The 142,649-nt window shown below is 32.7% G+C and overlaps 16 protein-coding genes across 22 annotated transcripts in view; 7 read left to right on the top strand and 9 right to left on the bottom strand.

Annotated features, from left to right (window-relative positions):
• Window positions 1–3,827, top strand: part of LOC124828537 (auxin response factor 19-like) — a 7,109-nt gene extending 3,282 nt beyond the window's left edge. For all 3 annotated transcript variants that reach the window (XM_088105357.1, XM_047301858.2, XM_088105358.1), the window contains 5 exons: window positions 77–272; window positions 399–537; window positions 868–2,735; window positions 2,864–3,051; window positions 3,141–3,827. In XM_088105357.1, the coding sequence (XP_087961483.1) occupies window positions 77–272; window positions 399–537; window positions 868–2,735; window positions 2,864–3,051; window positions 3,141–3,324 (2,575 nt within the window). In that variant the 3' untranslated portion in view covers window positions 3,325–3,827. The remainder of the gene's footprint in view (window positions 1–76; window positions 273–398; window positions 538–867; window positions 2,736–2,863; window positions 3,052–3,140) is intronic.
• A 565-nt stretch (window positions 3,828–4,392) lies between these two features.
• LOC124828536 (20 kDa chaperonin, chloroplastic-like) lies at window positions 4,393–6,741 on the bottom strand. Its single transcript, XM_047301854.2, has 6 exons — window positions 6,644–6,741; window positions 6,277–6,449; window positions 5,952–6,131; window positions 5,655–5,810; window positions 5,120–5,197; window positions 4,393–4,800 (listed from the first exon to the last, which is right to left on the bottom strand). Exons 2-6 carry the CDS (start codon window positions 6,442–6,444, stop codon window positions 4,627–4,629), a joined length of 756 nt encoding a protein of 251 aa, XP_047157810.1. The 5' UTR covers window positions 6,445–6,449; window positions 6,644–6,741; the 3' UTR covers window positions 4,393–4,626.
• Window positions 6,742–15,330: 8,589 nt separating this feature from the next.
• Window positions 15,331–16,758, top strand: LOC124828535 (cyclin-dependent kinase, putative (DUF581)). Its single transcript, XM_047301853.2, has 2 exons — window positions 15,331–15,997; window positions 16,104–16,758. The coding sequence occupies exons 1-2, from the start codon at window positions 15,459–15,461 to the stop codon at window positions 16,261–16,263; spliced, it is 699 nt and encodes a 232-aa protein (XP_047157809.2). The 5' UTR covers window positions 15,331–15,458; the 3' UTR covers window positions 16,264–16,758.
• A 6,845-nt stretch (window positions 16,759–23,603) lies between these two features.
• On the bottom strand, window positions 23,604–28,205 carry LOC124828533 (oligouridylate-binding protein 1-like). The gene is made up of 12 exons (XM_047301849.2): window positions 27,916–28,205; window positions 27,488–27,549; window positions 27,092–27,194; window positions 26,785–26,861; window positions 26,646–26,707; window positions 26,463–26,550; window positions 26,235–26,310; window positions 26,096–26,126; window positions 25,345–25,464; window positions 24,860–24,945; window positions 24,485–24,658; window positions 23,604–24,153 (listed from the first exon to the last, which is right to left on the bottom strand). Exons 1-12 carry the CDS (start codon window positions 27,994–27,996, stop codon window positions 23,878–23,880), a joined length of 1,236 nt encoding a protein of 411 aa, XP_047157805.1. The 5' UTR covers window positions 27,997–28,205; the 3' UTR covers window positions 23,604–23,877.
• A 4,745-nt stretch (window positions 28,206–32,950) lies between these two features.
• On the bottom strand, window positions 32,951–35,079 carry LOC124828532 (protein TIFY 10A-like). Its single transcript, XM_047301848.2, has 5 exons — window positions 34,766–35,079; window positions 34,140–34,293; window positions 33,776–34,017; window positions 33,615–33,672; window positions 32,951–33,287 (listed from the first exon to the last, which is right to left on the bottom strand). Exons 1-5 carry the CDS (start codon window positions 34,932–34,934, stop codon window positions 33,176–33,178), a joined length of 735 nt encoding a protein of 244 aa, XP_047157804.1. The 5' UTR covers window positions 34,935–35,079; the 3' UTR covers window positions 32,951–33,175.
• A 3,444-nt stretch (window positions 35,080–38,523) lies between these two features.
• LOC124828531 (Pectin lyase-like superfamily protein) lies at window positions 38,524–52,254 on the bottom strand. The gene is made up of 5 exons (XM_047301847.2): window positions 51,568–52,254; window positions 49,745–49,865; window positions 40,708–40,956; window positions 39,922–40,075; window positions 38,524–39,252 (listed from the first exon to the last, which is right to left on the bottom strand). The coding sequence occupies exons 1-5, from the start codon at window positions 51,991–51,993 to the stop codon at window positions 38,727–38,729; spliced, it is 1,476 nt and encodes a 491-aa protein (XP_047157803.2). The 5' UTR covers window positions 51,994–52,254; the 3' UTR covers window positions 38,524–38,726.
• A 2,822-nt stretch (window positions 52,255–55,076) lies between these two features.
• On the top strand, window positions 55,077–57,591 carry LOC124828555 (pollen receptor-like kinase 3). The gene is made up of 2 exons (XM_047301887.2): window positions 55,077–56,572; window positions 56,704–57,591. The coding sequence occupies exons 1-2, from the start codon at window positions 55,132–55,134 to the stop codon at window positions 57,273–57,275; spliced, it is 2,013 nt and encodes a 670-aa protein (XP_047157843.1). The 5' UTR covers window positions 55,077–55,131; the 3' UTR covers window positions 57,276–57,591.
• Window positions 57,592–59,743: 2,152 nt separating this feature from the next.
• On the top strand, window positions 59,744–62,893 carry LOC124827428 (ubiquinone biosynthesis COQ9-like protein). Its single transcript, XM_088105356.1, has 6 exons — window positions 59,744–60,096; window positions 60,277–60,384; window positions 61,487–61,648; window positions 61,735–61,906; window positions 62,317–62,390; window positions 62,500–62,893. The coding sequence occupies exons 1-6, from the start codon at window positions 59,791–59,793 to the stop codon at window positions 62,578–62,580; spliced, it is 903 nt and encodes a 300-aa protein (XP_087961482.1). The 5' UTR covers window positions 59,744–59,790; the 3' UTR covers window positions 62,581–62,893.
• A 2,971-nt stretch (window positions 62,894–65,864) lies between these two features.
• On the bottom strand, window positions 65,865–67,416 carry LOC124827471 (RmlC-like jelly roll fold protein). Its single transcript, XM_047300539.2, has 3 exons — window positions 67,310–67,416; window positions 66,442–66,754; window positions 65,865–66,361 (listed from the first exon to the last, which is right to left on the bottom strand). Exons 2-3 carry the CDS (start codon window positions 66,688–66,690, stop codon window positions 66,035–66,037), a joined length of 576 nt encoding a protein of 191 aa, XP_047156495.1. The 5' UTR covers window positions 66,691–66,754; window positions 67,310–67,416; the 3' UTR covers window positions 65,865–66,034.
• A 159-nt stretch (window positions 67,417–67,575) lies between these two features.
• On the top strand, window positions 67,576–76,390 carry LOC124827439 (TMV resistance protein N-like). Its single transcript, XM_088105355.1, has 5 exons — window positions 67,576–68,768; window positions 71,793–72,891; window positions 73,028–73,303; window positions 73,420–74,226; window positions 74,331–76,390. The coding sequence occupies exons 1-5, from the start codon at window positions 68,296–68,298 to the stop codon at window positions 75,999–76,001; spliced, it is 4,326 nt and encodes a 1,441-aa protein (XP_087961481.1). The 5' UTR covers window positions 67,576–68,295; the 3' UTR covers window positions 76,002–76,390.
• An 853-nt stretch (window positions 76,391–77,243) lies between these two features.
• Window positions 77,244–84,075, bottom strand: LOC124827492 (inter-alpha-trypsin inhibitor heavy chain-like protein). The gene is made up of 13 exons (XM_047300580.2): window positions 83,592–84,075; window positions 83,326–83,478; window positions 83,003–83,215; window positions 82,825–82,914; window positions 82,626–82,739; window positions 82,228–82,497; window positions 81,813–81,969; window positions 81,553–81,630; window positions 79,273–79,373; window positions 78,614–78,784; window positions 78,120–78,194; window positions 77,909–78,016; window positions 77,244–77,714 (listed from the first exon to the last, which is right to left on the bottom strand). Exons 1-13 carry the CDS (start codon window positions 83,979–83,981, stop codon window positions 77,373–77,375), a joined length of 2,262 nt encoding a protein of 753 aa, XP_047156536.1. The 5' UTR covers window positions 83,982–84,075; the 3' UTR covers window positions 77,244–77,372.
• A 3,976-nt stretch (window positions 84,076–88,051) lies between these two features.
• TBL16 (TRICHOME BIREFRINGENCE-LIKE 16) lies at window positions 88,052–92,832 on the bottom strand. Of its 3 annotated transcripts, none has more exons than XM_047324165.2 (5): window positions 92,645–92,832; window positions 91,765–91,919; window positions 90,813–91,490; window positions 89,844–90,039; window positions 88,052–89,430 (listed from the first exon to the last, which is right to left on the bottom strand). In XM_047324165.2, exons 1-5 carry the CDS (start codon window positions 92,659–92,661, stop codon window positions 88,602–88,604), a joined length of 1,875 nt encoding a protein of 624 aa, XP_047180121.2. In that variant the 5' UTR covers window positions 92,662–92,832; the 3' UTR covers window positions 88,052–88,601. The 3 variants fall into 3 exon arrangements, with proteins under 3 accessions (XP_047180121.2, XP_087961479.1, XP_087961480.1); XM_088105353.1 differs by having other exon boundaries at window positions 91,765–92,525; window positions 92,645–92,816; XM_088105354.1 differs by lacking the exons at window positions 91,765–91,919; window positions 92,645–92,832 and having other exon boundaries at window positions 90,823–90,977.
• Window positions 92,833–101,231: 8,399 nt separating this feature from the next.
• LOC124846815 (DUF1677 family protein (DUF1677)) lies at window positions 101,232–103,368 on the top strand. Of its 3 annotated transcripts, none has more exons than XM_047324171.2 (2): window positions 101,232–101,870; window positions 103,071–103,368. In XM_047324171.2, the coding sequence occupies exon 1, from the start codon at window positions 101,430–101,432 to the stop codon at window positions 101,865–101,867; it is 438 nt and encodes a 145-aa protein (XP_047180127.1). In that variant the 5' UTR covers window positions 101,232–101,429; the 3' UTR covers window positions 101,868–101,870; window positions 103,071–103,368. The 3 variants fall into 3 exon arrangements, with proteins under 3 accessions (XP_047180127.1, XP_047180128.1, XP_047180126.1); XM_047324172.2 differs by lacking the exon at window positions 103,071–103,368 and adding an exon at window positions 102,419–103,051; XM_047324170.2 differs by lacking the exon at window positions 103,071–103,368 and adding an exon at window positions 101,977–102,143 and having other exon boundaries at window positions 101,233–101,870.
• A 4,415-nt stretch (window positions 103,369–107,783) lies between these two features.
• On the bottom strand, window positions 107,784–108,921 carry LOC124846814 (protein LURP-one-related 6). The gene is made up of 3 exons (XM_047324169.2): window positions 108,520–108,921; window positions 108,204–108,437; window positions 107,784–108,112 (listed from the first exon to the last, which is right to left on the bottom strand). The coding sequence occupies exons 1-3, from the start codon at window positions 108,754–108,756 to the stop codon at window positions 107,969–107,971; spliced, it is 615 nt and encodes a 204-aa protein (XP_047180125.1). The 5' UTR covers window positions 108,757–108,921; the 3' UTR covers window positions 107,784–107,968.
• Window positions 108,922–132,938: 24,017 nt separating this feature from the next.
• Window positions 132,939–136,220, top strand: AGG3 (guanine nucleotide-binding protein subunit gamma). Its single transcript, XM_047320462.2, has 5 exons — window positions 132,939–134,122; window positions 134,838–134,890; window positions 134,998–135,042; window positions 135,123–135,167; window positions 135,761–136,220. Exons 1-5 carry the CDS (start codon window positions 133,973–133,975, stop codon window positions 136,152–136,154), a joined length of 687 nt encoding a protein of 228 aa, XP_047176418.1. The 5' UTR covers window positions 132,939–133,972; the 3' UTR covers window positions 136,155–136,220.
• A 220-nt stretch (window positions 136,221–136,440) lies between these two features.
• Window positions 136,441–139,962, bottom strand: LOC124843660 (subtilisin-like protease SBT1.8). Its single transcript, XM_047320461.2, has one exon. It carries the CDS (start codon window positions 139,839–139,841, stop codon window positions 137,493–137,495), a length of 2,349 nt encoding a protein of 782 aa, XP_047176417.2. The 5' UTR covers window positions 139,842–139,962; the 3' UTR covers window positions 136,441–137,492.
• Between the last annotated feature and the right edge of the window lie 2,687 nt (window positions 139,963–142,649).

Here is a 142,649-nt window from a genome sequence, read left to right as displayed (position 1 = left end):
ATTTGGCATGTGTGTTGTCATGTCATAACATGGCATGGAATGCATCCATTGAATAATGGTCCTCTGAATTTGACAGGGCTAGCCCCTCTGAATTTGTTGTTCCACTGGCCAAGTACAACAAAGCCATGTACACTCAAGTTTCTCTTGGAATGAGATTTAGAATGATGTTTGAAACTGAGGAATCTGGAGTACGCAGATATATGGGGACAATAACTGGGATCAGCGACTTGGATCCTGTACGATGGAAGAACTCACAATGGCGAAACATTCAGGTATTGTTAAAATGTTTGTATAACATTGTTATTTATTTTGTGGAATTGGTTAAGTGCCTTATAACATCCATTATGCAAACCTCTTCATTGGCTTAATGAGATAGTGATGCTTTGAATTATTTATAGGTTGGATGGGATGAATCAACAGCTGGTGAGCGCCCCAGTAGAGTTTCAATTTGGGAAATTGAACCAGTAGTTACTCCTTTCTATATTTGTCCACCTCCATTTTTTAGGCCCAAGTTCCCCAGGCAACCAGGAATGCCAGGTAGCAACTAGTTTCAGCTTTCCTATAAAGAATTCCTTCCTTGTTTGTTTCTCTGGTTCATTCATTACATTCAGAGAAACTTTCCTTAATTTAATTATTTTCATCTTCACATTAACAGAAGTATCATTTTAGCAGTAATTTTCTGTAAAAAAAGCTGGCAATGACTGTGTTAATGAATTGTTGCTTGGTATCTTGGTAGTCTACTGTTCATAGAGTCAGGCTTATTTCTGTTCTGAATGTACAGTCTCGTTTGTAATATCCTTTTTCAATAGTATCACTCATAAAACCTGCATTTTGTTCTTATTCCCATCTTTGCAATTGATTTTACAGATGAAGAATCGGATATGGAAAATGCTTTCAAGAGAGGTATGCCCTGGCTTGGAGAGGAGTTTGGCATGAAGGATGCCTCTAGTTCAATCTTTCCTGGTTTTAGTTTAGTTCAGTGGATGAGCATGCAACCGAATAATCAGCTCTCAGCGGCTCAATCAGGATGTTTCCCATCCATGCTTCCATCTAATACTCTTCAGGGTAACCTTGGCACCGAAGACCCATCCAAGTTATTGAGCTTTCAACCTCCTGTTCTCTCTTCCCCAACTCTTCAATTAAACAAACCCAATCTGCCAAATCAAATCAACCAGTTGCAACAGTCCCCAGTGTCATGGCCTCAGCAGCAACAGTTGCAGCAGCAACAGCAGCAGCTACAGCAACAACAACAGCTGCAGCAGCAGCAACTACAGTCATTGTTGCAAATACCAATGAACCATCTCCAGCAACAGAGGCAACAGCAGCTGCCTGAGCCACAAAACCTGCCATTGCTGCAGCAAATGCCTCAACAGCTAGGACAGCAGCCCCAGAAACCGCAACAGCCAAGTCAGCATGCTACTCTTACGAATAATGGGGTAGTTTCTTCTAACCAGATTACAGGTCAGTTTGTACAACCACCAATGGCATATGGTCAGCTTCAGCAGCAACAATTACTCTCAGGAGGTATCCAAACCCAGCAAGGTATCCAATCAGCTAGTAAGAATACGTTCCCATTGACATCCTTACCACATGACTCGCAATTTCAGCAACAGTTAGACCAGCAAGCTAACCTACTGAGGCAACAACAGCAACAACAACAACAGACACAATTGCAACAATCTCCACTGCAGTTGTTGCAACAAAACCTGCCACAGATTGCATCACAACAACAACCGCCTGCTACTCAAATGTTACAGCAAAATCCCTCAGAGCAACAACTCCACCTACAGTTGCTACAGAAATTGCAGCACCAACAACAGCAACTTCTTTCTACGTCCACCCCACTATTGCAGTCTCAGCTTCTACCGCAACAAAATCCTCACCAACAAAACCAGCAATTACCACTGCCCCCACCACCTATATCACATCATCAGCCTCAACAGCTTGCCAATAATGTATGTTCAACAGAGAAGCTTCTCAACAGCAACAACTTCTCTTCTTCATCTCTTATGCAATCACAACAGAATCCTATGAGCCAATCCCAGAATACACAGAAATCACTTACCACCACCAGAGCTCCCTCTACACTAACAGATGGAGATGCCCCATCATGCTCAACTTCTCCATCTACTAATAACTGCCAGGTGTCTCCTCCAAACCTCCTGAAAAGAAATCAGCAACTACCGGCCCCATTAGGGGGGAGTTTGATGGTTGAGCCCACTAGTAATCTGTTACAGGATCTTCACAGTAAGCCTGACATGCAGAACAAACATGAGTTGCTCAATCTAAAAGGATCTGACCAGTTGAAGTATAAAGGGGCAATCACCGATCAGCTGGAAGCTTCTTCTTCTGGAACATCTTACTGCCTTGATCCTGGAAATGTCCAACAGAACTTGCCACTTTCGAACTTCTGCATGGAAGGGGATGCCCAATCACACCCAAGAAACAGTTTACCATTTGACACTAATCTGGATGATCTAACCCCTGATACCATGCTTTTAAGGGGATATGACTCTTCAAAAGATCTTCAAAATTTGTTGTCTAACTATGGTGGTGCTCCTAGAGACATTGAAACTGAGCTGTCAACTGCTGACATCAGCTCACAGTCGTTTGGACTGCCAAACATGCCTTTCAAGCCCGGTTGCTCAAGTGATGTTGTCATCAACGAAACTGGTGTTCTGAATAATAGTGGCTTGCGGGGCAACCAACCTCCACGAATGCGAACATATACTAAGGTCTGTCGTTTTGTAACAATAGCAATTTCGTATATCTATAGCTTGAATTGTGGGTGTGTGTGCCTTCGTTAAAATTTTTATTAAATTAGATGATGAATTGATATTCAGATGATGTGCAAATTTTGCAGGTTCAAAAGCGTGGCTCTGTTGGAAGATGCATTGATGTTACCCGTTACAGGGGATATGATGAACTTCGGCATGATTTGGCTAAAATGTTTGGGATTGAAGGGCAGCTAGATCCTCAAAGGACTGACTGGAAATTAGTATATGTGGATCATGAAAATGACATCCTTCTTGTTGGTGATGACCCTTGGGAGTAAGTAGCTAACTCCTTAATGATTTGTAAGCCTACTTACTACAATTCTGGTTTATTTTTCTTGACCACCAACCTGTAATTCCTTGCAGTGAATTCGTAAGCTGTGTGCAGAGCATAAAGATATTGTCTCATTCAGAAGTGCAGCAAATGAGCTTGGATGGGGATTTAGGTGGTAATGTTCCAATCCCTAATCAAGCTTGCAGTGGGACAGACAGTGGCAATGCATGGAGGGGACAATATGAAGATAACTCAGCTGCCTCTTTTAATAGGTAAGGATTGGTGGAGAACCAATAAAACATGAAACTTTGGTTGGTTTGGTGCTTTCTCAAATGGAAACTAGACATTCATTACAAGTTCAGATCCTTAAAGGGAGCACCACCACATTCCCTTACTATTGGAGTCGGCTTTTCTTGCGGATGTTGGATTAGAATTTTTTTTTTTCTTTTCGATTTTTGCCAGGTACAGCAGAATAGCCAGCTAGTTTATAATTAGTGTAAACATTAGTTTTTACTTATCTCTTGTAAATCTTGTTATGGTTAAAGTTTTATACGGAAGTTTGATGTCTAAGTGATGGCTCAGAATTGTGAATGCGTGCCAATTCTAGCTCTTGTGCTGGCTGATTCCACGGTGGCCATTATGGATGAAGAAAATTCAGTCTCATTTTTAACTATTCAAGAGTGTAATTTATTGTTAGTGATAACTACTTTACACTCTTGAGGCTACGGAGGAATGCATTTACAGGAAATATCCCCTAAAATATGTGCTGTCTTTGTTCATCCGTGTTCTTGATTTTTCCTGTCTTCTGTTCATTTAAACCTTTTAAAAATATTTTCTTTAATTTTTTTCTTAAATATTACGTATAGATTTCTATAGAATAACAATGAAATTTCGTTTTAGGATATGGGGTATAATGCTGCATCTACTTTAGCTTAATCTTCTATGTCTGCTTGGTCTACCATCACCATCTTAGTATATCTGAGTTCTTTCCCTGCCTCACTCCATTTATATCAATTGCCTCTTGGCTTTTTTTTTCCCTAAGGGTGTTTTCATTCTAAAAGATTGATTTGAGAAAGAGTTAGTGGATGTATTTGAAAAAATTTAAAAATGAATTGATTGATGTTTTTTTTTTATTATTATTATTATTAAAGATTTATAATTTTATTTCTCATTCCTCAAATTCTTTCATACGAGGAAAATTTGTTTTTAATTCTCATCCTTGAAATCATCACTCACAAATCCACACAAATAAGTTGAAATGAACATCCTGAATCTTTCTTTTCCTTCTCCTCACAAAGTGAATTCTCCACACTGAACACAACATTAGTATGTGGGTCATGGAAGTGCAGAATATGAAAATCCGTTGAAAATAAATAAACTGAACACAACATTAGTATGTGGGTCATGGAAGTGCAGAATATGAAAATCCGTTGAAAATAAATAACATATCAAGCCTTGCAATTTTAATTCAAATAGTCTAAAGGAACTGGGTTGCAACCACCTACATTTCATGTAGTCATGGCACAAATATCCATTTCCTTCAACATTAAGACAAATTTGTGGTTGCAAAATTTGTTACTATGACAAGATAGCCATGACTTCTGAAGCCCTCAAAGCAATGTAGTTAGAATCATCTTTGCCCTTGAAGTCATTCCCCGCATATTTGGAGTACAGAACAGTATTCCCAGGTATGATGGACAATGGTTTTCTGTTACCTTCCTCGTCCAGAGGTCCCGGACCAACTGCTATCACCTGTTGTAACATCAAAGACAGAGTACAAAAATAAAAAGAGTAAATATATACTGACAAAATAAGATTTGTTTTGTATTGTCGCCATATATGGAAAATTTGTTGAATTTCATAAGAACTCATACTAAAAACTACCCTGGCAGAGTATAGACTGACTCCATACCAGAGGCAACTATTTAGGACAAGGAAATACAACACTGGCAAGAATCAATTAAATTGTTCTCAACGTATTCATCTGACAACAACATTTTTTTCAAAATTAATATTTTCTGTAACTATACAAACTTTTCAACGCGAGGTCAAGAACAACATGAAAGCTCACCGTTCCAATAGATGGTTTATCCTTGGTTGCCTCCGTAAGCAACAAACCTCCAGCAGTTTTTTCCTCAGCATCAGCAACCTGCAGTATATATTTACACAAATCAGCACAGATAACTTCATTAATTAATTTTTAAAGGCACGAAAAATAAGCAGAAATCATATTTGCAGTCTTAAAGCAAAATATTGCACAAATAAGTTACTAAATGGGTAGAACAATACACCTAGAGTGTTAAAAGTTAAAAACATATAGTACATATTAGTTTAGGGAACTTATTTGAGCTTATGATTCTCTTAAGCCTTTTTAGCTTATTTCCCAAAAACTATTTAATGTAACTCATCAAAATAAAAATCTTTGTAAATTATTCAAACAATCTTTATGGTATAAATCCTAACGTCATAAAGACTTATTGAATAAATACTTCATCAATTTGTTTAGTGAAAACGCACCATAAATATGTGATTGACAAATCATCCGATGCCATTCTGGGCCTAACATCCAATATCAGAATAAACAAAAACTAAAAAGGGTAACACACCTTTATCAAGACTCTATCATTCAAGGGTTTAAGATCCTTGACCTCGTCAGTTTCAAGGATACCAATGATGTCATCGTCCTTCAGTATAAGATGCTTAGAACCATTGAACTCCACCTCAGTCCCTGCATACTTTGAATACATAACTTGTGCACCAGTCTGTATAAAGGAAATGAATCACATAAGTTCAAATTTCAAAATTAAGAAGAAAACACTCCTTTCTTCCAATCTCCTGCAGTAAAATTTAGAAGTGCAAAAATTAAATGTCAATGATTTCCTAACATAGAAAGTAAACATCACCTTTACACTAATATCCACTTTGTTCTTCCCAACCGACTTTCCTTCTCCAACAGCAACCACTTCACCCCCTTGAGGTTTGCTTTGAGCAGTTGCTGGCAGTAAAATCCCACCTGCAGTCTTCTCCTCAGCATCCTTAATTTTTACCAGTACTCTGTCACCCAGAGGGCTAACAGTGGTGTGCTGAATCGTGAAATAAAATCAGAAACACGTGGCATTGATCAGAAAAACCCAATGCAAAAACCGAAACACTGAAAACAATCCGAGGATCGGGCACAAAACTTATATCTATGTCAACAATCAATAACATGGCAACGAGAATAAAGACCTTGGGGGCGACAACGGTGGCAGCTTTGACAACGAGAGAGGGAAACGAGTTTTGCCTGAGAGTGCCAATTCTCACGTGCCCGACAGAAGGAAATCGAAGCGTTGAGGGTTGAATCCTTTCAAATGTAGACAAATTCCTCAATGATGCAGTGACTTGTGAGGTTGCCATCGGAGCTGCTCAGAAAATGAAACTCAAATTAAACTAAGGAACCTTCGACAAACATGTACCTCAAACAATGCTGTTAGAATCGTGCATTGCATTTTTGTGTTAGGATTTTCGTTCAGATCTTCCAATTCAGTTTTTTAAATCTTATACAGACACGGTAGTTTTCTAGAAAGAAGATTAAATAGGAGATTAGCGAGTGTACCTTATCAAAACTATGCCACGCAGCTTGGAGGTAAGAGAACAGTGAAAAGAAAGATAAATATAAACCCTAAGCAAATACTATTTTTTTTTTTTGGATAATAATAGAAAGTTATCAGAAGTTTCTGGAATTCTATGGTGCAGTGCACGGTGCACCTCTCCACAATTTTTTACTATTTTCTCAACATTTTACAAAAGGAAATTACATAAAAAGTATTTTATATTTTCAAATGTTAATATTTATGATAAGTAATGTCATTAAACTAATTACCAACTTATAAGTAAGTCTTATTAATATAAAATTTGGTAAATTATTTTAGAATTTTTTTGATTTATAAGTTAAAAGGATTTATAGATCATTTTTTCTACGCCTATTTCATTTCATATATGCACCAGTTGAAGACAAAACTGGGTGATTTAGCTATTGCAAATCAGCGTTGCACTCCAAATTGTAGAATTAAGATGTTGAATCATGTGGTTTTATATGTACAGAGAATATAAATTAAGTGGATCAAAATAAATATGTTTATAAGTAAAAATGATGGAGAAATTATATTAACTTTAAGTTTTGGTTTGACTAACTTGATTTCTTGAGTTATTATTTTGGTGTATTTCTTATTATCACTTATGAGTGATATTTAGTAGTGGTGAAATCATTTGTTTGTTTTCGTTTTGAAGTGCCATGAAAAAAGTTGGAGAAATTAGACAAATATCAAAACTAGTAATTACAAATTTAATACCGTTATGATGCAAAATGATAGAAGTTACTTAACGAAATTAACTATTAATTTTTTTGATTAACTTAGACATCAAATCCATATTACCTCAATGTAACTTACTTTAAGAGCTTTTACTTTATAAATCATCTTTTAAAATAATTGTATTAATTATAACCCACTTACTTTAAAATTTCATATAAATATTTATTTTAAAAAACTGTAATTAGAATTAGATATTGTTATATATGTATACATTTGTGTCTTGATAAAATTTGGTTCCTACATTTTTATATATTAAACATCTATCATCTACAATACATAATAAAATACTGATTAAATTAAAGTTGGTGACTTATTCACTTGAAATGGGTTGTGATTTGTCTGTTTAATATATTGGAGTGATCCTTAAAAGTTAATAAAATAATAAGGTAGGATCATATAAAAGAAAGGGATGTATATGTAAGTATGTCACTATTGTTATGGATCTGATTAGATTTGTTTTGGTTTTAAAAATCAGCATTTGCGCATACTTTAATGCCAAAAAGAAAAGCAAATGATAAATTATAATGTCAATGCTATGAATAAATGAAGCACTTGGTTCAAAAAGCCCATGAACTCAAAATGTTATTGCATATAATCTTATAAAAGCAAATATAGTTCCTATCAAGTTGGATTCCCAGATAATTTATTTTGCTGTCATACCCATTGCTGTGATTCCAAGATAATTATGTTAAATGAATGAAATCTAAAATAGATACAAAAGCTACTATGAGAAAATGTTATATTATATTAAATTCAACTATTAATATTCAGTAACTGTTTCAAAAATAAACTATCGTGTTTGGTATGCGGACGTATGTTTATTTTCTTTTTATGATAACAAAACTAATAAAAGTATTATTATTATTATAATTATAAATATTTATCAGTCAAAACGTTATGTAGACTGTGCACTTATTAGACAATATAATCACCAAACAAGCTATCATTCACTTAACGAAAACGAAAAATTTAAATTCCACAAAAAAATTGTTGGACAAGTCATAACTCACTAAGCTACCTAGTAAATTAATTCTAAAATTAATTATTCAATAAATAATAACTCACGCCTACCATCAAAATATAAATCCTTATAATATATTTTTTCATAGCAATAATATTTGTGTACAACATATAACTTGCTTCTGCATAAAAAGATATAGCTGCTACATAAACAATTTTTATTTTTGGTGAATAGCATAATAACTTATTTCATGAAATGAAAAAGGAATGGAATAAAGGGCTTACGAGAAAGTGATTTGACTTTAATATCATTGAACGCCTTCCGACTATTTCTTCATCATAATTATTCGTAACATTTAAACACCGTGTTTTTTGAGTTATGTTTATTATTATATTAAATATTTAAAGGAAATTTTAATAGTTTATTAATGTGGTATCTGCAATAAAAAAAGAGATCTGATTTGTGATTATCTTATAAACAATGGTCAGTGGTTTATTTACTCTACGTTGGGAAGTTAAGATATTTAATACCTCATGTCACAGAATAACGTGTAAATGTTTGTTAAAGAATCTTTGTCTATATATATATAGTTATATATTATATTATTTTCATGATTATATATATAATTTAAATAATAAAAAAAGATAAAATTTATACATATAAAAATATTTTTAATGATAAAATTTACTTGTTAAAATAATTACACACATAAATTATTTAGTATTATTATTAAGATTTAGAGAATATATTTAATATTATGTAAAGCATCCAGTAGAAGAAGCACGCGCATCTAGTGACACGTGTCGAGGGGCCCAGCTATTATTAGTTTTGTAATGTTTGTGACAAAATTGTTTCCTTTCTTTTGTTTGTTTTGTGAAGAAAAGGTCCTTTATTCATCTGCCTCTCTGTATGTGGGTCACCCTCTTTATTGCTTCCACCTCATTCATATTCCATAACACTTCAATTACCAAACTACCCTTTTCAGTAATTTTTATTTTCTATTTTCATCAAAGCTTTAGTTGCATGTCCTTTACAATTTATACTCATTCTTCATCCATATGTTTTAACCAATTTAGTAAATTTCATATAATTAGCTCACACTAATGGCAAACTAAAAAAACCTTCTTGTAAATTCTTTTTACGGTTACAAATAACGATACCAATCATTTCTAAAACATGTGTTGTAAAATGGCTATCATCTCTCACTGCATTATATAGACAATAAAAAAATATAATAAATAATTAAAAGCATGAAATTTTTTATTTGGTACTTAAAAATATAATTTAGTTTATTTAATTTATTTTGTTTATCCTTAAGAATAATGATGATAACATTATGAAAGTACATTCTAGGATTGTAAAAGTAAACTTTTTCTTACTTTTGTATACTTTAAGTAATGCACTTTCCTATTGTGTCTAAGCATAAAAGACATAAATTAGGTGAGATATGATCATTCATACCATTCAATTAACTACCACTCACTATTCTTTTACCATTTTTGCAGCTACCCATTAAATACTAAGGTTGCATATTATTAAATTATACTAAAAAAAAAAGACTCTTCTGTGTAATTTGACTAACTACTATAGCCATTTCTTTCAGACACGTTGTTTCTAATCACACAAAGTATAAGAAATAATTTATAAAAGATTGGTCACATTATCATTATTAAGGAATAAGTATATCTATATTTGTATTTGTATCTATATTTTTATTGTTAAAAATTTTAATTAAATATTATATCATTTAATATTAAACATCAAAGATATGCCTTTTTTTTATTAAATATCAGATCGCACAAAGATTAAATAATTAAAAAAATAAAAATATCACATGTATATCTTTCAAAAATATGTTATAAAACTAAAAACAATAGAAAAGTTTATATAAACTTTTTAATTGTATAATAAATTAAAAATGTTTTAATAATTTAATATAGGACAAGTATGGTAACATGCAGGATATTGAAATAGATATAAGTGTGTACATTACCTATAAACATTGGGATGGATTCTAAAATTTATTTGTCCTGTTTTTTACGAAGAGATGTCTTTTAAATATTTGTTATAAATTATTTTTTTTGAATAATATTTAATTACAAGTAATTATTGTATTTAAATTGAATAAATATTTAATTCATCAGGAAGTCATTTTATAATTTAATAGAAAAAAAAGAAGATAAAATTGATTAGGAACAAAAATATTACACCAGAATGAAACAATAACAATTTAAAGAAAAAAAAAACAATGACAGGAATGATTTTTATGGGGTTAAATGAATACTTCTTCAAATTTATAAGTTCCTTCTTCTCATGTCTAATATGTAGGTTTATATTACAATTTCCATTCAAGATTATGCACATGAATAATTAAGTCGCATAAAGAAGTATAACGAGAAAATAATATGGTGTTAAAATCACTCTTCATATTAAAAGATAACAAAGCACAAATTCATTAAAATTAAGAAAAGATACACCTAATTAAAAATAGGAATATCCAAATATGTCAAAATCCTAAATAAGAAAAAACATTATAAGATGACAAAATTAAAAAACTAAAGATAAATAAATATAATTCACTTATGTTAAATTATTTTGATATCTCAATCTATATTTCAAACTGAAGTTTGAGTTGTTTACGTTGACACATTTCAAATTCAAGATTAACTTAAAACGTCATTTTTGACAAATAATTTCTTTTAATATAATTAAGTTAATAAAATTATATTAATTCACTTTTAAAACATCAAAATATATCAAACGAATTTAAATTTCAAGTATAAATTAAGAATTATGAACACGTTTAATCGTTATCTAAAATCTATTATAATAAAATTTATTATTTATTAAATATATTATATTATTTTCTATTATACTATTCATTAATATATACACCATTCATTAATATTTAAAATTAACTAGTTTCAACATTATAATTTATAAAAAATATAAATTTTATCTTAATAAATTAATCTTATACTATAATTAGATTCAAAATTAACTCCATATAATATTTCTCCAATCCTCTTAGTCAAAATACTAATTTCAATTGTAGTTTCTTTCCAAAATAGTCCACAGTTTGTTTAAGTTTTTCTAAAACAAACCATTCCTTTAGTGAGAACATCAGAGTCAAAGTTATTATTGTTCCAATGCTTCTTCCTGTGCATTTCACAAGCGATATTTTATAATATAATACAATGAAACCTTTAACACGTGATGAAACGAGGAAATATAAAATTATATCACCATCTCATTATTTCTTTATCTTTTTATTAGTCAATAAATTGCTTAATATGTAGAAATTTCTAGAAAAAAAAAATCATCCAAATTTTTATTAAAGTGCTTTTATTTGGAACTTTTTTTTGTTGAGTTCTTTTTTTTTTTTACTTCGGTTTAATATTTTAGTATTTATGTCATTAAACGGACCAGTATCATTTAATTTACTTGTAAGTAATGTTTGTGCAAAAAAATGGTAAACGATGCCTAAAAATTGAAAATAAAAATCATGAAAAGTAGGTTACTTGTGGGTCCATTATGTGTATGCTTCCAAAGTTAATTTTTATCCACCATAGCTGTTCTATGTAGTATTTATCTCATGCAAAATCTTACTAATAGTGATTAAAAGTTAAAAAAATAAAAAAAAATATCTAATTGAATAATTGCGATCTAATAATACATGGAAGATATGAGCTACACTATTCTTTCAATGATCTAAGCTTAATGATAGAAGATTTTTGGCATGTTTGTTTTAGTGTAGCGTGTGGTAATACAATTAATATTGATCGATTTTGTTTTCTATTATTCATTCTTAGTTATAAAAACATGATTTAATTAACATGTAGACACGCAATTTTCTATAGATAAATGTAACCATTACAATTCGCAATTAATGGAAAATGGCACATGTTAGAACATGAGTAAATATAGTAATAAATATAAATAAATAAATAAATATGAGTAAAACAAAATAAATGTAATAACATTAAAAATTGTATCCACCCATAAAAAATATTTATCCATAAAAAATATGAAAGAAAAATTATTTGTTTATGATATATTATCTTTTAAAATAAAATATTTTACTTTAACATAAAGAATCAAATTTAAATTTTATATAAAGAACCGAGATTGAATTTTATACTTAGTGTTTAAACTTTTAGGTTTAAAACTAATCTATATAAACTTTCGTTTAGAAAGATGTAAAGTTACATTTCTTTAATTGAATTTTATTAAATAATAGATACAATATTAATATTGATTTCATGTTCTAATAAATGTTTATACGTTATACTTTTACGTATGTATTTTATTTTATTGATATCACTTATCGACTCACAAATGTTCAAGAATGATGGTCTTATCATTACACTCATTAGTTAAATTTTCAAATAATTTATATGTGACTCACATCTTTACAATTATTGAATTTATTATGTATTTTAAGAAATAAACATAACTTTGCAATACCTTTAATTCTATTATATTTGCATGTGTATCTCAGGGTAAGAATGAAACATAACATTTATTTAAATTAATTGATATACTTTAATTAATAACAATTTTATTTTACTTTTGTTACTCAATGAATTTCATTCCATAATATCACTATGTTTTTTCGTGAAGACAATACTTTTATTACAACTAATTTATGAAATTTAACATATTCATAATATCTTTTTACCAATATAATCAAAAGAAATAATATCACAATTAATTAGTTTTTTAAAAAATTTGCATCTAACTGTTAAATATTTTTTAATTAAATTTTTTGTTAAAAATTTTAGATATAACAACTTTACTATCAACAATGAAATATAAAATACAAGATATAAACTAATTTAATAATGATAAAACATATGATCAATGACAACTAAGATCTTTTATGCTTTGTTCACATGTGAGGATTTGTAGGAGATGATTTGGGAGAGAGTGTTTCAATGAATTTGAGGATAAATTTTTTGTTGTTTGTTTGAGTGGACTTTGAGGTAATTGAGAGTGGATTTGAAGGTAAAGTTTATGAGAATTAGTGTAGAATTTGACCGATGACAAATAAAAAAAATGATTTAATTGATAGAAATTGAAGATTATTAAAATATCCTTAGTAATAAAAATATTATATAAAATAATAATAATAATGATAATAATAATAATAACATTATTATTATTATTACTAGAAATAGAAGAAAAATACAAAAATTATAAACTAAAACAAGGATAAATATAAAAATTGGCTTAAATCCTTACAAATCCTTTATTCTTACGAAGATTAAAAATCAGATACATTCCGCAATCTTCTATTTTTTCATCCGTACTAATTCTTGAAAACAAACATAAGAACTTCTTATTTTTCATGTGCGCGAATTGACGTAAACAAGATTTTATTTTTAAACGAACATGCTGTTAATGTTAAAAGTACTATTGTTTTAAAAATAATATAAAAGAAAAGACAAAAACATTTTTATATAAATTTTATATGTAAATAAGTTGTATTTATATATAAAAGAGAAAATAAATAATATTAATCATTGTGGAAAATGAAATAGTTAGTATGAGAACTTTTCTTTTCACTTGTAGAAAATAACATCCACTAGAAACAAAAGCAGTTGGATTCATATTAGCAATAAGTGCTTTTTTTTTTTCTATTTGGGAACAGTGAGGGTCTATTTAAAAGGAGAGTGAGTATGTCTCATTTTTGGGCTTGAATTGTTTTGTACAGTGTCTTGGTGACGGTAATATTGATAAGAAAACGACATATTATTTTTGGGATATAAATGTAATTTGACTGCAATAAGTACACTTGTGATGAAGTGGGTCCACCTGGTCACTTTCACACGTCAAATCAGTGGGCCCGTTGATGTTGTTGCAGTGATAGCTGTCCCAAAACATCTTGCATATCGCTTCAATCCAACGGTCAAAATATCATCAAATCCTTTTCAACCAGAGAGGTAACGACACTCAAACTTTTCTTTGGTCGGAGCAAACTCTCGTACGAAATATTAATGAAAAGAATAATGTCAAATTTCATTACATAGGTAGAGTGAAGATAAAAATATAATTAAAATAATATGTTTTTGCTTTATTTATACTTTTATATTTTTGTAAGAAAGATTTAGTTTTCATTATTAAAAAGATCATGAATTGATATTTACTTATATAACTTTTCATATTTTTTTATATTTTTATTGTTTAGTTTTTAGGAGTAAAATAAAAAAAATTATATTAACGTTAATTAAATAAGATATTATATGAAATCATTTTTAAAAATATATATTGAATAAAAAATATTAATCATTGAGGAAAATAGAAAACCAAAAAATGTTAGTAAACCTAAAGATTATTTAATTCTATTATATATATTTTTTATTAAAACAAAATAATTATTTTTATTACATAAATAATGAAAACTTTCTTAATTGAGAAGGAATTGTTCTGGTATAGTTTTGAGCAATTTGTTTTTTAGTCTTACTTTAATAATATAAACATGACAGCAATTTTTTTTGTATTATTTATGTAGGAAGTCATTTTATTTTATTTATAGCAAAATAACTACATCTTCCCATTCTCTCTGTGCATATGATTCCATTCATTATATATATAATAAATTGTGTGAAATATTTTGTTTCTTCATTATTTTTGCCAACTGAATATGTGTATGAGAAGAATTATAATATTGAGATGAAAGCATTCACGTGATTATTGAATTAAGTAGTGTATTACGAGGAGTGGTTACTGATATAGGGAACCTAACATCACAGAGGGTGTTAAACAAATGTATATATTCCCTGTAGTGTATCTGAATAATTGAACATGACAAAATTTTCAGAGAGTGGGACCCACAGAGAAGTGAATAGAGACATTATTAAGGTTAAACAATAGATTATTGAATAAAATAATAGAGCATGAAATATAAAAAATGAATTGTTGGGTATTTCTCTAGCAACGATGAGAGGCATAATTCCAAAGAAAAGCAGGGGCTTAGGCCCAACCACTCCATGAATTAAAAATCATAACTTTCTCTACCTCCTCTTATAAACACACCAACCCCTCATACTTTCTCTCTATTCCAACCCTCCCACTTTCCCAGCCAAATTCTCATCATGTTGGGGAAGAGGCCCCGACCCATGATCGGAAAGTTGTCGGAGTTGTTGGTCTCAAGGGGTCGTGCGGTCACGCTTCCGGACGCCGCCACCACCACCGCCGGAAGTCCAAGAACTCCATCAGGCACCGTGATGCAGTCTCCAAGAGGCTTCAAGAACTACCACCTCGGTGGCGTTGGTCTTGGAATTGTGGTGGCTCTTGATAAACAATCCAACGAGGTTTTGCCCAAACACGCAGTTTGCACCTCCAATTTGAAAATCCAAGAGGAGTTTGATGTGGAGGAATACACCTATGTCACACGCCATGTACCTAACGAAACATTCACCAAGGTATACTACGATGGGGGTCAAGGCGAAATTCAGAGACATGACTATTCTAACAACAACAACAACATCAATAAGAACAACCTCGGTGTGTTCAGAAGAGCCGCACCACAACCTTTATTTGAGTCTGAATCATCATATCCCACATCGAATTTTCTCAGTTCGTGCAACCTGTGCGGAAAGAAACTCCACGGCAAGGACATATACATGTACAGGTATATATATATTTATATATGAGAGCTTCATCCCGACAAAACTTTGATTAATCAAAGGTTGGTGTTTTAGGTTATGATAATAATTGGGTGTGGTTTTGTGATGCAGAGGAGAGAAAGCGTTTTGTAGTCCAGAGTGTCGTTCGAGTCAAATAATGATGGATGAACGCAAAGAGAGGTGTGGATCGGAAGCATCGAGGTCTGTTGAGATGTCAAGTTCGCCTTATACCAGGGAACAGATATTTTCAACTGGGATTCTTGCACTTTAAGGTTTGGTGGTGACAAACAAGAAATCGATGATGCTACCACTCTACGATGACTCTATGAATAAGCAATACTACGTACATAAAAATAATATATATACGAGTATACTGTTATTGACCATGATCTGGAATTAATAAATATGATTACGAGAGTTAACCAAGACAGCTTGATCTGAAACAAAAACAAAAGTTTTGATCGGCTAAAGGGTAAAGGGTAGATAGAAACTGTGATGTATTTTTGTCCTATCAAGAACAAGGCAAGAGTTATGGAATTTTCAGATCTCAGTTCCTCATATTAAGTTTCTTTCTGTTTCTGAGTTCTGCCTCTAAGATGAAATAACTCATCCTGTTTCTGAGATTTCCTTCTTCTTCTTTTTCCTGTTGAAACATCGAATAAAGCTTCAATTTTGTAACATCGTAGAAGTATGTGGGTATTGTATCAGACCATCCAGAATTTGGACCACAAGCTTAGAAATTTTAATTCATAGTTCTTCTTTCCTATGAACTCAGTCTCCTATAATTTAGCATTTTTTTATTGTGAGATCATATTCTCCTAAAATAAATTTGATGATAATTTCTTTTAAGGATTATTCTGAATACCATATAAAATACAGTTTTGGTCTCTCATCTTTAATTCAACCTGTGAATATATATATATATATATATATATATATATATATATATATATATATATATATATATATATATATATATACACACATATACAGAGAGAGCGAGAGAAAATAAGGATTTGTATCTTTATAATCAGACTGCCTGTCTTAATATTTTATTTAAAAATCACGTTTGTTGAACTTTTTAAACCGAAAAAATCAGAATCTGAAAAAGAAAACAAGACTGAGATTTTAAATAATTTAAAATTAATTATTTACATAAGGTTAAAACTAAAATAAAATTTAAAAAATTGGAAAGAAAGGAAACACGTGTTTTTAAAGTTTAAACCATTATTGCAATAGAAAAGAAGAAGAGTTGAATAAGAAGACGTATATGAAGCAAATTCAAAGCGTGACACGTATAGAATAACTTTTTCGATGTGGGATGAGATGAGTATGAGAAGGAATCCACTAAGAAAATAATGAAAAGGAAAAAAAGAAAATAATGAAAAAAGTTAGGATCTTTTGAGGGAATCAAATAATGGTTCCCAGCTACTTTTTTTATGCCTTCGAATCCCTTTTATTATTCCTCACCATATGCCCCATTTTCTCTATTTCTCCTCGGAAACTTATTTAATCTTATAAATTTTAATCAAATTAAAACCTTCTCATCAACCTACTTTTTTAAATATTTCTTAAACATTTGAAAATGCTCAAGGCTGTCTTCAAACAGACTCCATCACCGCCAATTTACATACTCAGTCATTCTCACTGTTACTATGAAAAATAATATATAATTTAGTATAATTATAATCAAATCTTCAAAAATATTTTCGGGTGTTAAAATATTTGAGAGATAAAATATAATAAAATTAAAAAAAAAACTTATTTTTATATTAACTTTTATGCATGTAAAAATTACTCGGAAGGAGCCAAAGTCCTCTTCAAGGAGAATTAAATTCTGACACATATTATAACTAAACAAAAAAGTATTTTTATTTTTTCGAGTAGAATTGAAATTTGTTTATATTTAAAAGAATCATTCTCCCTACATCTCATTGTCTTGGTCCTGCACCTCTAATTTTATTTTTTTACTCTTTATTTAATAAAAAGTTATTTTCCTAACCGCACTTCGAATTGCGGAAAGTAATGGCCGCACTTCGAAGTGCGTTTTGTATTTTGTAGTCGCACTTTGAAGTGCGTTTATTATATGTTTCGGTGTAAATGTCTTTCGGTGTGTCTTTGTTGCTTCTGAATGTCTGGAGCGCTCTCTTCTCCTCCATTGTTGTCGTTCGCGCTCCTTCAGCTCGTATCGCTCGTCTACTTTCGCCAACAGAGGGGGAGGTACCTGCGAAGATACTCCGACGCTCAAGTCAGATGTGAGTTATGGAGCCTCAGCTCTCAAGAAAGTGATTATATTATCACTGTAGAATATTATCAACGTACCTAAACTTTTTCCATGTCATTGTATTTATAAGCCAAATAAAAATAACCTTACCTAAAAATATGGTTAGTTACTCATAAATATCTTAACCGCCTAAAATACCTAAGATATTTTATCTAATAAATATCTTACTACATAACATTATATATGTGCATCTTTTTCTTTTTTCATGCGTTTGCTGTCATATTTTTTTTCTTTTTTCATGCTTTTTTTCTTTCATGTTTTTTTCTTTCATGTTATTATTTAATTCAATAAACAATTTAATAATTATTTCAATTTCATAAAAAATTAAAAAACTTAAATAAAATTAAATACATAATAAATAATATATTACGAAAATAATAATATGTTCAAAAATAACAAATTCAACAAAATTTAACAAACAAATAAAATAATTCAAAATATATTAAAAGAAAACATTTTATTTAACAACTAACATAAAAATTAAATGGGTTAAATATGTTTTTAGTCCCTAAACTATTGGCCGTTTCTGGTTTTCGTCCCTCTTCCAAACTAAGGTACAATTTGATCCTCATTCTTTAGAAAAACGTTCGTTTTAGTCCTCAAAATTTTGTTTTTAGTCCTCGTTTTAGTCCTCAAAACGTTCGTTTTTTTTACTAAAACGAACGTTTTTTAAAGATTGAGGACTAAAGTGTACCTTACTTTGGAAGAGGGACGAAAACCAGAAATGACCAATAGTTTAGGGACTAAAAACATATTTAACCCAAATTAAATTTATTATACTAACCTAATAAAAATAAAATCTAATAAAATAAATATATACTAACCTAATAAAAAAATTAAAAAACCTAATAAAAAAATTCATAAACCGCACTTTGAAATCCGGCAAATAACTAACGCACTTCCATGTGCGGTTAGTCTGCCGCCGCAGATCGAAATGCGGTGGTACTCTATCCTTTCCGCAGATCGAACTGCGGTTTGCGCTTTCCGCAGATCGAAATGCGGTTCTATTTGCACCTTTCCGCACTTCCAACTCCGGACGTCTCTGACCGCAACTCCAACGGCGTTTAAGCTCTCCGACGAACGAACGAACCGAACCGGCGCACGAAGCGAACACCCAGGCACACAGGCACATGCATATGACAGCAAACAAAACAAAGTAGATGTAATGGTACTAACCTGGACGCCAGAGATCTGTGAGGCCACGACAGGACGAACGCAAAGCGTGGCAAGGACGAACGCAAAAGGGACGAACGCAGAGTCTTGGCACGAAGGACGAACGCTTGCACAAGAGGGAGGGCGGAGACAAAATACAGTGGTGGTAGAGGATACGGGGGAGAGAAGAATGGCGGAGGAAGACAGAGAGAAAATACGGAGGGGTGATTTGGAAAGGGGTGTAGGATTTGAGTTTGAAATGCGGCAGGGAAGAGTTAAAGTTTTAGTCAAACTTTTTAAAAATCAATTTTGACTGTGCAAAGGCTATATTTGGAATTAAATTATATTTTAGAGATGCAGGACGAAGTGCGTGAGGTGCAGGGAGAATCACTCTATTTAAAACTACAATGTATTTTGACAATTTTTGATTGAAGTAAAAGTCATAACACATTTTAAAACATTAATATAATTGGATTATAGAAACTATTTTTATTGAAAGTTAGGATTAAAAGAACTATTTCCACTTATTTTTTAAGTTTGAGAATTAAATGTATTAAGATTTTAGACACGAACAAATTTCAATTTTATATCTAAGTTTAAAGACTAAAAATATATTTAATTCTAAAAAAATTACACATGTCTAAATGATTGTTTTTCTTTTCTTCAAATTCTTGTACTCATTAATAATTGAATGAAAACTAAAATTTTAGGTATTTTTTTTAATGTAACTAATCATATTGTTTATAAGAAAATTATATTTAATTTTATTTTACAATCTCGTTTTGATCATTTTTATTATAGAAAATTATCTTTTTGAGGGACTGATTAGTATCTAGTTTGTACAAGATTAGTGAAAATGTCAAGACTTACTTAAGTTTGGTGAACTTCTCTTAACATCAATCATTCCAAACAAACCTATTCAGTAACTTTATCACAGGTCAAACTTTGTCTGTTAACTGAGGAAGGAAGGAATTAAGAAGTAGTTGTCAACCTTCTAATAAGTCGTTGCACCTATAATCCTTTGAATTTTTTTTTTAATTTTGAAAATTTCAATAAAAATCAATGACCATTATGGATGTAAAAGAAATAAAAATAAAATTGGTCAATCCCATAACCATGGTTGTTATTGAAAAGAAGAACCTAAAGTTAATCATTTTCAATAAAATAGTTGTTATTTAAGAGAACAACTGAATTGGACTATTTCCACCAGAAAGATCGAAATCTAAAAGAAAAACCTGAATCCAATATTTTTTTAAGATTTGTCATCTAAAAGATCAAATTACCATAATTAGAAGATCTCAAATTGAGCTTGAACTTGAATATATAAATTTAATAATAAATAATATTAATAAAATCTATTTAAAGACCTTATTAAAAATGATGACATACTGAGACGTTTTTAAAATGGTTCCATTATACTTATAAAGAAAAAGAAAAAAGAAGCACAAAAGACATGACATGAATACCTCAAACTTAAATAAAGTATTTTATTTTTTGTTTGATTAAGTAAATTGGCTTATTAGTTTACGTAAAAATAATCGGTCTATTTAAAATTGGGTCGTTGACCTAATCATAGGTGATAAAACACGTATTTAATTCTTCTAAAAAGTCAAACTTCATATTAAGTAAAAAAATATATTTTATTTTATATGAAGTAGAGATTAAAGATGTTTATTATAAATTTGAAGGTAGGAATTTTCTCTAACGAGTTTGAATAAATTAAGGTTTTGAATAGTTATTTTGTCGAAAAGTTTGTTAGTTTGTTTTGTTAGTGAAGAGTTTGTTCCCGATTCTCCTCACTTTCCTATATTCACAGACTTAATGTTTTCCCTCTGCTTTAGCACTTTTCCATTAAATTTACTTAATTTGTTTCAGAGTATCCATAGAGTTAAGTTTAATCTAATTTTTAATTTAACGTAACGACTAAATCAATCATTAATTTTTTTAAAAAAATTAATGTTTAATTTAGTGACTAAATTTTCAACCACAAAGTCACTTAATTATTTCATAATTTAATTAATATATATATATGATCCAACAAAGATTACCCACAAAAACTACTCAAAGAAAAAACCAAACGTGATGCATAACCTAATCATACAGAAAAAAATTGTTAGAATAAATATAACTATATTTTTAAACCTAATCATGCAGTAAAAACATATATTAGAATAATTTGTTCATGTTTCAAGTTTGTAAATGAATGTTTATTCTACTATTAGAAGCAAATTGAATGATGAAGTTATCTTTTTAGATATCAATGATTAGTTTACTTTTTAACTTTATAAATAACCTTCTAAGTAATCAAACGAAGCAAAAATCATTAAATATAATTGAATTGATGTTTTAGGGTATAATAATTTTTTTAGTTAAAATTTGCTGATAAAAAGATTAAAATTTTGTTTTATTTAGTTGAAAATAAATTAACATGTAATTTGTTTCAAGATATAAAACTTAATCTACTTCACTTCGTGTATCAAGTCGTTCATAAAATTAAATAAATAAAAAACATATGTTAAAAATATTGAAGAAAAAAATACCAACCAACCATATAATTGCTATTGATTATAGTTCAGCTAATTCGGTGAATGGAATGAAACTATAAGAGCTGAGGCACAGTTCCTTGATAAACACTTAAGTTTGAAATAATGTGTAATAATTCTGTAGTCTCTAACATTGGTACCTATCCCAAAATCACCCATAGTATATAGTTTACAACAATTTCAAAATGAGATACCGAAGTCTTTCTAATAGAAGCATGCATTTTTTACTTCCTTCAACAAAAATAAGGAAAAAGGAACTAAAATGTAAATTAAAATGAACTTTAATATTCTAAACTTGTAGATAAATTTATTGAACAATGTTAAGAAAAGTGAATTTAAAATTTTATAAAACTTGTAAATTGAAATTTGCACTAATTTATATATTATAAATTTAAACTATAATTATGATATGATGTTAAAAAATAAATTTTAAACATAATTCAATCTTATAAAATAATTTATAAATAAATAAAATATTTGTATTTATTTATATATATAAATTATAGATTTTATTTCTATCTATGTGAAGCTTGTTAGAAACCTCTTCATTCTCAAAAAACTATATAAAAGAAAAAAAAAATATCAGGAGAATGAACCATGTGTTAATGAGGAAGACAGTGTATTTACACTTTTCAAAAACAAGTTGAAAACTCGCCCAATAATTATAAAATTAAACTATGTATGCAAATAGTATTTTTTGTGCATTTAATATTCTGGGCATACAATTTAAACTTCTAAAAATGAAGAAACTAAACATGCATTGAGAATAACTTTTTGAAGTTCTCATGAATGTGATATGAAAAACTTTCTTGTAATGGGTTTTTATAGATATTATGTCTGAGCAAAACAAAATTCTCGAAATCAATATTTTTTTTTTATAATTCTTATACTAGTTCTAATACATATAATACAGATATACAATAATAAGCAAAATAATATCATAAGTCTGTTTTACAAAGGAAATCAAGGAAGTTTCATTAAAATATTAATATTTATTTATAATAACACATGTAAAATATTTATTTAAAATACTTATAGAACATTATTTATGTAATAAAAACATTGTTTTAAGAACAAACAGTATTCTTTTTAAAAATACTTAAATTTAATCAAATACATTGGACTTTAAAACTATTAAAATTCGATCAAAATATATTCCATACTAACAAATTTTACACACGATCTAATCTGGCACATGAATATAACAAGCTATTTTCTTTTGCTTGGTTGACGTACAAACTAGAAAAACATTACACTGTAAATTCTAATAACGTTATCTGGAAGTTTGATAAAAATCAATGTACAATTGTAACCTAAATGCCAAGTATACATATATATTTATTTTAAATTATTGTTCTTTCGTGCCCATATTGCTAATTTTTCATGCTTTAGAGAGATGACTAGCTTACTTTTGTGAACAAATGCAAAGGGCATCATTTTCTCTCCGAAATAGGAAAGATAGACAATCTGATCCTACCTTTCAAGAAAAAATTGCACAACTAAAATTGTAAAAAATAAAAATTATCTGCGTATTGATAAAGTTAAATAAACAATTAGCAAGTCTTAAATTCTCTGGTACTTCAGAAAGAGGAAAGGTATATTATGAAGAGTTTGATACTAAAAAGACAGAAATACATAACTAAGCAAAGTTTAATATCCCAAACCGCAAAGGTTAACGAACAATACAACCATCGAATGATCGTCATTAGAAAATACAAGACACACCATTCATGCACGCAGCGGTAGCATTACAATTGTACGGACCATAAATAAGAACATAAGAAAATTTTGGAGGCTAAAGATAGAAAAGCAGACAAGGAAGAGGAAGACATAAACGGGTATTGTAGAAATATTCTTACGGTTTTAACCCTCCCTTTTTTATCGCAGGAAGATTACACAACACATTTTACTGATAGTACATTAGGTGCTGGGTGGTAGCAACATTCTGAAACCTTGCATCATAACCAGCCCCTGGAGCACCCATTCCCATGGCTACCTGTTTTAGGGCATGCTGTCCTTGCTGATGCAGAAGGGCGTGTGCACCACCCATTTTACTCAAAGCCATTTGGCGTTCATATGCTGCAAGACTAGCAAGAGAGAAACCAGGCACATTTGCAGAAGTAGGAGGCGGAAGAGGAGTAGAGGCAGTTCCTGGAGGAGTAGGTTTGCTACCCCATGAACACTGTAAAATATCAATTGACATGAGTAGATACATTTCCAGAGCCTTCTGATAGGAGTTCGAAGATCAAATTATGTATGGTTGAGAATCTTAGGGAACAAGGGATTCTGTTCTGACTTCTGAGAAATATAAATAAATTGTAGGCTTTTTACATAATTTTAAAAAATAAATAAAAAATCACAGATGACATCAAATACGAGTTCAATTATGCCGACACTACTTTTTTCCATTGGAACCCCCAACAAAGAATATTTGCGGTACGAAAAGCCATTAATAATACACGGCTAACATACTAGAATTCAATATACAAATATCCTGCTAATTAGCAACATACCTTTATAGGTTTGCCAAAGAGAATTCGAGCATTACCCATCTGTATAGCAAGAGCTGCTTCAGCATGGGTACTGAATCTCACAAACCCAAAACCTTTGTCTCGTTGCACCCTAACATCTTCAATAGTTCCGGCACCAAGAGAATGAAAATGGTGATGGAGATCAACAGAAGTGACCTGCAATTTCACATCCTAAAATTGAGAGCTACCACAGCCATTTTACAACAAACAGAATTTACAGGACTAAGTTATACATACACACACACACGCATACACACACATATATATTAATGTAGTACGGAAACATTTTCCATCTATGCACAAAGCTATAAAATTGCCAATACAAAAAGGTAAAAAGTCTCAAAAATATATCCTTGCCTCCGGAGCAAGATTGCCAACATAAACCGTGGTATATTGAGGATTCTTCTCGGGGGCGTCATCATTGGTTATTTCCTGGCCTTCTTCTACAATATATAAATAAATAAAAACGCAACCATAAGCATAGATCATTCCCGAAACAATCTACAATCACATCATTATGATCAATAGATGGAAAAGTATCAATATAACTGCAAAAGATACATATATTTGAAAAAAGGTCAATCATGATGCACGTATACCACTGCTTGAAAAAATATAATATTTGAAATAAACTCATGAGTTTAAAATTTACTTTCAATTCAAATAACATCAACCAATGAATTGGTAACTTTTTCCAACAGAAAATATTATAGATTTCATATTTACATGATAAAAACATTGGAATTCGATTGACTCCAAAAGAACAGCAAACCACAAAAGGTAAAGGGTAAATGAGGAGTCACTCTAAAAGGAAGTGTATTTCGGTAAACTTATATACTCACCTGATGTTCCATTAGTCAACTCCACGATACTTTTGGAATCCGAACTCTGCTTTTCATCACTTGCACTGGCCCCTTTTGTTGCCCAATTACAACGAATCTGTCTGCTTCCAAGCCATTTTCCTGAAGAGTAGAGGGGGAATTAGAACTTAAGAAACTATTGAAGCACCAAATCTTATACAGTTAACAACAAAAAACTTAAATACAATTGACGCGTCTAATGCAATTAACAAGGTTATCAATGACAGAAGACCAAAATCTTGCAATATAAACACATCACTGCAGCCTATGGCACCACCATTGCAGAAATTTCAATACCAGTGGGGCCAAAAAGTGCTTTATGTAGGCATTATGGTGGGGAGCAAGAACAAAATTATTAAGCAACAATAATTGGTGAACACAAATTGATGAAACAGCAATATAATGGGTCAAATAGCCCAAGGAAATTTATGTTCAAGGATTTTATACGAAAAATGGTTATTTGATCGGTAGAAATCATAACACCCCATTACTACATCCCGTTATGAGATCCCCACATATCATGTTTTTATTACATCATATAAAAAAGAAATGAACTGCGAGATATGGTTATTGCAAGCTTTAAACAATTTTTAGATTAAACAAAACAGAAAAAACATAATATAGTAACAAAGATTAGATTGCCATACACAACACTTCGCAACATTCATCCATTCATCATGTGAAGAAAGGTAAAAAAGGAAAAACTAGCATTTACATAACGAAATGATCTTACCAGTCAAATCATTTATAGCACTTTGAGCATCCTGAAAAATTGAATCGTAGAACCAATACATCCTAACATTAGAATAAAAACACAAAAACACCCAAGGCTGAAAGATAAGAAACGTAGAAATAAGGTGATGATTTCATGCCTGCTGATTCCGAAAAGAAACAAATCCAAATCCCCTGGAACGGCCTGTCTTTTGATCCCACATTACCCTTGCATCACTGTAATAAAAATACCAAAATTATCATCATCATACTACAAATATGAATTTACATATACATTCACGTAAATGGACTTCTCAAAAAATATCCCTAGTAAATCACAAAACAGTCAAGCAATGAGAAGGAAAATAGAAGGGTACATAAAAACTTACGAACAACTAGGATATACAGAGAAGCAAGCATACAAAGTCGCATCTGTGACCTCAGGACTAAGGTCACCAACAAAAATATTGAAGTGACCTGAATCCAAATGAAGAGAAAAAGTTCAATTTTCTTTTCCACAAAACAGAGCACAATAAAATCACCTCAGAGTACATGATCAGCAAGAACATAACCTGAGGTATCCTCTCTCTGGCTGCTAGCATAAGCCCAGTTAACCTTAATAGGCTGCCCAAAACTGCAGGCCAAGGGTTTGTGTTAAATTACAAAATTAATAACATTTGCACCATAACTCAAAATTAGGATCCCACATACATATTCCTCCCATTGAGAGTTACAATAGCAAATGCAGCAGAACTGCGATCGAAGTAGTCCACAAAACCATAGGATGACTGCAGAAGACAAAATCATGCAGAGATCATCATCACTGAAAATTGAAATGAGACAAGAAAAGCAGATAACGTACAAAAACATATGCCTATCATCTAGCCAAATACCTTTTGGTGAATATACTACTCGTCATGCACTACAAGAAGCTAACGGGAATCATGAACTCTATCATACACTATCAATCCTTCACTTTATCCTCTATTTAAAGATAACATTATAGAACAAAGCTGACCTTCTCTTTCCTGATAAGCTTGCATCCTTCAAGGGCACCTGCAGCCGAAAAAAGCTCTTGAAGAAGTGGTTCTGTAACCTGGGGATGAATGTTGCCGACATAACTGCATATCCTCAAAAGTGGTTAGATGTTATAAATGAAACGTACAAACCAAAAGCTTAAGTCATTAAGCTCCGAGGACACAACGAATTGGATTCACTAACTACAGAAAACAGAGACCAACAGATGAAATTAAAAAAAAAATAAAAAAAATTCAAGCTAGGCATAATCTCTTAGAGGCAATGAAGTCAACAAGTTACATAAGGCAACCTAAAGTGGAAAAAATGACTAAACCAAAATAAACAAACAGTTGAAGATATTAATTTAAAAAAAAATAAAATGTCTATTAACACTCACACACTGCGGCATGTACTCGAATCAAAGCCAGGTGGCAGATTTCCACTCAAGATAGGCTCTATCTGCAAAATAAAAATGTAAAAAGACAAAGAAAAAAAAAGAAAAAAGGAGTTCCTAAAAGCAAAATTATACACTCACCTCTCAACTAATCTAAGCAAAAAAAAAAAACATTTACAAACCAAAAGAAATACCAAATGTCTCAACGAGTAAACAAACACCAAATCGACAAAAAAAAAGTTTGCACCACAAAAATTACATGCATATATCTAGCAAAAAAACTGCAAGTTTATCATTAGCGGGAAATTGAAGAACAATCATTAATCAAGGATATAAAACGATAAATACTGAGGAGAATTAAGCTGAAAAATGTTAAGAATAAGTACTAAAGGAAAATGAGAAAATTAAAGGAAGAGAAGGAAGAGTGGAACCTGAGGAGGAGTAAGGAGAGCGGGGTGGTGGTAGAGAGAGGGTTGCATCATGGCATGCTGTCTTAACCTCTGTTGCTGCATCTTAAATTCTAGGGTTAGGGTTGCAGAGGAAGAAGAAATGGGATTGAAAGAAAATGGAAGGAAAACTGAGAAAGAAGAGAAAGAGAAAAAAGAAAATAAAAGGGAAAAAAGAAAAGAAAAAGAAAAACCCTCGAAAGAGAGGGGAAAGGAAAGAAGAGAGACCAGCGAAAAACGAAGAAAGATGGAATACTGGATTTGGAGGGACCTAGTCTCACACACACTTCCCCTTTAAAACTTAAGTTTAAAGCCTCTTTCTAAAATATTAATTAAAAAACATTAATTAGGACACACCAAGATAAGCTATTCAGAGGACCACCATTCATTTTGTTTCCCAAATTAGCTTATGGGCTTCTCTCCCTAAGCCCATACCTCACAAAGCCCTATTAAATACCTTTTCTTCCTGCACCCACCATTAACTCACCCTACACACTCATGTCACCGTTATTTCTTTTTTATAACCCTTTATGATATCATCGTGCACCCCTCAGTTATTATACCTTGCACTGACTATACTAGAGAAGTTATTTGTTTAAATTTTTTTAGTGTGATTTTAAATGTTGAGGTACTTATGTTAATGATTAACATATTATATATGGTAAGAAGAGAAATACACAGCTAGTGCAACAAGTATCATCATTTTTACTTGTAAGACGCACAAAATAATATCTATAAATAATAACCATTTGTTTGATTGGTTGCCTTTTTTATTCATTTATTTTGTTATTACAATATTTTTAAAATCTAACCCATACCTCAAGTGGTAATTATAAATACAACACACCTACTTCATTAAACATACTGCTTTCTTCTTTATAGTGTTCTTTGGAGTATAAAAGAATAATGTTAACTTATTTTGTAATCACAACCCTTATGTTTTATAAGTATTTTTATTATGTATTCCGTGTTGTTTGTATGTGTAACCTAAAAATAATAATAACAAATCCAAGTAAAAGATAATTTAAGTTATAAACATTCAACACATACAATCAGTATGACGATGTTAATTTTATATATATTAAAAAAACACTCATGAGGTTGTGAAAATATAATTATAACTCTAAATCAATTTTAATATATAAAAAAAATCATTTCTCCACCATCATCCATGTTATGTCAATATTCTATGATTAGAAACATGTTTATTTCATCTAATATCTTATTCGCATAATTCTTACCCAAAACAATTTCTAAAAAATTAGTTTATTCAGAAATAAAGGAAAAGGTTAGGTGTGTGCATAATTATGATTTTTTCACTCGATATCTTTTAATCTTTCAAAATGCATAATTTGAAAGGAGTTTCTAATTAGTTAGAAATATACATTCCAGAATAATTATGTTTTTTACTCCGTATATTTATTAAATATTTAAAAAATAAAAACATAAAATTATTGATAATTTAAAATAAAATGATGAAAAAGAAACATACCGACGGTGAAGGAGGTTACACTTGTGACCTAAAAGGGTAACACAAAACTTTTAGGAGTACACTATGAAAATGTGGGGTGTAGAATATAAAAATGACATCAAAATCCAAATGAAAAAAGATGTTATACTTTATATTATATACCACGGGCAACATCCTTAGAAAAACAATATTTTATTGTAACTTCAGAAATTAGAGTAAATATTTTTATACAACTATCGAATCACATATTCTATAATTAATATAACTTTTTTGATTCATTGATCTCGTATAAAAAGTTTCATGCTAATAATATATGTTTTTTAATTTTTATATAACTTAACACACATTATTAAAATCAACCAATGACACATAGAAATATAATGATCATGGAGAGTAAACCTTGACTTTGTTAACACTGCGATACCATATTGAAAGTAGGTCTCACCAATAAACCTACCGTAAAGTTTTAAATGTACCAAAAAGAAAAACTACTTAGAACTTTTAATACATAAGAGAATTTTGAAAACGGTGTTAATATTAAAAAAGAGAGTTTATTCTGCTAAATATCACCTTGGTTTGTTAGTTTAATAAAAAAAATGTATAAATCATAGTCAAAATGTTTACAATATTTTAGAAATCATGCACTAAAAACCTTAAGTTATATAGTCAATAGATATGCTGTTTACAACTCCCACGTTTTCATTTTTTTTAAACATTAGGATGATAAACAATTAAAAGTAGTAACTAACACCTTAGGAATAGTTTTTTTATAATTAATTAAAGTAAAAAAAGAAGAGTGTTTTTGGTTGGGTTGTTAGATGTGTGCTAATTATTAATTTTTATACGAGAGACGTGTTCACTCCGTCAAACTCCATCTAAACAGAGATTATGCAAGTTAAGCGCTACACGGTTAGCAATATATTTAATATTAAAACAGTGTTAAGTGTAAACATGCCTTTTACTTTCAATCCTTTTCTAATTAAATAAAGTTTAGGGAGTTGTTTTCATTACGTAGTATGAGAAAACAGTTTGGCATACGCGTTTTCAGTCATTCTTTTATGTTGATTGTTTGTTTTTTTCAAATCAGATATGACGGAAATTTGTTTGCAAGAATTTCGACCAAGCTAATTTTAAATGAAATCAATTCTGCAAAAATAGTGATGAATAAAACTGATTTTTCTTTTGGATATTTTTATAACAATATTGTAAGTTAATGTTAAAACTTAGTATAATTTTTAATGTAATTAAGATTGTGTTACTTTAATTCAATTATAACGTTTAATATGTTTTTTTTTTCTCTAAAATTATTATAGTCAGAACTTGATCTTTATATTTATCTTAAGTCTCGTCCTTATTGATCGCTTGATTGGTTATATTCTTTTGTCTAATCTTAGTTATAATACCATTTTATTTAATTCCAGCAATAGCTAGTTTTTATAATTTTTTTTATTAATTTTGTTTGATTGATTTTTTTTTTTTAATTTTATTGGGACATGGTCTAATAGTAAGATTGATAATGTATTTTAAGCAATGAGTTTCAATTATTTTAATATTAAGAATTTAAAATATAAATAATATTTTTATAAATAAGTTTTATTATATTAAAATATATTATTTTTTTAATTTTTTTTTATGACTCTATGTTTGAAGATTCAAGACTCTTAAGGTGAACCTGGAGCTCTTCACTTTTATTTATTGATTTTTTTTATTTTTACCTTTTTATGTATGTTTTTTTTAATTAAAAATATAATTAAGTTTGTTTGTTAGTCTGAAAGACATAATTGGGTAAGTTTTTTAAATTTTGGAATTGTTTGAAATAAAAATAAATATGCGAACCTACTTGCAGTTTTTTTAAATAAAATATTAAATTTAGAATTAATTAATAAATAGATGAAATAAACATTCATTTGTTGTTTTTCTTATGAAATGAAAAGGAGAAGGTGTTGTGTAGTGATAAAAATTAGGATTGTCTCAGCCATCACCTAAAACATAATTACAACTAAAAAATAAAGAGTTGCATAAAAATAGAAGATATTTTATCTTCCACCTCCAACGTCTCAACGCTTTTTTAACTTTTTAGAAAAAAATTATTTTTAATTTTAGTCAATACTTTTTTTATTTTTTATTTAAATCATTATGCATTTTTAATAGAATTTCGAAATTCGATTTATAATTTTTTTAAATTTTATTTTTAATTTAAAATATATTTTTTATTATTATAATAGTTATATTAAAAAAATAAAAATAATAAGAGTAATAACAATGAAAATAGAAAAATAAAAATAATAATCTAAAATCAGATTTAGTATATATAAATATATTAAATTATATCAAAATATTAAATTAAATTAAATAATTTTTAAAATTTTGTTTTTTTAATAATTATTTAATTTAATTTAATATTTTAATATAATTTAATATATTTAAATATATTAAATCAGATTTTATATTATTATTTTTTTATTTTTTTATTTTCATTATTACTACTTTTATTTTAATTATTTATTAATTATTTATTTAATATTTTAATAGTTATTAAGATATAAACTTATATTAATAATATTAAAATTTTAAAATAAATTAGATTATTAAAAATGAAATTTAAAAAAGTTTATGAATTGGATTTCGAAATCACATATTTCAGATGTAAATAAAAATGGAATTTTTCAAAAAAATTAAAGATGTAAGGTGAGATATTGGAGATGTAAGATGAAAGACCAAGGAAGATTCTAATTATGATAGACCTCGTTGATCCATACATTTTAGGTTTTTTTACATAGTATTAGAATAAATTTGAAGGATGCTTTAATGCATACATAATAATATTTTTTTTTTTATTTGTTGTGTTGTGCTCTGTGCATATCATCTCAGTACAAAATTGGTAAGAACCACGTTTAAAATAATTTATATTTTATTGTGGCTATTGTGATTATATTTAAATTTTAGCTATAATAATAAAAATAGTACATCTATATAATTATTCCTCTTGTAAAGGAAATGTATAGATTAGTCAATAAAAATTTAATTGATGATAATATTTTAAGAAAGCACAAATTAGGAAGTTACAAGGAATGTGGTTAAGAGAAGTATCCAATTATAGTTGTGAAATTAAGTAGGTAAGAAATACTCCAAGTTTTGGATGTGGGATTCCAACATCTCAGCTGTATAAAAGAATGCACAAAGAAAGAAACTACTCAATGCAAAAACCACGTTGTAGGCACTAATTTTATTTCTGCTTGCTTTTTAGACGTGTTGATATCTACTGATACAAATTTTGCAAATTTATGCTGTAATACTATAAATAATTTAATTAAATGTGCTCGACATTTTTTTTTTATCAAATAACTCATTCATAAGTTTGATGGTGAAAGATACTTATTTTGCAAGTATGATTAAGTTTTTTTATGATAAAATAAATAATTTTATTTTACACCACCCTACTTTATTTCTCATCAATATTTATTTATGGCTGTAAATTTCCATCCTGAAATACGGGCTAAGAGATTGTTACAACTAGAACATTTATCAAAATATTACTTAAAAATCAAGTACGATGAAATAATAAAATTACAATAATGAACACAATAATTAGAAACACTACTCAGGGCAAATAATTTAGAATTGTAAATCAAAACCTTCATCTAATACTGTACTATTGTTACTAATGTTTAGATTTGCCACGGTCAAAGCAGTGTGAAACTAACACCACAAAGAGCTAGCAAATCAAACAAAGAAGAAAAAAATGGTTAAAACTACTTAAAATTACAATTTTCCTCATATTTGTTTTGATGGAACACCAAATCCAAGCCATGGAATGGATTCTGCGGCATGCTTATTTGCAACAGAGTTGAGATTGTTTATTTGATATGGCGCATTGGCAGCAATTCTGCAAAACACAGTAAAAAAGAAGATTAATGGATCAGACCAAAACAACTTTTACATTATCAATTGCAGTATGAAAAGAGGAAATTCAATCTGCACAAGGAACTGGATTAATTTATTCTTTGTCATGAGACTGTTTCAGATTCAAATAACCAATCTCCCATAGAAAGCTTAAAAGTTTAGTTTTGAATTCCAAAAGAAATGAAATATGCACATGGCAAAAGTTTAGTTTAGTTTTAAATTTTGGATCAATTCATTTTCATTTCTTATTTTTATGGAAAAGAGCACATGGCCTAAACCAAACAAAATTTGCTTATTTCAAGAGTCTTACCTGTGTTTTCTCTTCTCGAAGAACCGATGAAGTGAAACTTTCCTCGCAATTGGAAGATCTATATAGAGATAAAATTATGATCAGAACAAAAAAATTTATATACAACTGATTAACTTTGTCCATCTCACAATAGTGGAGATCAAAAGAAAAAGAGAAAGTACCTCGAACAGTTGGTATGGGAGATGGTTGAGGGACATTAGCAACAAAGGAAGTATGATTTCCTTGCTGGTTTCTAGTGTGAGCATATGCCTGGTAGTTTGGGCTTTGGGGCATTCCCTTGCTTGCCAGTGCCATTATCTCCTCCATTTTTCCAGGGGGAAAATCATTAAACACAATCACTTGTCCAGCATAAAAGATTGTCAACGGAGCAGATTTGGGCTCCTTCTCCACAGACTTGAAACCACTGTAGATGATTACAAAAAACAGGAACACTTATTAAGTATGCAGTCATGATGGTTCATTGCTTTGTTGCACACAAAAAGGGACTTGACTTCAGAATTACTTAAAACAAACACAACAACACACCTTGACATATTCACAAAAGTTGGAAGCTCTGATTGGTGAAGATAAGCAGGCTCCGGAGAGAAGAAATCCACAACAGAAAGGTTCCTTTGGGTCAAGATGGTGGGAAACAACTCCATGGTTGTTGGAGGGTGACACGATGCTTCAGAAGAAGAACCTGTGAAACACGGAGGATCAACAACTCGTGTATAAAACATACAAGGAACACACATGCTACAGTTCTGTTATATATAGCCATTTCTACACCATTTATCCATTCTTTTTTCTTTCAATTTTATCAGAGAAATATCCGTAACATTTCAAGGAGAAAAATCCGCACAGTTAGAATTTCTATCCAACAGCAAAACACAATTGTTTCACGTTTTTTTATTCGCATCTTCCCTCTCTTACGATATTTTTGTCCTCTCCAGAAAAGAAGGGAAATTTGGAATCCATGAGTTATAACAGTTCCGTTTTTTACAAGTATCTAATACATTTTGAGAAATTGAATACGGTAGCAAACCCAGCAAAGATTTAAATTTAAAAAAATAAAATCCTAACCCACGGTTTCACCAAAAACGGAATTAATAATTAACAATTAAAAATATTGAACAAATTAGGGTTAATGGGAAATAAAATGAAATGCATACCGTTTGCTTCGACGGTGCGTGTCATCCCGAGAGTAAGGTCTCCGAATGTACCCTTGTCCTTGAGGTATTGACTCAATAGACTGCAAGTCTGAGAGAACGTGGACTTCTCCGGCGTCGTCTTCACCGGCCGGTTACCGGAAAATCCTGAATACTCCGAGGAGGTGGACATTTCAGGCGAGAAAACTAAAATGAAGGCAGCAGAGAAAAGAAAGGCGGTGTAGGAAGAGTCAGAATTGGTGGGTCGGACAGCAGCAGAAGATGAAGAGAAAAACTAGAGGAAGCTGATGCGTTGTAAGTTGTTAATGTTGGTGCGGAAGGGTTTGCCGTGTTATATATAGTGATAAGAATTTTTAATTGAAGGAGGAGGGAAAAGGAAATTGAAGCACGAGGAATAAATGGGTGTTTTTCTTTTTAATTTTTTATTTTTAAATTTTCGTAATGCTTTGGTTCTTTACTTGGTTGCCTCCTATGACCTACCATACAACCTTGCGTTGCATAATGTAGGAGTGGACTTTGACGTTGCTTTATTGTAATATTCCTCGCTAGTTGCGTTTGTTTTATTTATTTAAGAGTGGTCTGAACCACGTGTTGATATGTAAAGTACGTGGTTGGGTTCCTCTGGGCTGGGCTGGGTCCGGGCTTTGTTTGAAGACTGCGTTGCGTGGGTCAGTGTCATTAATGTCGATACCTTACTTTATTGTTTTCTGACATTGTGAAACAGCTCACACAAGCGGCAAGGATCATATGAACAAACCGTGTCATCAATTATTATATAACTTAAATAGTTCGAAATTACAGTGAAAAAATTGTCTTAGATAATAGGATTTTGTTTGGATAGTTTTCTTTTCAAGAAGTGATGTTTGTCGGTATGAATTTAAATTATTATTAATTTTTTTAATGATGTTATATTTACCTATACAATTTTAATTTATTATTTTTTAACGAAATCGTGTTGGAGGTGTCAATTTTAATATGATTGGTAACACTCTTTACAAGAACAAGTTTTTGACGTATACAGTTTGAATAAGATGGATAATTTTTGCTAATTCAAGAAACAAAATTTAAGTTGTACATCTAAAGACAAATTCATTAAAAAAATGATAATAAACTAATATCGGATATGTAACCACAATTTAATTAAAACATAATTAATAAACTAAAATTGTATATGCAAATGCAATTTCATTAGAAAAAAGAGAGATAAATAAATACTAAAATAGAAGTAGTGCTATCTAGAAGATTTAAATTATCTATTTGAAAAAAAAAACTTGGTAATTTGATACCTTAATATAAGTAAGGAATATAGTATAACGTAAACGTTTTTTTTAAATGATATAAATTAAGTAAATAAATACATTTGTGAACATAAGAAACTAAAATACAATAAAAATTAACAGTTAATCATAACTGAATCAGATAAATTTTATACTTGAAAAATAATTCTAGCATTTATTATTACAATACAATGAACATGCGAAATTTTAATTTGAGATCGATTTCAAATTTTAAACTTTAAATCATAGTTTATGTGTTTTTAAAAATAAATTTATCTTAGTTCTAACAGATAAAGTTAAATTGATTTAATTTAAAAAAAATATATCAAAACTTTAATTCGTATATACTTGGGTGTATATATAAGTAAGAAAATGTGAAGTAAAAAAATTGTCCCGTGCTTAAGGTTACTTTTGTTACTATATATTAAATAAATAAATAATTTAATAAACATAAGAATTTAAGCAACAGTAAAGTACTGATAATTAATTAATAATTAAAATAAGTAAAAATGTAATTAAGGGAATATTGACTGTCCCAGCAGATGCATTTTTGTGATATGAGTAGCCAAATTAATCCTTTTAAGCTATCATTCAACTGTATAGTTCCATACTTACACAGTCTCTAGATTCCTCTCATTCCAGTGTATGTTCGATTCATCCATGTGTCCCTTCCACTGGAAGCCTGCCAAGAGCCGCTCTTTGTCTATGTCCCTTGCACATCGAATTTCTTGCATTGCACCGACGATCACTCTTCGTCCTTGCCCGGATGTCACAGGAAATAAGAAGAAAAAATTTAAATTGAAGTTATTTTCAATTTTAAATTATAACTGTCCGTTTTTAAGAATAAACTTATGTTAGTTTCAGCATTTATTATAATACTAGATTAATTAAATTTTAAGGAACAAAAAAATGTCAAAAATATTAATTTAGTTCAATTTATTATTTCAATTTCAATCAAACTAATTTGATAACAAAAATGTATAAATTTTAAAAGATATCATATAGAAAAAGTTAATAATTAACCTTCGTTGAAGAAAATATCTTGATTTGTCTTTTCACAACATTAAAAAACATAAAATCTTTGTATTTACTCATAAACTTATGATAAAAAAACAATTTTAAAATTTAAAGTTGGAATTCATGAACCTACCTATTATAGGTATAAAAGAAGTGTCACGTGTGAAGAGTGATTGTTAAGGGACTGCTTAGGTTCTTGTTCCTTTATCTATTTGACACCTACTTTTCCACCACACATTCATTGTTTTTACTTGTACACATCCACGTGATATTCGTGTTCATCACCATCACGCAGACTATAAACCATTTCCTATAATCTATTCATGCCACCTTAAAAAAGACTCTTGCTTTTTTCAACAATTATTGGAACCTGATTAATTTGTTTATATTACTTATATTACATTTAGGGACACGTTATAACATTAATTTCTCTAGTATTTATTTGTAAAGAGGAGTCAAAAGAAGTGAAAATGGAAGACGGGTAAACATTCTCTTGTCAATGATTAAAGTTTAAACACGCCTTAATTAGTTACAGAAGTAGTTCAATTTACACACTGATTATCGACATGCTATCATGTTTGTCATATTTTTTAGGGCACAGTGCAACCCTTTTTCCATATTTTCATAGGGTAGTTGGCCTATCCTACCCTCAAAATATCTTCCAACTATTACCGACAGCGATATTAGAGGAGAGATCAACTTGAGTTGTTCTGATATTTTAACTTCGCCTTTTACTTCTTGCAGCCCTACAATTGCTTTGCGCACTTCCAAACTTTTAAAATGATATTCTACCTTTTGCAAATATGATTTTCAAATTATATATTTTAAAAATTTTCCAGAAAAAAATTAATGTAGTGGAATTTTCAGAATGCATGAAATATATTTTGAAACAATTTTCAAAATAAAATTTTCGGAACAAACTTTTCAACAAATATATAATATTTTTATTTTTTAAACATCTCTACATAAAATGCGGCTCAGAGAGAGTTTTCTAGAACACAAAATATATTTCCGTTTTTTTTTCTCATTTTCTCTCTTCTCCTTGCTTTCACGTGTTTTTCCTTCTCTTTTCTTTATCTGCAGAAGGGTTGATAATGGAAACATCAGTGATAAAGACAGTGACAGTGTTAAGAGCTTTTGAGTATTTTCTCGTTAATGAGGGAGCACAGGAAGCAATGATTTCACCTTTAAAGTCACCGTTACAATATATGTATATATACACAAGGTAATATACGTTAGATGTAAAATACATGAAAATATATTTTTTACTATATTTATACTGTTATTTAGTTTTGACACAAATAACTAAGAGTATGTATGTTAAATTGAAAAAGATACATTCTATATAAAATTATCGAGTAAAGTGACATATGATTGAAGCTTGAAACAGGACTGCACTAATCTTCCTCGGCAGATAAAATGAGAGCACAATGAGAAATAAGTGTAAAGATCTGGCTTGCAATAAACTGGCCAAAGCACAAGGACTACGCAATCGTGTAATCTAGTAAACTTAGGTAAGCATATGAAAATTTTCTGTATTTACAACTCCACTTCAGAAAAGAAAAAAAGTGGGACTTGACTTCTCCAACCTCCTAAAAAATCATGTAATACAGACATAAATTGAGGCCTACGTAAAAGGAACAAGGCCGAGATTTAATGAAGATGAGACCTCAAAAATCATAATCTATATCTGTGACATTCTGAGACGAAGAACGCTTAAACAGATGTCCATGCTCATTGTACCGATCAAGGTTCTCACAGGGAGCAGGAAAGATGGTCCCTATTACACGGCCTTCAACAAAAGCACACTGAAAGATATGCTTCTTCTTGTAGGTTAGACCAACTGACATGTCCTGAAAAGTCACATTTTTCACAGGAATTTCTTCACTGCCGTGTATACGTACTGGCACGCGAACCCCATGGCCATGGATCGTGGTAAAGCTTATGTCTGTCAGAATTGGGAGTGCCGTGGGTTCATACCCATCATCAGGGTGTTCATTGTAATCTGTCTTCATCACAATCCCAACACGGACATTCTCAAATGTCAGATTCCGATAAGTTATTTGGCGCACGTATCCTCCTCGTCCAGGGGCGGTCTTGATCCTCACACCACGTCTAGAATCCCATACAACAACATTCTCCACCGTGATATTGGATACTCCGCCAGACATCTCACTGCCTATTGAGATGCCAGCACTGTTTCATTTCATAACAAAATTATGAAGATATGAAGAACTCAATACATGTTATTATAGACAGACAGACACAGACTAGCAACCAGTTCTCCTCAACATTAACTGAGATTGATTTATGCACAATGGGAAAAGTTGTCATCAGTTTGACAGCCGTTAACTAATCCGGAGCTTATGAAAAACATATTACAGAGATCCTGTGAGTGAGGTGATTTCAAACCAATCACAAATTACACACGGTTTCATGCTGGTGGAAGAATAAACAAATCTTAAAACTAAATCAGGTAAGCCACAATGGCAAACATGTAAATGCTGGTTGGTTGATAATTAGTAGAATTGCATAGCTTGGCATACACTGTACTGCTATACGTTCAGGTGATTGATAAAGCCAGATAAGACATGAAACCCGAGATCCTAGGGTATTTATATTACAACAGTATGCAGAGATGAGAAAAAACAAGTTGCATTCTATCACAGACCAGCAGCTATACATGGAATTCATTTGCACTTAGGTTCTTAAATTTATGCAGGCATATAAGAGCAGTTTATTTTCATACGTTTGGAAAAGCTCTTTCAGGAAGCTTCCTGAAGTAGGTGATTATTTTCCCAAATAAAAAGACGCTGAAAGGTTAGCAGATTATTTTCATACGAATTGGCCTTGTTAGGGTTTTACCTGACCATAGAGCGAAGAACAAGGTTTCGGATTATTATATTCATGGAAGGCCTTCCATATGAAATTCCATACTGATCCCAGCCACTTTTTATTGCAATTGCATCATCTCCCACACTTATGTAACAGTCCTCTATCAACATGTCCTTACAAGAGTCTGTTCATACCATAGAAAGTAGGGATTACTAAAATTCTTCACATACAATAAAATTAGATGAACATTACAATTAAATTTAGATTCCTCAGTTTGATAATTGAAACACTTAGCAAATAAAGTATAACCAGTGCCAGATAAATTGTGAATCATGTTTGTGCACAACCAAACATCTCACATATGTTATGCAAAACTAAGTTCTAAAATTAATCACCCACATGTTTGAAACACAATTCCCAAAAATCCGACACCTCACACAAGCTTACCCAAAAAAGAAGAAAAAAGATCAATTAACCTATTCCTGCCAGTATAATAATTTTCCCACTGAATCAATCCGAGTACATATTCATACTTTGAATGGTTCAGTTAGACATAAAAATCAAAATATGTCCAGGATTAAGCTTCCACCCTTTTTTCCACCATACATAATAATACTAATTCCCTTCTATGCAACTTCCTAAACATGACGTCTCTTCAGGTTGGTTTTTTTGTTATTTTCAACTATCAAGATGAAGCTACCCTAACCCCATTGTCGAGATCTATTTCCTTATTGATAGGATAGAACTAATTACCAAATTATAGACCACACAATTAAGATATGAAATAAAGTTTTGTATTCGGTAGAAGATACTTGCCAGGATCTATGCCATCAGTATTTGGAGCTTCAAACACTGGAGCCAGTATAGTTACACCTTTTATTGTGATGTTTTTGCAGTCATACGGATGAAGTGTCCAGAAAGGAGAGTCACGCAAAGTAATGTTAGTGATCACAATGTCACTAGACCACATGATCTGAACAAGTGGCCCCCTAGTGTGGTTGAGACGCTTCTGGCGAAATTTTTGCCACCATGCTTGTCCTTGGCCATTTATGGTACCGTTATGCCCTGTCAGTTATGACAATAGATGGAATCAAATAAATTTATAAATAATGCTTAAGCAACACATTAGGTAAGAGGAGGATGAGATAAAAGAGGAAAACATTGCAGTTCTAGGATTGCTTATCCTGATAATTATTGCCTCCTAATTACTGTATTGCTCACAAAAGATTTCTATGCTAAGCCTTTTACCTTAAATGAGGTATAGGGTGCCAGGCTGTTTATCAATCACCAAACTAAAATAGATCAAGGAAGTATTAGTAAATGCTAAATCAATTCATCTCTCTTCAAATATAGAAATATAATTGATTCCAATTGATATGAACACTTAAAACAATATAAGTCAATAAGGAACTATTCTGGTTGTTGTTCACCAAATGCTTTAGCCTTTGAAAATATATCAAAATCAAATAAACGTTAAGGAAAAGTTTCAACAATATTAATTTCATTGAGACTTTAAACTTTAATGTGCTTACAATGACATTAGATATTGTTAGAATTGCTTAACTTATGAGAAAGAGTTAACTTGCTAGAATACGTTAACTCATCTTTTGTATTACCTATATGACATCTATTTGTAGATCGTCATATCATTTTTGTTTCTTTACTAATGTAAGCATCCACATAAATGAATGAATAAGCTAAGAGACCATTGAACTCTCTACACTTTTCATATTTTTAAGCCTCAAGTTGGAATCAGAGGAGGTTGATTCAGCTCTATTCGTCACTCTCTGATGCATTCACTGTTGTCCACTACAGTCCAACGTTACTGGCCGTTGTCTTTCAGTTGTCATGTTCATCTCATCAAGCAATGCATTCACTGTTCAATCATTGCCATCCCCTACTCATGACACTCCAAATCAAACCACTTCTCAAAATCCCTCTCTTATTCCAAGTTCACCCAAGCTTTCATCACCTCCTCTGTTCTATCGATGCAGGACACAGGATATTGCTCTATCGTTACCATGTAAGTTCCCTTCTTCCAATTCCTTCACCATCATCGACCCATACCACAACTGTTAGGAAGTGGAAAGTTTATGAAAAGAGGAAATGTTGAGGATGGGGATTATTCGGCCCAGCACTAGCCCATATTCTAGCCTAGTCATCCTTGTCAAGAAGAAAGATGGAAGTTGGCGATTCTGCATAGATTATAGAGCTCTCAATAGGGTGACTATACCAGATAAGTTCCCCATTCCCGTGATAGAAGAATTGCTTGATGAGCTGAGAGGGGCAAAATATTTCTCTAAGATAGATCTCAAAGCCGGCTACCACCAAATCAGAATGGGTGAGGAGGACATCCAGAAAACAACTTTTAGGACGCACCAAGGGCATTACGAGTTCTTGGTGATGCCATTCGGACTCACCAATGCCCCGGCCACGTTCCAGAGTGCAGTGAATGCCTTGTTGAAACAACACTTGAGGCAGTTTGTTTTGGTATTCTTCGACGATATTCTGGTATATAGTAAGTCTTGGAGAGATCATTTGGAGCATGTGGGATGTGTGTTGAATATATTGATGCAGCAACGATGGGTCGCCAACCACAAAAAAATGTGAATTTGGAAGAACTCATATCAGGTACTTAGGCCATCTAATATCTGAGAAAGGGGTAGAGATGGATCGGGAGAAGGTGGAAGCAATCTTACGATGGACAGAGGAAGAAAACTTTAGGATGTTGCAAGGGAGTAGTGTTACAGATGGGAGAAGTAGAGATCACAGAGCAGTATTATGTGTTTGAATTAGGGGGTGTAGACCTAATTTTGGGTATGGATTGGCTAGCTAAGTTGGGAGAGGTGGTAACAAATTGGTCCGACCTGCAGGATCCTTATGAGAGAGATGGAGGGAAGAAATGAGGGACGCTTGAACGTGGTAGAGAGCCGGCTAGACGCGGTGGAGGTTGCTATAGATGGATTAAAGGTCGAAACAACGTCATTGAGACAAGATACGGCGGCCATCCGCCAAGATCTTCAAGAAGTCATTCGTATGTTGGGAGGCCGTAATCGCGATCACGAGGGCTCATCTGATGGTAGTCAGTCTTTTCCTTATGTTTTGTAAACAGGTCTTGGACCTTGTTGAGGGGGATTAGGTTCTCGAGTTGTCATTGTTTTCGTTTTACAATTACAGTGAATACATACGATTACAGAGTTTATACACATTTCCTTTGTTTTCTCTTGTTATTGGCGTTGGCGTGAGTGGGTGTTGCGAGAATAGTTAGGTCTCTTACGCAGAAACCTAACAACAACTCTCAATAATGAAGACCTTGCCTGACCAAAAGCTCTTTGGAAAGGTAGTTGCTCTACCAAAATCCTCATCCTATTTACAACTTTCTAAGTTATCATTTGTTGTCTCCTTTTTTCTCCTTTGTTTTAATGTGTTCTCTATCATTATTCCTAAGAATGTATAAGAAGCACTTTGACTAGAATCACACATGGGAACTTGTTTTTCTCCTCTACCTGAGAAGACAATTGGACAGAGGCGAGTTTATGCTATTAAAGTTGGGCTAGATGGTAAAATTGACTGCCTTAAAGTGAGATTGGTTGCCAATGGGTACATACACATATACAATCTTGATAATGGTGATACATTTTGTTAGACCGTTATTAGTATATGAGAGAAGAAAGAAACATAGTTAGTTGGTCTAACTGTTTGGGTAGTTAGAGGGCGCGGGGAAAAGCTTTTGAACTTGTATAAATAGTTGTGATCAGTTGGGGGAGTGATTTTTTTTTGGACCTTAGTGAATTTGCTGATCAGGACTCATTGTCCTGAGGGGGAGAGGTTAAGCTCTCTGTATTCTTTCTGTTGATTGAAAGTGAATAAAAGAAGTATTTCTTTGTCAGAGAGTGTGTTTGCAGAGTAGGAAGTGAGTTTTTCCTAGGTTCTTGGATAAAGAACCTAACATTTGGTCCGACCTGCCGGATCCGAAGGAAAGAGAGAATCAGTGATGGACGGACAGTCATCGGAGGATAGGGTGGATAACCTGGAGATAACGGTGGAAGGAATTAAAGAGGAAACGGCGGCGATAAGGCGAGACATTCAACAGATGATGAGGATGATGAGCGGAGGCCCGAATAATCACGGAGGAGGGTCGGAGAAGGGAAGTACGTCCGTGAATGACAATCACGAGCATAGCGACAGCAGGGGAGTGCATCAAAATTGGAGGAAGAGGGTGGAATTACCTGGGTTTGATGGACAAGAGCCGCACAGTTGGATTAATCGGGCAGAGCGTTTTTTCGATATTCAGAAAGTGGCAGATGATGATAAAGTTGAACTCGCATATATCAGCATGGAGGGTAGTGCGAGCTACTGGTTCAAGATTTGGAAAGAAAAGGCCAAGAATAGGTCTTGGACGGGATTAAAGGCATCACTGATTAATCGATTTGGAGGAGGGTTTCGGGGCACGGTGTACGAACAATTAGCAACTTTACGTCAAGAAGGTTCGGTGGAGGAATTCGCCAGGAATTTTGAGGTATTGCTGGGGCAGACGCAAGGATTGACGGAGGAGTTGACACTAGGATTTTTTTTGGCGGGATTGAAGGAAGAGGTCAAGGGCCAAGTACGCATCCAGGCCCCCAAGGAATTGGAGGAGGCGATCAGGGTTGCGAGAGATGTGGAGGACGCGATGGTACGATCGCGAGGAGGAGGTTGGAATGGCGTAAAAATGAGTGGGGGAGGATCGCGACCCACAACGACAGTGATTCGCGGAGAAATGGAGCGACCCACCGTTAATAGATCGGGAGGAGTGGACGGGAGTGCGGCGAATCGAAGAGAAGGGCCGTTACCGGCAACGGGCCAGAGAGGCGGAAATGTTGGGGGCGGCGATAATCGGGGGAGAATAGTTCGAAATTTGCCCTATCCGGAATTCTTGAAAAGACGAGAGGAGGGACGATGTTTCCGGTGCGGCGGCCCCTTCGCTCCAGGACATCGCTGCTCGGAGAAAAGTTTGAGAGTACTCTTGTTGGCGGAAGACGAGGAGGATGTGGTTGTTGAAGGTGAATCTCTGGAGGGGGATTGCATGGAACTGTCGGCGTGCTCGGCGGAGGGGATGACGTCGCCGACAACCATGAAGCTCGCAGGGAGAATCGGAGAGAAACCAGTGCTAATTCTCATTGATAGCGGGGCCAGCCATAATTTCGTGAGCCGACGGGTGGCAGAGGAGATGAGACTTCCGGTGGCCGACACAGCGCCATACGCGGTGAGTCTCGGGGACGGACGGAGGAGGATGTCAAGAGGGCGTTGTGAGGGGGTACCGATCAACATGGGGGAAAATACGGTGGTGGCAGACCTTTACGTCTTCGAGCTGGGTGGAGTAGATGTTATACTGGGAATTGCATGGTTGGCAACGTTGGGGGAGGTGATTATAAATTGGAGGGAGATGTCTATGATATATACCATGGGAGACAAGAGGATTAGAGTGCAGGGGGACCCAGCTCTGACCCGACAGCTGGTGGAACCCCAGGAACTGAAGAAGGTAGTGGATGCTGACTCATGGTTCCTTGTGTGGGAAGTGGGGCAGCTGGAAAAGCAGAGAGACGACACGTGTCCAGGAGAGCTCACGGGGGAACAGCAGACCGAATTGAAGGCTGTGTTACAGACCCACTGCGGGGTATTTCAGGAGCGAGAAGGCTTGCCTCCGAGACGTGATTTGGAGCATCGGATTGTCCTTAAGAAGGGTGAGGATCCCGTCAACGTGAGGCCATACAGATATTCTTATTTTGTGAAGGAGGAGATAGAGAAGCAAGTGGCGGATATGTTGAAGGTGGGAATTATTCGTCCCAGCAGAAGCCCATACTCCAGTCCAGTCATTCTAGTGAAAAAGAAGAATGGTAGCTGGCGATTCTGCGTCGATTACCGAGCACTTAACAAGGCAACTGTCCCCGATCAGTACCCCATTCCTGTGATAGAGGAGTTGTTAGACGAGCTGCATGGCGCCAAATACTTTTCTAAGATAGATTTGAAGGCCGGGTATCATCAAATTCGAATGGGAGAGGAAGATATCCCGAAAACGGCGTTCCGCACCCATCAGGGTCACTTCGAATTTTTGGTGATGCCCTTCGGGCTCACCAACGCCCCAGCAACTTTCCAGAACGCCATGAACAACCTGTTGCAGCCCTTCCTCAGGCGTTTTGTACTAGTTTTTTTCGATGATATCCTCGTGTATAGTCGGACATGGGAAGATCACCTTGAACAGCTGGACTCGGTGTTGCAGTTACTGGGACAGCAGGAATGGGTAGCCAACCAAAGTAAATGCGAGTTCGGGAAGCAACAAATTGGCTACTTAGGACACGTAATATCGGAAAGAGGAGTGGAGATGGACACGGAGAAGGTGCAGGCGGTGTTAGGGTGGAGAGAACCAAGGAATTTAAAGGCTTTGAGGGGGTTTCTAGGCCTCACGGGTTATTATCGCCGCTTTGTGAAGGGATATGGGAGAATGGCCAAACCGCTGACAGACTTGCTAAAAAAGGGGAGTTTTGAGTGGTCACTAGCCGCACAGACAGCCATGGAGAATTTGAAAACAGCCATAACCACGGCACCAGTTTTGACTCTTCCAGATTTTAACCAAGAGTTTCATCTGGAATGTGATGCCTCAGGAATAGGTGTGGGAGCAGTACTCATGCAGAATAAAAAACCTATTGCTTTCTTCAGTAAAGCGTTATCGGTGGGATCTCTGAGTAAGTCAGTATATGAAAAGGAACTTATGGCTTTGGTAATGGCCATTCAACACTGGAGGCCCTACTTATTGGGACGGCGGTTTGTGGTATATACCGATCAACGCAGTTTGAAATACCTGCTGGAACAACGAATCACAACCCACAGCCAGCAGAATTGGATAGCTAAGCTCATGGGTTATGATTTTGACATAGTATACAAGGTGGGGAGCTCCAACAAAGTGGCTGATGCCCTCTCAAGGAAAGGGGAAGGAGTTACGGAGGATATGGAGTTGCAAGCCATCTCACGGCCTTATTGGTATGATTTCAGCGAGGTGTTAAAAGAAGTTGAGGAAGATGAAGCACTACAAAAGGTGGTTCAGGAGATTAAGGAGGACCCAAATAGTCACACACCATATACTCTGGAGAATGGACGACTCCATTATAGAGGAAGGTTGGTGCTATCCGCTACATCTAGTTGGATTCCCAAATTATTGGCCGAATTCCATGTGACCAGCACAGGCGGACATTCAGGTGTGTTCAGGACGTATAGGAGGTTGGCCCAGTCCTTATACTGGGGGGGAATGAAGAAAACAGTGACAGACTTCGTTGCTGGATGCGTAATATGCCAGCAACATAAATATATGGCAGCATCACCGCAGGGTCTACTCCAACCTCTGCCTATTCCTCAGGCAGTGTGGGAAGAGGTGAGCATCGATTTCATTGTCAAATTACCAAAATCTCACAGTTACGATGCAATTTTAGTGGTGGTGGACAGATTGAGTAAGTATGGACATTTTATAGCATTAAAACATCCCTATTCAGCAAGAACAGTGGCGGAGGTTTTTGTTCAAGAGGTGGTTAGGTTGCATGGAATTCCGGTGTCGATTGTGAGTGACAGGGACCCCCTGTTCCTTAGTATATTCTGGAAAGAATTGTTTAAGATGCAAGGAACACAATTGAAGATGAGTACGGCATATCATCCAGAGACTGATGGACAAACGGAGGTCTTGAACCGCATTGTAGAAGGATATTTGAGGTGTTTCTGCTCTGAGCAGCCCAAAAACTGGAGAATGATGTTACCATGGGCTGAATACTGGTACAACACCAGTTACCAGGGCGCTGCCAAGTGCTCTCCCTTCGAGATTGTTTATGGCAGGGCACCCCCATCATTGAGCAGGTTTATTCCGGGGGAGACAGCGGTGGAAACAGTGGCTCAGGACTTAATAACCCGAGATGAGGCTCTGCGACAATTAAAATTCCATTTAAGCAGGGCACAGGATATGATGGTGGGCCAGGCAAATAAAAAAAGGAGAGAGGTAGACATTCAAGTGGGGGATTGGGTCTACTTAAAAATCAGACCGCACAGGCAATCGTCTATGCCTGTAAGATTACATCCAAAACTTGCAGCTAGGTACTATGGGCCATTCCAGGTGATTCAGCAAATTGGGAAGGTCGCCTATCGTTTACAGTTACCTGAAACCGCTAGGATACACCCTGTTTTTCATGTGTCCCAGTTAAAAAAAGCGGTGGGAGAGAAAAAAATAGAAGGGGAGCTGCCTGCAGAGTTACAGGCGGATGGACCCAGTTATTGGCCAGTGAAAGTCCTAGAAAGGAGAACCAGCCAGCAGGGTGGTGAGCCTATACACCAAGTATTAGTGCAGTGGCAGGAAGGAGGAAGAGATGGAGCTACTTGGGAAGACGTGGAAACGATGCAGGATCAATATCCAGAATTCAACCTTGGGGACAAGGTTGCTGAAGGAGGGGGGAGTAATGTTAGACCGTTATTAGTATATGAGAGAAGAAAGAAACATAGTTAGTTGGTCTAACTGTTTGGGCAGTTAGAGGGCGCGGGGAAAAGCTTTTGAACTTGTATAAATAGTTGTGATCAGTTGGGGGAGTGATTTTTTTTTGGACCTTAGTGAATTTGCTGATCAGGACTCATTGTCCTGAGGGGGAGAGGTTAAGCTCTCTGTATTCTTTCTGTTGATTGAAAGTGAATAAAAGAAGTATTTCTTTGTCAGAGAGTGTGTTTGCAGAGTAGGAAGTGAGTTTTTCCTAGGTTCTTGGATAAAGAACCTAACACATTTTCTCCTATAACCAAAATTTACTATTGTTCAACTCTTCATTACCATGGTTGTTATTTGTCATCGGTCCCTCCATTAATGGATATCAAGAATTTCTTTCTATGTTATTTTGAAGAGGAAATATATGGAGCAGCCTTTTGAGTTTGTTGCTCAAGGGAGTGAGTTAGCTAGTAAATTGCATCAATTTCTCTACAATCTTAAACAATCTCTCCGTGCTTGGTTTGACAAATTCAACCACATTGTACAAACTTGGCTTGAAATATGGTGAAATAGATCACTTAGTCTTTTATGGTCATACCTCTCTTAAGAAATGTGTGTACTTAATTATATGAGTTAATGATATAGTCATTAGAGGGAATAATGCCTCTAAAATTTTTCAATTGAAGAAGCATTTATGCAATCATTTTTTAGACCAAAGATCTTGACTGTCTTAAGTATTTTGTGGGTATCAAAGTAGCTCAATCAAAAGAAGGTATTGTTATTTCTCAGGAAAAAAAATGCCTTAGATATTCTAAAAGAAATAGATATGAATTGTAAACCTGTGGTTAGTCCAATCAGTTGTGATATTGATTGGGTAGGAACTCTTATAGATCGGCATTCCACAACTATTGTATTTTCATTGAAGAAAATATTATTTCTTGGAAAAGCAAGAAATGAAATGTTGTTAAATCTAGTGTCAAAGTTGAATACAAGGCAATCACATCACTCATTTAGACCAAGTCCTTGAGAGAACTCTGAAATTTATGTTTCAAGCTTGGTACATACTATTTCAATGCTGCAACTTGAGGAAGAGCATTAGCATTGCTTAATTTATGTGAAAGAGTTAACTTGATAGAATAGCTTAATCATCTGTTATTACCTATTTCACACCTATGTGTAAATCATCATATCATTTTTGTTTCTCTACTGATTCAAGTGTCAGTATAAATATAAATCCACAAAGAGATCATTGAACTCTCTTAGATATTTTTCATATTTTCCAATCTCAGTGATACTAAATAAAGAACTCAAGAACAATGATGACTTTTTAGTCCTTCAAACATTGTAGGCACGATAAAAAATCCTAACCTGTTATCACAACATCTTTAAGATTTTGACCATGAATCAAACTGCCATATCGTGGACCAGGACGCTCCCTCCCATACCCATATGAAGGCAATGGAGCCATCAGTGGCCAATATTTTTCATCCTGTCATCCATCACATAAGTGACAAATATAGTGTAAGTAAAATGTTTAAATATGAGAGTGGAAGGAATATACAATGTAAGAGATAGATTTATCAAGGAGAAAGACAAAACTACAAATATAAGTAACCATAATTGAAGAGCTCAATGATGTGATTTGGAAAAAAAGAATCGATAGCACTCCTCTAAGCTAAATTCAACAGTGATAATATCTAGATCATTGATATTAAGTTCAACTGTCCAAATTCTCCCTCTCAAAGCTAAGTGCACAACGTAGACCTGTAAATTTATGATGGGTATGTTTCCAACTGTCGATACATACTTTACAGAAATGTGGCTCGTATGAAGAAATTCAGCAAACCAGAAGACTGACTCTTGACAAAATCAAAGTTTGTTATCATCTAGGTACAGTAACTCTTCAAAAAGATAAATCAAGCAATATTTTACTCTTTAAATCTTAATTAGGACTTCTTATGTTGTACAACAACAGCATATGACCTAAACAGAAGCCTATCTGTTATTATTTCATGTTGTACAGCTCTTTATATCAATTTGATCACCTATAATTCGAGGACCTCTTCAGTAATCCTACCATACTTTGCTCCAAGCTTGATCATTACTCTTGTACTAAATTGAAGTATATGTCTACCACAATGGAAATTTACATATCAAAACAGCAATACAGGAACAGATTATCCTTTTCCCACTAGGTAGGGATCAGCAACATAGATTGTAAAACACCAAAAGTTTTATCATGTATAAGTGAAAAGATAAACAATTTAGCTCCAAATGTCGCTTAATGATTTGGCCAATAGTTTTGCTTGGTCTCCCACTATCACTAACCATTGAACTATCTTCTACATGATAAATGTTCCTCACTGGTGCTTCTTCAAGTGTTCTCTAAAATAGGCTTAAACCATCTAAAGACGAAATTCTACCATTTTTTTTCTATAATGGGAGGTACACAAGCTTTCTCTCTAATGACCATCTTCTTAATCCTGTCTTGCCTTTTGTAACAACTCCATCAATGTAATACCATCTTTGCCACATGTAACTGCATTTCTTTACTATTCAACACTCAGTCCCGTACAACAACACAGATCATATGGTTCCGTGATCGAAGAGCTTGTGTGGTATTTTTCTATCACATATCACAAGATTTGTTCCATTTCATGCAAACCTTCTTGGATCTTGTCGATGACATCACCTTCTATCTCCCAATCATTTGGCAAGATGGACTCAAGGTATTGTAATATTCAAGCTAGAATAAAACCCAAGGTTATTTTAAAAAGAAAAATTGGGCCAAACAACTGCCGTCACAATAACCAAAGTGCCAAACTACAACCACCAAGCCTTGAAAAAATCTATAAATGACAAAGCAGTTCTACTCTTACAATACATCATTTAATAACATTAGGTAACGTCAGCTAAATAGACAGCACAACGCTGTTCGATCAGGCTAAAGACATTTTTCCAGAGAAATTGTTTACTACTAGATCCCTTAACAAGTTACCCCAATCTCTCTCCGTAGTTTCACAACACTAAAGATCACACAATCCACTCTCTTCACTACTGTTTCTTTTGTTACACGTGCAAACCACCTTAACAACTTCCCCTAATATCCTTCATATTAAAAATAACAACACAAACAGTACAAAATTAACAGTAAGTTAAAAAAAAGGCAAGAAGGGAGAACGATAACTGACATCAATGCCGAGAATAACAGCATCTTGAGCTAGAAACAAAGTCATATGGCTGGTAAGATTAAACGGCGCCGTAAGCCAGCGTCCGGGAGGCACATTTAACTGCGCACCGCCTTTCTTCCCAAACTTCGAAATCGCGGAAACCGCCCTCTCGAAGGCCTCGGTGTTGATAGTGACGCCGTCACCGACACCTCCGAAATCCGTCAAATTGAAGGCGGTGGGGCGGAGCTTGGGCATGGGCCTGGCCGGAGGGGCGCCGAAGACGAGGAAGCCGCCGACAATGTTCCTCTGCCAGAGGAAAAGGGAGGCGAAGGCGGCGATCCAGAGCACGGTGAAGAGGGTTTTGTGCGAGGTGAGGAAGGCGGGGAGCCAGCGGCGAAGGTCGAGCCTTTGGTGGTGGAAGCGCCCTAGCGTGGAGGTCTCCACCATTTTGCGAAGCGGGGTTGGATTTGGCAGGTGACGGAGACGTGGGTCAATGGAAACTCATGGATTGGCTTGGTGAAAAAAGGAGGGTCTGATCGAATGATGAAATTGAATTTGATTTGGAGTGAATTGAAAGGGAAGGTCTCAGAGTGGAACTGGAAGCTGGGTCCGAAGACAACGATACGGAAACAACACTCTCTTCAAAATCTAAGTTACCATCACCTTCCACATGGATCCTTCGATTCTTCCTCCCTATTTTTCTTTTTTTACAATTTCACTGCCTCCACACCCACGTTCAATTTTTTCTCTCTCCGTAAAAAATAAACTTTTATGCTTTTTATGTAATTTTATATACACTTGAATCAACAACTTTCATAAACACTCTAAGTTCATTTTCTTAATCACTTCTCTCTTTTCATATCAAATTCAAAGAACATCTTTTCTCATTTGTTTAGCTCCTACGCATAATGTCTCCATCGGTGGTTGTTGATCAAATGTTGTCTAAACTCTAAAAGGTAACACATTGATGGATAATTAACTTTTTCTTATTTCGTTAACTCAAATCAAATTAAATTTATATTTAATTGTTTAAATTTTTTGATTTAGATAAGTAAAATATAGAAAAAATATCATTTAACTATACATAGTTATTAAACTCTAAAAAGTAAAAGAGTGGTAGATTATTAACTCTTTTTTATTTTATTTTTTAAAGTTCCTTTCAAAGGTAAATTATGTAATAAGTCTATTTATTGTGTCTGGATAATATTTGTAACACTATTTTTTTTATGTTAACATGCACATTTGACATGTAGAATGCAAAATTCATTCAAAATATCATTACTTTACTTTGAAAGCAAGAAGAATATCGCAGTATGACAATGAGGTTAACAACAGAACTACACCCCGATGAGTGATTGACGAATGCGTGTCATTGAGTGTTACTTTCAAATTAAGGTTAGTTCTCTAAACGTGAAAATAATCAGTGATTTATAAGGACATTTTAATTTGTTTTTATTATGTTTCTTTATTGGGTGTATAGGTGAAGATATGATACAAAAGTTATGTAATAAATCATTTTTGTATCTTTAACATATAATTAAATTTCTATAAATGAGGGCTCCTTAAATAAACATTCTATTTAAAGTCTCAATTTTTAAAATCAAATAGTTTTAATAGTTTTGTTGAATTCTGTCTCCAACATTTAAACTTTGTTTTATAATGAAAGTTTTTCAAGAATACTTCATTGCTGATGATCACGTGGATGTGTCTCAATTATATCATAAAGTGGTTTTCTATCTTAAATGGAGAGATGTTGTGACTTAAGAGATTAATAAGAGATTAAGAATTTGGAAAATAACTACATATTAATTCCTTCATCCGAAAGCAAACATTGCATAGGAGTGCAAATATGTTTTCAAATCGAATACAGTGTTGATGGTTCAATCAATAAATACAAAGTTTGGTAACCAAAGATTATATAGACATAGGTTGAAATAGCTTTTGTAAGGTTTTATTAGTCATTATCACTGTAAAATAACAATTAAATATCAATAATACATTCTTAATTTCTTAAATGGTGAATTATTTAAAAAAATATATATACATAAATAACAAAATATCAACAAAAGAATTAGTTTGCAAGTCAAACAAGTTTACATACGAACTTAAACAAATCTATAAACAATTATTTTACAAATTCTTAACATTTTATTGTAACATGATTATTTATGCTTATATATAGTCCAAAATTGATTATTCTTCATGATATTTGTTCAGAACAATTATATAACTTAAAGCCAAGATTAAAAGTCATTTGAACATACATTCTTTTTATATTTTTAAAGAATAAAATCACAATCTTAGAACGTCTTATATCAAGACAAAATGGTAATGGAGTTCGAAACTTTAAAATTAGCAATGTTTCAATATATTTCACATCAAAAGAACATTAAAATGAGTTAATTATACATAAAGATAATATTTTAAATATGATATTTTGTATTATATATAGTTTAAATAGTTCATAATAGTTTTAAAATTGTTTTTAAAATTTAGTTTAATTTTATAATAATTCAGGTTAATTCATACATTTTTTTCTTCATGAAAACTTGATGTATATTTTTTAAATTGCAATAAACCACTTGATATATTTGAGAAGAAATTCTAATGTATACGTTGTTTTGGGGAAACTTTGTTGTCTAGATGAAGAGAATCATGTGATAATTGACTTACTAGATTTTGCTTAAAACACGAACAAATATATCATATCTGGTTATGTTTATGATAGTTTTTTTATTCTTCTTAATATCATAATTAATTTTTTTTATTTTATATTCCTCCTCTAAATCATTCCATCACATTTGTTTTTTGAAAGGTAAACCTCTTCTCCTAACTCTCTTACTTTCTTCATAGTCTAGTTGTTTTTTATGCTTTCTTATTTTTTTTTACAATGAAATAATATTTTGATTGAACATACGTCATTTTCTCATTAAATTTAAAATACATGAGTGCAATGATAAATAAATAATGAAATTAATGAAAAAATAACATGTGTTCAAAATATTAGATGGTGTACCGACTTTATAGTTCATTAACCATCAAACACCATGAAACACAATCCAACATGGTTGGAGCTTGATGCAGACGAGCCTCCTTCTTATGAACCTTTCCAACATTCATATCAGCACATACACCCTAAGTTAAATACAAAAAAGAGCAATTTTATTAAAATTAGTGAAATTCAGTGTTAAGCTTTACGCTCAAGATGAACTGTTATTGGTGTAAAATTTGGTTAACTCAGTCTAGTCTTTACTACGTGTACTTTGCAAGTTGAAACCAGCTACTAGTTTGGAGATGCTATTTTTAACATTGATGGATGGAAAAAATCTAACGTTAAAATAATAATAAAAAGAATAGAAAAGAGATAATATTAGAGAGGTATGTTTGGTTTATTTATATTGTAGATAGAGTAGATAGGATGAGAGAAAGAGGTAGGGATGCATGGGAGGTGGAGGGAAAATACGTGCATGGATGAGTGGTTGACAGCCGCAAAAGGCAAAGGCCAGAAATGAAGGTGACAGGGTCAAGAGTGGGCGAAATTAATGGGAAAATTTTGAAGGAGAGAGCGAGGTAGCTATTGTTAGAATGGTGGTAATTGTGGGAGCTCCATCTCTCAAACACGCACGACAACCTAGCCAGGTAGTTTTCCATTCCCGTAGGTGGGTACCCAAATTCAACAAACAAAACAAAAAAAGGCAAATCCAAAACAATCAGAGAACCTCAATCTTTCCGAGCAGCGGCCCATTTCTCTCCCGGACGCATAAGATTTCCGGCACGGCGATGGCCGCTGTTCGCCTATTCTTCTTCCTCCTCCTCCTCTCCCTCCTCCCTCTCTCCCATCCTCTCTCGGATAACCAAGCTCTCCTCAACCTAAAAAAATCCTTCTCCGACCCCCAATCCCTCTCCTCCTGGGTCCCCGACCAGAACCCTTGCTCCTCCCGTTGGGTCGGCGTCATCTGCGTCAACAACGTCATCAACAGCCTCCATCTCACCGACCTCTCCCTCTCCGGCACCATAGACATCGAAGCCCTCTCCCAGATCCCCTCTCTCCGCTCCATCAGCTTCGTCAACAACAACTTCTCCGGCCCCATTCCTCCTTTCAACAAACTCGGAGTCCTCAAAGCCATCTACTTGACCAACAACAAGTTCTCCGGCCCCATCCCCTCCGACTTCTTCTCCCAGTTAGCCTCCTTGAAGAAAATATGGCTTTCCAACAACAAATTTTCTGGCCCCGTCCCCCAATCCTTAACCACCCTCCGCTTCCTCTCCGAGCTTCATCTCGAGAACAACGAGTTCTCCGGCCCCGTCCCCGAACTTAAACAGGACATCAAATCACTCGACTTCTCCAACAACAAGCTCCAAGGCCCGATCCCCATCTCCATGTCGCGCTTCGACGCCAAATCTTTCTCCGGCAACATTGAACTCTGCGGGATGCCGCTGGATAAACCGTGTGAGTCCGCAGCCAGTGAAGGCCCCGGTTGGGGATTGAAGGTGGTTATTATCATCTTCATTGCAGCTGTTCTCGCCGGCGTTTTCGTCATGGCGCGATCCAAGCGTCAACGCGACGATGACTTCAGCGTGATGAGCAGGGATAACGCGGAAGAGGTGGTGCAGGTGCACGTGCCAAGCACCAACCACAGCAGGGGAACCTCCGATGGGAGCAAGAAGGAGTCGACGACGTCGAAGAAAGGGGCGGGGCGGAGTATTGGTGACCTCGTGATGGTGAACGACGAGAGGGGCACGTTTGGGTTGCCTGATCTGATGAAGGCTGCGGCGGAGGTTCTCGGAAACGGTGGGCTGGGTTCGGCGTACAAAGCCGCCATGGCCAGTGGGTTGTCTGTGGTGGTAAAGCGGATGCGGGAGATGAATAAAGTGAGCAGAGACATCTTCGACGCCGAGATGAGACGTTTTGGAAGAATCAGAAACCCTAACATCATCACGCCTCTCGCTTACCATTACCGCAAGGAGGAGAAGCTGTTCGTCACAGAGTACATGCCCAAAGGAAGCTTGTTATACGTCTTGCACGGTACCACCTTCATTTCTAACTATTCATTTTCATTTTCAAAAACATATTGGAGTAATGAAAATTATATGCATGCAAGGTAATATATACAGTGATATGTATAATTAAAGGAGATTCGGTAAAATGTTTTTCAGGTGACAGAGGATCGAGTCATTCGGACCTGAACTGGCCAATCCGTTTGAAAATCGTGAAGGGAATAGCACGAGGGTTAGGGTTTCTGTATAAAGAATTTTCTAGCGAAGACCTGCCACATGGAAACCTGAAATCAAGCAATGTTCTGCTAACTGATAATTACGAAGCTCTCCTCGGAGATTTCGCCTTTCATCCTCTCATGAACCACAACTACGCCGTACAGACAATGTTTGCATACAAAACTCCAGATTACGTAACATACCAGCGTGTGACACAGAAAACCGACGTCTACTGCCTGGGAATCATCGTTCTTGAGGTGATCACCGGGAAATTCCCTTCTCAGTATCACAGCAATGGCAAGGGTGGCACTGACGTGGTGCAATGGGTGCTAACTGCAATCTCTGACAGAAGAGAGGCGGAATTGATCGATCCAGAGTTGAAGAGCAGTCACTCTAACTCCCTGAATCAAATGCTGCAACTTCTCCAAATAGGGGCTGCTTGCACGGAGAGCAACCCCGACCAACGACTTAACATGAAAGAAGCCATTAGGAGGATAGAGGAGGTTCAGGTTTAATGGTTGTTCTGTCAATATCTCTAGCTTAGTACAGAGTTGCCTTTTGTAGGTGAGATTGTGCAGGCCTAGGAAACATTGCTCTTCAGCTTCTTCACATATCCGACAACTAATGACTCTGTGCATGTGATCCAAACACACACACACACGCTGGGCGAAAGAGAATGAATGATGAGAGAGAGAGAGAGAAAAAAAGGCACGAGGGGGAGGAAAATCGGAGGCATATGCATGCATGGTGACATGTTTTTAATCAACTTTATCATGTCATGTATCTGAGTACAAATATTACGAAATAGGGCATAAATTGAAAGATGCTGAAGCTTGGAGTTTTGCCCATTTTTTTGTCCTTGTCAAGAAAGAGAAATGTCAAAGTCCAATGCCGTGCCTCTTTTCTGCTGATAGCAGCCCTTGTAAATTATATGCTATTCTTATAAAATGAAATCATTTTTTAGACAGCAGCATCCCCACTGTATTATCACAATTTTGGGATTTACCACTTCTTTTCTTTCTCCTATATCAAATCCAAGGGATTGCTTTTCATTTCTCCCTTCCGTCCCCTTTCCTTTCTTCTTGTACATCTTTTTTTTTTCTTTTAAAGTTAGTTAATACAAGTTCCTTCCCAAATCTAATGTCCTAAGTTTTATCCATATGTTTTTGTTTATATGTTTTTATTACCTCTTTTTGTGGTTACACACTTGTATATTACGCATGCAATTAATAAAGTGTCAATGGTTTTTTTCCTGAAAATTAAAAGGTTCTAATACATATTACAATATAAAGATTAGTCATGACTCTGTATCCATAATATAGTCATAACTTACATATTTTTTTTTTATTTAAAACGGCACGTGTTTGACCGAAGATGCATCTTCAATATCTGTGAGTGAAACCGTAACTATAATGAAAAATTATTTCAAACCCCATAAAGAATGTACACATAATGGAATGTATGTTTACGAGCAATGCTTCAACGTTTAAATCATCAAGTTAGTCACCTCTTATCGAAGTCTATCAAGAATAGGTTTTGATAGTCCTATCTTTTGGTTAATTATATGATCATATTAAGACTTGAGATATTGTAATTAAATAATACATTAAATATATAATAAAATACATTTAACCTAATTGTGATCTTTATTTTGGTATATTAATTGTTATGAAAAAGTGTAATAGTTCCAGAGTCATGCTATAATTATTTTGATATGTCATTACAACCAACTTGCAAGTCTAAGATGGATAAATTAAATATTTCTAAAATAAGAGTTATAAACAAATAACAACTTAATTTGAAATGCATCTCTTTAGACCTATTTTGAAATATGTTTATTCTTGAAATGTATTTAGAAATATGTTTTTTTTTTTACTTTTAGAAAGCTGGGTGACTTTTGAAAGTCAGTTAAAAAAATGTATTTCAAAATAATTTTTTTTTCTTAATTAGCTTTTGAAACTGATTAAAAGAGCTCATTTTTTCAAAAGACTTCCACTTACCTTTAATGAGAAGGACCACCACCAACGACAAATAAAACTACCACGAAGCACAATCATTAACCACCACCAACCACACAAATACACACCCGAAAATCATATAGAAATGTAAAGAGAATGAATGAATGTCACAAAGAGTGAGTGAGAGATGCAATAATATATGAAATCCATTAATATAATATATGAAATCCAGTTACTTTTCTAATATTTTTTTCTTTTAAAGTATAAGGGTATATTAGTCATTTTGGAGGTGTAAAAGGAAAGGATGGAGTTGCAATGAAGCATTATTTATCTCTCATCATTCTGTACTAAGATGGAATGAAATCCAATAATAATTCTTGAAGCTAAAGTTATAGACATGTTAAATAAAAACGAGCATAGTCTTTTATTCTCAATCTAGAATACCATAAATAAATTTAATTTTGTTTAAAAAACTATGTTCATATTTTCTTATAACTTTTTTTAACATATTGTTGAACAAGTTAAAACTTCTTTCATATTTATATAAATTCATTTTTTATTCTTGTAATTTTGTAATTATATATTTGATTTATATGAAAATTTTAATCATGTATATTTAATCCTTCAATTTACTAAAATTAAGTAATTTTATTTTATTCTTAATATATTATTCAAATATTAGTATATTCAACAGAATAATATATATATATATATATTAAATTTAATTATTGACTTTCGTTATAAGTAGTTTATGTGAATAAGTAATTGATATTATTATTATTATTTATATACGTACAAAATTTTAGACAAATAATTAGATGATAAATTATAAGAAAAATAATGTTGTTAAAAAAAATCTCGGTAATTAAAATTTTGTAAGATTAAAATTACATTTATAGAAAAGGTAAGTAAATTTCAAAACTATGATTTTATTATTCTTGGCAGATAGTTGGATACGTGGCACACATTTTCTCTGCTACGTGTCAATTCAAACTATTTTTGTCCTCTTTCAAACGAGAAAACCCATCTATCACTCCTTCATGCGTTTTCCAAACACACTAGTGGTGGCGAAATGTATCGAACGGCGGCGAAGCGGCTGTTGGGCGGTGCAAGGTACTACTACAATACCAACTATGGCCTCCGATGCCGGCCTCCTCAGAAATTGCTACTCTCTTCGCGCTTTTTCACATCAGAGCCTCAACCATTTCCTGATCCACACTCTATCAACCGTGGCATTCCCGTCGTCACAACCACCGAAACCCCTAACTCTTTAGATTCAGCTTCTTCCAGTTCGTCAACGGATGAAGATGCCGCAAACCCTAAAGCCAACTACGAGGACCAACAAGCTCGCGTGCTTCAGGCCTCGCTCCCTTACGTCGTTCGTTTATTTATCCTATTCCTCTTCTTTTCAATTCCGTCCTCGTTCTTCTATATTTTGATAATTCAGTTTTCCGAAACTCATATCCACGTGTTTGTTTCTTATCGTGTATATAAATTCCAAGGGTTTTTTCTGATTATAGCGACAAGCCAAAGTGATTTTGAAATTGTGGCTTTTCAGATAAAGTTGGGATGGACCGAAGCAGCTCTAATTGCTGGAGCTAGGGATGTTGGCCTTTCCCCTTCTATAGTCGGATCTTTGACCAGGAAGGAAGCTGCACTGGTCGAGGTGCATTTTCCTGTATTTTATTCTTATCACATCTCACTCATTTTCACTTTCCTTTTGTGTGTGGTATTTGTCATAGTTTTTCTCTTGTTAGTGATTGTTATTAGTATTTTCTGATTATTAGATTTGGAGTAGTGTAGTAGAGTGGTGATATCCTGTTTGATTGTTGTGACTATTTTGAGCAGTCGTTTCCTGTGATGATTGAAGTTAGAGGTGTTTGTTAAATCTTCGTTAGTCATTGATGCTTTTAGGTGTTTAAAAGATGACTACAGCTGCTCTTGCTGTTGTTATTCTATGTCAGGTAGAATGCAGGATGGTACTGTCTTCTGTTGCTTCATAATGTTTCATGTTATTACGATGGGATTTTTAATAATTCTTTCAGTACCCCAATCACATTTTGAGTTGATGTTATGCTGCTAACCATCTTCTCTAACGCAATAGGAGAAAAGTGTTCCTCGCCAAGAAGGCAAGAACAATTTAAAAGCAGAAAATTTAGGAGTTGAGTTTGCTGTCTCCTGTTGCCTAAGTGATTTAGAAAATAGTTGAAAAGCTCAAAATTCGTATTTTTCTCTGTTAATATTCAAGTGACTCTATTTTATTTTACTTGCTTTCTGAGGTATAACGTGTCCAAAAGCATAGTGAATGTTTCATAATCTGTTTAATAATAGTTGTATACACTGTGATTGTCGATAATGTAATAATGGAAGAAAATTGTTCTAGCTTTTCTGTTTTTTTTTTTTGTATGAAATAAGTGGCTCATAATAATTACTAAGTTTTATATCCCTTTTCCTCACTTACATTTTGTGCATGTGTCTGCACATATTCTCACTCGCATCCTATCATTTTAAGACTTGACCATTTTTGAGCCACTATTTCAAGAGTTGTAGATCGTGTTTATTAGTATTTTCTGGGTTGCTGTATTCAGTTATGAGTTCCTAATGGATGAATTCTCGCCAACTTTTTAATTATTTTTGGTTTGTTTTATTCAGATACTCCGGCTTGTTTATTATACTTGGTATAATTAAGTATAATAAGTTTAATGGGTTGCCACTATTAGTTTATAAGAAGTGACCATTTTTGTCTGCTGTTCTAAAACTTTTTTCAGTATTTCATGGATGACTGCTTACAAAGACTTGTCGATAAAATTGAGTCTGATGAGAGTTTAAAAAATTTGACACCAAGTGATTGCATCTCTAAGCTTATCAGATTTCGATTAGAAATGCAAGCTCCATATATATCAACATGGCCTCATGCTCTTAGCATTCAGGTAGCCTAGTCCTTTTTCCCTGGTTAGAGGCTTACAAATATGAAGTGTAGATCTGAAAGAGTTTCTGGGAAATATTTTCTTTACAGGCGCAACCTGCAAATGTTCCTACAAGTTTTAAGCAGAGAGCAGTTCTTGTGGATGAGATCTGGCATGCTGCGGGTGATAAGGCCTCTGACATTGATTGGTATGCCAAGCGCACTATCCTTGGAGGAATATACTCGACAACTGAGATTTATATGCTGACAGATAGCTCTCCTGGTTTGTTTTTCTTGACTTCCCTTTTAAAAAGACACAAGCATTCTTATAATTTGCCAATAGTGGTTTTCTATGATCATTCATTTGAGTCAACTTCTGGTTCTGTGATTGTAACAACCATTTGTTTTCTTGAATCAAGACTTCTGTTTTCTCGAATGAAGACTTCTGTTTTCTCGAATCAAGACTTTTGTTTTCTCGAATCAAGACTCCCCTGTTTGCTTCCATGACAATTTATGAGGATTAATTTGATAACTTAACTGTTAGAAAAAAAAAAAGAATTTTATCGCCGTTCCATTCATATTTTTTTTGGTGGCATCTGTACATTGAATAAATGGGGGTTGAGACCCTGCTTATAGCTTGATGTGGTAAAGCTGTGACGACTTTTCTCAATTTTGGGGTTCGTTTTCTGGTAGATTTCCGCGATACGTGGGCTTTCTTGGATGCTCGAGTGAAAGATGCCTTTAATATAAAGAAAACCATTCAAGAGGTAATCCTCATATTGTTACAGTGATTGGTCCATAAGTTTTTCAAATTTCAATTATTTCGAAATATTATGCTTGGTGAATTCCAGGATTCTCAGTCATCATAATTTTCAGGCACAGTCTTTGGCAGAAGCTGTCAGCGTCGGGCTGGGGAACTCCTTTCAAGGATTTTTCGGGAAAGGTTTCCAGAGATGAGTCATGGCGGGAAGATGTGCAGGTGGTAGGCACTTGTTCCTTGTTTCCTCAAACAATGTTTCTGAGGCATTGATTATATTTACACTAAACTTACCACTTAAAAAAAAGTTATATTTCATGTGCTTCAAATTTATATGCCGCCTTGGGCCCTTCACTCAAGGCTTGAGTTCCAGGGTCGTCACTGCTCACAAATTTTAGGCTTGTAAATAATCTCATCATTTCATAATTAAAGAATCTCCTTTCTCACCCAAAGAACTTTGCTTATTTCTGTGAGTGTTTTGGCTGATAAATAAAATTTCATGTTCAAGAATCATGAGTTCTGACTTAAATTTCGTCAGATTGTTTACCCGTTTCCTGAATAGAAGATTTCCATATTTGGGTTTAACGTAACTTTTTTTGTATATACACACGAGGAATATTTCAATTATATTGATATAACTTAATCTTATTATGATTATTTAAGTAAAATTTTATCAAGATTAATTAAATACTTTATATTTTTTAATATTTGAAAAATAATATATTGTACCAGTTTTAATTTATTTGCAAGATATATTAAATAGTTTTAAATTAGTTTAATTTATTAATAATTAAAAAAATATAATCTTTCTATTAAGTTACGTAAAATCTTATTATTAATATTTGATTGATCATATGAGGAAGATTTAAAAACTCAACTGGTAATCTTTCTATATTTTTCATTCATTATTTTATGCTTTAGTTATATGTAATGTTAATTTTTAGAATATGCTTTATTTAAGTGAAACCTGGATTGAATTAGATTATTTTTTTTATCTTATCGCGTTTTACTTATGATAAAATAGATTTTGGCCAAATTAACTGATTTATAAAATAATAATTATATTTAAAAATTAAAATATTGTAATAATAATAAAGTATTATATTAATTTTCTTAATTATTATAGCTTATATATTAAATTATTATATATAAAATTAAAGTTAGTTTCATTAATATGACTTAAATTTTAAATATTTTATTTTATTTTTATTTAAAAACATTTTTTACCATTTTAAAATGAAACAAAATGATCGTTCACAGCTAAATTGAATTTGAAAGTTTACAACTCATTTTAAATACGTATCAGATTAATTCTAAAAATAATAACTCCATTAGAATTAGAATATAAACCTGACCACCTTTTTTACCATATCTAGTTGTTGGTATCATTATTTCTTGGATGCCTTCTTAGTGTAGCAAATCAATGAGTATGAATATCACTCATAAAATCAAATTTAAAAAATAAAAATAAAACTCCTATTTTATTCAGTAACAATCAATCAATATATTTATAAGTTTAACTTTTGTTCATTTCTTATATAAACTTTATTCGGCAAAACTAGATTGTATATCAAGTAAAGGTTTATAAGACAAACTATTAAATTATAAGTATTCAATAGAGTTAGTTCTTGAAATAATTTATGAATGCAAAATAATATAAAAAAAAATATTTGTATAACTTCTATGCAAAAAAAAAATATTTTAAAATTATTATAGTTTTTTATTTTCCTATTAACTTATATTAGTATAAACTTGTTTAAACATTAAATATTTTATTAAAATTTAAGATAATAAAGTAAAAATAGAAAGAAAAAATATACATCAAACAATTTCAGTCGTATAAGTTATTATAAGTTATAACTAAATATCTATTGAAAGAGGCAGAAACATTTAGTGTCTGAGAATATCTTAAATAAAATTATCTTCAGAAGAAAAAAATTATTATACAGGCTATAATTATGCCACAACTAATCTTCCTGTAATCACTGTCTGAATTTATGAAAGATTAATAACGTGTAATTTAGAATTGGTCAACATCAGGTGATCGTATAGGACTTAGTAATTTGTTTTAAAAAAAGGAAGATTCAGATGAGACATAAGCTTGCATATCCAATCCAATAAATTTATAGGCTAGTTGAATATGTAAAAAACTACTTTATTTTAAGTTTAATAGTAATTTCGGTTCTTATATTTTACAAAGTATATAATTTTAGTTTCTAAGTTTTTACTTTATTTATAATGTTGGTTCTTGAATTTCTTTAAAAGCATTTCTTTTTTATTATCATAACTTATTTTACTTTTAGTTAACTGCCTATAATCTTTTTATTACTTTTAACATGATACTGTGAGATTGGAGAACACGACTGATACTAAAGACTTGAACCAATGTAACTCATTCTGATTCAATGTATTTTTAAAATTGAAAGTTAAATAAAGTTAAGATAACCAAAACTTAAGGAATAAAAATTGCGTAGAAAGAAATCCAGAGACTAATAATTAAAAATTAAGCACTAAAATTTAAAATAAAATAATGACCAAAATTGCATATTCAGTCAATATAGAAGGTAAAGTTACAATTAAATCTTTATTTTACATGTAAAACATTGTGTTAATTAGGTCACTTATTATGAAACCTTACTGATAATTCTTCTTCTAAAGATTTTGTGATGCATTTATGATTGTGAATAAGTGGATATTACAAAAGTTAAGAGAGTCTCAATTTGTCTAAGTCATATACTCTTAAAGGATTTATATATCAAAACACTTCTTACACTTCTAAAACTAATAAAGAAAAAGATAGGTATAGGATATATAAAGTTTTAAGTTTCATTTAGATTTTGAATGCACAGTTTAATTCAAATCTTACCATTTGTTTCTCCTAATGTATCCATCCATGACTTAAAATCTATATCGATATCAAATTTATTTTAACGAGATTGAAGATCCAAATTGGCATGAATATGCTTCGGTCTTAGTAATTATGTAATTATTGTAAAGAAGCATCTGGAAAAAAAACATATGCCTAAGTTTAACAGCTATAAGAAAAAGGACACTTAGACCAGGACAAATACTGTTCTGGAGCTATAAATGTCTGGATTTAGGAACAAACTTTGTTGGAGGAGGTTAATATCTCAAATAGCATAGAAGTTCAACATGGAATGTACGAAAAAGGTTGGAGGACGAATCGGGAAAATATCTATAACCTTGCTAGAAAAAGAATGACAAAAGAGGCATAAACCAATTTCTTGCTCGATGAGATAAACGCACCAACAACTCATATTTTCCTAGAGTTTGAAAACATAAAGGAACTTCCACTAGTATAATCTCTCATTTGAAAGAGAATGGAAATAGTTGCACAATCTGGAAACAAGAGGGATTGAAAAACCAGAATAGTTGATGATCAGAACACTAAATTCTCTTGCATGCATATACTACTACAGCCTAAAATCAAAAGGAAATTGAGAAAAACTGTAAGCAGAAGAAAGATTCAGAAAGGACGAACATAAGTTACCATTTCCAAATTATTCCCATGAAAGTGAGAATATATACATTCATATATATATATATTCATAATTATTGGATTCTGAAAAGCAGTATAAAATACATATTACCAGAGACGGTATGAAAGAAAGTGAGAATGGCGCGGTGAGGGAGTCACTCGGGGAACGTGAGAGTGGTGATGAGAGGCTCGAAATGGGGGAAGCGAGCGAGGAGGTAAGAAGGTTTAGCGAGCTCGAAGTCCTGGTACTGAAACGCAGGTGCACAGGTGCATCCTACAAGAGAGTAGTTCCTCTCACCGTCTCTGGGAGGTGCAGCAGCAGTTTTGAAGACACCATCGGTGGAGAAGGAGTAATCGTTGGTGGGAAAGGAGCCAAACCAGACGTTGGGAGGGACCGTGTACTGCGGCATCTGATTCTCACCGAGATCCGATCCAAGGCAAGTGAACTTCACACTCCCATCTTTCTCATCCAATTCCACAATCTGGAGAAGGGTTAAAAGAATTTAATTAAAGTGAAAAATTGAATTGATATTAGGTTAAAGAGAGAGAGAAGCATGCGTACGGTGAGAGGGTCGCCGATGTAATGATGCCATGTTTCGGCGCAGGGTATGCGATGGAGGCGAGAAAAGGTTCCGGAGGGAAGGAGGAAGTAGATGGAGGTGGAGACAGGGCGATCGACTTTGTATTCCGGCGGGAGCTGAGAGGTGGAAAGATGAACGGAATGGTCTCGAAATGTTTCGATGTAGAAGCCACCTTCTGGGTGAGGCTGCAGATTCAGCTTCTTCGTTATCTCTGATGCCGTCAAACTCATTCTCCTTTCTCTGCCGATCCGATCAATGCCCTTCTCAATTCTCTCTATATTTCAAACACCTTATCTGCACAAAATTCAACATCAGAATTCAATTTTCAAACTTTGCGATCGCGTGCGTGGTTGGTGAGGAATGGGTTATCGCTCAATCTGTCTTCCAAAAGGTTTACTTCATTCTCACATTATTTTAGTTCTGTTGTTAGAAAATTCTAATTACTTGGACTAAATTGATTGAAAGTTTCCAAAAGAAAATTATTTTAATTTTACTTAATTAAGAGATAAAAACATATTTAATTCAATTTCTAAATATAACCACATTCTTGTAAAAGTGACTTTCGAATCATTAATTCAAGAACAAGCTTTCTGGAACAACAATGGCAGTGTCGGCGGCGACAACAATGGCAATGGTGGTATGGTGTAATGGTGAATAGTATTTGAGTATTTTCCTTTTATTGTGAAAATTTTTTATGGTGCTTTTCATCACCCAACTATAATTTACACTCTAAAACTTAAAATTCAAAACCCAAAATTTTAAAAGACCCGCAAGACCCAGAAAACGATTTCATGCATAAGAAAATTTAGAAGATGCGGGAATGGAAGAAAGGAGAAGAAAGAAGCTTACCATAAGCAAAAGAATGAGGTAGGTTTCACGCTTCCAATGAAAAAGAGTTTGGTTTGTTTGAAAGAAAGAGAAAAGAAGATTTTTAGTTGCACCCCTCTATACTAAGCACACGCCCTCACTGTCGTTATTTTTGTTTTATTGTTTTGTTTTGAGTCAATAATTAAATGTTTTGTTTACATGAATGAATTTGGGGAAGAGTCATTGAATAAATTTCAGAGAATTTGAAAAAAAATTTTGTTATTGTTTATTTGAGTGGATTTGGGATAAGTGAGAGTAAATTTGAAAATAAAATTTGTAAAAATTGATGTAAGATTTGATTGATGTGACAAATTAAAAAACTTTACTTCTAAATCTACTTTCACTTACCTCCAAATCCACTCAAATAAACAACAAAAAGTTCACCTTCAAATTTTCTCAAATCCAATCCATTTAATCACTTTCCCCCAAATTCATTCAAGTAAACAAAGTGTAGAGGTCGAATTCCTATTCAATAACGAATCGATTCAAGTGAACAAAGTGTAAAGACCGAATTTCTATTATGTGTCTCCGTCACATAAACAAATAAACCCCATAAACCATATAATTAAAGTTTAAACATAAATTATATTTAATTATAACTTTTTAATAAATTCACACACACTTATATACAATACAATAAATAAAAGAAACCAAGTACATAAAGCTTTAGTTTATGAAAATATGATTTTTAATTTCGTTTTCTTTGGCAAAAATATATTATAACAATATTTATCGATAAAAAACCATATAAAAATAGAATATTTGACATTTTGTACAATAATCTCATTCAGCTTTGCCGACGTGTTTCCTTGCTTTTCTCACATGGTATTTGAAAAACAAAGAAATTATCTTCAGCATTGGTTGACTTTGAAAACTCATGAGAAGTTGAACTCAGCTACTTCCCTGACAAAAACCAATTGCATTGGTTGAGTTGAGAAGGAGGAGGGTTGATTTCTCTATCAGTCATTATGGCGAATCACGGTGATTTCACGTATGATGTTTTTATGAGTTTCAAGGGCGAAAACGGGACTCGCTACTCATTCACCGATCATCTCTACCGAGCTTTGCTCCGTCACGGAATCAACGCCTTCAGAGACGAACAGAGTCTCCGAAGCGGGGACGAAATCCGTCCTTCTCTGTTTCAGGCAATCGAAGCTTCCAGAATCTCTTTGGTCGTGCTCTGTCAAAACTATGCATCTTCCTCTTGGTGCCTTGACGAACTGGCCAAGATCCTTCACTGTTACGAAAACAAAGGAAAGCATGTCGTTGCAATTTTTTATTTGGTGGAACCTTCCGATGTACGGTACCAGAAAAACAGTTACGCAACTGCCATGAGTAAACATGAAAACAGATATGGAAAAGACTCGAAGAAGGTTAAAGCATGGCGATCAGCTTTGTCCAGAGTTTGCGACCTAACCGGAATACACTACAGGAACCATATGTAAGTTCAGATCCTATACTGATCACGAACATACTAGCTCTTAGGCTTGAAAATTACTTGTTATAATTTTTCTGGATGTATTAAACAGTTTAAGTTTCTATTCGAACTTATAGAGATTAAAATGGAAAATTATGAGTAATAAAATGAATTTAAAAGCGTAATCACAGGACTAAAACAGGTAGATTTTATGCGTAAGTGCTGAAAGGTATTGATGATGTGTAGATGAAGCGACTAAATTGTTGGAAAAATCGTCACCCAAATAATAATATTCTTTAATTTATTGGAATTATTTTCCATTAAACCTTGACAACCTTTAAATAGATGCAAATAGAGTCTTGAACCAAATACAAATAATGAAAACTAATCATAGAATATCAACTAATTTAAAATAAAATCTACTTAATCTATTTCTATCTTATATCAATAAAATAAAATAATACTTTCCTAAATAAAAGGAAAATCAAAACTACCTAAACCAAAACTAATAAAATAAGATTTAAACAAAATTATTAATAAAACCCTAAAATTTAAGTTTATCCCAACAAACTTCCCCATAAACTTAAATTCTTTCTTCCTTCAGTCAGCTTTCAATGTGCATCATCCCACTCTGGGTTTGCATCTTTTCTCCAAGATTTTCAGCTCTAGTTCATACAACCGATTCTTTTTTGCTTTTACTTGGGTTGTTAGACGACCATGCTTATCCTTAGTACATGGTCCTTCATAAAAACTGAATTACCTTTTTCAATTATCTGACCCATGCTTAAAATATTGTTCTTAACATAATAAACATCCCTAATCTCTCCAACTCGTTCATTCTTCTACATATGTCGGATTGTTCCACTCCCTTTCACGGCCACCTTGGAGTCATCTCCGAAAGACATAAATTTGGCCTCCACCTTGGTGAGTGAGTTTATAAAAAAAAATTTCGTTTCCACACATATGATTGCTTGCCCTAGTATCTAGATACCATATCGAGTTAGTAGAAATCTCATCAGCCTTCATCTCTTCTTCATCTTTTTCTTCCCTAATTTTATGTGGTTCATGAACGCAATATGCTTTCTCTTCCTTTTCTAGAGTCACCTTCTTCAGCTCCTCAAGTTCAAACCTCTCTTCATCTAGAAGCCTCATTATCCGCTGAATCTCTTTATTTTTTGTTTGAGTTCTTTCTCTAGGCTTTTCTTCTCTACAATTGTTGCATCCTTTACCAATATCACTTCATCCATTATTGGGATTGGGCCCTCCATGTCCACTACATCCGAGCTCTTTACCAGCAATAGTTCTTCTGCATCTTCAGTAACGAAATTAGTCTCCCCCTTTATCTCGGTCTTGCAATACTCTGCAATATGGCCAGCCTTGCCACAATTATAGCACTTGTTTGATCTACACTCATTTGCACAGTGGTCGTACTTGCCACACTTAAAACACTCCACTCTTGACCGATCTCCTCGGCCTCTCCCTTGTCCTCGGTCATGCCAATTCTGCTGACCGGTTTGCTCTTCATCATTCTCAAAATTACCTCTGCCACGCCCACCTCGTCCTCAGCTTCCTCGCCCTCTACCTCCAGGACCTCGGCTCTGAGTAATCCGAGTTTTATTCGAGTCAAACTGTACCTATAGTGTTTGGTCGTGGGGTTCAACCTGATCATCCCAACTCCTTTCCCTTTGTTCGTGGGCTTCTAATGACCCAACAAGTTCATCCATTGTGAGAACCGACAAGTCCTTCGATTCTTCGATGGCGTAGACGATACTTTCGAAATCTTTTGTAAGAGATCTCAAAAATTTTCCCACAACTCGGCTAGATAGCATTTGTTCTCCATTCCTACCGAGTTGGTTGGCCATCTTCTCCACCCGAGTTATGTACTCGATTATATACTCTTTGGGCTCCATCTTCAACTGTTCAAACTCTCCTCTAAGAGATTGTATTCGGACTTGTCTAACGCGGTTGTCACATTTATACGGACCTCCAATATCTCCCAGGCTTCTTTTTTTGATTTGGCATTCGCTATTTTTTCGAATCCCGACTCATCTACTGCATTGTAGATAAAATACAATGATGACCCGTCTCTTGCACGAGTTTTCTTCAACGCTGTCATCTGTGCTACTGTCTGATGTTCATCCTCATCAGGTTCAACATACCCGTCTTGGGATCTCAATAACGCCTTCATCTGTAGGCCCCAATTATCATAATTGGTTTTTCTCGTCAATTGTGGCACACTCATACCATTGACAACCTTTGTCATCTCTCTTAAAAAAAATCAAGCACTCATTTTTTCTCTCGCAGTGTTTGACTCTCTCCTCTCTCTTTCTCTCTCGGTACTCAAAGCATAAAGCTCTGATACCACTGTTGGAAAAAACGTGACCCAAATAATAATACTCTTCAATTCACTGGAGTTACTTTTCATTGAACCTTGACAACCTTTACATAGGTGCAAATAGGGCCTTGAGCCAAATACAAATAAAAACTAACAATAGAATATCAACTAACTTAAAATAAAATCTACTTAATCTATCTCTGTCTTATATCAATAAAATAAAATAATACTCTCCTAAATAAAAGGAAAATCAAAACTACCTATATCTATTTTATCTCTATCAAAATCAAACCAAATATTACTAAACCCAAAACTAATAAAATAAGATTTAAACAAAATTATTAATAAAACCCTAAAATTTAAGTTTATCCATAAGTAATTCAACTTGACTATAATTATCATCATTATTAGTTTAATAGGGACATGACTTGTTTTTGTTCAACTCTTGTAGCTTTTAAGATACTTATTACATAAGTCAACAAATTTACCATGGATAATTGTTTTTTATTACATGAGAATGTTAAAAAGTATATATATTATTTATTCTAGTATTAACGGAGTAATCTGGTAAGTAGAACATTTTCATTTGTTAGTTCTAAGTTAGTTTCTGTTCTGTGTTTCCAATTGCAGTCTAAGATTTTAATTAGTTATTACAACTTTCTTTTGCCGTTTATTATAAAATGAATAGGCATAAGTATTGTGTGTCTATGCAGGTATGAAACTGAGGTTATTGAGAAGATTGTGAAAGACACCTCAGCTAAACTGCCTCCCATGCCTTTACAAATCAAGCACCTAGTTGGACTTGATTCTCGTTTCGAACGGGTGAAATCTCTAATAGATGTTGAATCAAATGATGAAGTTTGTATACTGGGGATCTATGGGGTTGGCGGAATTGGCAAAACCACATTTGCTGTGGATCTGTATAACAAGATCAGGCATCATTTTGAAGCTGCAAGTTTTCTGGCTAATGTCAGAGAAAAAACAAATAAAAGCATTAAGGGCCTGGAAGATCTCCAAAGGACACTTTTGTCTGAGATGGGTGAAGAGACAGAAACCATTATTGGCAGTACATTTAAAGGAAGTTCTGAAATAAAGTGCAGGCTTGGACATAAAAGAGTTCTTCTGATTGTGGATGATGTTGATTCTGTAAAACAATTGGAAGCATTAGCTGGAGGATATGATTGGTTTGGTCCTGGTAGCAGGATCATTATAACAACAAGAGATAAAGATGTTCTACATAAGCATGATGTTGAAATTAAAGGATATAAAATGGAGGAGCTAAATTATCAGGAATCCCTTGAGCTCTTTTGTTGGTATGCCTTTAATAGGAGCAGAGCTGCAGAAAACTTTGCTAACATCTCTACTAGTGCAGTAAGATATGCAAAGGGTATTCCGTTGGCATTAAGAGTAATAGGCTCCAATTTGAAGGGTAGAGGTCCTGAAGAATGCGAGACTGAATTACAGAAATATAGAAAGGTTCCAGATTCAGAGATTCAAGGTGTACTGGAAATAAGCTACACAAGCCTATCCAACTTGGACCAGAAAATTTTCCTGGACATTGCATGTTTCTTCAAAGGGGAAAGGTGGGATTATGTCAAAAGGATACTAGATGCTTGTGATTTCAACCCGGATATAAAAGTATTTGTTAGTAAATGTCTCATAACTGTTGATGAAAACGGTTGCTTGGAAATGCATGATCTAATACAAGATATGGGTAGAGAGATTGTTCGGAAGGAATCCCCATCAAACCCTGGTTACCGCAGCAGATTATGGTGTCATAAAGATGTTCATGAAGTACTTAAAGAAAACTCAGTGAGAATCTTGACCATCTTATATTTTTAGTTACCTTTACATGTTTGTGTACTTTGGCAAATGTATTTTGTGTGTGTTTTTATCAGCTGCAAATGTATTTTATGTTAATTCTTTTCATTTACACGCATTTCCACAGGGAAGTGATACAGTTGAAGGAATAATGCTTTATCCCCCAAAACAAGAAAAAATAGATTATTGGACTATGACAGCCTTCAAGAAGATGAAGAACCTCAGAATTTTGATTGTTCGCAATGCAATATTTTCGTCTGGTCCTAGTTATCTGCCAAATAGTTTACGGCTAATCGATTGGAAGGGGTACCCATCAAAGTCTTTTCCGCCAGATTTTTATCCCCACAGAATTGTTGACTTCAAGTTACCTCATAGTTCTCTGATATTTAAAAAGCCATTTCAGGTACACACATTTGCTTTCTCCTTATATCCCCCCGAAGCATGTGGCAAAACTGTCATGATTTAAAGCCTAATGTAAGGACTATGCTCTAATCACTTTAGTTATACTTTGTTTCGCAGAGATTTGAGGATCTGACATTCATCAATCTTTCCCATTGTCAATTCATAACTCAAATTCCTGACCTGTCTGGAGCTAAAAGCTTGAAGGTATTTACACTTGATAAATGCTATAGACTGACAAGGTTCGATAAATCCATTGGGTTTATGCCTAACCTTGTGTACTTAAGTGCTTCAGAGTGCACTCTGCTCACAAGTTTTGTGCCAACGATGTATTTGCCCTCTCTCGAAGTGCTTTCATTTAACTTTTGCAGAAGACTTGAACACTTCCCTCATGTAATGCAAAAAATGGATAAGCCATTAAAGATATACATGATGAGTACTGCCATTAAAAAGATTCCGGAATCCATTGGTAACCTTACTGGACTTGAGCATATAGACATGTCAGTTTGCAAAGAGCTTAAAAATCTGCCAAGTAGCTTCTTTTTGCTCCCAAAACTTGTCACTTTAAAAGTTGATGAATGCTCTCAACTTGGAGAATCATTTCAAAGGTTCCAAAAGAGCCGCCATTCCGTGGTAAATGGCAGTTCAAATTTAGTGACACTTCATTTTTGTGAGACTAATCCATCATATGAAGATCTTTGTGCCATTCTTGAAACTTTTCCAAAATTAGAAGACTTAAATGTATCACACAACGGATTTGTAGCCCTACCAAACATCATCGGAGGATCTTCTCACTTGAAAAGTTTGGATGTTAGTTTCTGCAGGAATCTTAAGGAAATTCCAGAACTTCCCTTAAGTATTCAGAAAGTAGATGCAAGATACTGTCAGTCCTTGACTTCAGAGGCATCAAGCATGCTATGGTCTAAGGTTTAATTACATTCACCGTACCATTATTCTTATGACGCAAGACACTGTAATTCCATAAAAATGGTATGTTGATGCAAACACACTAATGTCTTTCGTTGTGACAGGTCTCAGAAGAGATTCAAAGAATACAAGTTGTAATGCCGATGCTGAAAAGAGAAATACCTGAATGGTTTGACTGCATAGGCACTAAAGAGATTCCACATTTCTGGGCTCGCAGAAAGTTTCCTGTTGTTGCTTTAGCATTAGTTTTCCAGGAATCGAAAAAGAAACTGTCTGATTTTGAACATGCTTTCCAGTCAGCTGTAGAATCGTTCACTGGATTTGTGAACTGGCACACTGTAAGCCTCCACTTGTTTATTGACGGACAAGAAATATGTGGTAGAGATTACCACTGTTTCAACGTTGGAGAAGATCATGTGTTATTTTGTGATCTGCGAGTCTTGTTCAGGGATGAAGAGTGGCAGGGCCTTGACGCAAGTCTTGGAGATGATTGGAAGGCCATTCAGGTTCAATACGAATCAGACCTGATTCTGAGTCATTGGGGAGTTAATGTGTACGAGCAAGAAACAAACACGGATGATATCCAATTCAGGTTTCCCACTCCCAGCTCCAGGAGGAACTTAATTCCATCATCACTTTTGGTTCCAAAAGGTTGTCCAAAGCAGAAAATGAAACATATGCTGGAAAGTTTTGATCCACGAGACATGTTTAACAAGAATCTGTCTCTAATAGAGTCAGAAGAAGGTCCAAGCAGGGCTGGAAAAGTACTTTTGAGAACCTGGAGGAATGCTAAGGCTGAGATTACCGAGGAAGCTTCAATTTCAGTCTACGGGGCAAGTTTAAAGCAAGAACACGAAGAATCTGTTGACGATGTGGTACAGGTTTTAGAGATGATAAAGGAGAATGTACCCAAACATTTTTCTGATTCAAATCCTGAAGAAATGCAATCGTTTGGTGGATTTGTAGAAAGATTATTGAGGGCACGGGTAGAAGTAATGAAGGAAAACGGGTTGGACATGGGTATGCCTATTCTTCTAGAGTACACTGACGGAGGAGGATCTAAATATCGACGCTTTTGGGGAGTGTTGCAATTAAAAGTGGGAGATCCATTTTACAAAGCAGTGTTGAGGAAGTATATCCAACTTTCATTGGAATTTTCGGCAAGCAACAAAGCCGCCTCCAGCTCAGGTTCGTGGTTTGAAAACTTGAGGATAACCATTGTTTTATTGAAATGCTTGGATCCAGCCATGGATGAAGCTTTGGGCTTTGGCTACGAGGAATCCTTGGAGGAAGGATACTACGATCCTGAATTGGAAGAATTAATGATGAGGATTGAGCAAGATGGTATGGGGTTTAATAAATCTTACGGCAAAATGAAGGCATCTATTGTTCGAACCGATGAATCGGTTTCTCCAGAGTATTTATTTGAGACATTAATCTTCAGAAGACTAATAGCTTTGGGGAAATTGTCAATGTTTGGATCTGCAACTAAGTTCAAGATAACACCGTATGGGAATATAAGGGTTGAGGACGATGCTTTCCGCATTCCGAAGACGTGCTTCTGGAGTTTGATCTTGGTTCTTCATCTACTTTTCTTCATAATCATATGGTTATTTTGTTTGGTAGGATATGTGGGGCTTTTGATTTGTAGAATACCAGTAATAGGAAAGATATTAGTGTGTGGTTGGTGGCTTGTCATGCAAATTCTTGTATCTTGTAAATACTTGTATCATAGAATGGGTAAGATTATGAAAATAAAGAAGAAGGACTTGTAAAAAAGTAGTAGCAAAGCAATGCTGGGAGTTAAAAGTTACTTTGGTAAAATGTTTGTCCACAATTATCTACAATGGTTGAATTGGGAGAGGACTTTTGCTGAATCACAACCAGGTTTGATCTTCATCCTCTTCACCCATGCAAGAGTTAATGTTGATTTTTATTGTTCTTTGCTTGCATGCAACCCCTTTTACCTTAATGAAATTGTACAATTTCGAGAGAGGAAGAGTACAAGCAAGCAAAGATTGGTTCTGACTATTATGTATTTTGTTCAATTGGTGGACAAAAGCAGATATTTCCATTTATTACAGCTAGTTATTAGGTATGTAAAACGACAAACTATAATATTTAATGTGTTTGGATTGGCGTGAAAAATTTAGGAGGAAAGAAATCACGTATGACATTTTTTTTTTAGGTTTTGTCGATGAAAAAGTGAAAAGAAAAGGGGAATTTGAGTTTTATAAATACAATTTTTTTTAAATCGTTCTATCTTTCTTGCCGCCTCAAGGTATACATACTGAGAGCTGAGAAAAATTGAAAACGTAAGATTAATATAGGATTATTATTATATATATATATATATTTTCAACCAAATCTTTAAATTTTCCTATTATGCAAATATACGAAATCTCTAATTCTTTTGATGTTTTCAACAATCTTTCTTATAGAAGTAGTAACTTAAATTTTTTCCATCAATTTAAAAGAAATGAGATAATGTAAAATATTGATTACAACATTTTTTTAAAATAAACATGCTTAATGATAGCCTGATTAAGACATTTGGCTGTTTTCTTTTAAAATTGTTTGAGAAGTATCAAATGTATATTTAAGCTTTTTTTTTTTAAATAATTTTATGTATATGTACGTTTAAAGCTTATTTTTTCTCAATAGCTTTGTAAAACTTTTCTGCAATCTATTATATGATCTGCTTTTCTTAATTTATCTCAATAAAACTATCTTAAAATTACTTTTGAATACAATTATTCAAATTAAAACTAATTTTAATTATAAATTACTATGTTAATAATGAATTCCTAAGACTGGAATTCCTCAGCAAGTGATCCGATTAAAAACTTACAAACCTAGGCGAGGTGGCTTGCCAAAAAAAGCTTAAAGTTGTTTTAAAAATAAATTAGAGCAATAGAAATCGGCAGAAAAAACTTGGTATAGGTCCCTTTCTTCTTTGTTGATAGAATGGTATAATTTGATTTGATATCTATTGCAAATTTAAACTTGCAGGACTATAATCAGAAAAAACTATACAATATAACAAGTATGACCTGCTGATATACATTCCCCAACTGACAACTATATAAACAGTGAATTCTATATGCAGTAGTAGAATACAAAAATCATACAACAAAATAGAGATTCTAGCCTTCATTTCCAGAACAGCATATCTCTGAACAACAAGTGATGCAGCCAAAGCATCCTAGACCAATGCAGAGTTGTGTCAATGCAGTTGCACATTGGTTGTTTAACCGAGCACAGCACTGGATGCAGCACATGCAGCAGCAGTAACTTAACAACGTTTCACAACAATTTGTGGCCGCCTTGAAGATTTCAGGAACTTCAGGCAATTTCGATTTATATCCGGGAGGAGTATTTTCAACAGTTGCACTTAAGTTGCCAAAGCCGATACCCAAATGTGGTAGTAAAATCATTCTCTGCCCTTGGACGCCTGTCTCAAACCGACCATTGCTCTTTTTTGACGCCTGTTTGCGATCGATGAAAAAACAAACATCAATTGAACAGTTTCTACGTCAGATTTTATCCATGTTTGATTGCAAAATATATAAACAAACCATAATGAACAGGCATGGTTCTAATTACCGAAGGACGTTTAAATGAAACCGTTATTTAGTATCTGCTTTATTGAAAAAGATGAGTGGAGTGATGGTATACATACTTCTTTCGTTCCGGCTGATTCCTTGACTTTCTTTAGATGATCGGTCTCAAGTAAAACCATTCGTGTATACTCGGAGATAAAGCCCGTCTGCAGGCTCAGTTTTGCAACCTGCAAAGTTAATGAAGATGAATACGACAATTTATTCAACAATAAAAGAAACAAAAAATCCCCTACACATTGAGTGGAGTGATGGCATGCAGTATTAACAAACCTTCTGTTCTAGCTGTTTATTTTCCAAAAACCATGCTTGAGCGGTAAGATGTTCAATTTGATCTCTAGCACAAACCTGATAAGAAAGAAAATAGAGCCATATAAATGAATAATAATAATAATAATAAATAAAATGAAACACAAATGTGAAGTTGTGGACATTAATATATTAATTTACGTTCACTGACTGAAAGAATAAGATGAAGCTGCATATATTTACGTTCACTGACATACTAAACAAAAGAGACAAAATAAACCATGATTCTGTATGTACCCATTTCAACAAATCTTACTACAATTATGATAAATTTGACCGAACTAGTTTGCTATTTGAAAAACAGATTTTTCAAAAGAGCTTGTTCATGTAATGTAAGCACTAAATAGCTCAGCATCACCGACAAACAAAACTTAGAGCCTCCTCTAGGATATTGTCAGTCGCAATTTATATACAATAAAACTTGGATTGCAAGTATGCCAGACAGAAGACTACTTTACCCTTTGTAGAGGCATGTCCTTAGCATTTTGTATCTTCATATCTACTACAAAATTACTGAAATCAGCCAAAATACCTTCGACTTTAAGAGTTTTAGGGAAATTTCCCCTGTATCTTCCAGATAAAATCAGTGGACCTTCTGATGAAAGATCTGGAATATGAGAAGGGTATACCTATAACATACATTGCAGATAATCCCGTAAGAGAGAGTAATAAACTCAGGGAATGTTGAACATTCAGCATATTTGCAACAGAAAATAAATTGTGATAAAGGCCAGGACATGTAGATTCACAATGGCATTCATATCAATCTTCGTTTTCAAATGTCACTCTAAAGACAATATAAATAGAAAAAGACATGACAAAAGATATAGGTAAAAGCAGAATTCGACATAACCACTGTAGAATAATAATGAAATGGAGCATAACGGCACATTTTATCGTGCAGAGTGATCAATACAGCACTGGTCATAAAATTAAGACAGTAATTCAGCTTAAAAGCTGAAGGGGTGGCCGTGACAGACGAAGGATGAAAAAAAAAAAAACTTTAAGTGAAAGACAATGGTTTTGTACATGTCAACTTTTTTGGAAAGAGTGAAAAACAGGTAGCAAAATGTTATTCTTCAAATCCAATCTAACAAGGTATTCTGTAAAATTGTACCTCGAGTTCCCCAAGATCATCCAATGAATCCACTTTGATATTTGCAAGAACGAGAGATGAAGCTTTGTCAAACAGTGTCAGCATTCGAGACTCAATCAAATCTGGCATTCAAGAAAGAGGGCAAATTAGGTTTTAATGCATCAAGCCTTAACATCCTTCTCCCGTACTATCCAATTGAACCTACTTTTGTTAAATTTCAACAATTCCGTAATATACCAGGCAAGGGTACTTTAGTCATTCAAACTCCCATGTTAAAATGTAATAATGAAATCCTTCAGGGTTCAGTCGTGGTATTATTAAATAGTTTATGGACCGTGTTTGGAAATAATATAAAAGTTTAGGATCTATCAGCAATTATTAGATAACTTTAGAATAAATATCAGAACAAAAATGCTATCTCACTAAATGAGATTAGATTTTAAAATATATAGATCACATAACCCCATGAGACTTAGTTGAAAGAATCTTGTTTTGTTCATACAACACTAAATTAAACAACGACGTAAGGATGAAATGTGTTGAGCAACCTATAAAAAGATTGTCCTCCCTATTGCATATTTTTGGTGAATGAAACAGTTTTGATCCCCAGCCGAAGCTAAAGTAGCAGAAATTAAAGATTGATTTGCACTTGTGAATAATCGAAGGAACATGACACATATAGGAAATACTAAAGGTACAAAAGAAACAAGAACAACACCTACTGATTCATGAGCAAGAACATTTCCGAAAAGTCAAAACCTAAGTTGTCAATAGGCAGAAAGGATTGAAGTTGGTTGGATGTATTTAGTAAAATAAGCTAATCCATTTTTATAAAACACTCTCACAAACATGCAACTGACGTAGTATTTATATTATTTGTGGGTGTAACTAACTGTCCATGAGATAATTGTATGATTTACCAAAGGTAAAAGAGCCCCAGACCAATTAGAAACAATAATAAAATTACAGTCAGTTGTTTATTTGATTTCTCAAAAATACATGCAAAGGCCGTAAGGCTGAATTTTGATGTAATCCTATTCTTTTGGTAAAATCATAAGTCTCGCGCATCCTGAAATTTTCAAGCTAGTTGTTCACTCCCATCATACATACCTCACACGGTTCAATTATAAGTAACACCTTTCTTTAAGTAGTTCACTCATCATACATATCTTACACAGTTCTAATATAAGTAACAGCTTTATTTTCTAGATTCTTCCGCAATACTTCTCCATACTTGATCATATAAAGTCAAGAAAAACTATGTAAAACTCTCATATTTGCCTTGTACCTTTACATCAACTCTCACAACAGAAAACAAAAATTAAGTTTAAGACACATAAGTACAGTGATTTTAAATTAACAAACTCTAGACTCGTCTTAATCGATATACTCAAACACTTATATTCAATCACAGAGATTTATCATCTCTCAAGAGAAAACTCAGGATTTATCGAAAACCTTTCTAATCCTCTTAGATATGTCATAAAAAATAAGACTAAACTACCTCGTAAATCCTAAAAACCTTGTTATAATAATTTATCCATGAGAGTCAAATTTAACTCCCTTAATCTGCCAGAATTTGATACCAAGATAAACTTGTCCCTTAAAACAAACATCAATGATCAGTAACTGTGTTGCATTGCATTACATTATTATTTTTGGAAGCATCTTGTAATCCTTACAAACTCTGTAACTAATACGAGTAGCCTAAAGGAAATCAGTTTGTGACCTTAAACTGATGTTTCTTACGCTCACTAAGTATTTAAAATATTGAAATCATAAAACATAGAGAAATCCAGAATAATCTGTCTTTCCTCATTATTTCTCCGAAACCAAAATCACTTTCTCTGGCTACAAAGTACTAACATGTCCACTTAGATGCTTGCCTATGATAATCTTTTCCTCTAGGATACAATACCCTTCAACAAACCCCTCTAAATCTATCGAAAGAATACCTAGTAAATGTTCTTCCAATCTTAATTGTGGTGCACGTATTGATGATGTGCATACAAATTGATGATTTCGGCGGTCTTTGACAAAACCATTAATTTGATATTAAATATTGTCCCCAAACCTTTGGAATTTCAGTCCATAGTAACACCCGTGTCATTCTTCCTCTAATATACTACTTGTTACTTACGAGAAACACTGTCACTCAAGTGTACTGATGAGTAATGTTGGCTGTCAATGACCTAAGACAACCCCTCTCCTTCTTTAGAATGAAAATTGTGAATATAAAGATAAAGAAAAAGATAAATAATGCCAATGATATGTATTTATTTAAGTAAATTTAGAACATACCAACATCACTTGCAGCATCGTATTGGCCCCTACCAAACATTGCAAGGGTCCGCAAGAAATAATGATTGCAGAATAAACCTGTGGTTAAACGAGTTTAAGATGAGTGATAAAATGAAGAAATTTTCCCAATACTTACAATGAATTAGAATAACTACGAGCAATATCTTAAACAGGGTTTATGAAAATTACAAGAATGTCACAGATAAAATTTATAACAAGTAGCAAGTTTTGATCAAGGCTAAAAATACTAGGAATCGTACCAATGCCTAAAGTGTAGATTCGAGGGCATATTGACTCTCCGTTGATCATACGGTTCTTTACCATAGCACAAATTTGTCTCTCATTTTCAACGGTTCCATCTGTAACTAGGAAAATTATTGGGACCGAATTTTGAGCATTGGATAGCATCTCTATTGCCTGAAAAGAAAAAGCATAAATAAATAAAAAACAATTACACTGATAAAAATACGTCAAACAAGTCTTAAAACACACAAAGATGCAACGAAATCTAAGGAATTCGTTTGCCCTGCATCAAGCTGCGCAAAGATTATTTTTTCTCCAAAGAAAACTGATTAATCTGCTAAGTATATTGCATTTCGTATATCTTGGTTCAGTCTAACCAGTGCTCCATTTTAGTTATATTATTGAGAAAGAGTCTTTTATAAGCACAAGTACCGTGTTTAATGGACGTGAAATATTTGTACCACCTCCAGCAACAAAGTTCACGTTAATCCACTCAGTAGCCCTTTCGACAGCATCCTCGGAAGCCAATTCCATCGATTTGGAAAATAGATAAGTCTCTCCATTAAAGGCTATAATATTAAATGAATCGTGATTATTCAACTTGGAGAGAGCGGTTAACAGTGCACTTTTTGTGTCTTCAATTAGCTTTCCCTGCATGCTACCACTGATGTCAATAAGGAATATTATTTCCTTTTTGAATACCTGCAAATTAAAATACCAGAAGTAAGGACAAAAGACACCAATATGTGTGTGTCTATATATATATATATATATATATATATCTTAAACACCAGAAGTACACCTACAAAGTTTGAAGTTATAGTACAAACCTCACTTTGAATATCTCCTGGAGAAAGATACATGTAGAACATTTCTCTTTGATCAAGATCATGCGCGGATGCAGATTCCAAAACAACACCACCAGTCATATGACTTGAAGAAACCTAAATGCAGACAGTGAGCCAATAAAATATCCTGTCAACCTCACAAACTAAGAAAAAATATTGATCATGAATCATGAGTCCTTACAGCGTATGAAAAGCTAAAATCAACTTTAGACCACGCGAGAACATCGGACTCATACACGAAGTCCATACTACCCGCATGACGCCTCACTTGCTGGACAGTCCCGAGAAATAATCAATCAGTTAGTACGTACGTCATAAGTAAAATTCAACAGCGTTACCACAAAAAAAAAAACACGAACCTTCATTGGGTGACTTATTGTCTTGCACAGAAGCTCGCCTCCAGTAACAGCATCCAAATTAATTCGTATCTTTTCTCTTTTAGGTATCTTCTTCCCCGCAGGGTTGACAAAATCAGGAAAGTTAAAAGGTACATTCAAAGAGAACAGGCCATTGGAGTACGCTATTTTCTGAGACCAACGAACTTTAATCGACAAATTGGAACCCCCATCAATCTATCACAAACAGTGAAAATCCAACCACAATCAGCACCACATCAAGGGAAAAAGAAAAAAACTAAACCATAAAAATCAAGTAATCAAAGCAACGCATTAAGCCTAATTACCTGTGGTATAGTTAAAGTAAATATATTAGGGATAAGAAACCCTCCATTTTGAGGTGGCGCGAAGTTTTGGTTCCCTTTGTCATCTTCCAGAACAACCAGTTCAGTAGTATACGATTTTCTGGGCACGCTAACCTCGACACCTAGAATTGAACCCTGTTAGCCAAATTATATCAGAACACAAAAGTCTATAACACGTTAAAAATCTCATTACTCAAATTAAATTAAAATTAAACCAAATAAACCTCCATGATTGTATACCACAGTACCTGGAGGCCCATGGGAATAGCGACACGGCAATCGCAGGAGCGGCTTCCCTTGATACAGTGGAGTCTCCAGGTGCCGGAAACGGTGACAAACGCGGTGTCGTGGTGACAGTCAACTTCCATCTCAATTGCGTACATCTGAAGCGGAATCAGCGCCGGGGGATCACATCTTCCGTGCACGTGCGGCTGGTAGCTAGGGATGTCGGGGTTATCCACGATTCCTGGATCGCAGATCACCGCGTAGACCATCGCCGCGGAAGGGAGGAACGCCGTGGCGGAACGGACCATCGAGGGCGGAGGTTTGGGCGGCGCCACCGCCCTATCCTTCCCGAAGTAGATACGCTTCGAGAGCCTCAGTCCGTCGTCGACTGCCTTGGAGAAATCCTCCGCCATGACGGAGAAGAATAGAGAACAGACGCTTTGGAATGTGAAGAAGAGAAGAAGAGAAGAGGAGCAGAAGAAGCAGAACGGTTATCTTGCATATTCGCATTTGGATTTATTTATATAATTGCAAATAAAAGTAGCACGAATAGAGTGTGGGGCCCCCTCATGCTGCCCAGCCCCGTTTTCCGTTAGGAACTGCGTGTGAGCTTTTTAACTGTTGCCACGTGGCCTGATTCTCTGTCGGCAAATGGAACACTGAATCGGATTACTTTCTGGCTTGGTTTAAAGTTTTATTATTATGATTAAAGTTTAATTATTATGATTGATTTACTTATTTTATTTTATCATAATTTGATGTTATATACTACTTAATTAGGATGGCACAATTATAAGGACAGTAATGGTCAATTCAAAATAAATGTCATGCACTGTTGCATTAATAAGACGCAATTAATAAACCTCTCTCCTCTGTCTTTATCCCCATTCCCTGAAACTTGACCGTTGCTATGGCCCTGCTGGTGAGATATATATGTAATTTTAAATTTGATAAGAAAAAGATGAGAGAAATACGCTTGAAATGAAAACTAAAAATAATACATTTAAGTTAATAAAATATATCTGAAATTATTATGCTTTGGGCGGTGTAGTCAACTTGCGAGGATGTATCAATCTCCGGCATTACTTTGAAAATTATATTTCGCTGTAAAAGAGGGCCCTAAAATAATAATGTAAGATATGTTATAGTTTCTTTAACTATAGTTATTATTTTCAATTTATTACAAAATGAACAGCACTTGGTTAATTGATATAAAGAGTATTTGGAATCATAAATGAAGATATGTTATGTTCTGAATCAAATTAGGTGGATTTTGAACTAAAATGTTATTTAATCTAGATATTAAATTAACTTGTAGCGTGGTTTGATTTGGATGGATTCTTTAAATTAATTTGATTCAATCCAATCTGGACATCCTTAAATAGATATATCTGTTTCCAACATCGTGTTACAATATGGTGATTTCATTTCTACGATGAAGAACAATCATACTGGACGCATACAAAATCATATTATGTTGTAATAACTTTATCTTTATAGTGGATTTATTTTCACTTACCAAAGGTTGGAGTATTTGATACTAAACACTTTAAACACTTACTAACAAAAATAAATAATATGAATGCTTAATTAAATTGACAGATCCTTATTAAAGACTTTACAAAAAATAATATTTATTTATAATCTTCATAATAATTATAAGTCATGTAATAATTTTGTAAGCATATAAAAAATATAATAATGATAATGGTCATAATACTTTTTCTTTTTATCTCTCAAAATTGAAATATTTCTCTTTGAAACCATGTTTTTTTATAACTATATCATTTGATTCTCCATCTTTAGTTACTCACATGTCATCTTTATTAAAAATTTATTTATATAATTTAATTTATGTTTAGTTAGATACAAATTCTCTTTATTAAATTATAATTATATTATTTAATCGTATTTAATTACACATTCTTTCTCTGTATTAATTTATATTTTGTTATGTTCTTTACTTTTGTTATATTAAAACATAAAGAAATACATGTCACTGTAAATAAAATAAAAGTAACTTTTATTCAATGAACTTAGAAAAAAAAAGTCACCTTATTCCTTTAATTGTTTTTACATATTTTTTATTTATTTGGATGATTGATTCTTGAAAATCTTACCCAATTGAATAAGAGTCACAAATTTTATTCTAACGAGTTAAAATTATGTTATAAGTGTTTCTGTTTCAAAAGTCATACCTTGATACATAATGAGATTTAAAAAAATATATTTACAAAAATATTGGAATAATTTAGAATAATTCAGTAGTCAAACTTAAGATTATTCAATATTCAACATCAACATTGTAACGGTTAGATAATAGATATGTATCTCTTTTATGAATTGATGAATAACTAGTATAAACAAATAATTTTATTTTATTTTTGAAAATTTAGAATTTTCTTGTTACTTCATATTTTTTTCATTTCTATTCTCAATTTACAACATTTATATATATACAAAATTCTAAAATATAACATATTTATTACTATGATATTAAATTTAATTATTTCTTCTCTATTCTTACAAACCTCAATAATTAATATTTTTTCAAACCACTCATCAAACAAACATATATTTTAACTGAAAATTTCATAAGTCCACCGATACTTAGAAAATCCACAATTCTACGACATTAAAAGTCTCAATCAACTTTACATTTTGAATAAGAATACTTTTCGTAATAACTTCCTCATAAGTCAATATATAACTACAACATTCATATCTAGTTTTTAAATTCAACCAAATGACTTTAAGAAGGAATTTAGCTCTCTTACCTTATAGAATACACTTATCACTTCACCTACACATCACTTAAGATTGTTACAGTCACACAAAAAAATTTCATGATTTAGAATCACAATCAAAAGAAATTGATCTAGGAAATAAGGAAATTACATGTCCAAGGAAAAAATGCATCTATAAAAAAAAGCATATTAGTTCTACAAAAATGAAAAAAACTTAAATTTACCTTGAAATTGTGTTATATGGTAAGACTATTTACATTAGCCACTAGTTTATGAGAACTAAAAACAATAGAGGTTTCAGAAACTGTTTTTTAAGTAAACCTCCTAAATCTTTAACTTTTTATCATATATAAATTATTAAGGAAAACAAAAATTAATAATAATATATAATTTTATTATTTTTAAAATTTATATCTAGGCTCTCACGGTTTTCATTTCTTTATTTTTTTTCTCTTATAAGAAATAAAAATAGTATGTTAATTTAAAAAAAATGATTTATCAAATATAACCCATTTATATATAAAGACTTCTGATACGATAGTTATATATATATATATATATATATATATATATATATATATATATATATATGTGTGTGTGTGTGTGCGCCTCAATAATTATAAAATAATCAATAATAGTTTTTTTCTTTTTATCTTAATAAATGGTCTCAGCAGCATAAAATCCACATGTATACAAAGGAATTTTTGAATATTTTTCCTTCTTAATTTACTAATATATTATTAAATTAATGATATGATGAAATTGGAAAGAGGAAACATATTATATAAAAAAAACTCACGTTTTTCTTTGTGCACGACCGAGAAAAAATATCTCTACTAAAAAGAATTAAAAAAAATTCATTATAAAAAAATTACTTTGGGAGTGGGCTTTCACAATGAGAATATACAAGAAGATGTAACATATCTTTCAATTTTATTGAATTATTAATTTAGTTATATTATGATACAGTAAGAAGGAAAATGTTATTCCATTTTTATTTTATTAAATACATTGATATAACTTAATTATGCTTTTAGTTCCTTTCATTTCGCAATCGTGAAAGAATAAAATATAATTCAATCATTTTAGTGTGTTGGTAGCAAAATTTATTAAATATTTGACAAAAGAAGGACGAAAGACTAGAATTGCAAAATAATAATATCTGAAAACTTTGAACAATTCAAATCTATGATACTAAAATGACAAAAAAATGCAACTAATTTTTATTCATGTTTTATTTTTATCGGAATGGTCTAACAAGCCTGAATAAATCCCAGGAACGAGACATATTGCGATCAGCATCAATTTTAAGGATTAGAGGTGTACATATATAATTTTAATTGTATTATAGAGAAGATGTACATGCCGTCTTAAAAATTAAATTTTAAATTTAATTTAATTTTACAAAATCAGGTGAGATGTCAAAACATGTAAATCTAATACTAAATATTAATAGATTATCCAATAATAATCTAATAACAGAAAATTTATACCTATTTTATATATTATAAATTCATCAAAGAATCTCTGAGGGACACTGTTAATAGACAAACACAAATCATGCTAGTAAATATGATGGCAAGGTATTGTCGAGCGTGCAAATAGATCCATGACCACATGAATGCGAGTCAACATAACTATAACGCTCAATGACCCCACTACAAATATTGTCCTGTATGAACAACAGAAGATACATGCAATGATGCATATTACATTCAGTATGACATGTATCAATATACGCCATATAAGCTTTGAAACTCCATTATAAAAAAATCCAAAACTTGTAATAATACACTATTCTCTTCCGCCCTCCCTGCATGTTTCGTTTTTAAATAGAGAGCACAGGTGTTTCCTGTTCTATCTGATTTAAATCTAGGCTACAATAAATTATGAAGAGCTCACTTTCAGTAACAGTCGAATGATCCTATCCTATACTGCAGCTGTTTATCGATCCTCTTTTCTCCTGAACACTCTATATGTGTTGGCCATATAAAGGAGTAACTAATTTACGTGTCAAATAAGTCATACAACAAAAGACCAAAAAATTTAAGTATTCAGAGGTATTTCTAAGGCAATACCGTAAAGCAAATCTTTGCAACGTACGACTTCAGATATTTCATCAGATCTTCTCTGAAGAACGAACTCAGTTAGCACATGTGGCAAACCTCCATGATTGCATCCCTGAAAAACTATATGGTTTTGAAAGTGAATGACCCTTTCCAAGCCATGAAATGGTCGTAACCTTTTCAACGCCAACCAAATACTCTTCGAGCACTATAGTGCAAACTAGATTTGAGCAAAGAGTACTTCATTCCATGTATCAGGAACACCAGGCAAACACCAGTGTAAACAATCCTGCACACCGGGCTTTGCTGTAATACTGAACCGTGATATATGAGCCTCATCCCTGAGCTGAGAAAGAGCTGTTATGTCTAAGAGTTTAACACCTGTTCCCTTTACTGCATGTGCAGCGCCTTGATCGCTAGACTCTTCTTCCAATATTTCCTTTCCAACAGACATTGGTTTGGTGTTGTCACAACTGCCTCCTGTGTTCCACTCCCCACCAAAAAAATGCCTAGGAGAGATGGTCCGAAGGAATGCTTTAAGACCTGGATATTTTGGAAGCTGTGAATTCACCCAACTAACAATGCTGTGGATTGTAAGATTCTTGGCACCCCAAATCACTGCTATCTTCCTATCAGTATTTGGCACACCACCAACATGCATTACCCATCGATTAGCATTGAGCTTTCCCCGATTCCAGTGGTGACCTGTGTTGAGAACCAATACATCGAACTTGTGGAGATACTGGCGCAAGAACGCTGGTGGTCGATCGAGATGCATTGCATAATCCGTGTTAGGGTTGTTTATATCAATAGGTTCAACATCACATAGGCTTGCAGACCAGTAGTACAGGATGGTCGTATTAGTGCTTGAGAAGCGAAATGCCCACCCATTAGGACGGGCAGAACCATCAGCTATAGTCAATCCATACTCCCTCCCCACATCCTCAACATGAAGCTCATCCTTACCACCAGAGATCATGCACATTAAAGACTGGAACTGTTGTCGCCCCAATGAGTCTCCAACAAAAGCTAGAGTTTTGTTTTGCATCCTGAAAGCACAAAAATTATCATCAATTGATCATTTGTTTATTGACTTTTTCTCTGTTGAACCAAAAAACAAGCCAGTAAAAAAACTGAATGTGGATGAGAAAGTTGAGGGATATTTGTTTTCGAAATCAGAGGAAATCTACAAAGGTGAAAAAAAGGGCATTGAAAAAAACATCAGTCTTGCGATAATGAGTAAACACAATGCTCAAAATCAAATAATACAAAATTACACATGCACTCAACCAAAGTTGACTAATCCAATCCTCCTTCAAGACAATCGAGGAGCACCCTATGCCTGAATAAATTTGAATGATTCTAAGGGTAAAAGGAATTGAAAAAACACAATGTTCAGTACGAAATCATACACAATTACACAAGCTCAATATACACTTCTACATATGGATGAATGAAATACCTTCTCAAGAATTTAGAACCTTCAAATTCCTCCATTTGACAATCCTTGGGTTGCCATCGAAGCCTCTCATATTCAAAATCGGTGCGCTGCATCAAGCGACAAGCCCACATTGTTGATAGCCACTGTTTGCAACCAAAACCTGAATATAAAGGTCGATTGTTGTCTGGGACCCATTTTCCTCTGGCATAGTTACAGACTGGATAAAGGGTCAACAAGGAAACATACATTAGTTATCAATACTTGCAAATATTGTTCATAGTCTAACAAATGTACAAGGTATGTCCCTCCAGCAGAATAATATTTTTCTTTTGGATGATAGGGCAAGCAGGAGCAGTAATTTAGAAAGTTTAAGTCAGGTTGTTTAATACGTGAAATTCGTTTTCGCATGAATAATATATAACTATACCAACCTACTCAAAAGTTGTGACTGAGAATTACCAAAATAATAGGTAATTCTCTTGCAAACAAGAAAAAAAAGTCAATAGCCTAATTACAAGATAATTATAAATTTTTTCAACAATTCTGAAGTAAAAATGGTTTCTTATAAGTTAGGAGATGCCCTTCATTACGAAGTTCATCATTGGAAAATAAGTAGAATAACAAAAATCAATTTTCCTCTACCAACCTCCCTATTTGGCCCATCTCTAGAACCAATTCCTCTTATCGTGACACATTCTAACCTACAATCAGAACCATTTGAACACGCATTCTAATTGTGTTTAACAGTTCAAAATTAGTTCCATAAAATTAATTTTATTCAACCTCCAAACAAATGGATCAAATGTTTTGAGTTTTCTTAGAAAAAATTAAATAAACTAAGTTACTAAAAAAAATCCAGAGATATTCTTTAAAAGGAATATCATTTTATAAAACGAGTTTAAAAGAATGTATTGACTTTCGTGCAACTCATACCAAGGATAGAAACTCAGGGAAGAGTTAGGTAGGTGATTAGCAAAAAGACCTCTATACCTTTACTTACTGTAGAATTTTCCCATTTGTCGTCTTTCCCAACGATTGAAGAGCTTGTTTGTGGAGAATTCATCACAGAATCATTTCTATGCTCCTGTTCTTGTTTCAAAGTTTTCTCCTCCTTAGCTTCATTAGTGGTCTTTTCCTTTGCCAATGATTGGTCATCTTCACCCATGTTTTTCCCAGAAGAGGTTTGTGCAGGAACCGTCAGTGATGCTCCCTTGAGATGCACTTTTTCTGGATCATTAGTGGTCTTTTCCTTTGCCAATGATGGACCATCTTCACTCATGTTTTTCCCAGAAGAGGTTTGTACAGGAACCATCTGTGATGCTCCCTCAAGATGCAGTTTTTCTCCTTCATTTACAGTCTTTTCTTTTGTCAACGATGAGCCATCTTCTCCTTCATAAGTGGTTTGTGCAGGAATCTTTTGTGATGCTCCTTCAAGATGAAGATTTTCTGGTTCATTAGCGGTCTTTTCCTTTGGCAGTAATGGTGGGCCATCTTCATCATTGCTCTTCCCAGAAGATATTTGTGAAGGAATAGTCTCTGATACTCCCTCCTGATCGAGTTCTTCTTTGAACTCATTGGTGGTCTTAGTCTTTGCCAACAATGAGCCATCTTCACCCAAACGAGAATCTGGTGATGGAACCTCGACTGAACGAGTAGTAACTAAATGATCTGCATATATGTAAAACAAGCCTCCCAAAAATCAGTACTGAGATCAAACAATGCAAGGGGCTCTATTTAGTATGAACCTTCAAATCCTGGGTACAAAACGAAAGCCTGATAGATGTTTGGTCTGTAAAATATTAATGTTTAAGAAACATTAACAAGTCACACACCTTTACCCTTTACCTTCATAAAATAAATATTTATATTTTTTTCACATTGACAGGGTATAATATTAGTAAAAGTATTTCTCAAAAAAACAATTATATAAATGGAAGTAAACCTGAAGAGAACTGCAGTGCTGGTGTTTCAGGAGGAAGAAAGGTATTAAGACCAGGCATTTTCTCCCATGACCAAAAAATGATAGTTGCAGACATGAGAACAATAGAAATAAGTGAAATTTCTTTACCCCTTAATCCATTAAAGCCTACCTTCATCCTGCATAACCATTAAATTACAAATAAAAAAGAAGTGGAAAAGATAAGGACAAACTCCCAGTTATGAAAATGAGTTGAAACTCATCAGTGGCCTAGAATCTATGGCAGAAATATGAAAAACAATGTTCTAACAAGACAGAACAAAAAAACTACATTCAGTCAACACATCACATAGACTAGACACCAAAAGCACGTCCACGATGTTAGCAAATCCTAACAAACTGCTAAGTCTAAAGCAGTAACTATTTATTTGGCAGGTTAACCCTAATCTTGCGTTGTCAATATTTCACTTTTCACTCTCTCCTCCCTACGCAATTTAATTTGCTTCTAGTCCAACATAGCACACAAGAAACCGATCCAAACTAACACTTCCCACCGCAAAAAGTGGTTCTCTTCCCCGTCTATTGTGCGCCACTCACCATCCCAATTGTGAAATTAAGATACGTTACTGCGATCCATATCATGCACTTACTTTACATTTGTAAGAAACACAATTTTACAAAGGCACTAGAATAGAAAAAGAAAAGCAAAGTTTGATGTTGTGTGGGACAATTTGCTGCATCAAAATCAGGACAAGTACATGGAACTACGAACATACAGAGGAACCCTAAAATAAAAACACCAAAATATCAAAAAGTTGAAGAGCTAGCTAGCAATCTATCAGAAACGCAAATAAAATAACAACGGATGAGGCGGGTTCGTAAGAGATGCAGATGAGAATTTCACCTGTTTGGGATGAACATGGAAAGTGTGAATTTACAACGTTGCTGAATCTCCAAGAGAAGCCAAAATACCAGAATGTTTGAATGAAGAAAATAAAAAGAATTAAGAGAATGAAAATTTTGGGAAAAGAGAAGAAAATGCGAATCTGTGGATGACTAACAAATCGGAACAGCGGGGATCGCGGCCAGACATTAAGTTTAAACTCGGCTTATTTTTTTATTAGCATTGATTAATTAAGTTAGATATATTATGTTATTATGTCACTCGTGTATTAGGTGGACTCATTAATCAACTTTTAGTCACGTGAGGATCAACGTTAATTCGGCGATGATGGCCTTGCTCCGTAACCCAATTCACTTTATTGAATAATTTATATAAATTAGTTCTCTAATAATAGTAAAGCTTCAATTAAGTTTTAATTTTATCATTTTTATATTTTTCAATCGAAAATATGTTATTCTACTTTTTTTATTTTTATTAATTAAATATTGTGACTGTTATCTAATTTTACTTTGGTTGTTTATTTGTAAGTGTTGAAAAGATACGTGATTTTGTGGTTAATAAAAAGCATTATTATATAAAATAATTATTTTATTATTTTTCTTAATTGAAAATCAACCTAAGTGATTATAAAAGTAAATTTTATGAGAATTTGGATATTCAAAACGCTCTTTTGGACACTTAAGCAAGGAACAAACCAAATAATTTTTTTCTTTTCTTAAGAATTGTTTATTTGATTGAGAGAAAGTTGGTGTTAATTATCTTTTTTCCAAATATATATATATATATATATATATATATATATATATATATATATATATATATATAACTTATGTTATAATTTTTAAAATGCATGTTTAGAGATGGTGATGGTTGAATGATATGTTATTTGTATAAGATGTGAATAAATTTAATGTGTATGGATTGAAATATATAATTATTAAATTGGATGAGAAATGATAAATACTTATTATGGTTGTTTGACTTGGTTTGCGTTTTGTATTATTTAAATAAAGTGAATTAAAATATAAGATGGTAAAAAGGTAAATGATGTTCTTAAATCAAGTTTGGGTAGATAGAATTATAAGTGCAGTGAGTAACGGTAGGGCGGGCAGAGTTAACTTAAAATACTATAGTTAACTAAAAAACTAATAATACAGTTAACTAAAAACTAATTAAACTAATTAATAATACAATTTAAAAATATTGAACCATTTTACATTCAGTGCAGTTAACTGCAGTTTAGGTTTATATCTCTTTTCTCAATCACAGTTTCATTTGTTTTCTGCCTTACATCCCATTCATTCCAGTTTTATTTTAAAAATGTGTCTCTAATACTTTTTCTTAGGTTTAATTATATGCAATACATTGGAGAAATGGCTATGGCTCTATATCCTCGTATACCAACAAGCTATATGGAGGGTTAGTATACATTTATATAACAATTATGCAAACACTTGTTAACTGATTTAGTAAATCTGGGTCTGTAGAGTAATTTTTGTGCTCAAGCAAGTCGTCATCTTTGCTTTCCCGGAAGCAGGTTTCTCACCTCAAACACTTTTCTAAGCCACCCTTTTGATTTCTCTTCACAAAAAGATCCATGGCGTGTTTGGAAACTCGTCAAAAAGTTAAAAAAAAAAGAAAGAAAAAAGCACGTTTAGAAACGTGAAAACTGTAACAATTATAGATTAACTTTGTGCTATTCTAATTCTACATGCAGTGTTCGGTTCTATACGAGATAGAAATGTGGATTGGATTCCTTGCTTTTTTATCCCGAAGCATGTGAATAATCACATTTATATTTGTTATTCCATGGTTAGCATTATGGTTGTGTCGGTCTTATTCCATCTTTATTGTTTTATCTGAAAGCATTTGTCTATCCCTGTCCCCCACCTTTTTCATCTGTGTGTGTAGGTTTTTCCCAAGCAAGTATAACAGAGAGATAAAGTGTTTGAAGATGGAGGTGGAGACTCTGCTGATGGAGATCATACAAAGCAGAAAAGACTGTGTGGAGATTGGAAGAAGCAACTCTTATGGGAATGAAAACTCTTATGTTTAGCTTTAATTGAGAACTGTAATTACCTGGAATTGAAAACTGTTTTCAACATCATTTAGCTTTAATTCTGAATTGTTTTCACAAAACAGTTTACGAAGTGTATTGCAGTTAACTGAACTAAAAAAAAGTTCAGTTCAGATAGTTAATTGTAATGGGTTTATAATACAGTGTAAATAGTGCAGTTTATCCACTCTTAAGTAACGGTTGATAGACTATTAGACTTTCATATAAGTCTAAGTCATAAGTTAGTTTTTTTTTTGTAGAACTTGCTATTGCTATGTATGTCTTTAGGGAGATGTCATAACTATTTAATTATTTATTGATGTAAAATATGAGTGTATGATGATATAATCCTTTGAATCTTTATTGAGATAACGAATATATGAATTTATATTTTTTTTCTTAAATATTTGTGAAACTAATAATATATGAGAATATATTATATATTTATAATTTGTAAGGCTTGATTAGTAATTGGTACTTTTCCAATTGTTTTTATATTTATTTTTTATTTAATTGAGTTTTTATTTTTATTTATAAAAAACAATTATTGCGACGATTTCATTAAATTGATATTAATATAGTTGGAACCTCTTAAAATTTGAATTATCTCCTGCCTAGAATTTCTATATTTATTTGTTGTTATTTTCTTTTTTGTTTTCTTTCTTCATCTTCCTTCGCTCCTTCCACCTTCATCAATCGCCCATCACTTTCCTGTACCATCTACAAAAGATCACTCCGTCTCATTCCATCTTTTTAAATACTATAAAAAAATTCCTTAAACACCTTATACACATTTCTACGAATTTAAATTTCAAGTGGATAATAACCCACACACAGCAAACAAACACATTCAACTCTAACATGATTTTGAACAATCCATGAATACTAAAAATCTTAAGAGGAAAAGAAATGAGAAAAAAGAGAAAGAGAATGGTGGAAAGTGAAAGGAGGCAGAGAAAGATGGAGGAAGGAAACAAAGTAAAGGAATTTTCTAAATAAAAAATAACCAAAATTCTAATACATGAGAGAGACACGTTAAGTTTTTTTTTTTTCAAAATAGAAACTCAATTTATTTAAAATTGAATATAGAAATAGTTGAATGAAAACGTTAAATATAAAGATAAAATAAGTTTTTAAGCTTAACGTATGATTAACAAATAAAAACATACGGTGTGTGTGTGTGTGTGTGTGTGTGTGTGTGTGTGTGTGTGTGTGTGTGCGTGTGTGCGTGTGTGCGTGTGTGCGTGTGTGCGTGTGTGCGTGTGTGCGTGTGTGCGTGTGTGCGTGTGTGCGTGTGTGCGTGTGTGCGTGTGTGCGTGTGTGCGTGTGTGCGTGTGTGCGTGTGTGCGTGTGTGCGTGTGTGCGTGTGTGCGTGTGTGCGTGTGTGCGTGTGTGCGTGTGTGCGTGTGTGCGTGTGTGCGTGTGTGCGTGTGTGCGTGTGTGCGTGTGTGCGTGTGTGCGTGTGTGCGTGTGTGCGTGTGTGCGTGTGTGCGTGTGTGCGTGTGTGCGTGTGTGCGTGTGTGCGTGTGTGCGTGTGTGCGTGTGTGCGTGTGTGCGTGTGTGCGTGTGTGCGTGTGTGCGTGTGTGCGTGTGTGCGTGTGTGCGTGTGTGCGTGTGTGCGTGTGTGCGTGTGTGCGTGTGTGCGTGTGTGCGTGTGTGCGTGTGTGCGTGTGTGCGTGTGTGCGTGTGTGCGTGTGTGCGTGTGTGCGTGTGCGCGTGTGTGCGTGTGCGGGGGTGCGTGTGTGCGTGTGTGCGTGTGTGCGTGTGTGCGTGTGTGCGTGTGTGTGTGTGTGTGTGTTGTGTGTGTGTGTGTTAGTAGACAAAAATATATTTGCTAACGCGCGTAGGCCTGTTTTTCAGTTGGTACATTTTAACAATATGTACCGGGTTTTAGTAGACAAAAATACTCTTATATATCATGAATTCTAAGTTTTAATGTTAAGGGTATTTTAATAATTTTCATTTATAAAAAAAATGTCATCCTATGGCTGGAAAAAAAATCAAAAGCACTATTTTTTCCAATTTTCACAAGCATAAAGGATTTGATAATTGACCTGAAAAAAATCAGAAATACTTTCTTACAAAAAAAATTGATTTTATAATGAATTTTCATTTTATAATTTTTGTTTTATCTAATTTTATCTAATTTTCACAAGCATAATGACATCAAAGGAATTGATAATTGGCCTGGAAATTAGGAACACTCGTTGTTAAACAATTTCTTACCGAAAATGATTTTATAATGACTTTTCATTAACCATAATGAGATCTTGAATGAACCTTTGCTTGAAGGTGAATATGTCAATGACTCAACTCTTTACAAAGGCAAATTGTTTAACGACAAGTGTTTCTAATTTTTTTCAATTGGGGCTACAGTGGGAATGACAAATGACAGAGAAAATGTTAGAGTGAGAGAGATAAAAGAAAAAAGATTGAGAAGAATGAGAGAGGTAAGTAAAGATTTGGAGAGTTTCTTTTTTTCTAGTTTTGAGAATGAAAATTATTAAAACGTTTAACCTTAAAACTTAGAATCCATGATATATACGGTATTTTTGTCTATTAAAACCGGGTACACATTGATAAAATGTACTAAACAGGCGCGTTAGCAAACTATATATATATATTAAGATCGCCGCTATATAATATATATAGAATAAAACAAGATATTTAAAATTATGAAAAATGCATCTCAATTATTTAATTCAAAAATAAAATGTAAAAGTGTGTATGTCATTCATGAAAACATGTTACTATATTTAATCTTTGAAAATAAATTTGAATTTAGTTATATAACATTAATTTTATAAAAGAGTCATGTGCCATTATTTTTTCGTGTCTCCCTTTCAGTTGGCCCAATCTACATTTGGTGAGATTTTTCTGCCACCTGTGCTATTGCGTTTTTTTATTGTTGGATCTCATTAATGTTACATGAGAAAATTCACAAACCTTAGAATAATATGCAGCTATTTACCCTTCATGGTTTCTGATAACAAATTTCTCCTTATTTATTTTGAGGGAATGCATTATCAGATGATTATGACAGAGTTTCATTTCACATTTCTGGAGGGTAGAACGGAATTAGCAGGTATGTTATGGAATATCACTGCTAAATTTACATTATCTAATTTTTCTTGTTACAGTGAGAAGTAATAGCAGTAGTATTAAGTGATGTTCGAAATCCACAAACTCTTTCACTACAGAAATGTGGTTCCAGATCTGACGAGGGAAAAAAGGGCACAAAAATTAAGATATCAAGGACACTACAGTATACTCCTTTTTTTTCGTGCAGTACATGCATCTTTTTACATATCATAAGATGCCTGATACAAAGTGAACACACCCTTATTAATGAAAAGCTGGACCTGTCAGTTACCAAATCTATGCATGCTGCAATCTTCTTTTTAATGAAGTAGAAAAACTGAGTTCATAGAAAACATTACCTTCCCATATGATCACCAGACTTTCTGATAATCATTGCAATCAATTGCTATACACCTGCATAACCATTTCCTTGTTGACTACTTTGTCCATATATATTAGTTATCCTTGGAAATGAAGCACTAGGTGTTTGGATACCATGGTGCTGTGCACAGATCCTACTCCTTTAGAATCACAAAGGTAGGCATGGAATTGATTTTGAAGAAGACTAATTCAACATCATGTTTATACTGCTTGAATCTTCTTGTTTAGTGACTATAAACCCTTTATTTTGTAGATATGCTTATAATCCATACTCATATTATCTGATGTAAAATGACCAGAAAGACTCGTCAGAAGCATCATAGCTAAATAAAGCTTGATGGGTTGCTTCCCGATATAGAATAACACACAAAATAGCACTCCTTTTGAGGCGTCAGATAACGAGAGAGGACAGGGAAATATCATCAAGAAATAAGTCTGCCCATTTCCGAACTTCATTGTGCACACTGTCTGTTTGAAAAATCGTTGAAAAGTAGTGAGAAATTACGTTTAGACGAAGTGTTGAAACTACATTAGTTTTTCAGTTAGAAGTTACATCTTAAGTGAGAAACCAAGTTAACATGCTTGTAACTGCATCTATTATTAGCACACCAAAATGAGAAGTAGTTGAGAGAGAGACCAAGTTTGATGCTAAAAGCACTCTCAATAATTAAACAACATCATATAGTCTATAAACCTGGTTCAAACCTTGAGAGATTTATAGCCGGTGGCTGCATTCAAAATAGGAATATTCAAGTGTCACCTTAAAAATCTGTACACCATAGCAGATTGCCAGCAGAACCCTTTGGTTCTGGATATGATGAGTGTTGCAGTCATGGGGCCAACCACATGGACCAGGGGTCTCTTGGCCTTCAATTTTATGCCTACTGGCAAGGAAATCACTAACTCCAGATTTTGACTCAACCTAAAATACCATGCTGAAAGGGACCAGTGCAGGTTGCTCACAAATCACTAACAGACACTACTTCAATATTTTGTCTCCAACCATGTACAAAAAGTCTTGAAAGTAATATTAATGCATGCATCTCAAAAGGCACCACTCTTTGATGTATCATTTGTAGCACTGGTCCCAATAGGAAAAGATTCCTTCCCTTCTTATCGATTACAGTCTTACTCTTGTTAGTGAATGCAAGTCCAAAGTCTATTTTCTTTCAGAGACAATTCTGTTTGAGGAATAATTGAATAAGAAATATATACACTTCTTCCCATGGGAGACTTGTACTCTGGTTTGTCACGTTAACCTCTTCTGCAGGTCCAGGTCTTCTGCAGAGAAGGAGTAGTCTCACCTAAATATCACGATGGCAACTTCTCAATGTGTCTACATCGATCTAGAATTGCACAAGGCTAATTTGAAGTCGCTGTGATCGATGTCATTTTCATACAATGAATGAGATACTCACTTAGGAGCAATCTGATTCCCAAGCTTCAAAGGCCACATCTGCCACTTGCTTAAGGCATGTTTAACGAACTGTCGCATTTAAAGATGAACTACAGTAAGTTAAATACCCCTCTAGTATCAACTTGAAAGGAAAAAAAGCTAACAAACTGTCAAAAAATGAAAGCTCCCAGCTCATAATGAGAATTATGCCATGTCTTTTTGTCAGTGAGAGTTTCATGCATAAGAACGCCTTATATTCTTGTAGCGTTTCATTGGAAAGATTGAGACAATATAATATGCAATTTGTAGTAGTAGTTGCTTCTGGTGAGCAAAATATAAAAGTGAATGTGCATCTCGAGTAAGCTTGGATTAATATGTAAGAAGTCAAATATTTTGTTGACAACTTTGTGAATAAACTGATTCACTTGTGTTATTGTTTTGTTATTCATGCAATCAATAATACAATTTATCAACTATTCAAAACTCTAAGAGCTACTACGTTAACTATCCATAAGACTCCAAGATATTTAAAATGTGGTATGACAGCAAATAAAACTTGCAGTTCTCATGTAATTTGGATGTTGGTCCTTTGCCACATATAATGAACTTCTGTCTCAAGGAAAGTCAACCAATGATTCATTAACCAGTTCATGTTTTTCCTACCTCGGAATCTACTAATCAACAGTTAAACACATGGAAACCACTTGATTTTGGTGTGAACTGTTTTCCTCTAATAAACTTGATGGCTGGCTGATATCTACATTAATTGAACAACGTGACACTGTAAAAGGCAGGTGAATAAACCAGAATAGAATGGCGGGTGCAGTTGAAAAATAACCATACCAAGTGCAGTTCGACATTTAATAGCACTAACTTTGTAACACACGTCACGCCTACCTTAAGGGTCAAATTAAAATTATAGTCACTGCTTCAATAGTAAAGACACAATCCATCCTTCCATAAACACACACATAAAGAGACATATATTATATTATATGTATGAAATGTTTGATCGACGCCTGCATCAGTCGAGAAGAGACATTAAACAAGTTAAGACAATAATCTGTTTTTCACATGTGAAAATATAATTGACAATGAATGCCTACAAGTTAGCAAATAACAATGAATAATACGACCACGGATCGAAAGAAAAGAAACTTCCTTGGCATATACGTACAAGTAACTATATTGTAATTGGCGACCAAGTGAAACGAATTTCGATCAAAATTGAGTCAAATGCTTCCTAGAGTGGACATTAAACTCATTTCTTGCCCAGAGAAAAAGAAATGCACCTAATTACACTATAGTTTCCGATGAGCAGTGGCAATTACCAAAAATGTACGAGACAGAGAGGAGTGAGATGGCACAAGTTTGGAGGCCTACATGTAAAAGTCTCATTATATTTTTCTAAGTTTCTGTTTATCGGATTAACAAGATAAACTAAAAGGGTTAAAAAATCAGAAAAATGTGGCCAAATGAAACAAAGTGACAGCGATCTACTACCAGACAATCTCGCTGGTTGTCCATGCTGCGATATGCTTGGAGAGACACGTGGCAACAGAAAACACCAAAGTGACAAGTTAAAAGGTGGTGAGTGACTCATGTCTAATCCATTTGAAGGACCCTGATATTATATATGGACGTATTTATTTATACTAAGAAATAAGTTATTGTGTGACACAGTTTTCTAACATTAGTGTCTTAGCATAGGACAACAAAAATCTGTGTTGACTCCCTCCCTTCCTCCCTTCACCATATCATTATTAAGAGAGAAACAAAAAAGAGAAAGAGAGAGAGAGAGAGAGAGAGAGAGAGAGAAAGAGAGGGTGTGTGTGATCTTGCAAGTTCTGTTCCGGCAACACCAACAAGGCATGGCGATTTCAGGGTCGGAGACTCAGAGTTCGTCCTCACTGAAAATTGTGTCTCAGGTGGAAGTGGAGTGTGTGAAATGCGACTCGTGCGGGTTCACAGAGGAATGCACGCCTGCGTACATCTCGAGGGTGCGTCAGAGGTACCAGGGTCGGTGGCTCTGTGGGCTGTGCGTGGAGGCTGTGAAACACGAGGTGGTGAGATCAGAAAGTGTCATCACCACCGAAGAAGCCCTGGACCGCCACATCACTTTCTGCAGAGAGTTCCGATCATCCACCGTTCTCAACGAAACTGAGCACCCCATCTTCGCCATGGGACGCCTCCTCCGCCGGAGCCTCGATTCTCCCAAGCCTCTCCGATCGAACTCCACTGGAGCTCTCGGGGTTAAAGCCCTGCAATTGATTCGATCGGAGAGTTGCTTCTCTTCAATCTCCGGCTAAAAGGTCTGTTCTTTTTTCTGTTTTGTTTTAGGCTCTTGCAGTTGCAGGTTAAGCATGAAGCATATAATTGAATACTCTGTGTGTAAATGTTTTTCTGTGACTGTGACAGGTTTTAGAAATCTACAACAAAGGCTCTAACACTGCCCCTTTATGCTTAGATTGATTCAGGGATTTATCCCATGATGACTTTAATACTAGCTCCTTTTTTCTATGATCTTTAATGTATATACAGACTGATTATCAAATTCATAAATTGAGTTCTTCTAATCTGTTTCCCTTCTCGGTGTTTTCTTGAAAAAGCAAAATTTAGATACATTTTTCGTGTGTTTCTAGTACTGTTTTCTGATGCTAATCTTTACTATGCCGAAGATTATTAAAGTAAAACTGAAATTTTGATTGAAATATAATACTGAAAGCACGTAAGAAACCATCCTAAAGAGCATAAAACTTGATGAATATTTCGAGCGGATTTTTGTTTCTCCATTCTGGTTCAACGTATTTCCGTATGCTGTTAATTTGTTATGTTTAACTTTGGCATTGAGGTTGTAAAGGAAATCTGCTTTAAGGAAATAAAGCTGAAAAGTCTTGCAACTGCTGAATTTGAATCAGAACAGAACAAAAAGACAGCGCAAAGTTTCGATTATGATGGCTGGCTCAATGCTCAAGCAGTCCTGAAAAGGAACCATTTTTTTCTTTCAATGGCTATAGCTGTAAGCTTAAAAGAATATGAGAATCTTCAACCTTTTCCAAGCTAATAATTACAGGTGTGCTTAGCTGTTTGTGTCAATTTGCAGCATGGCCATTTAACAGTGATGCCTTCATTTTGATAATAATAATAATAAAAAGAAAGATATTAAGGAAAGTTGTTTAAATGGGGGCATTTTGCATGAGATATTTACACAAGAGGAAGGTGCAGGGAAATTTCCCTCCAGTGAAAGAGCCATCGCTTTTGTTGGAAAAGTTTAGCATTTCCAAGCTACAGTTAGTATGAGTATGCGAGCCAAAGTTTAGATCAGAATTTGGGTCACAGAAAAAATACACTGGACTGGATTGAAGCTGCAAAAAGTTGCACATCTTTCATCTTATGTTCCTTTTCTTGTGCTTCTATCCGAATGTCTTGTGATGCATTGCTTTTTTCATACCTGAATTGCATTGCTTTGCATTTCATGCGTTCAGGGGTATAACTTTTTGTAACTTTTACAGTGTGATCGTCCACTTGGATCCTTTGGCATTAGAGCTCTTTATTGACAAAGAACAACATGGTTGTGTTGTGTCTGATGTGAACCTTCGGGGTGCATCTTCTTCTCCAGGAGTTTTCTGCAAATTGTAACATGATATACACCGAAACTGACAAAGAAAACAAGTGGGGTCAAGTATACACATCCAACAAATCGGAACATTATTAATTATATCATATGTCGTTTTATTGCCATTTGCGTGTTTTTATTGAAGACTTGGAGCTCATTCACTCGAAGATAAAAAGATAAAAATATTTAAACAAGAGCTCGTTCACTTTACGTTTCTTCCAGCTAGTTAACTTTGCTCGAACACATTTTCAAAGTTTGTGTTTACGTGTTTCTGTTAGAGTAAAATACCAAAATCATCTACTATTTTACTACATATAGGTACATTAAAAAAAATTAAGAGAGTCAACGACTTACAAGGTCGCGTATTGTGGTGTCTAACCACAATTTCTCAGTGGCAGATCTTGAGACATACGTGTAGACAGCATGAGGATTATCTTAATTTAATGCTAGAAAGTATAAGATAAACGAATGTCAGAAGCAAATAAGCATTGAGATGAGTTTCCAATGGTTCAAAACCAGAATCAAAGGCAATAAATGCAGAGTATTATTCTGGTAACAGACTAGAGAGAGTTTGAAGAAGTAGAAACTTTGAACCTGAAGGTAAGATATTATTTAGACCAAACCAAGTTCTCTCGTATTTGTTTTTTGTTTTATCCTAACAGTAACTTTCAAGTAAAACAAGACTGAAAAATATACACCCATATAAAGGCACTGGTTTCCATGTGAAGAAGAGTATTTTCAAAGAACCAAATTTGGTACATTAAACTTGTTGTCCCTGTTATTGTATTGCCTCATAAATTAGCACCATTGCTGAATAAAAAACAAATGGTGAAGTGTTTTATTACTGAATGGAATCCATCATTTCATGGGTCACCGAAATGATTTCCAATTATGCAGTTTGTTTAAAAGGTAGTTTACCTAACCCCCTCTCTTGGTGCTCATGAAATCAATCTGCGTTCTATTCCTCGTGCACGTCCACCCTTAGTGAAAAAATGGCCTAATTAATATCATAAGTCAGAGATAATAATACTTTAATAATATTTTTTTATAATATTTTAACATGTATCATTTTGTTATTATTGATATTAATATTTATGATTATCATTATTGATTATGAAATAATTTTGTATCAATATAAATATTAAAATGTTATTAAAAAAAATATTTTCAAATATCAGTTATCCCTTGTCAAGACCATCATAACCAACTTCTGTCCCCATTTTTCTACTCGTACCTTACTGCTAAACAGGAACTAAACGTGCCAATCATCATTGGTTTTCCTTTACGTGATTTCTGTGACCCTACATTGACAACAACGATCAATAACATTAAAGAGCTTCGAAATAAGAGACTCTTCTTTCTCTATGACTTGAGCACACTTGCATATGCAGGAACAGTACAAGGACAGTGTCAGTGCCATTATATTCAGTTTTTTATTCATCATTCAGAAGGGAAAAAAGGGGATGTCTAAAATAATACATAAAATAACTTTATACCATTCTTTTCGTGACTCTCGTTGATGTCGAAAAGAAATTGAATCTTAGCAATTTGTTTTGAAAAGGTGAACATACCTTTTTATAAAGGTATACTAATCTCATTTTGTGATATGTTTATGAGCAGATAAATTGATGATGTTGTAAAATAGTGACTCTCTTGTATACTTTTACAAGATTAATTATATTAAGACTATACTATTTCTGTACCGGCAATTTACAGGAAAATCTCAACCCACATAACTCAATTCTTGGTGTGCCACTATTTATAGGACAATTTACTTGATGTTGGTGTTGAATGTTGATGTTGTTCCTATTAATATATGATAAATGTGTCTTATATATCATACGTTCTCATGTCTCAAGACATATTATTCGAACATAAGATTACACATTAGTAATGGTCTAATAACATGTCAATAACAGTAATACAACAAACCATAAAACATGTTTCATATGATTTTGATACATCTTAAATAAGTTTGTCAGTATAATTTAACCATACTAAAATATGTTTCATTTTTGATACATCTTAAGAAAAAGTTTGTTTTAAGTTTAACTTAACCCGTTGATATTTGTCTTTAATCGACACCATGTTAATCAGTATTAGAATGAAATTTGATGTGACAAAAGCCTGCAATTTATACTTGTAATGATCTAATTTGTTTGATTTGGGTGGTATATATGTTGGGCAACGTCAATGGATTCTTTGACGATGATCATATAAATGTGAAGACCATGATGAAGAGTTTGACTTTTCATTACCTTCGTTTTCACTGTAAAATCAAAATCAAAGCCCAGTTTTCAGCGCACGAACAGCGCTGGATCATCTCTTCAAGGCATCCGTTTTCTTTTTTCAAGAACTGGTATTTAGGCAAAAGAAGGTTTTTAAGAAGCCAAACCCAAAGCAAAAAAAAAAAAAAAGAAAAAAAGATCAGAAATATGGAATCTCTGAAGTGGAGGCCACCATATTTTGTCGTAGAACAGCATATCAAGTCCAGTGATTATGAAACATCTGAATGCAATATAGAAAAACCAAGATCTAGTTGTACGGAAAATTATTCTAATAATTACTTTTGTCATTTAGTTTACCCATTAATTGAGCGTTTAAATCTAACACCTATCTTTAGTCAATCTTGAAACATATTGAACGTAGGACTAAAATAAATCTTAGAGTATGATACAATAACTCGAAAAACCTCGTCAGGTCAGGACAGACTATTTTTCTATATTCATGATACTACAGAAAAATAGAAAAGTGTAATTTAAATCTAATTTAACTCTAAAAATAATCTAGCTTATAAAATAAAATTTGCATACAGACTTCTAATATATATAAGAAGTCTCCCAACTAATATGAATGGAGTTTGACGAGTTATTTGAAAATATTGGTTTTTCTAAAAATATAGAAATGAGAAAAAAGGTATAGAAATTAAAATTATTTCCAGAACACATTTTATGTGGAAATATTTTTTAAATCTGAAAGACTTTAAAAAGTTTATTTCAATTTTTTTTTTCATATAATTTATTCTGAAATGTATTTCATGCATTTTAGAAATCTTGTTTTGAAAATTTTGTTTCAAAATTTTTATTTCGAAAATTTTGAAAAACTTGCTTTGAAAATTTTCAGAATATGTGATGCGGAAGTAACTTTTAAAAAGGTAAAATGTCATTCTAAAAATGTGAGAGTCTGCACAAAGAAATTGTTGAGATGTTGGAAGTAAAAGCCATAAATACAACATCAAGCAAAGCCCTTTCCATGGGCCATTAAAGTAACAGCCCACATTGCTTGGAGCCCATTTCCCTACAAGCAATCGAAATCGTGGATTTTGGGAAGCATCTCAAAACTCAAAACGATGGGCGCATTCTTCCACCACTTTCAAGTCTTCTTCGTGCACCTCTAAGTTTAAATGTGAAAATAAAGTTAACCTTCGGTAAACATATATAAATAAAAAATAAATTAAGTAAGCAGTCATTACTTTTTACTTCTTTAGCTTCTTTTTTTCGTTCAACAGTAGTACTCGTGGGTCTTCATTTCATCTCATTCATCTTTCAGGTATGTATGTTTCTTTTTGTTAAGTTTGGTTCAAAATCCAGTTAACATGTTTCTCGATTTTCGAAATCCAGGAAACATCTCTCGAATTTTGAAATTTGATATTTATTCTTTTTAATATTTTGTTTTTATTTTTATTTTTTTTTAAATTACTTGTTTTGTTTCAATAGTTTTTTTTATCTCTAATTATTATTACTATACGGTATTCATTCAACGGTGATATTACGTGATAAGTGATTAAATTCTAAAATGAAATATTATTTTTAAATTTAATGGATTCATGAGTAAATTTTACTTCATGTCAAAATTATCTTCTTTTATAAATAAAATATGAATGAAAGATTACACAATTAATTTACAACTTATCATAATTTTTTCACATATAACGAGTTAATTGAATGAGTTTGAAATATTATTTTTTTTTATCTTAATTTTTTTGTTTTCATTAGAAGATCTAATAAAACAAATGGTCAATATAAGAGAAAGACTCTTGTATTGTTAGGATATGAAATGAGTAAAAAGTATAAGAAATACAAATTTGATGCTCATCCTAATATATCTTAGATAAGAAGATATGAGTATCCTTTTAAATTAATAAAGAAATCAAATTTTAAAGGTGAGTATTAAATACAATGTGTTTGATATTATAACTATTATTTGACATAGACTATACTTGGTCACCATTTTGTTGAATAAAAATTATAAGAGAAAATAAAAGAAAAATTCTCCGGCAGTTTAGTCATTTAAAACAGGTTGGAAATACAGGAAAAAAACTTGGAAAAAAGCCTCCAAAACAATAAGTACGTAAACTAGCAATAAAAAATAATGTAGTCCTATAAAAAGTATATAAATAATTTGCACGTGTCATATATTTTTAAATTTCTTATAATATTATTTATAATTCTTCTTATCATTTAATAAACTATTTTAATATTTAAAAATAGTAAATACATTATTTTCTGATTAGAAAGCAAAAAAGAAAAATATTAAGAAAAAGTTAAGGATATTGTTACCTTTTCAATACCCTGTTCCCTTTCTACAAGGACCGAAACGAGAAAAAGAATTAAAGAAGGATGTTTCTTTTATTTAACAAGACAACCTCCTCTAATTAATACAAGGAAAACCGCCTTAATAACCACATTTTTCCACATTATACAAGACAAATTCTTCAACCACAACTTGGTTACACGATTCGACATACAAAATCAAAAATCACAGAACTCGGAGCATATCTGATGAGTTCTGAATTTAGCAGTGGGTAGATTCTCCATAAATGTGATCGAGAATAGCTATGACTCCAAAAACAAAAGCTTGATCCATCCCAGCTTTCACCACCACATGATACAAATCCTTGTTTTGGATCAACTCCTCCACTTCCTTCATCACCCTCACCTAATAAACAGATCACGAATCAGCACATTTAATCAATGCTACTTTTATCTGACACTGTATTATGCGTATTCTCAACTGAAGAAACCAATACCTGTGCTACCTCGTTGCCTTTCGAGTCAACAATGCTACAACACTTGTCCGGGAAATAGCCACTGATCTTAAAATCACAGCCTCTGTTCCTAGTGGAGATTCTGATTGCCTTGTTCTTAAACAAACAAGAATTCGGTTCTCTCAAGCTGAAAACCAGCTTCCGTGATCCTTCGTAGTCTAAACTGTAACCTTTCCACTTCTTGTAAATGCTCAAGGCCTCCTCCACTATGCCTCCCTGCACATTCCATCAAAATTAACCTCTTCAAACACGACTCTTGACGCAAGAAAAAAAAAAGAAAGTAAAAGTATAAATATACCTTCCGAAGCATGAGAAGCAAAGCGTCTCCATCTCCTTCTCTTAGGATCAAGTCTCCCTTTTTGCCACGAACACCACAACCATCGACCCTGAACATAACCCTCTGGGCACTAGAATCCATCACCACAAAACCACCACCATTCACCACGTGTGGCCTCTTCCTCACCACATGCACCGTCTGAGACGATGAACAGTACAGTTTGCCAACGATCGGCATCGTGCTTGTGTTCGTAGTCATTTGATCGTTTCAAAAAACAAAAACCGAAACGATCGAGTTCCTTCTTTGTCTTAGCTTTCAGATGGAAGAATCTCTACCAGTCATGGATTGAGATAGCTTGTGGAGTTAGATGGAAGTGTGTGGCTTTATTTATGCCACCATTCTCGATGATGATTATGATGTAGAAACACCTTGGGGAATATGAGTGTTTTAATGCAATCTTGCACGTCTCAAATTTAAAAAAGTGAATGCCTTTAATGGGTGCATAATAGTGATAGCAGAATCTAACAGAGTGGCCAATTCCCTTCACTTTCAGTAAGCCCAGCTCAATATCTGTCTGTGTATGACGATGTCGTGTGCCACTTCATTTCATTTTCTCTTCTTCTGTTTCTTTCTTCACTTCTTCATCTTCCTTCACCCATCCGAATACAATGTAATGTTACCCTTCTGAAATTGTATGATTTTGTTATCTTTTTTATTTGTGTATACTACTCTAGGAAGAAAAGGAGAAAGTAAATTTAGATTTTTGTTTGTAAACACAAAATGTGAAAAGTTTGATCCATTCTCTTTTTTAGTAAAGTTGACGCAGTGACGTATGATTCATGCACACGCTTAGTTTCGGGATTCTGGTCCACGTGGCTGCCTTGGGTAGGTTGCTTTCAGTTATCTAAACCTTGGACCACAAACACAAAAACGGCTATGTAGCTTATATTTTTTTGTTGGATAAGGTCATGTGTCTTAATCATAACATATTGATTAGATGATCCTATAGCTCCAGAAGTCCATGCCCTCTGTAATTAATTAAATATTAATCCTTTTAGTTATATCGGCATTGATAATGATTCGTTATTACACTTTACAACTTTTACTATAAATGAGACAAACCACATCAATAATCAATAACGAAGATTCCTTTTTAAAGTCTGTTTACCTACATTATTTTTATGATCTGCATTTTTGGGTTGATGGCATCGTCATTTGAGTCGAAACCTTTATAGCGAAACTAGAAATTACTTACGGTGTGTTCATGCTTTCTAGATTGATTCTTACCCTGTGTAACCATTTTTAACGTGAAAAAGGTAGAAGATGCAAAAATTACAGTTCAACATAACTATTTCCAATTCATCTGTTCAGTACCTACATTTAACAACACCTTAAAACTATGATGCAGTGCAGAAAAAACATTGCAGAAGAATATACAGCAGAATGCACACATGCTGCAAAATTAGCAAAAACTATCCTCCATTGATTATTTACAGCCCCTCAACTAACCATAAGTCACACGCACGTAACGATTATGTTTAGTTGCATTACAAATAATTAAAGTAACAGCGCAAATTGTCCACGTATCATCAAAATTTCTGAGAGGCAGATTTTATATATATATATTTATAAAATAAGGTTTTTGATATAATTTAAGTGTTTTGAGTTTGAGCCGTCAAAGAATTGAAAAAGTATATAAAAGGTTTCGAATTTAAGTTTTATGAATGAAAAAAAAAGAAAATTACTGGTTTTTTTCTTTATGTTTTTAGTCTCCAGCTTGGGTAACCAAAGTTCAAATGTGCTTTTTTGGATAAAAAATAAAAGAAAAAGGCAAACGTCAATTTTAAAGAAAATATATCTTTAATTACCCGACAAAGGCGATTTAATAGGGTGTGTGTGATTCAATTTGGTCCGAAATGATATTGACCGATTAAAAACGAGTTGGATTGAATTGGTCTGTTAAACAAAATAAATATTTTATGAAATACCTAAATTCATATTTGATATTATTTTTATTACTTTTTTTTCTTTTTTAAAAAATAAAAAAAAATAAATGTAAAAGTATGTTATAATATTATTTTTTTAAACAAAAATGAGTTATTTGTAAGAACCTGTTCTGCACATATTGGATTGACATTGGACTAGTTTGTCTCGTAATTTTTTTTTTAATTTTTTTAATTTATTTTCAATTTTTTAAGATTTGTTTATATACATATATATATATATATATATATATATTAAAAGTATATTTAATCCTTTAAAATATTTTTTTAAATTTTAATTGATTAGTTAATGCTTTTTAATTAGACAAATTAAAATGACTACTATATTTATATGTTAAGTTATTTATTATAAATAATGTGACATCCCAAAATATATAGCAATGTATATATGTAGAATGTATCGATTATAATAATAGAAAGCAGTTAAGAGTACACAATAGATAGGATTAAGGAGTACAGTTATCCAAGTCTGGCTGGGAAGTCTTAAAACTTAAGAACAAGTTCATAATTCTCCAAAATACATGATTGAATAAAGATTCAAAGGGACCTAAAGAGTGTTTCCAAAATACTGATCATGATAAAATGAAGGCTAGAAGTCTTCCAAAATAAAGAGCTATTTAAAATAAGAGCTAGTAGAAATCCTAAGCACTAGGGGTTGGGTCTTCCTCAACTTCCAAAGCTTGCTCCAATGGTACATCATCACCTACTGCTCACATCCAAAGGATTGGATGATCATCGCAAGGGAGAAGACAAACACATGCAACACATACAATGCAAGGGTGAGCTAGGTAAACAAGCAATAGATATATAGTACAATCAATCCATGTTATCATGCTTAGTTACGTGTAAAAGAACAATTAAAGCATACACATTAAACCACGACTCACACACTTCCACGACTCATCCGGATTTGTATAACTGTCGAACTATTGGTCGTCTTTGCACTTGCATAGTTCAGCTGGCACTCCCCAACACTAGCAAGGTAAATCCCCCAACCTGTCTATGTCTAAACTCAAAGACTATAGACGAGGACCTCCCTCTACTCTCACCACTTACACTGCTCTCCTCTATCTGAGTATGAACAGTGCTTCGAGTGTAGGGATAGACATATCAGTTCAAAGCTCCATACAGTTATACAGAACAACATCATCACCCCACACATCACTTTCATCCATCTCTCCCCGAGATGTCCTCTTCATATTCATTTACATCATCATACAACATCAACCATGTCATAAAAACAACTCATAAATTACATACTTTCACAAAACCATCACTTATTAACACAAATTTCTTTAGGACTTTTAATGTTCAATACCTAAGTAATTCAAACAGCTTGGAGACCCTCACCAATGGCTCCGGAAGGGTCAAAAACCCCCAGAACGAACTAAAGAACGTCCAAAACGGACCTCCGGAACTCCCAAAACATCAAAAACACCAAAAACACTCAACCTGCGACACATAATTCGCTCAGCGCACCCCCCTTGTGCGCTATGCGAATTTCCCAGACAAAAGGACCGCTAAAATTCGCATAGCGCACCCTATTTCGTATGGCGAATTAATTCGCAGCGTACATCAACTTCAAACCTCTCGCTGTGCACCCCACTCGCTCTTCGAATTAAATAGGCAGTGATCCTAAACCACCACCAGTCGCATAGCGACAGGATTCGCCATGGCGAGTCCAAAAACAGTGAGCATCACCCTCTGGAAATTCGCACAGCGCACTAACTCGCACAGTGAATTTCCAAAACAGTGAGCACCCCTTTTCAGGGTCTCGCTATGCGAGAGGACTCGCATAGCGACACTGCATAATCTGCAGTACGTGAATTCTGCATAATCACTCACTTACAGTAACCCTTACCATTTCTAGGACTCTTGGTTAATTTCTAAGACCTCTTATTCGATTATTACTGGTAATTCTTCTTGTCTAGATGATCCAAACCCTCCCTAGCACTAATGTAAAGTGATTAAATTCAGTTTTACCATTTAAAACATCAATCCTTGAAACTTATGAACACATTCTCATCTCAACCATTATCTCAGGACTTACTCAGTTCTCTGACCCCTCACCAGTTCTATTGACTCAACTAAACAATCCCAACTGCCCAATTGGTCACCGGAGAAGAATCAGATGTCTGAACTCATCAGTCTCACCTTCGCCGCCAACACATATGACTAGTCACAACGTACTGGACCAGGCCAGGGCTGCTCTATGATCAGGGATGTGCCAACTCAGGTTTTTATGATTCTTCTATCCTACCAACACAGTGCTCTCAACAAGTCCTAATTGCCTTATAGTACTATAGACCCCATTCACCCAATTTTAGTACTCCATTTCCCTCACAGTAACCTAAAGTAGTACATGTATCCACTCACCATCCTTTTTAATTATTTCCCAGAGATCTTATTCAAATCCAGAAACTCAGTACAGCCAACATAATGCTCATCCAAGTCAAACAATGTTCAGCACACTATGGTTACACAACTTCCACACATCCAGCAGATACAAATCAACATGCTCATCACAAAACATAACTAAACAGTACATAACAGTTCAAATCAACACACCAATTCAGGACTTAACATGCATATATCTCAAATTAATTTCAAACAAAATAACTAGCTCCCCTTACCTCAAAGTCGAACTACCAAGCTCACAGAGACGCTCCCTCACGGTATTTCACTAACTGAGAACTGAACCAAACCCTACAAACCACCAAGGTGGTGACAGTAACAGCTCTTAGAGCTTGATTTAACAAACCAAAAATTATAAAATAAAACCCCTAGTAACATACAACCAGTAACATTGCATGTTCTAGGTTTGAGAATGGAGACAGAGAAGGGAAAAGTTGACCCACTGGTCCAATCGAAAATGCGATCGGTTCAAAAGGAAGCCTTCGGTGAGATGAACGCCTGAGCACCTTCCAACCCAAGATTGAACGGTTCAAAGAGCTGAAAAATCTAGAGAGAAGGCAGAGAAGAGTTTAGGGCAAAATGTTTTCTTTTTAGAGAGAGAAAGGGAAAGGCAGAAATGGATTTACTCTAGCTTTTGGGGAATGACCCTGGCTAAGTTAAGGTTCCCTTAGTCTGGGCCTGACTGCCTCCAACTAGGGCGCAATGGCCTTATAATTTTCCAGGTCCTCACAAATAATAACTAAAACTTAATTGGTAAGTGGTTAATGATTTAAATTACAATTTTATTATATAACTACACTAAAAAAATAATATAAAAATTAATTTGTTAAATTATTTTTTATTTAAATTTTTTATCCGTTGAATGAATAGACTGAATTAATCGAAACAAAACGAATTGACAAGATAAAGAAATTTTCAATCCAAGTTTATGGATGGACTCGTCAAACCCAACGCCTTATGTAATTTTTAAGACTAAGTAAAAGCGAAAAATCTTAAATTATATATTAAAATTGAAGATTTTGATAATTATATTAAAATAACTAGACAACTTCTTTCTTCAAATAATTATCTGTCTCTTTCTAAAAACTTTTTTTATTAAAATCGGTTATTACCGAGTAGGTTAGACCGACCGGACATGCTTGAGTCATTACCGAGTAAGTTAGACCGATCGTCCAAGGATGATAGAAGTGTTAATTAGACCGACCGGGTATGCAGGAGCGGTGGAAGTCGATCATTCCCGGTCGGACGCCAAGATAATACTCGTGAACTCTCCCGCCGTTTGCCGGAGACAACCTTTGAATGTCAATGAATGCATAATTAATGATGTAACGGTCACTGTCGAGCAGTTAAGGTGGATATTGATCGTCATTAAGAGGTAAATTAATGGATGATATTCCTTGAAACCCTATAAATAACAATTGAAACCTTATAAATAACAATTGATTGAGAAGGTAAGCTCTTTGATTTTCTGATTTTACTAAACTTGCGGAGATAAATTTTGTCAGAGTGTTTCCTGCAGGCCACCTCCATTTTGGCAGTGAGAGATAAGGATCCACGCGGTAAGACAGGAACAAGAAGGACCGATCGACGAAGGTAAAGCATTCCCAAACAGAAGAAGCAGGAATTTTCCTCGACCCCTTCCAGCATAAACAAAATCAAATTTATTAATAAAATAATATTAATACACATACTTTCTTTTAATTAGCTATTTCTATTATTTCCCCCTTATATAATTATTTTACCTACTTTTGGAGAAGTATTGTACTGTTTCCACTAACGTACAATAATAATTTCACACAATTTCACAATATGAAATGGTTTCTGCATAACTTATTGGTTCAGTGCGATTATTCTTTTGCTAATTAAGTTCTTAAAGTTTTCTCACATGACTCAACAACTTTACTGTATGTATGTACTGCAGTAGCTATATAAAGTTTTTTGTACCAAAACAAAAAATATTACTTTAATTTTTTACTTTTACACTTTTTAAGGAATTTATTCTTTAAAGAGATTAATATACAAGTATAAGAGTTATTCATTTCCGTCGATTTGCGATCAAGAGAAACGATGGTTTGTGTGATAAGCAATTATCACTATCCACGCATAGCTGAACAGATACGTAGGTAAACAATACACATGTTTTGCTAAATCGTTATAAACAACAATAGAACAAATCGTTAATTAATAATAATAAAGACATAATAATATAATAATAATAATTTTAACTATAATTATAAAATAATAATATTACATTCTGATCTATTAAAAAAATTTATGGGTTAAATATGTTTTTAGTCCCTAAACGTCGTTTCTGGTTTTCGTCCCTCTTTCAAAATAAGGTACAATTTGGTCCTCATTCTTTTCAAAATTTTGGTTTTAGTCCTCGAAAACTAACACCGTTAAAAATGTGGTAATTTTTGAGGACTAAAACCAAAGTTTCGAGGACTAAAACTAGAGTTTCGAAAAGAATGAAGATCAAATTGTACCTTGCTTTGAAAGAGGACGAAAACCAAAAACGACCAATAGTTTAGGGACTAAAAATATATTTAACCCAAAATTTATTTATTACATTGGTTAAATTATTCACTTATTTCAAATCTATTTATTTTCTTCAAGTTTCTTGTAATGTATTTGTTTGATGAAAAGTTTGTGAACCCAAAAATTCAAATAAAAATAGAAAATCGAGGTAACAAATAAAAGAAAAACAAAACAAAAATCTTCAATCTACGTTACTCTTTCACCTGAGAATATTTGAGGGAAAAGTATGCTTACTTTTATCTTTTATATTAAAATCCAATTTCATAATTATTAAATAAATAAATGTAATTGATTAAAATCAAATAGAATATAATAAATCAAATAATAATAATAACAACATGATAAATTAAATTATAATTATAAGTAATATAATAATGATAATAAAATAAATATGATAATAATAATAAATATAAATAATAATAATTTTCCATTTTATTCAATTAAAACATTTTTTTTAATTTATTCAATTTATCACATTATTTTCCATCTCAAATCTCTTCATCCAAATAATTTCACTCTCGTTTGTTTTGTAACATCCCATAATCTCACACTCGACATTTAATAGATTTTATAAATATTGTAACATTTTTACGTTCGGTCACACGGTGATATATATACTTCACACATGATAATTCATAGTTGATATATTGTAGCATTACACCACCACTCATAATGAATATAAAGGACTTCATACAAGATACCTGTGTGTGTGTGTGTATATATATATATATATATATATATATATATATATATATATATATATATATATATATATTAAACTCAGAATTCAACTAAAAACTCATAAATACAACTCGAACTCTTCTAATTTATTCTTCTATCTCTTCGTCTGCTCCCGTATAACGAATTATACGATCATCGCACAAACACAAACACAAACAAGTAAGGGTGAGCTAACATTACACAAATCATTTGTAAAACATGCATAATTACATTGATACACTTAACAAACAGCCTATAATAATTATGTCATACACCCACATACTATCATACAACAATCGCACCATAGACACTCATCTCATCATACCACAATCCCTAATAGACACTTATCCCACAATATTCAATAGACACTCATCCCACAACACCCAATAGACACTCATCCGGATGATAAGTTGATGAGCAGTCACGGGAGGTTATGCACTTGTGATGACTTCTACTTATTCTTACAAATACACTTCCAATATTTTATATCATCCACAAGGTTAGTCCTCAACACTATGTCCAAAACCGGCACATAGACCAGGACCTCCTGTCCCTCTCACCACATAATTCATCCTTCTCTACTTGAGATTGAATGATTATTAGAGTATCAGGATAACCTCCAACAATAGTACCCTCAACATCAACATATACACTAATACCATATTATTACAGAATTTCTCCATGAGACTCATATCATGCTCATATTTCTCAACTCATATTATACCATTACAAAATCTCCCCATAATAATCATATCATGTTCAGATGCATAATTTCATATCAACATCATAAAATACATTTATCACAGAAATCATACAAGATAAATATATTACAAACAAATTAACAATAATAAAATATTACTATAAATGGTCACCGGAGAAGAATCAAATGTTTGACAATCATTAAAATAATCTTAATATATAAAATTATTGGGGAAACAAGAAGCTGAATCTGGCAGAGCCTGTTAGACAACTTCTCATCCTTCCAGGAAGATGCAATAAAATTAAATAGAACAGTAAAAGTTCTGGGGAAACAAGAAGTTGAATCTGGCAGAGTCGATTAGACAACTTCTCGTCCTTCCAAAAAGATGCAATGAAAATAGATAAAATAATAAAAGTTCTGGGGAAACAAGAAGTTGAATCTGGCAGAGCCGGTTAGACAACTTCTCATCCTTCCAAAAATACAATATAAATAAATAAGAAAAACAATAAAAGGTATGGGGAATACAAGAAGTTGAATCTCGCAGAGCCGGTTAGACAACTTCTCATCCTTCTAAAAATGCAAAAGAAACAACTAAATGTTCTGAGTAATAATAACGTACAATTAGTATAGCAGAATCAGTATCACGTTTTACAACTATCAAACTTGAATCTCGGCACAGAAGCATGTTCTTATTCGAAATTCAAGATCATACAGAAACAAAATACTCCATATTCAAGATTTAAGATCAGACAAAAGCAAAATATTGCATATTCAAGACTCAAGATAATACAAAACGAAATACTCAAGGTTAGCTCCCCTTACCTCTATTCCAGACTTAATATCCTGCTTAGAAGTTGTTTCCCGAAAACTTCCAGAATTTTCCCTTTGCAACTAGAATTTCCTCCAACTCACTCTCTTCTCTCAAAATTTTTCTCAATTTTGGGTGCAAGTTTCAGCCTTCCTCATGCTTGCTATTTATAGGCTAAGATTTGACACTATTTAGGTTTTTTTTTAATAATATTTTATTATAAATAATATTTAAATCCCATTACAGAAAATTGTTCCCCTTTAACTCCACTTTTGAAAGTAGTTTTGTCTTTTTATTTATTTATTTATTATTTTTTTAATATTTTATTAAAAATACTATTTTATAAAAAATAATATTTTGACTTCACCACCAAAAGTGTCTTACTCACCATTCCACTTCTGAAAGGTTCTTTTGTCATTTTGCAATCATATTATTATTATTTATTTATTTTATATATAAATATATATAAATATATATAAATATATATATATATATATATATATATATATATATTTAATTTATTATTATTATTATTATTTTTAATGGACTTTACATGTTTGCCTTCAAATCTTCTCGTTTACACTCTAATTGAGTCACTTTTTTTTCCATCAAATTCACCTTATATCTTTATTATATTAAAGAGGAATTGAACCTACAACTTCCCTCACTCTTTCCTTTCAATTTTACCCATAAATTAACCTTATTTCATTTATATTATCTACCACTAAGACATCCTCCCTTCCAACTTTAGATAATGTTTTATCTCATCTGTATTCATTTTTTCTTCTTCTCTCTTTTCTAAACTTCATTTCTTTCTTTATTAATTTAAAATGTAATAAGAGATTGCAAAATCATAGATATTAACATTTTCTTTTCTTATTCATGTATCTATGTCAGTATATTACCCTAAATTTAAGTCTATTTTACTATAAATTATTTGATAATTAAGTTGGACAAATCTTAAATTCATGTTAAGATGTAATTTAAGTTAAACACTCTCTTTTATAATTAGTTACTTTTACTTTGTCCTTCAATAACATAAATTTATAATAATATTAATAAATATATTATTCTCATTTTTAATTTTAATTTATATCACTTATTTACATCGTATTAATATTTGTAGTTATTATTATATTGAAAGAAAAAAATGAAAAAATATCATATTCATGTTTGTTGATGAACTAAGAAAAGGAAAAGACAATTTTATAACATTAGTTTTTTCGGTCACTTTTGTTGTTAAGATAAAAGGTGAAAAGTTTTTGAAAGTCTCAAATCAATTAAAAATAAAGGTGATTTGTATATATGTCATTGTGTGTACTTAATTCATTTTTAATATGATATTATAACTATTTAATTTGTTAAAGTTTGTTGTTTGTTTTGTTTATTATCCTAACATCAATTAATTTTTAGTTTTACACTAAGGAAGCACAAGGAGGGTTATGTAAGATTGAATTAAAGCTTATTTCACAATATCATAATCACGTTATAATCTATCTTAACGAAAATTATTATTTAGTGGATATACTGTACTATCTATTATAATATCTTTATTAGGCCTTTAATCAATTTTATAAAATTAAATTCAATTTAACATTCACTCCTTAATATTATTTTATTTTATTTTACCGTAAGGTTTTACATGCAGAAAATGGTATTCGTTTGATTGAAAAAATAAGTAAGTAAATTTTCAATCTCGATGAACATTTTTAATGAGCGATTACAGTTGATCTACATATAAATTATACACATAAATGTACAGAGCATTTAAAAAAAAAACACAATTCATTATCTGTTATAACATAATTAATGATGTTGTTTTAGTACATTGCCTAATTAATCACATAATAAATTATTTTATAATATTGTTATAATGGGTATATGACATAATAAGTTCTTAATAAAATGTAAATAATATTAAAATAACAATAAAAATATATGAATAACTATGATAATATTAGTAATAAAATATACAAAATTTAATATTGCATGAAAAAATAATGTATATAATAAATAATAATATAAATAATAAATATAATTATTTAAGGACAATAATAAAAATAAATTCATAGCAAACCAATAATAAATATCAAAAAATAATAATATCAATAAAATTAAATTTTAAAGTTAAATTATTTATAATAAGAAGAAGACTACTATATTTTTTTTTATCAAAATTTATTTTATAATATTGATAAAATCATTCATAAAATTTTTATAAATATTTTCACTTTATTTTCTTTCATTTTTTGGTGTTTTATTCATAATAAAATAAGTTATTATTCACTTGTTTTTTCTTATTTTTTTTATTGAGAATCAAAGTTCGAGTTTAAGTTCTATGCTGGATAAATATAAAAAAATTGAATACTATATAATGTACAGTACCCATAAACTAATTATTTAAGTTTTGGATTGAAAGTGGTATTAATAATTTATGTGGATTAGACTCGTGTCTCATTGATGTCATATTTTTCTAATGAATTTTGTTATCAATAAACACATTAATGATATGTGATGATTAATATAAACAATTGGTTCATACAAGTATAATATCGTTTTTGCATTAGAAGACTTCTTGATTAAGGGTTCAGGTACGTGTGTCTCGTTGATGAACCATGATACGAAAAAAATATTCGTAGTTATAAATGTTTTTGCTCAAGAGAAAATAAACTAATGTAGAAGAGACTTACATTTAAGAAAGAGATTGTTGAAAATTCAAGTATAAGTTTAAGTTTGAGTAAAAATGAGAAAATTTAACACCACATAATATAAAAGACTCACAAATCTATTGTTTTAGAGTTTTGATTAAAAATAATATGAATCCTTTGTGTGAATTAATGTCAAGACTTATTGATATTTTGTCTCTTTAACAAATTCACTTGTCATTTTTTTTTTTCATTCACTCAAATTCATTCTACGATCTAAACTTCATTTTTAACGTGAGATGACAATATTGTGTTTTTAAAGTCTCGTTCTTTACTTTCTAAAGTGGTTAATATTTGAAGAATTGAAATTTTAATTATTTCCATTAAACTTATAATTAATTGAAAAATAAATAAAATTTTAAGAAGAAAAACAAATTAAATAAAACAAAAATGTAAAAATGGAATGGAGAGTATATTAATATGAAAATTTTTACTTTAATATTAAGTTAATTTTGGTCTGTAAATATCTTTTTTTTGTTTTTTTTCTTTTATATATATATATTTCAGTTACATTTTTTTATTTTTTAAAATATTTATAAATATCTTACTTTTAGTTTTAAAATATTATGGATATATATCGAAAATTTAACAAAATAAAATAAAAAAACAAATTATTTAAGGCAAAAATAAAATACATCTTTACTATTTTTTTTCATAATCAAATGTGGACTTATGTCTGTATTAAGTCACAAAAATAAAATAAAAAATAAAGAAACTCTTTACAGCAAACAGTGGAAACACAGGCGTCTCCACGTATGTCTGTCCGTTTTTATCTTATGACTATAAAATAAGTAAAATAAAAAACATTATTTTAATTATAATTGAAAAAAAAGTATTATTAAACTTATAAAATATATTATAAAAAAATAGATACAAAAATGAAGTAATAAAATAAAGTATATTAATAAAAGTAAAATGAATAATAAAATGTGTAGAACAAAAGCAGAAGTAATTCCCTCCTTTATTCATAATCTTTTCCCGGTTTCATTGGTATCAAACAAAGTTAAAAGTTTAAACAGACTAATAACAGCGGAGAAAGTTTTTGGTAAATTTGAAAGAAAGGGTAGAATTGAGTTAAGCAAAAGGTTTTACACCTAAGAAAACCAGACCAATAATCTTGAGGAATTTTGTTTTTGTATGTGCTTTTTGTCTTATCTTAGTCTATCTTTTTGCATCATGTTTTGTACTATTTGCATTGTCATGTTTTCGGACCCTCTCGTATCAATTTCATGCCCACACTTACGGCATTGCAGACTTCCACTCTTCACCCTTTCCCGTATTTCTGCTTCCATGTTTCATTTCAAATTTCACATTCCATCTTAAACGGTCACTCAAATCAGTAACTACATAAAACCATAAAAAGAGTTCAAATAACCGTTTTTTTCTGATTGGTGCACGTGGCGCGCTGTAGGCAGGTTTTCGAAGGTGTGGAGGTGACCCACGGGTGAGTGAAGAAAGATAAAAAGTGGGCAATGATTGATTGCCGGAATCCCAAAATTCACCGCTAGGCTCACGTTAGATTGAAGGTCGTTGAGGGATTCTAAGATGCGCCGGAAACACGGTTAGACACGTCATGAATGAGTTTTACTTTTAACCCTTTTTGGCGAATAAGTTAGAACTTTGGGAAAGAGCGGCAAGTGCTTCATGACATGTCTGTTTCATCCTGGCCCCACCCTTCCCTCCTTCTACGCGCTACTCCCCAAATCCTTCATTTTTTTTCAATTTATATTAATAAATGAGTTAGGAGAAAAACAAAATATTACAATCAAAATTAAGATTAAATGTTAAAAAAGTACTAAAAAAAAAAATAGAACGGGCTAAGTAAAAAGTATCAAATTTTATGAAATGTCTACTACTTACTAATTAACATTTACATAATTGTTTAAACGAATAATTCCACAATATAGTTAGATTAATCTAATGTTTTCGATACAAGCAACAAAAGTTAATTATTCAGTTTTAACTTTATTAGAATCTTTTTTTTCCATATTAATTTATCTTAATCTACTCTGATGTAGATTTATTTATTATTTTTTATTATTAAAATAAAGAAAACAATTAATTTAATTAAACACATCACATTATGGTTTTTAGTTTAAGAAATACTGATATACAAAGGTCATGAATCTTCATGATTAATTATCGCGATTCGTACGGTTTGGCATCCAGCATTAAATAAATAACTCGTATTGTGGATATTTATACATTTTTTGTTTTACTCAAAATTACAATAATATATATTATATGATGTAAGCATAATAAAAATATCATTTTGAAGTCATAAATTTGTATGAATGATGTATTAATTTTTAAGATTATTATTTCAGAAAGAGATATTAGGGTTTAGTAATTATAATATAAATTAGGTCTATGCTAGTAGTACGGAAAAAGAAGGCAACATTTGGGGAATTTGAATGACAGCTGATTGATTGTTCTCAACTATACGCATTCATTTGTTTCTTCCGTTTCATCAACAACGTTTACTTCTTTCCTCCTACATTTTGACTCTTCGTTTCTGCGAAGTTATAATTTTTAACTAAAAAAGTAACAACAATTAATACTATGACACTATATATATGCTTGTCTTGTTACCGTCAAAACAAATGTTATAAAAGAATTATTCCATCGTCTATACTGATGATAGAAATAAGATATTATTTCTTGTGTTAAACTCTCGTAATTTTGTTTTTAGTATTTATACGGTTTAGTGTGTATCATATGGTCTAGTCGAAGGGTTAAGCAGTACTCAGACCCAGTACTCAGATAGATCATTTAGGTTGTTTTTTTATATCGTTGACCTAATGTCGAGAATTCAAACGTGAATTTAAATTCTTCGATAGATAAAAATAAAAAAATAGAACATTATATAAAATTGAAAAATTTATTAACTTATTATCTTAAAATTTTGAATAAAAAATAGTGTTAATCTGGTTAATTGAAAATGATATCAATATAGAAGAGACTGACCTTGAAAAAAAGATCGATAAAAATGGTTACAAATAAGACAGTGAAAAAAAAAAGGAAAATAACATATATTTTTTGTTGATAAGATAACGTTAGAGTGGCGTCATTTGTGCATAAGAAAGTTGTTTTGTAGCAGGAACATGAGGTGAAATATGTTTTAGACATGTCACATACGAAATTGTATGAAAGGGAAGTGAATGTACAGTGCTAAATATGGAATGATGGAGTAGTGTGATGGGATAGAACAAGAACAACATGGAAGACAACTTATCTTGCATTAATGCTGAGTCTAAGCTGCATGGCCCAATCAGCAATTATTGATTTTATTCCATTCCAAATCTCATTGTTCCACCTGTGCCTTAAAAACTCAAACCCATGTATACAATTTAAGCAAAACATTGCTTCTGCTTTTTAAAAAATTCCCACGTCAATGTGAGCTTCTAAGAACCAACTTCTTCTTTATACTTCCATTATCTAATTTTATCAAATCATTAAGTCGGAGATGTAGAGTAAAGTTTGACTAATGTATCTAATCTTTTAGCTTTTATTGAGACTAACAGTAACTCTTTAATTAATGTTTTAGCTCAGAAGTAGAGTACTCTTCACATTAAAGTCAAAATTTAACGATATTACTGATTATTTAATGTAAAAGAAACATATGTTTTTTTTTAATGTCAAATATAAACATTAAAATAAAGTATCAAATGACAGTTGTACAAATGTCAATTATAGAGAAGAGTAAACAGTTACTTATAATTGAAATTTCATGACAACTATCTTATATTATTTTTGTAAATGTTATGATAATATTAATAATTTATGAATATCAAAAAATTAAAAAAGATAATAAAAAATAATTTTTCAAAATAAGAATTCATTAAAGAAACCGCTTAAGAAGAAGAAAAAATTGGTTGTTAAAAAACTAAGGACTTTGGGATTAAACGCTTTAAATTATGAGTAATTTTTTTTAAATAAATAAAAATAACAAATACATATATTAGAAACAAATATAAAAGATTGCTTGTATTTCCAACAAATCACATAATTTAATGTGAAATTCCAGCTTCATTTTCTAAAATTATGAGAAAATATATATGAATAAACAAAAATATATTTTTTAACACTTCTACACTCATTTCACATACTATTTCTCATTCTTTTATTATAAAAGTAATATCAAATGAAGGTAAACGTGTCATTCTATCGTTATGAATAAAATTTTAATAAGAAATTTAAAAAATCTAACTGGAACTTTGTGATATCAATGGAGTTGAAGTCAAATAAAAAAATACTTTGTGATAACAGTTTTAAAGGTCGATTTGGTTGAGAGAAAAAAAAAAGATTTTGTAAAGAAGGATATGGAGAAATAAATTGGTGGAGCTTTTTTTGAAAAAAAAAACTTCAAATATGAGAGAAAGTATTATTGCTTCAACATAGTCGTGAGTAGAAAATTGTGGCCTAATATAAGAAATTTAGACAAACTTATTAGTTATTAAATTCTATATTACTTTCCTAACTTATTTGGCAGCAAATTCATTTATAAATGTTTTATAATGAAGTGATGCTAATATTTCAAACTTAACACAGATAATAAGATGACTGATTCATTTAATATATATTGTAACATTGTTAATCTTTTACGTAATTTTAATTTTGAAAAAACTTTTAGTAGCAGCAATGTTACAGGTTTTGTTAAGCATATTCTTTTAAGAAATTTCGAAAACAAACAATTTTGAATCTTAAGAAAAGTCAAGATTAATTCAATATTCTTTAATACTCTTCAGTTTAAATCTTTTGAACTAAAAACTATTTTTATTTGTAACAAATGTTCAAATCGAGCTTCAATTGAATAAACGAAATGATTTACTACGTATAAAATATATTCAATACAAAACGATTTTTCCGCCTAATATGCAATTTCATTAAAACATGATCTTTAATGGATTTTACAATTTTTTTTATGAAACTTAGATTCCAATTTTTTATAATACAAGTACCACTGTTTTCATTTTTGGGTGAGACATTATCACCTCTTATTAGTTGAACAAAAAAGGGATTTAGAAACTTAACCAAAAAACTGTTACCTTCAAGAATCAAATTGTTCATTCGGGATTTTTTTTATAACTTTTGTCATTATTTTTATTTTTATAAATCTGGCAAGGAATCAAACATTAAGTTTGCTTTGTACAATTTTTTTTCGTAAAGATTTATAATAGAGAAAAATAAAAAAATATATAATAAAAATATTGTTCATAAGTTAAAATTAATTTACTATAAGTTAATTAATTAAAAGTTTCTCTTTAACTTTTATGAATTCATAATTTTTTTCTAGTTAATCATTTAAGCCTGACTGTTAAAAAAAATCAATGGGGTTTTCTCTACTATAAAAAAAATATAATTATTGGAAAACTCTCTTAATTGTTTAGAATTAATTAACCTTAACTTTTTTTGTGTGTTTAAGTAAGTGGTAGTAAAACTCCAAAACATGTTATATATATCACAAAAGTAATGTTTAATTTAAAAAATATAACAACAACAATAATAATAATAATAATTAATATATGAATAATTTAATATAATGGATATCAAATGTGAAGATAATCAAACATTCATATTTAGTATAACAGCTAATTATTTTGGAGAGAATTTTCAAAGTTAAAATTAATATTGTTCCTATATTGGTTTGTCTCTTAATTATTCAAATTGACATAGATCTCTTACAATATTTTATTCAGTGGAGTATTGGAAACTTTTACTTTCAACTTAATTCACAAAACCTCCATCTACTTTTCACCACATATGATACTATTATCTAAATTTGCCACCAAATTAGTTTGTTTAGTAACTAACCACTTTAATATATTTCACATGATTTCTACATTTTTAGTTGAGTATTGATGAATTTCACTCTCAACTTAATGTATCGTTAAAAGTTAAACATTACTATGTGATTTGCAAAATTATTATTCAAAACATACATCATTCAACATTTAACATCGTTAAACATTTTTCAACTCATAAACCTATGAAAATCTAAAATTAAAGGAAACGTCGTATTTTCAACTAATAAACCTATGAAAATCTAAAATATCTACATGAACTTAGAACAAACTAGATAAGACGTTTATAAAGTAAAAATGAACTTACTCTAAAAAGAAATTTTGTTGGTCATATTGATCCTCACTCTACCATTGTCACTATTACTGATGCACAACTTAGAAAAATGGTAGGATCTTGGTCTTAAGAGGTTTTGTAGAGCCAATATGAAAGACATGATAAGCTTGCATAAGCATGCATTGGATTCAACTATTGATTACAACGCAAAAATAAGAACTATTTGCAAATAAAATAGAAAAATAATTAAATAAAAATAAAATAAGAAGAACTACCTTTAGTCCATCAACTTATATATGAATTTGGAATTCGTTATGCTAAAAAAAATTCATATAAAATTTATCTCTATGCTTTAATAATGCATAAAATATGCCATCCAAAATCAAAAGAAAAAATGTAAAAAGAAAAACAAGGAAATGAATATTTTTTTTAAATTACATGTGACTGACAATGTTATGGCATTTTAATTCAATTGACATAGACATTAGACACATTACTTAGAAAATGACATAGTTGATTTTGAATAACCTATTTCATTATTAAAATATAATGATGAATTTTATATAAACAGTTAGAAAAAGACTAATTTTAACTTTTTTTATGAATACAAAATCTAAAATCATACTTACTCCTTTTTTTTTAAATCATCTCTACTAAAGAAAAAAATGGAATCTAATAATAATTACTTTAAAAATGTTACAATATTACAACTTGAACTGTAACTTTTATTATTAACTTGTAGTTTATTCTTATTTTTTTTAGTTAATTTTTTTCTTTAATTCAATATCCAAGACAAATTCTCCCTTCCCCCGGTTAGTTTAATGAACAAACAAAACTCTTGGTAGGCTTTGTAAATTATATTATAGTCTGTACCACTCTAAAATTTGAATTTACAATTTCAAACACGGAGGAAAAAAAATATTTTTAGAAAAACTAACTCACAATAATTGAATATAGTAATAATGGTCTATTAATTAGGAATTATTATTTAACTTTATTCTTATAAAACAAAAAAGACTCTGTTCAATAAAATAATCACTTGTTAAAATTTTTTATATGTATAGATCAATTCATTTTAAAAATGTATACAAATAGTCAGTAGGCACAAAACTATTTGTAACTTGAAGTTTTTTTTTTAGAAATTAAAAAAATGTAATATGAGGTTTTTTTAGGAATAGTAAGAGTCTATTTGTTTTAGTTTTGAGAACAAAAAGAGTTTTTTTTTATGATTTTTTATTTATAAAAGTCTTCCCATAGGAATTTTGTAATGAAGAGTTACTTATTTTTAGGGTCTCACTTTTCCTTTTCTCATTTATGTTTACTTACTAATTCTTTATAACTGCGATTACATTCTTATTTGAGAAAGTGATTCTTACAATTTTAAAGAAATACAACAATTTATACTTTTATATAACAATTATTTAAAAACAAATCATTTCATGATATTTTTCAACACAAAAGAAAATACCCGTAACTGAAGACATAAGCGATTATTTTTCATAGCTTTTACTAAAGTTAAAAGATTATACAATTAAATATCAATTATTTATCTTAATAATTTATTATCCGTCCATAAATGGGATTTTTAGCGAATATAAAATGATTCGGTTAACAAATTGAGTTTATTTATTTTATTTAAATATATCAATTAAGGATTTCAAAAATAGTTTTGTTTTGTCATTGAAACTCGTGATAAAAGAAAAATAATTTATATGTGTAAACCATTAGTTTGAATGGATGGGTGGAAATTGGGATTAATTCACACTTCTTTAACCTCTTTAGTAGTGTTTGTAATTCAATAAGCAGCTTCAATGTGAGACATGTTCACTTGAAAGAGACACTTTTACAACATTTGATTTGTTGTTTGGTAAGAAAAGGTATGTTGTTTGAAATTGACTGAAACACCCATACAATAAAGATGTCGTGGAGAAGGGTTGGTATGTCATTACACGATTTCTATTAAATGTGCATCAACATTGTGTTTAAGAAATTCTAATGAACAGCTTCTTCTAAAATTTAACTCTTAAGCCATTTTTATGATTGGGATGGTTATCTTATGATTTATTTATATATGTCTAAAGTCAAGTACTAGCTTAATTATTTTACATCAAAATAACTTGTAGGTTAAATTATAGTTTCTATCCCTTTATTTATTCCTCTATTTTCAAAATGTTTAATATCATTTCTATAATTGATTTTATACTGTAGCCTTATTTTATACAGCAATAAAAAAAAGAGTCTGCAAAAATGGACTTAAACACTTTGAGTAAAAATCAGGATAAAAATATGCAGGTGAAACTTGTGATAAATGATTTGTTATTTATTTATTAAATTGAATTTTCTAAATGAGAACAACTATGATTAATGTAACAAATAAAATTATGACTTGAAAGTTGGTGTAACAATTTAATTGCTACAAATTAAAATATATATAAACATATCTATACACGAATGGATTTATCTATAAAAAGGAATTATGTAATATTGATTCTTATATCTAGACGTGTATCTTGTACAATTCTAAATATTACATGACAAGAACCAATTCAAATTCAAGAATAAGCTACTAAAATAACTATTATAATTACATAAATTCTAAGTCTATTCGATATATATATTAAAATAAATTCATATATTAAGATATTTTTAAAAAAAATATATGTTGGCGTCTTTAAAAAAATCATATTAAACATATTTATCACAAAAGATTTAATATCTAATTGTTAATATCTTGTCAAGCATATTAATAATTAACTTTCGTGTAATGAGGTTTAAGTAAGGATGTCGATCCTACATAATAAAATAGATAGTTTATTTCAATCAACATATATACACGACTAAAAGTTAGTTTATAATTAATTGTTATAAAAATATATCAAGTTTGAATGAAAATAATTAATATCAACATAACAAGGCAATTAAATAAAGTTTTAATAATAAAAGGTGTGATTGAATTTCATCTATCTCACTTGTTTATAATATGATGAATATCAACCTATAACATATGAAAATACCAATATTGATGCAACACAAAACAATCATTTATACTGATTATTCATCTATAAAGTTTATAAGATGTTTTTCCTTAATATTGATTCCTCACATATTCAACAAAAACTATGCAATTATATGTTCAAGTATTATAAGCAACTGATATACTGAAATCTTTTCCTAACATTCCAATAATAAAGTATTTTTGTTCGAATCATATTTTCAAAAATATTTCCTAGTCAAATCCAAAAATCACAATCAAGATCTATTTATAGGATATAATCAATCATTAAAAACAGAACAAGAATATCAATATTAAGTAGTTATATATAAATATCACTAAATTATGATTGAGAATCTAAGTGTAAATGATTTTCTAACATTGAGTAGAAATGAGAAATGAACCACCATATAAAAGTGAAAAACCCATTACCTTAAGGTTTTTAGTTAAGAGTGGTGTCCATCTCTTATATAGTTGAGCTTGAGTTTCATTGGTATTGTGTCTCCTAGTGAGCTTCCTCCTTGATTAAGAGTTAAAGAAGAAAAAACTAAAGAAAATTTAATTTATTTGTCTTTTTGTTCCTCTATTCTTCTCCTCTAGAGCTTCTCCATCCACTTTTTATTTTCTCTGTTTCATGATATCTAAATACTACCTGAATTCTCACCTAAGCTAACTAGTTATTGCCCAAGTGATAAAAATGAAGAAATTCTTATTCCTTAAGTTAAAAATATTCACACTTAAGTGAGAATAACATCTAAAATTAATGACTCAATAGATGAATATCGTTCAAACGAGATCTTTGTCACTTACTCAAGAGTGACGAATTCTAACTTAAGAGAGGTCACCCTCATTTAAGCGAGAACATGATAGAGACTTTCTTTAACTCTTTATCCCAACTTTCTTAATTTCTTTTTACTCTTCTAAGTTTTTTCCTCTAATTTTATCTTAAATTTCATAAAAAATAAACAAAATAGAATCAAATTATGTCATTCAACTCAAAACTTGTAAACAAATAATTAAATTTCATATTTCTTAGATTAAAGAGAAATAATATAAAATGAACACAATTTAAAAGATAAGTTTCATAATTTTACATGAAGTTTTTATAATATTTGACACTTATTATTAATCTATTTTAACATATTTGTATACAAACCTTAATTATATGATATAAATTTTAAGTTTATTCAATTAGTACAAGTTTAAGTATCTTGTTTGTTTGATAATATTAGTTCAATAGATAAAGAAAAATCATATTGTTTTTGGACTTTATATATATATATATATATAAATAAACCGAACATAGATCCACTTGTTAAGCATATTTTTAAGGAAGAAAATCACATTAAACAAATTCATCAGAAAAATTTAATATCTAACCTATTTTAGCGTATTTGGTATACAAACCTTAACTATGCTGAGCTTATTCAAACTTCAGCATGCAGTCTAATAATGCATTAAACCTACATTCTAACTTGTTATTACTTGGTATCAAATTCAATTCTTTAATTTGCAACAAAATTATTCAAGATTGTAAAAATGATTCAAAACTTATTGTTTACAGTTATTTTCTCAATTTTTTTATCACACACACACACACACTAAGTTGCTGTATGCTTTCTGTTTTTCTTTTTAATATTACATTAACTTACTTTAATAATAACAAATATAATTTAAAAAAAATAGAGAATATATTATCCATATTTCTTACTCCATACAAAATATAATGTTTAACATTAATTTTGAATATTATTGAATGATTTATGGTCAATAATAAAATTGGTAAAGTAAACAAAACACAAACAAATATAATCAAATATAAGTCTATTTGGTTTAAGCACAAAAAAATATTATTTTCTACAATATTATTTTCTTTATCCACTGAACTAACACTAACAGACAAGCAAGATGCTTAATCTTGTACAGATTTTAATATGAAAATATTGTTTTATAATCAAAATAGTTCAAAACTATACATCACCATCAAATTTTACTTTTAAATTTATTTGTTTGAAATATGCGTTTTTATGATGGAAAATGTTAAATCTATCATGGATATATATTGAATTTTGAAACCATTGAGCGTTCATAAATATACATCACCATGCAAATGTTTTTTTTTTGTATTGATTTTTATAGTTTGAAAATTATTTAGACCGACAACAATTAAAATATTGTAATTGAGATAAATTTCAAATCTAATTATCCAAAAATACTTCTGAGAACTCAAACATTTAAAAAGAAAGGAGTACGTCAATCATTATTTTTTTCAGTAAAAGAAATTATACTAAATTTATTGCTACCTACATATATTGGTATTATGATTTAAAACAACTATCATTCAAAATCGCGGTTATTATTCTTTCTAACTAATTGATAGTGTATAAGAAACATTTTAAATAAAATTCATGTTACAAAGTAAGTCCATTAACAACATAGCTAAAATAGTAACGTCATCTAATTTGCCCATATATTATTGGCTAATAATAATCAAAATATGTTGTTAACAAGTGAAAACAACCAAGAAAGAGATGATTTAAAATCTGAATTTCAGTTGATTTAAGAAGATAACCAAATCAACAAAAGAACAACAAGAGTCTAAAAAAAACAAGAGGAGGAGACAAAAATGAGTGAATGAAAGAAACTGCATAATATGCAAAATAAATAGAAAGATGGAACTGAAAGAAATAGAGTAAAAACATGGCGAGGATGCTATTTAATAGCCCAAAAATGTTGCTTTTAGCATAAACTGTTCAAAGTGTTTTTAACCAAATATGGAGGTAATACCTACAACAATAATTTGGATTAGATGATTTGTTCAATATAAATAGCAAATATCTACACTTTTTTTTTTAACTTTTACCGAAATAAACAATGTCCAGATAATAGAAAAACAGAGAATGACCACTATTAATAGTAAAATAAAATATGTTGAAGGTATAAAAAAAATATAATCTATCATGTAAGTATATATGATGATTTGAGGATTTGTTTTTCACTACATAATTTATTATATTTTTAAAGTGGTGAATTATACATTAGATAAATCCTTATTAGAATACCTTTACGAAATTTGAATCCCCATAACTAATTATGCAAGAATCATGATCAATTATTTAACTTTTAAATCGCCCATAATAAAAATGTAAAAGCTGAATCACAAGACTCAAATTTTAATGTTCATTTCCGTACAAATAGTTTGGTACGAAGAATATAATGTTATATTATCAAACCAGCAACTGAGAGCAATTTGTTCTTTTCTGTGCATTTCCGTTCAACCAAATGGGTAGATCTCTTCAAAATATATTTGAAGCTTTGGTAAATTTGAAGCTTTACATCAAAGAAGAAGTTTGTTGCTTTTATATTCAGTGAAGCAGAGCAAAGAAAGTTTTAAATTAATGTAATAGTGGGAAGTTAGGATCTGAAGAAACGTAGAATTAATTATGGACATGAAGGATGTGTGATTAATTTAGTAAAGTCGTAAAAAATAATAATATTGTTGTGCATGTCGGGTCGGGTAACAGAGAAAGGAGTTGATGATTCTGAAAATAAGGGCAAATTGGTGTTGTGGTGGAAGAGTGGCGCCTAAAACAGAAGGATTTCTCTTTCCTACGCAGCGGTCACGTGCGGTCTGAGGTATTCCCATCGTGCTTTTCGCTTGGTCTCTGCAACACCACCCCACACTCCTCACTCTCTGCTAGCTCGCTGCCTCCACTGAACCACCACCACATCACAAAACAAAACAAATACATTAAATAAACAAAACAAGCAAAACCATTTTTCACTGTGACACTATCACACTCACACACACACCCATTGCATTTCTCACTTGATTTCTTTGCCTAAACGAAACCTCAAATCTCAATCAAACCTTCAATCAAAACCCCTTCAACTTTGCTAAATAGGTTCGTACAGAAACTTGCAGTGGCAGGCTTTCTCTCAGCCGTCTTTACTATTTATAATTAATACCCTTTACCATTATTATTACCTTACACACCACACCATGCACAAAAGATGCGCCTCTCTCCATTCTTCTCACCCTCTTCTTCTCACATATTCTTCTTTTTCAATTTCTATTTTCTCTTTCTCCCTCCCACACTCGTGCCCTCTCTGCCCACTCCACAATAATGACTCTCTTTCTACCTTCATTATCACTCTTTTCAGTTACTGCTTTTTTTCCTTTCCAAATTCAATTCAACTCAAACCCCTTAACACAAGTTTGGATTTTGGTTTAATTATTAGTTTATTAGTATTTTTCTGGGTTCTGGGTGTTTCTTAATTATCCCTTGTCAGAGGCCCTATTTACTGCCCCTGCCACAGTCTTTTCGTATGGTATTCACACCTAACCTCATTTGCCGCTTCTTCTTTGTCACTTACCATTACTGTTACTTGTGCCCCCTTCCTTAGTGCATCAACAAGGACTTCTGCTATTACTGCCTGCTACTCCTGCCATTTCTTGTTCTGTCCATTTCACCCTCCCTCTCTCTCTCTCTCTCTCTCTCCTCTCTCTCTTCCATGGCCACCACTCCCACTCTGCGTTCTTCTTCCGTCCCCTCTCTGCCTCCTCCTTCCCCCAAATCCCCGCCGGAGTACCCAGATTTGTATGGGAAGCGCCGTGAAACAGCCAGGGTTCACATGCTCGAGAGGGAAATCACTTTTCTCGAGGTGGGTTTTTCAGTTTTTTTTTTTCTTTCAAAATTTCAGACCCCTCTCTTACAGCCTTCTTCTGTAACTTCAGTCTTCAGTTTTTGAGAATGTGAAATGGGGGGAGTGTAATGTAATGTGACATGCCTTTTGCTAACATCCTTGATGACAAATTGGCATGGTTTTTTTTGTGATTGTCTTTGAGCAAGAAACAGAGTAATTAATGTGTTGATCTCTGTCAGGGTTCTGAGGCAGTTTTTAGTTAGGTTATCTGTGAATGTGACTTTTTCTTTAAAAGAAGGAAAGACGGTTTTGAATCTTTTTACAAATTCATTGCCTCTTTCAGTGATCTTCTGCCTTGGAGGTTTTCTAATGGTTTGATCAATAATTTACTCCTTTACTGTGGCTAATGTGAGGAGTAGCTAACCTTACCAATTTACACAAAAATGCTGTTTTGGCTAGTGGAATCTTTTAGCTGTGGATGCTGATTGATTGTTTGAAAACAATAATGAAGATGAAATGGATGGTTTGAAAGCATTTTTGTGTAATTATTTGTCCCCTTTCCCCTCTCAGTGGTTAGATGTGGTGTTAGAATAGTATTAGCAACTTGTAACATGATGACACCATGAGTGTACAGTCAAACCTGCCAACTTCGATTGGGTTGAGTTTGTGCAGTTTCTTTCTGACATCTTTTAGTGACGAAATCAATTTACTGACAAAATCTTGCATCTAGCAGGAAGAATTGAAATCTGTTGAGGGTCTTCAACCAGCTTCAAGATGCTGCAAAGAGTATGTTTGTTTGTGGAGTTGCTTGAATGCCATTTTGATTATGAAACTTGAGAAATTCCTCAGGATGTTTCAACTATTATAGCTGATTGAATGCCACAATGTTGCAGGGTTGCTGATTACGTTATGGCAAACGCAGATCCTCTGTTACCTACGTAAGAACTGTTCTCATCATTCATCATATGTTACTGTTTAAAAGAGATCGTATTCTTATGCTTTCTTTTCTTTCAAGCAGAACCAAGAAGAACAGCCGGTCATGCCGCTTCTGGAAGTGGCTCTGGTACCACTTTTTTATGCCTTTACTTTATGTGGATAACAACCTTATCAGTAGAAGAATTTGGTCTCGGTGCAAATAGATTAAAAATTTTAATACAAATATAATAATTATATCAAGCACAATAACTAGCTGCCTTTTTATACTAAATGATAAGTAGGATTTTTGAATTTCTTGATATGTATTTGATGCAAAACTGTTTAGTTTGTTTTCCTACACCTTCAATTATTTGTTGTAAAGAATGAATGACAAGAAAAACTATAAGCATCAATCTCAAACACCCTTTCTGTGAAGACTGATTTAGTTTTAAGGAACAACACACTTGTGCTGTTCAGAATTTTTACAATTATTATGTTATCTTTGTCTTCTTTTTATTTTCTGCATCAAACAAACTTGTTTGAATGTGGCTGAATCATGCATTATGCTAACCGTAGTGTGTGTACCTGAGCTGAGATAAACCAGGGTTGCCATCAGAAAATGATTGATGATTGATAAGCTGGTTAAATTTCATTTATCGAAGCAGCACACCCTTTCATAGTAAGCCTTATTTGATAACTATCATGATTCATGAATAACACAAGTAACCTGTTTATGTGCAGTGGCATGCCCTGTTTTAACCTCTCTTGGATCTGCTGCTGCTGTTGCTGCTGTGAAGGATTATCTTTACCACTAAAATTGCCACGCTGCTGTTGTGACTGCAAACCATGCAGTTGCAGTTGCAGTTGTCTTCCATCCATCAAATGCTGCTCCTTACCAAAGTGGAGCTGTTGCTGCTCTTGCCCCAAATCATATTTCTGTAAAGAGAGCTGTGGTTTTGGAAATTGTTGTACTCTCCCACGTAGTTGCAATTTTGGGTGCCCAACTTGTCCATCTTGCCCCTCTTGCTGCAGTTGCAAATGCACCTGCACATGCTCTTGCCCAAGCTGTCCAAAGGTAACCTCATGTTGCTGTTGTACAAAGTCATGTTGGAGACCATGTTGTTTATGTTGCTAGTATATTCTTTCCAAAAGGAAAAGCAAAAAAAAAAAAAAATCTGAAGCTTTTGTTATCAAAATTGCATTCATAATAGCTAGAGTATAAATTTTGGAAATATAAAGGGTTATAAATGTTGTAAGTTAGATTGTGCGCTATATGGATACTCCAAGCAAATGTAGTAGCTCCGTTTGTAATTGTGGGTCAGATAAGTTCGACCCTCTGCTGTTGTCAATCTCCAATGTTGTGCGAGTGAAGTGAAAGACCCAAATAGTAGAAAATGACTATTGATTACGATTGCATGCTATGATCAGCTTAATCAATGTTTGTTCCATTTTTTTTAAATGCAAAAAGAAGTGTAGTATATGTGTTATAATATCAAACTCTTGGTTTTAATGGACCTTGATGACTAAGCTAAAGGTGGTTGAACTCTTGGTACATCCTGTAACCCCTGTAAGCTTCCTGAAAACACGATGAGGATAAAGCGTTTTATCTCCGAAAACAGAAATGAAAAAGTGTTTTCTTTTTTGTCTTATTGATTTTTTTTCCTCTAAGTTTCAATCCCTGTGGTCCTACCAGAAAGTTGATGATCGACTAAATAATCAAATGGCAAGGCAGGAAAATAAGTGATTGCTGTGAACTACCTTTTTCTGCATAACTGACAGAGGACACAGGACACAGGAAATGTCTTTTCATTTGGTACACCGATTAGTAGCCATTCATGGCCGAGATCGTTTGGAATAAGACCCTTCGAAATAACTAGTAATTAGTAATTCAGAGGAAGCGTTAACTTTGAAATGACCGTGTGTAGTATGTACTGCGGTAGAACATGCCACCACCTTTAACTGCAGGCCTGTACCAAACAGGAAGAAAAAAAAATGCATCAGTTGCACATGGGTGCTCAGGAGCGCAAAATTGTCCGTGATCTGTTTCCATATTTGTGAAATCGGTCACCAGATCCCGGGATCAGTGAAAAACTCAAAAATATGGTCGTTACTTACATCTTCCTGTCTTTTTTACTCTACCTCTGCTTCAGTTTGAATGCTTCTAATCACTAAACCTTTGGATAAAACTTATATACACTTAAGGAGGGAATTTAGATGATGAAAATCTAAAACTTTGAAATTAGTAGTGGAAGGAAGGCGTTGTTGCATTATGGCACGTGATGAGGTGTTGTGTTAACGACTGTCGTGTTGCAATAGCTTGTAGAATATGTTATTACAACAAGTTCGGTCTGGAGTGATGGCAACAGCAATGTGCCTAAAGACTGGTAAAGTCATGCATGCAGCTTCTTTGCTTTAAACTCTACAGCCTATGGCCTACTAGATAATAGTAAGTGTGCACATTCACAATAAAACCTCAAAAATATGTCCATGTGAAAGCAACCGGGCTCCTAACTTTGTGTTCTTCATTGATCCACATGATGCTACCAAATTCAGAAGCAGCCGAGTCATTAACACTCCTATTCGACACAAAGGTCACCGTGTACGTTTGTCGATCCCCCACTTCTGTAAACGAAACCCTGTTAGGATTCACCGTTATCTCCACAGAGGATGGCGCGCTAACCTCCACGTCATACACAGATGCCGCCTCCCCCACGTTGGTCAACGTGCGCGTGTACCGTACAACCCTATTGGTTCCGAAAACGACCGAGAAAGATGGATAATTGAGGTCACCCGGGTCAGCAAATTTTGTGGAACAAATGACGTTGGGATTCTTAACCACGAGTCTGAGATGGTCGAGGGTGTAGTTGAGGGAGCACAAAAAGGCAATGTAGTCCTGTGTGGAGGCATTATAAACAAGGCCAGGAGATAGGGCCTTTTGTGGGTTCACGTGACCGGCCCCATAGGCCCATGGTGTGGAGAGGGCTTCTTCTCCCGTTGCATCACGAAGCGGAGACTCTGTGTTGTCGTGGGTATAAGCCGTTGTCATGAGCGCAGATTTGATCGCACTTGGACTCCAATCTGGATGCGCTGCTTTCAACAGCGCAGCCAACCCACTTATGTGAGGACAAGACATGGAAGTACCGGACATGATATTGAACCGCGTTTTGCGAGTGTCTTCAGACCCAGATGGCCCAACTGCACCAGACCAACCTGCTAAGATGTTCACTCCAGGCCCAATAATATCCGGCTTTAGTATCTGGGCCGTCACACCATTGGGCCCGCGAGAGCTAAACGCTGCCACCACAGGCGACGGCCTGACGTTCAACACGGTCCCACCGAAGCTCAGAACAGCGGTTGGATTAGGATCCAACGACGCATACTCTCTAATCTCATCACCCGCGTTTTCCCCCACTGCCACGGCGGCCACAAGATGACTGTCCGCCACCAGTCCCTCGCCGCTCATCGCTGTGTTCGCCAGTATCATCCCCACCCCGCCCGCGTCGCGCACAACTGTGCCCTTCTCTACGCGCGCGTTAAGCCCTCTGTCACAAACCACCACCTTCCCGCGCACTGTCTCCGGGTCCAGTGAGCCAGGCATGCAAATGCTGCTCGAAGAGTTCGACGGGTCGCTGAAATAAACCAATCCAACCGGTTCATCTCCCATACCTTCACCACTGTAGAGCGAAACGCCGGCAAAGCGTTTCCCGTTCCCAAGAGTAGCGTATGCCGGAAAATCACGGTCCAGTGTTCCGGCTCCGACGGTCATGATCCACGGAGCGACATTAGCAACAGAACCGCTTCGAGGTCCAGTATTCCCTGCGGAACACGAAACGAATATTCCTCTCTCCACTGCCGCGAAGGCTCCAATAGCAATGGTGTCGAAGTAGTAAGGAACGGAGGAGGAGCCGCCGAGGGAGAGCGAGAGGACATCGACTCCGTCCTGGATTGCCTGATCCATTCCGGCAAGAATGTCGGAGGCGAAACAGCCATCAGTCCAGCAGACTTTGTAAGCCGCCACGCGCGCCTGCGGCGCCATCCCGCGTGCGGTGCCGGTGGCGTAACCTAGAAGCGTGGCGTTGGAGACGACGGAGCCTGCTGCTGTAGAGGCTGTGTGCGTGCCGTGGCCGTCACGGTCACGCGGCGAAGCAATGTCTCTGGGTTTTCTGGAGTTACCAGAAGCCATGAGGTAGCCCTTGGAGAAACTGCGAGCTCCGATAAGTTTGTTGTTACAAAGAGAAGGGTCGAAATCAGGTGCGGAGTCGCAGGTTCCCCGCCAGCGCGTGGGGGTTTGAGGCATTTGGGAATCATCAAAGCTTTGGGATTCTGGCCAGACGCCAGTGTCAAGGACCCCAATAACGACGTTGTGTGATGCGTGGTGAAGGTCTTCCCAAAACTCAGAATGGGCCTGGAGGCCCAGGAACTCAGGGGTGCGTGTGGTGTGTAGCTTGTAAAGCGTGTCTTCGTATACACCCAAAACTGAGTCGGAAGTTCTGAGCGCGTGGAGTTGTTGAGGGTCGAGTGTGGCAGCAAAGCCGTTGTAAACAGAGGTGTAGGCATAAAGGAGAGAGTCTGGAGAAGAAGAGAGCGTGGCAGTGTACCAGTCAAGGTGCGTGGGGTGCACGCTAGGATCGTGGCGCTCTTTCATGTGTACTATGTAACTCTTCCTGGCAGACACCGGCGTGAGTTGGAGGCCGAGGAGAAGAGACAGATAGAAGATGGAAGAAAGCAAAACTGAAAATAATTCCATGACTTGCTGTTCCTTTTGCTTAATCACACCATTAGAATGCAATGCCTCTTCTGAGCTTTCATTTATAAGGAACATTTCATCATATCTCTTTGTTTAAAAATCCCGGGCTTTTCAGTTTTTACAACGGCTTTGCCCCTTCATCCATCGTCAAATCAAACTCTCTTTTTTTTATTAACACTTCCTCTTTCCTTTAGCTTAATCTACTCGTTTCCAACTTTCACATTTCTTGTTTCAACAAAAGATTTTAAAAGAATATGGTTTTTCTACAAGTTCATTAAAGTTGTACTTAGTATATACAACTTTTTACTCTTTCAAGTAATTATAATTCTTTTACTTTTCTATGATTTTAGGATAATCACTTTAAACATCAATAAATTTATATATGACAAAATATAATTAAGTAATAAAATTAAATACTATTTTTATTCTTATTTTCTTCTTATTTAAAATAAATAATAAAAAATTATTTATTATATAAATATTGTTATTCTGTATATTAAATTTTAGTGTATTTTTTTCCATTTCCTTTTGGTCTTTTTTCCCGTTTAAAACATACGACCAAAATTTAATCCATCAATGTTTTGTCTGGTAAATTAGTCAAAGTTTATACTTACTTCAAGATATTAGAGTTAAAATAACAATATGACAATAAACACCACAAGTTTATTTATGGGAATAAAAAAAATGGCATTTTTTATTTTTTAAAGTAAGATAATAGTATTTGACCAAAACATATACAAGATTATAAAACTAAATTTATTTTGAATGGTTATTTTTATCTTTTTCTTTAACACATACCATAATCAACATATGTCCAATAGATTTTAGGTAAACAAAACTTTTTGAATTTTTTTCCTTCAATTATACTAATTAGTTTATAAAATCTTTTCACTTATATACAAGTTAACTTTAATTTGTAAAAAATTGTGAGAATATTGATGAAAAAGGATATTAATACAAGCCATGTCATTCACTAATTTTGTACTATAGGATTTGAGTTTGTGAAGGATGTAGATTTGGAGAAGATATTTTTGTCTTCATCCAAACCACAAACATATATATATATATATATATATATATATGGACATGGATTTAACAGCTGGAAACGCGTCACCTTTCGCAACTTTTTCAATCTATGCTCGTCCAAGATGGTGTTTTATTTTACTTTAATTAAATTAGGTAAATTAAATTATGTAAGTAAGTCTTAAGCTAATTTTTATTAAAGGCTTTTGGGTTAGAATGAAATGACAAATATATATGGAATTTTTTTTATCCAAATGAGCTTAAAATATGAATTATCTATATTAAAAAAATGTATTATATGAAATTTTAAGGTTCAATCTATGTCCAGTTTTATATATTAATTTTTTTTAGTTTTATTCAATATAAAACTTGGTAATTGATACTTAAATTTATAAGATTCTCTGGACTTCATTTATGTATGTCATGGTACAAATCCCCATAATAGAATGTGAGTGGTAATAAGTTAATCATATTTATACAATTATACTGTGTCGGAATAAATTTTAAATGAAAGAATCTTGGGTATGTATAGGTTGAATAAAATGTTTTTTTTAATCTTTAAATGTATAATTTCACGTTTCATTCCCAACTTATGAGTAATATTTAATAAGAGAATCTGGTGTTTTTGTGCAGATAATATAGTATTTTCCTTCCTTCTTCTTGTCCTGTCCATTCACGGACTTGGTAAGCAAAAGCAAAAAGTAGCACGACGACAAGGATGATCTATGATGTGTGTGCATGCTTTATTAATTTGCTCCATTGACAAGTTTCCTTGTTAGACAGTGAACATCCCACTCATGTGCTCAACAGTGTAGTGGGTGCTGGATTCAAGATCAATTTTCTTTTAAGTTTTCATCATAAAAGAAACAAGAGATGAAAAAGAAATCTATTTTCTTTTAAGTTTAAAATGGTGTTTTGTACTATTTTTCAATTCTATTTTGATCCTCTAATTTTTCTAAAATATTTAACTATTTTTTAATTTTTATTTAGTTCTAGTTTTTTAGTTTTCAAAAAAATTTAATGAAGTCATTTTTAAATTGATGTTAGATTTTTATTATAATTTATACATTAAATCATTTTAATTAAAAGTTTAATGTATACATTCTAATGTAATGTGAATTTAACACAAATGAAAAATCTAATTAGTTTTTTTTATAAGAATTAGTGGAAAAAAAATATTTTAACCATGATTTTCTGAAAAAAAAAAAGTGAGACATGTTCTTTAATATATAAAGTAAGATTTTGTAATATTTTTTAATGTTGGGTTAAATATGTTTTTAGTCCTTTAACTCTCAAGCGATTTTGGGTTTAGTCTCTATTCAAAAGTTTTGTTCATTGGCGAGCTAGCTTTCCTTTTTACTCTCTGACAGGTTGCTTTTCTTTTTAGAAATTGATTGTCACGTTACCGCTGATCATTCCAAGCTCGTGAACGTCCAACCCTTCATCGTTGAATTTTAAGGACTAATTATAAAATGACTAAAATGAACAAAACTCTGAACCCAAAATCACTTGATAGTTAACGGATTAAAAATATATTTAATCCTTTAAAGTTTGGTGATTAAAATTTTAATATGTGAATTGACAATAGGAAAACATAAAATATAAATGATGTTGGATGTTACTTGTAATAAATTGTTTTAACATTGAAAATTTGTTCACATTTTAAATTTTAATATATTTTAATCTCTAAATTTTAAAAATAATAAATATAATTATTTTAATTTTTTTATATTTAAACATATTTACACACAAAAAAAAGTAATTCAAATTATGTAAATTATTCAAATATCAAACCTGAAATATGTTTTACACGTAAATTATATTTATTTATTTTTAAAATTTAAAGATTAAAATGTATTC

The sequence above is a fragment of the Vigna umbellata genome, chromosome 1 (assembly GCF_029865625.1).
Source record: "Vigna umbellata cultivar VRB3 chromosome 1, Vumbellata_1.0, whole genome shotgun sequence".
Lineage (NCBI taxonomy): Eukaryota > Viridiplantae > Streptophyta > Magnoliopsida > Fabales > Fabaceae > Vigna > Vigna umbellata.
The sequence above is the reverse complement of the archived record's forward strand: the minus strand, read 5'-3'. Positions and strand labels throughout refer to the sequence as shown.

What these genes read in the sequence shown, in the direction of transcription:
- LOC124828536 (XM_047301854.2), bottom strand. Translation starts at nt 6,444, where the DNA reads ATGGCAACCTCACAAGTCACTGCATCATTGAGGAATTTGTCTACATTT. An exon ending in CCACCGTTGTCGCCCCCAAG is followed by an intron (nt 6,132 to 6,276) that starts GTCTTTATTCTC and finishes TTCACGATTCAG; the next exon opens with CACACCACTGTTAGCCCTCT. An exon ending in ATGATAGAGTCTTGATAAAG is followed by an intron (nt 5,198 to 5,654) that starts GTGTGTTACCCT and finishes TATATACTGCAG; the next exon opens with GTTGCTGATGCTGAGGAAAA.
- LOC124828535 (XM_047301853.2), top strand. Translation starts at nt 15,459, where the DNA reads ATGTTGGGGAAGAGGCCCCGACCCATGATCGGAAAGTTGTCGGAGTTG. An exon ending in AAGGACATATACATGTACAG is followed by an intron (nt 15,998 to 16,103) that starts GTATATATATAT and finishes TTTGTGATGCAG; the next exon opens with AGGAGAGAAAGCGTTTTGTA.
- LOC124828533 (XM_047301849.2), bottom strand. Translation starts at nt 27,996, where the DNA reads ATGCAGCAACAGAGGTTAAGACAGCATGCCATGATGCAACCCTCTCTC. An exon ending in TCGAGTACATGCCGCAGTGT is followed by an intron (nt 27,195 to 27,487) that starts GTGAGTGTTAAT and finishes GAGGATATGCAG; the next exon opens with TTATGTCGGCAACATTCATC. An exon ending in CCAGAGAGAGGATACCTCAG is followed by an intron (nt 26,551 to 26,645) that starts GTTATGTTCTTG and finishes ATTTGGATTCAG; the next exon opens with GTCACTTCAATATTTTTGTT.
- LOC124828532 (XM_047301848.2), bottom strand. Translation starts at nt 34,934, where the DNA reads ATGTCCACCTCCTCGGAGTATTCAGGATTTTCCGGTAACCGGCCGGTG. An exon ending in ACGCACCGTCGAAGCAAACG is followed by an intron (nt 34,294 to 34,765) that starts GTATGCATTTCA and finishes CGTGTTTCACAG; the next exon opens with GTTCTTCTTCTGAAGCATCG. An exon ending in TTCGAGAAGAGAAAACACAG is followed by an intron (nt 33,288 to 33,614) that starts GTAAGACTCTTG and finishes TGTGTTTTGCAG; the next exon opens with AATTGCTGCCAATGCGCCAT.
- LOC124828531 (XM_047301847.2), bottom strand. Translation starts at nt 51,993, where the DNA reads ATGGTGGAGACCTCCACGCTAGGGCGCTTCCACCACCAAAGGCTCGAC. An exon ending in TACTGATGGCATAGATCCTG is followed by an intron (nt 40,076 to 40,707) that starts GCAAGTATCTTC and finishes TGGTATGAACAG; the next exon opens with ACTCTTGTAAGGACATGTTG. An exon ending in GTTCTTCGCTCTATGGTCAG is followed by an intron (nt 39,253 to 39,921) that starts GTAAAACCCTAA and finishes GAAATGAAACAG; the next exon opens with TGCTGGCATCTCAATAGGCA.
- LOC124828555 (XM_047301887.2), top strand. Translation starts at nt 55,132, where the DNA reads ATGGTGGTAATTGTGGGAGCTCCATCTCTCAAACACGCACGACAACCT. An exon ending in CTTGTTATACGTCTTGCACG is followed by an intron (nt 56,573 to 56,703) that starts GTACCACCTTCA and finishes AATGTTTTTCAG; the next exon opens with GTGACAGAGGATCGAGTCAT.
- LOC124827428 (XM_088105356.1), top strand. Translation starts at nt 59,791, where the DNA reads ATGTATCGAACGGCGGCGAAGCGGCTGTTGGGCGGTGCAAGGTACTAC. An exon ending in AGGCCTCGCTCCCTTACGTC is followed by an intron (nt 60,097 to 60,276) that starts GTTCGTTTATTT and finishes GTGGCTTTTCAG; the next exon opens with ATAAAGTTGGGATGGACCGA. An exon ending in CTCATGCTCTTAGCATTCAG is followed by an intron (nt 61,649 to 61,734) that starts GTAGCCTAGTCC and finishes TTTTCTTTACAG; the next exon opens with GCGCAACCTGCAAATGTTCC.
- LOC124827471 (XM_047300539.2), bottom strand. Translation starts at nt 66,690, where the DNA reads ATGAGTTTGACGGCATCAGAGATAACGAAGAAGCTGAATCTGCAGCCT. An exon ending in ACATCGGCGACCCTCTCACC is followed by an intron (nt 66,362 to 66,441) that starts GTACGCATGCTT and finishes ACCCTTCTCCAG; the next exon opens with ATTGTGGAATTGGATGAGAA.
- LOC124827439 (XM_088105355.1), top strand. Translation starts at nt 68,296, where the DNA reads ATGGCGAATCACGGTGATTTCACGTATGATGTTTTTATGAGTTTCAAG. An exon ending in ATACACTACAGGAACCATAT is followed by an intron (nt 68,769 to 71,792) that starts GTAAGTTCAGAT and finishes GTGTCTATGCAG; the next exon opens with GTATGAAACTGAGGTTATTG. An exon ending in TATTTAAAAAGCCATTTCAG is followed by an intron (nt 73,304 to 73,419) that starts GTACACACATTT and finishes TTTGTTTCGCAG; the next exon opens with AGATTTGAGGATCTGACATT.
- LOC124827492 (XM_047300580.2), bottom strand. Translation starts at nt 83,981, where the DNA reads ATGGCGGAGGATTTCTCCAAGGCAGTCGACGACGGACTGAGGCTCTCG. An exon ending in CAATAAGTCACCCAATGAAG is followed by an intron (nt 82,915 to 83,002) that starts GTTCGTGTTTTT and finishes GGGACTGTCCAG; the next exon opens with CAAGTGAGGCGTCATGCGGG. An exon ending in TTTCACGTCCATTAAACACG is followed by an intron (nt 81,970 to 82,227) that starts GTACTTGTGCTT and finishes TTTTCTTTTCAG; the next exon opens with GCAATAGAGATGCTATCCAA.
- TBL16 (XM_047324165.2), bottom strand. An exon ending in AAATTCTACAGTAAGTAAAG is followed by an intron (nt 90,040 to 90,812) that starts GTATAGAGGTCT and finishes CCCTTTATCCAG; the next exon opens with TCTGTAACTATGCCAGAGGA. An exon ending in GGTTCTAAATTCTTGAGAAG is followed by an intron (nt 89,431 to 89,843) that starts GTATTTCATTCA and finishes TTGTGCTTTCAG; the next exon opens with GATGCAAAACAAAACTCTAG.
- LOC124846815 (XM_047324171.2), top strand. Translation starts at nt 101,430, where the DNA reads ATGGCGATTTCAGGGTCGGAGACTCAGAGTTCGTCCTCACTGAAAATT.
- LOC124846814 (XM_047324169.2), bottom strand. Translation starts at nt 108,756, where the DNA reads ATGACTACGAACACAAGCACGATGCCGATCGTTGGCAAACTGTACTGT. An exon ending in TGCTTCTCATGCTTCGGAAG is followed by an intron (nt 108,438 to 108,519) that starts GTATATTTATAC and finishes TGGAATGTGCAG; the next exon opens with GGAGGCATAGTGGAGGAGGC. An exon ending in AAGGCAACGAGGTAGCACAG is followed by an intron (nt 108,113 to 108,203) that starts GTATTGGTTTCT and finishes TCTGTTTATTAG; the next exon opens with GTGAGGGTGATGAAGGAAGT.
- AGG3 (XM_047320462.2), top strand. Translation starts at nt 133,973, where the DNA reads ATGGCCACCACTCCCACTCTGCGTTCTTCTTCCGTCCCCTCTCTGCCT. An exon ending in GGGAAATCACTTTTCTCGAG is followed by an intron (nt 134,123 to 134,837) that starts GTGGGTTTTTCA and finishes TGCATCTAGCAG; the next exon opens with GAAGAATTGAAATCTGTTGA. An exon ending in GCTTCAAGATGCTGCAAAGA is followed by an intron (nt 134,891 to 134,997) that starts GTATGTTTGTTT and finishes ACAATGTTGCAG; the next exon opens with GGTTGCTGATTACGTTATGG.
- LOC124843660 (XM_047320461.2), bottom strand. Translation starts at nt 139,841, where the DNA reads ATGTTCCTTATAAATGAAAGCTCAGAAGAGGCATTGCATTCTAATGGT.